Source organism: Talpa europaea (assembly GCF_964194135.1).
Source record: "Talpa europaea genome assembly, chromosome: 12".
Lineage (NCBI taxonomy): Eukaryota > Metazoa > Chordata > Mammalia > Eulipotyphla > Talpidae > Talpa > Talpa europaea.
In genome coordinates, this window is record NC_140079.1 from 13,570,684 (window position 1) to 13,713,633 (window position 142,950).

At 42.6% G+C, this 142,950-nt stretch overlaps 7 protein-coding genes and 1 pseudogene across 18 annotated transcripts in view; 5 read left to right on the forward strand and 3 right to left on the reverse strand.

The window, feature by feature from the left end:
• Positions 1–5,372: 5,372 nt before the first annotated feature.
• Positions 5,373–62,603, forward strand: DIXDC1 (DIX domain containing 1; the record flags this gene model as incomplete). The annotated part of the gene is given in 22 exon segments (XM_084251252.1): positions 5,373–5,432; positions 10,027–10,081; positions 10,084–10,091; positions 24,471–24,600; positions 27,918–28,043; positions 30,556–30,787; positions 31,401–31,508; positions 37,457–37,569; positions 39,302–39,450; positions 42,532–42,621; positions 44,090–44,143; positions 45,336–45,386; positions 47,981–48,085; positions 48,482–48,535; positions 49,934–50,026; positions 50,099–50,170; positions 50,861–50,950; positions 51,276–51,437; positions 52,222–52,288; positions 59,225–59,330; positions 60,861–60,969; positions 62,523–62,603. Coding segments are annotated over 22 exon segments (2,115 nt in total).
• Positions 62,604–68,261: 5,658 nt separating this feature from the next.
• Positions 68,262–86,297, forward strand: DLAT (dihydrolipoamide S-acetyltransferase; the record flags this gene model as incomplete). 9 transcript variants are annotated; one of them, XM_084248953.1, is made up of 14 exons in its annotated part: positions 68,262–68,540; positions 68,976–69,077; positions 69,694–69,818; positions 69,981–70,134; positions 71,843–71,969; positions 74,045–74,232; positions 75,249–75,402; positions 81,057–81,124; positions 82,797–82,889; positions 83,229–83,336; positions 83,924–84,063; positions 84,588–84,750; positions 85,319–85,455; positions 86,008–86,297. In XM_084248953.1, the coding sequence occupies 14 exons, from the start codon at positions 68,262–68,264 to the stop codon at positions 86,135–86,137; spliced, it is 1,968 nt and encodes a 655-aa protein (XP_084105079.1). In that variant the 3' UTR covers positions 86,138–86,297. The 9 variants fall into 9 exon arrangements, with proteins under 9 accessions (XP_084105079.1, XP_084105080.1, XP_084105081.1 ...); XM_084248954.1 differs by having other exon boundaries at positions 83,948–84,063; XM_084248955.1 differs by having other exon boundaries at positions 83,948–84,063; positions 84,609–84,750.
• A 3,518-nt stretch (positions 86,298–89,815) lies between these two features.
• PIH1D2 (PIH1 domain containing 2) lies at positions 89,816–95,330 on the reverse strand (the record flags this gene model as incomplete). Its single annotated transcript, XM_084249820.1, has 5 exons — positions 89,816–89,950; positions 92,307–92,572; positions 93,509–93,754; positions 94,122–94,245; positions 95,154–95,330. The coding sequence occupies 5 exons, from the start codon at positions 95,328–95,330 to the stop codon at positions 89,816–89,818; spliced, it is 948 nt and encodes a 315-aa protein (XP_084105946.1).
• A 4,724-nt stretch (positions 95,331–100,054) lies between these two features.
• NKAPD1 (NKAP domain containing 1) lies at positions 100,055–104,692 on the forward strand. 3 transcript variants are annotated; one of them, XM_084248830.1, is made up of 5 exons: positions 100,055–100,498; positions 102,015–102,164; positions 103,604–103,657; positions 104,037–104,215; positions 104,327–104,692. In XM_084248830.1, exons 1-5 carry the CDS (start codon positions 100,416–100,418, stop codon positions 104,539–104,541), a joined length of 681 nt encoding a protein of 226 aa, XP_084104956.1. In that variant the 5' UTR covers positions 100,055–100,415; the 3' UTR covers positions 104,542–104,692. The 3 variants fall into 3 exon arrangements, with proteins under 3 accessions (XP_084104956.1, XP_084104955.1, XP_084104954.1); XM_084248829.1 differs by having other exon boundaries at positions 104,034–104,692; XM_084248828.1 differs by having other exon boundaries at positions 100,401–100,498; positions 104,037–104,692.
• A 2,082-nt stretch (positions 104,693–106,774) lies between these two features.
• Positions 106,775–108,299, reverse strand: TIMM8B (translocase of inner mitochondrial membrane 8 homolog B; the record flags this gene model as incomplete). Its single annotated transcript, XM_084249251.1, has 2 exons — positions 106,775–106,942; positions 108,216–108,299. The coding sequence occupies 2 exons, from the start codon at positions 108,297–108,299 to the stop codon at positions 106,775–106,777; spliced, it is 252 nt and encodes an 83-aa protein (XP_084105377.1).
• A 240-nt stretch (positions 108,300–108,539) lies between these two features.
• On the forward strand, positions 108,540–116,365 carry SDHD (succinate dehydrogenase complex subunit D; the record flags this gene model as incomplete). The annotated part of the gene is given in 4 exon segments (XM_084249550.1): positions 108,540–108,591; positions 111,048–111,164; positions 113,353–113,504; positions 116,201–116,365. Coding segments are annotated over 4 exon segments (486 nt in total).
• Positions 116,366–127,720: 11,355 nt separating this feature from the next.
• Positions 127,721–128,984, forward strand: LOC311181394 (glyceraldehyde-3-phosphate dehydrogenase-like; annotated as a pseudogene). The gene is made up of 2 exons: positions 127,721–127,773; positions 128,076–128,984. The product of its transcript is annotated as a glyceraldehyde-3-phosphate dehydrogenase-like (transcript).
• Positions 128,985–139,765: 10,781 nt separating this feature from the next.
• Positions 139,766–142,950, reverse strand: part of IL18 (interleukin 18) — a gene marked incomplete at its 5' end in the record, with an annotated part of 7,423 nt that continues 4,238 nt past the window's right edge. Inside the window, 2 exons of the mRNA XM_084249821.1 lie at positions 139,766–140,039; positions 142,426–142,559. Coding sequence (XP_084105947.1) covers positions 139,818–140,039; positions 142,426–142,559 — 356 coding nt within the window. The 3' untranslated portion in view covers positions 139,766–139,817. The remainder of the gene's footprint in view (positions 140,040–142,425; positions 142,560–142,950) is intronic.

Here is a 142,950-nt window from a genome sequence, read left to right on the forward strand (position 1 = left end):
TTCCAGCATCATCCTAGTTATTCCTAGTTCTTTCATTAACCCACTTACTCTCCCAGCTGTTGTGTTGCTATCACAAAGGTATGAAATGGGAAGGATGGAAGGAATAGTAAATAGTGTTGCTTAGAGGTAAAGCTCAATTCTTTACCTGGGTCACTTTATTTTTTTTTTAAGATTTATTTATTTATACAAGAATGGGGGTACAGGTCAGATGCTTGGGAGGGTGAGAGAATTCTCCAGAGAGAGCAGGGAGAAGAACAGACAGATGGACCAAAGACACTGCTGAGGGGAGCAGCAGGAGAGGCAGAAGTCTGCCATGCTATGTGGGTTTCTCCCTGGCTGGCCAGGAATCAAACCTGCACTGCAGAGGTTGCGGATAGTTTCACAGCACAGTGCTCAACCCGCTGAGTCACTGGGGAGGTCCACCTGGGTCACTTTCTAAGGCTGACCATGATAAGCAAGCTGAATATACCTTCTGAGCAAAAAAAATTGCAACTATATGGAATTTTTTGCTTTTTGCAAGGATGAGAGACAGGCTATTGTGGAAATATATAATTTGTGTTTAAATTTGGAAATATTTCTATAGTTTCTATAGGACAACAGAACAGAATATTTAGAAACTATATTATCTTCATTTAAATGAACTCAAACTAAATGCCACTTAAACTTTAGTTCCACATTTGCATTAGCCACACAGCAAGTGCTCGATAGCCACATGAGGCTGGATTGGACAGCACAGACACAGAACATTGGAGAGTACAAATAAAGAACATTGCCACCATGTGGCTACCACTGTTGGCTACCACTGCTATAGAATATGTGGTGGGTGTAATTGTAGACTTCCAGGAAATGGTGCAATTTTGGACCTTACGCCCTATAGTAATTTTTTTTTTTATCCATTCTCTACTATTTTAATTCCCCCAGCCTGTGGGTATAGGATAAGCAGCTTGGGGCTGGGCATCAGGAGCCTCTGGATCAGCTCTTAGCTCCCATACTGGTTTACTGAGTGACTGTGAGCATTGCTCCTAGACTTGCTTCCTTCATCTGTGAAATGATGGAGCTTGGCCAAATGAGATTTTTTTTTTTCAGCTTTAAAATTCAGACTTTTTTGAGGAACACAGAGCACACAGGTCCTACTTTGATAAAAGTAGGATAAAAGACCTGATGTTTGAGAAACAGTGACCTCTTAGCACAGATAACTGTCACCAGGATGCCTCTGACTTCTTTCTATTTTCTTCTGTTTCCAAAACATGAGTGGTTGTCAACCAATCAGAATCCGCTATCCAGGGATCCACCAGCTGGCTGTTTGGGCTTCGCATGTTCTGTGCACAGAGATGTGTTGCATGCAATTTTATACTGTTGGAAGTTTCACGGTTCTTTTTAAAAAGGGTCTTGTTGCATTAACATGGGTTACTGACACGCTAGGGCTACACTGTGAACTGTGTTTGGGTGCCAGGGGTTCTTCACAACCAGATTCTAAAGGGCTTCCGACTTGTGGGCTGCCCAGAGTCAGGCTGATTTGGCTCCACAGTGTTTTCCCAGACTTAGCCCGAATTGAACTTACAGCTTTTTACCAGCAGCAGCCACTTACCACCTCTGTTGGTCTTCTGTTTTCAGTTTGCTGTGGTCAGAGGGAGGTGTCTCTTCTCAGAAGTAGCTTTGTGCTGAGGAGCTCTAGACATTCAGACAAGATATTCTGGCTGTGCTGGGAGAGGATTTTCTTTCTTTCTTATTTTTTTATTATAATTTTTAAAGATTTATTTATTTATGCATATAAGAACTGGGGTGTAAATCAGAGGTTCTGGGTGTGTGTGAGTGAGAGAGGATTCACCAGAGAAAGCGGGGAGCAGAACAGGCAGATCTACTGAAATGCACTGCTGAGGGGAGCAGCAGGCGAGGCAGTAGAGGTCTGCTGTGCCATGTGGGTCAGCTCCCTGCCCGGCCAGGAATCGAACTTGTGGCGCAGTGGCTGGCAATCACTTAATAACGCTGTCTTTAACCCCTGCGCCACCAGGAAGGTCCTCCTTTATTATTTTGAGGAGGAAAAGATTTTCTTCCTCTCTAGTAAGAAGCAGCAGGAGGAGGAGGATCAGGAGAAGGAGGAGGAGGAGGCCAAGAGGTTGAAGAGGATCCTTCATTTACTTACTTTTCTTGCTAAGGCACTCATGGGGATTGAGGGAGGAGATCTGGAACTTCTGCACACACCCCCAGGGCAGACTCCTAGCTCCTCAAACTGTCACTGTCACTGACTAGCTGTGTCCTTGGGCAAGGCCCTGACCTCCGAGCCTTAACACCCTGTAAGCGCTTCCCTCTGTTCCTGGGATGGCAAAGGGCAACATAATATGGGTGTTCTTCCACCTTCCAGTTTTCCTACAGAAACACGTATGTACTGAATACAAATGGCTAGTCTTCTTAAAAACAAATCAACACACTGGGCCTCCCTGGTGGTGCAGCGGTTGAGTGCTGGGCTGCAAAGCTGCCCGCAGCCTCTGCAGCCCTGGTTCGATCCCCGGCCACCAGCGAGGGTCCCACATGGTGCGCAGACCTCTCCTGCCGCCCACTGCTCCCCTCAGCAGTGTACTTCGGTCCTTCTGCCTGCTCTGCTCCCCGCTCTGGCTCTGGTGAATTCTCTCACCCTCCCTCGCTTCTGACTGTACCCAGTGATTATAAATAAATAAATAAATAAATAAATAAATAAATCTTTAAAAAAAAATCAGCACATCTGTGGTTTCAAAAATTAGAAATGGGAATGGCTGTTTCATTTATTTGGGCAGGCGTTTTTTGTTTGTTTTTTGAGACTCTTTACATTTTTTTTTTTAAGATTTATTTATTTATGCACACAAGAGCTAGGGTACAGGCCAGAGGTGAAGGGGGTGAGAGAATTCACCAGAGACAGAGTGGGGAACAGAACAGGAAGACTTACTGAAGGGAGCAGCAGGAGAGACAGGAGATGTCCACTGTGCCATGTAGGTAGCTCCCTGACCGGGGATCAAACTCATGCTGTAGTGGCTGCGGACAGCTTCATAGGTTGCATCTTAACCCCTCGACCCACGAGGCCCTATTTACTTTTTCCCCCTGTTTTTATTTATTTATTTACTTTATTTATATCTTTTATTTATTTTATTTTTTTTTATTTTAATTTTTCTAGAGGCATGTCTTATTTATTTATTATTTGTTTGTTTGTTTGGTTTATACATGCACTGGGTACAGTCAGAAGCGTGGGAGGGTGAGAGAGTTCACCAGAGCCAGAGCGGGGAGCAGAGCAGGCAGAAGGACCGAAGTACACTGCTGAGGGGAGCAGCGGGCGGCAGGAGAGGTCTGCTCACCATGTGGGACCCTCCTCCGGTGGCCGGGGAGCAGCCGGGGATCGAACCGGCTGCAGAGGCTGCAGGCAGCTTTGCAACCCAGCGCTCAACCGCTGCGCCACTGGGGAGGCCCTATTTATATCTTTTACATCATTGTGTATTCCCCATAAAATTCCCATCACCAGTTTACCCATGAATCATCACCATAGTCCCTTGTGCTCTTTTCTCCCCTATTTTGATCCCTTTTCCTTCCCCTCCCTCACAGAATGTCTCGGATTTGTGGTTGCCTGCTAATTTTGTTTTATTATTATTATTTTTCCCTGATCCCTTATTATTTGATTCCCCTATATTCCTTCTATATATGAAACCATTCATTATTTTTCTTTTTCCTTCTGGCTTATTTCACTGAGAATGATCCTTTCTAGCTCCATCCATGTTGCTGCAAATGGCATGAGTTTATCTTTTTTGATTGCTGAATAGTATTCCACTGTGTATATGTACCACATCTTCTTGATCCAGTCATCTATTTTTGGGCATTTGGATTGTTTCCATAGCTTACCTATTGTAAATAGGTCTGCAGTAAACATAGAGGTGCAGGTATCTTTTTGAATTAATGTTTTTGTGTCCTTTGGGTTGATTCGTAGGAGTGGAATTGCTGGGTCATATGGTAGCTCCATTTTTAGTGGTTTGAGCAACCTCCACACAGATTTCCATAGTGGTTGGACCAGTTTGCACTCCCACCAGCAGTGCAGGAGAGTTCCTTTTACTCCACATCCTCGCCAACATTTGTTGATTCCAGCTTTTTTTTTTTTTAAAAAAATGTGCCATTCTCACTGTTGTAAGGTGGTATCTTATTGCAGAGGTGATATCAAATGAGGTGGTATCTCATTTGTATTTCCCTGCTTATAAGTGATGTTGAACATTTTTTCATATACCTGTTGGCCATTTGCATTTCCTCTTTAGAGGAGTGTCTTTTTAGCTCTTCTGCCATTTGGGTAGGTTTTTACCCAACTTTTTCAAAAGCACTAGCACATTTGGTGGGCTATATTTATTTGAATTAAATCTCATTTAGTCAATTTAAAACTCCTTGAAAATATGGATTTTACATTGCAGTTGATTTGGAAAGAGGGAAAAGAAGGAAGGTAAGCAGATAGGCTTTTGGGTAAATCTTGTGCATCCTTGGCTTATTACCTCGACATTCCCTTGTCATTTGTGATTTGTTCAGCATGACTCTATTAAATGTGTCCTAGTCAACTATCAATAACTACAATTCTCTTTTCTATCCTCTTTTTTGCTCTCCTCCTGGCTGATTCTTACCTTTCTCTTTTTGTTTCTTCTTTAGCCTAACCTCACAGTCCAGGCCCCAAGTGGAAAAAAAGGTTGCTGTTTTCAGCTTGTCTAGGGGGTAAAAAAAATACTATGATTCACTCCCCTTCCGGTGGGGTGGGTGGGGTGGGTTGAGGTGCTGGGGCCTTAAATCAGCACAGCTTCTCTGTGTGTATGTGTGCGGCGCACGTTCATGGCACGTCTGCCTGCAAACCTGGTGTGTGATTCCAAGCACATGCACACGCCGGCACGCCCGCCTGTGTGTCAAGGTGCGTGCATCTGTGTGAGTGTAGTGCGCCCTACACTCACGCCGGAACGCCTGCCTGCAAGCCTGGTGTTTGTGTGTCTGCAGTGCGTGCACACATGCCCCCCACCGGGTGTCTGTGTGTGTGTGCGCGCGCGCGTGTTTGTGCAGCGCGCGCACCCGCTCAGCCAGCCCGTGCGCCCCCGGTGCTCTCCCTTGCGCTTGCCGGGCCTGGGGTCCGCCCTCCAGCGCCCTTCTACCCGAGGCGAGCCCACTGTTTCTATAGGAACCGCGACAGCGCCTGGCCCCCTCCAGCCCTGGCCCCCAGTGCGAGCATGCCCAGTGGAAGCCGCCACTTTGGCTCGGGTCTAGGTTTCCAGTAAGTGGCATGCGGGACTCCGGAGGGATCCCAATGAGCTGAGCCGAGTCTTTGTGTGTAGAGGGAGGCGGCGACGGCCACTGGCCTGGAGACCCCGCCCGGGGTGCCCCCGACAGGAACAATGCTAGCCTGCCTGGCCCGGGGGAACTTACTGGACGTCCTGCAGGAGGGCTTCAATGAGGTAACTGCCCGCTCCTCCCACTCCCCTCCCCCAGCGCCTCCCGCCTAATCTCTGGCAGGGGTGCTCCACCGCCCCCATCCTCACGGGACCCCAAAACACATGGCCCGCAAAGCCGACTAAGGCGGTGAAGGCTCGTGTAGGGTAGACGGGGAACCTCCAGGATTCAAAAGGGCGCCTGCCCCTGGTTAAGCTGGGCGATCATCTACCCCCGGAGCTTACCTGAGCCCAGAAGCCTGGAGCAGATTCTGAGAGCTTAGCTCCTACCAAAGAGGAGGTCTCCAGCGCCCCGGGATTCTCCCCCAGGAAATCCCCAGGGAAGCCCCCGACTATTTGTGAAAGTGCTCATTCTGTTTCCTGAGCTCCGCGGCTGAGCCAGGGGAGGGGTGGGGTGGCATCGCATTGGTAGAAAGTTTGAGAGCGGGCAGGGTGGGTAGGTGGTCCATTTTTAGTGGCCTTTTTGAGTTGATGTCGCTTTCTCAATCCAGGGCAGTAGATTTCTCCACAACCAAGGACATGGTTGGCAGAGAGGAGCCACGAGGAGGGGGACCGGGGGCAGAATTTCTGGACCCAATTCGGAGAAGGCAGCATTTGCTCCCTTTTTTGTGACCATGGGGACTTTGTCCTCAATCTGACGGGCGGTGTGCTCTGGGGGTCATTTTCTCTTCACTCATTTTCTCTCAAAATTCTGTTATTTATTCCATTTTCTTTTCTGTGACACAGGAAATTCTGGTTTAGGACCTTTCCTCCTTGCGATTTGCTCCATCAGTCTATCATTGCTTGAGAACCCTACCCCCTTGGGGGGCCTTATTCCAGCATCCAGGGATACCCCTGCAAGGACTAGACTGTTGTGTCTTTCTTCCACCCTCCCCCATCTCCCCTGTTTTTCTTCCTCCCTCTCATTCTCATCCTTTAATGTCTGACTCGAATTTAAGCTTTTTGAAAAATTGGTTTTTAATTAAACAATTAATGAACATATGAATACATTCTCTTCTTAAACGTGAACACGACAGGCCAGACTGAGGGTCTTTGGCCACCCCTCCCATTCCTGCCTTTTCCCCAGAGGTAACCCTTCTCATGAATTTGTGTACAGATTGTCTTCCTACAGCTGCATTACAGGCTCTTTCCTTAATTCCTGTTTCTAATTAAGAAGCTCTGCAGCCTGAGACCTGACTCAGAACCTCCCCCCAGACCTGGCCCCTGTGCACCAGCCTTGTTGCTGACACACAGAGGGAAACTGCAGACATGCCGTCCCAGCCTAACCAACTGAGTCAGAATTTTCCTTTGGCAGAAGGGTGTCATCACCTTCGCTGCCTGCACCGCAGGGCTCCACATCTTTCCACCATTTCTCCCTGAACACACAGAAGAGGTTGTTAACAAAGAGCTGCAGTCAGAGAGTTGAAGCATGGAGGAGCCAGGAAGCCGATTACTTGAAAGCTTCCAGTATTCCTGCATCCTCCTGTCTCACTCCCTGCCTCTGGACCTGGAGCTTCAAACCCAGGTATGGCAGAAGCTCCTGAGGTGCTTTTATGGCCTCCCCCCTCCCTCCACCACCACTTTTTAGCTTAGCTCTCACATATCAAGGCCCACTGTCTTATTAGGAGGAGGAAACCAGTAGAGTCCTCAGTCTTGGGCTTTGCCTTCACTTCCCAACCTTTCTGCTGAAGAGCCAGGTAAACCAAGAGGCTTGACTGGGGTGTGTGTGTGCTGCGCATCCTTTCATGCTTCCCCGAATATCCCCTGAACACTCACTCTTGTAAAATATAAGTGGAAATAGGGAGTGGGAGAGTTTTCTTTCTGAGGTGGTAGTGGAGTCTTCATAGATACAATAGACACACAACTTTGTAATAATTTCCTCTCTGGAGTAATGAGGTGGTAGTGCCTCTTTTCTCTCTCTGACATATGCTTTTTCTACCCATCTTGTCAGCTTTCCTCCACCCTTTCCACAGGCTAATGTATATCCATTCCCTTCAAGCTTTCAATTCTGACAGCCAATAGGTACTTTTGATTTCTGTGAGAAGCTGGCATCACCTAAGCAATGCTAATAGTAATGGCTCCTTATAGTTTAATGAATTCTTTCACATAATTTAAAAAAAAACATCCTTTTCACATATAGCATCACATTTAGTGCTACTGAGTAATAGTTTGGTTGGTTATTTCAGGGTTGACAGGGCTCTGACCTATGCCAGCCTCTCGGATTGCTCAATAACTGTTGTGACAGGACTTTGTTGCTGCTTTGTTTTGGGAACATGATGAGGGACACAGCAGCCGTGGAACAGGTTTGCAAGGCAAGACTCTAATACTTGAGCCGAAGTTCCTGGGCCGTTTGTTGAAAGCAGACAGGCTAGTAAAAGCTGACCATGTGACAATAGTATGAGAAATAAAGTCTGGCGGATGGGATGGGATGGGATGGGGGACAAAGTTTTACAGGGAACAGAGAAGGGGTCATCATGCGCATATGTCAAGAGACATTTGTATCAGCAAATTATTTGATGTTAGCACAGGCAGAGTTACCCCGAGACCACCATGGAGATAGTCACCAGCAGCCAGGTCACCAGCAGCCTAGGCGTTCCCAAGCCTGCCTTGTGATACAGGCTATACTCCATAGGTAGTCGAGGAATGTTCTGTTGTGACTTGTAGATAGCAAATAGGTCACAGTTGCCCATGAATGGCCAGCTAGTAGCCAGCTCATGGGGACCCACAAATAACCCAGTATTTTTTATTTCTTTTGTTTGAGTTATGTGATAAGGATGTAAGTGGAGACTTAAAAGCTGGTGTCACAATACACTTCAGTTCCTTGGAGAAACTCTTCCTTCTGAGGCTAAGAATGCCATACACATATCTAGTCATCTCCCGGGAATGAGCCAAGCATAACTGAAACTATTCTTCATCACCTAGATTCAGTGAGGGCAGTGACCTCATTCTTTGTGACAGAGAAAACTGTCACAGGAAATGAAGCTATGGCCCTAATTGGTTAATTATGAGGATCCCCTGCAGCAGAGAAAAACCCTGCCCTCTGAATCAAGGCTTCCCTCGACTCACTGTTGGACTCTGTTCTCAGTCCATCTGCCTCTGTGCATCACTGCGCATGGCACATGTTTTTTTTTCTGCCACATTCCCTGTATAGAGCCCTGGCCTCAGCACACCTGATGGATGATTCACTGAGCTGTTGCATGTCAGTGCTGCCAGTGCAGTCCCTCTTACTGACACGGTTCCTCTGCAGTGTGACTTATCCACACATTTCGGCCCCCTCCACACTCTATAGGGAGCTCTGGCTTTCCTCTCCTTACCACCTAGGTTACGGGCCTGGTTGGCTCTCAAAATTTCCCATTCTATACTTCCATGAAAACGATGTATTTGTTTTCTCTTGACTTGGTACTGATGCTCTCAGAGGAACATTATCTTTGGATAATGTTGCAACAGGTATTTCTAGGGGCTGGACTTTCTTCAAACAAGAAAAACTAGAGGCTCAGTAAAAGATTTTGCATCCTGCCTTATTTGCATGTTTCCATTACTTGTGAGTTCCACAAACATTTTGTGGTGTAGGTGTGAGAAGGGCAAGAAGGAGAGGAAAAGAGAGACTTTGGTGCTTGTGTCGGAAGCTTTTATAGTGCTAAGGTGACACTATGCTTTGGTCAATAAGTGTTCACTCAGTTATTTGGTCATTTATGAGGCAAGGGGGTGGATAAAATCATTGAAAAACACTTGGTTCCTACTTCCAAAGGGATTTATAAGGAGAGAGAGAAAAAAACACATGATGCTTATTGTGATAAATGTCATGAAAGAGGTAGTGTTTGTGGGAACTCCTAGGGTTTCCTTCTACTTCTGTTCTTGTGCAAAGCACCAAATAGTTACCAACCTACCTGCTCCCTGAGGCCAACTTTCCCCTGCTCTGGCCTGGTAAACAGGCATGCAAGCCTCATTCAACAGACAGTCACTGAATTACTGTGTTTACCAGGCACCATGCCAGGCTCTGGAAATAGAAATCAAATAACATAGTCTGTACCCTCCAGGAGCTTATGGGCCAAGGAAGAAATGGGAAATGTTCCTTGAGGAGACAGAGAAAACCTGTACTGGCTGTGGTGTCAATGGCTTGAGGGACTGGAAGTTTGGGGAAGAATTTATTAAAACGTTGACTGATGAGAAATATATTTTCTGAACGTAAGGCTCAGATATTTAGCATGTGACCGGAAAGACTTTCCCTACCAGTTTCCCTCCAAATAAAAAAGGAGAAATTTAAATCCTACTATGAGATTCATCTGTGGGGGTGTGTCTGAGAAATACAGGAAGAGCCTTTGTCTGGGGTCACCCCCATGGGGGACTTAGAATGAGAGGGGGAGAGGGTGGGCAGGTGGGGCATCTGTAGGGAGCATCTCCCCTAAGGGCCTCCTGGCCTTCCTTGCATTAGGATCTGCAACCTGGGGCCAACCAGAGGCTTTCAGACATTTCCACAATGAATTCCTCTGTGCTTTTGCAGTAGAAATTAAAAGGCCTCTTAAGTCTTCAATGTAACAAAGCACTCTACCCCCTAACCTTCTCTTTTCTATCCTGACTGATTTTTCCTCCTCACCCAGGCTGGTTGGCTTTGCGCCCACAGGAGTCAATGCCAACTAAGCAGATGCTCCCTGGCAGCAGGTGCTCAGGCAGCTTTATGTCCTCCTGGTGAGTGATGGGCTCCAGGCGTGTGGAACAGCCATGGGGCGCTGCTTGCCAGGTGCCACTCCCCCAGGCAGTTCAGAGAGATGGGCCTGCTAGAAGCGCTTCGCCAGGACTGGTCTGTTTGGCATAGGCTACGCAGCCCAGAAGACTCAGCGACACTTTCCTGAATGTATTACATTTCTTTGTTATCACTCAAACCAGGTCCCATTTAAGTGACTGTGGAACTAATAACCTTCAGAGGTCGGGTATGGCGAAGGGCTCAAGAACCAATCCCAGAGGCCATAGGAGTGGCTTCCCTGCGCTATTTTGAGGGTGAGGGACACGGTAGACGACACAGCTCTCACTCATTCACTCATTCACATGTATTTATTGGGCACTTTCCTTGTAACTTGCATTCTTCAGTTAACAGTGTTTGTGGAACACTCATAACTAATGAAGGTGTAAAAATAAGGGGAGGAAACGAAATCTTATACCAAATCTCTAGTTTTTCACTACAGTAATGAAAGTAATGCACTTTCTGCTGCATTATCCTTTGACCACTAGGCTGAACACCAGTGTGAATAGTCCTGCCGTACAGGGGAGAAAAATGATGGTTTTGACATAAGAACTTTCTTTCTCACTAATTAGCCATCAGGTTCAATGACTAGCTTTTCAGGAAAGAGTTAATCAAAAAGAAATACAGGCTTATGTTTTTATTGGCACAGTTTAGACCAATCACAGCTCAAGCTTTTCAGCCCCCTCCCCCCACCCGCCCCAACCTTTCCTCTCGGTTTTTCAGTAATATCCCCACCCCCACCTCCTCATGGTTTTTTTTTTTTTTCACCTTTAACCAGAACCTTTAATTTTTAACGTCTACATTCCATTCTATAATTATAATTTACATAGTTGTGTATCCTTAAACTTACATGTCCTTAAACTTATAGTCCCTTTATTGCAACACCCTTCCCAAGTTTATTGCTTTGATTTGTCTTGCTTGTTTGGTTGGATTTCATTATCTAGTTTTTCTAGAAGGTCTCAGAGGCCCTTGAATTTTAGCATGCTTGAAACTGTTGTCCTTATTCTTAAAAAACAACTTAGATTGTTATTAATTTTAGATAACTCAGTGTTGTATATCCTCATGGTTTTTATGCTTGAGGGTCTCTGAGTGCTACAGGGTACTTAATTGCCCTGCAAAACTGTTTCCTTCCTGAGCCATTCAGATCTTCTCCCAAATCCTTCCTCTAGCACATGGAGGCATCCCATTGCCTTTCTTGTTTGCTTCTTGCTGGCCAGCAGGGCACCACACAGCCAACTCCTTGGATGTTCTGAGCTGGAAACAGCAGGTCCCCCAGACAGCAGGGTGAAGTCCAGCTAGTGCTTTTGCAGCACTAACCAAACAAGTCCCCTGCAGGAATTCTCTTTGACCTTGAGGGTTAGAGGAGACAGAGAGGAGGCTAGGTTTGCAAATTTGTTTGGAAGGGAGGGCAGGTCCCAAAGTTGAACAGAAGGAAAGTTACATTTGGTCTCAGAAAGCTTTCAAGGTCAAGATTGCCTGCACAAATGAAGACCAAGGACAGTGTTGTCTCTAATGGATGAGTTGCAGCTCACATGGTGGGGTTGTTAGGGGGAAAGGATGTCCTAAATTAATCCCATACAGGCTTTGTGGACTCCACCCCTGTATCAGGGTTGCTCTACAACAGGGTTATTTGGAGTGTCTTGGCGGAAGATGATGGAGATTGGGGTGCTTGGGCCTTCATGACAGCTACTTCTTTGTGTCACCACAGGTCTTAAAACTTGAGAGTGACTAGCCCCTCACGTTGAAATCCTGCTCACACAGCTTTGACTGTTGCATCTTTTCTGACCTTTTCTTTTTAACTATTTATTTATTTATCTATCTATCTATCTATCTATTTATTTATTTATTTATTCATACAAGAGTTGGGGTGCAAGTCAGAGGTGCGGGAGGTGAGAGGATTCACCAGAGACAGAGTGGGGAGCATAACAAGCAGATCTACTGAAATACACTGCTGAGGGGCGCAGCGGGCGAGACAGGAGAGGTCTGCTGCAACATGTGGGTCAGCTCCCTAGCTGGGGATCTAACTCTTGCTGCAGTGCCTGTGGATAGCTTCATAGTGCTGAGACTTAACCCCTTGAGCCACCAGGGAGGCCCCTTTTCCTGACTTTTAGTCTTTCTAGGTGTCTGGATTACACAGGCATTCTAGCTTCCCCAGAGTGAGTTAGTGGTGTTAATTCTGGGCAGCAGTTAGTTCTAGGCTATCACTGGCATCGTATGTTCGATTGTCTTGCTTTTTTAAATTAGTTTGTTTGCAAGTATGCAGAGTCCATGCGGAGGTAGCAGAGATAAACACTGATAGAAACTTACTCCCAGAATCCAAGGAAAGACTGCAAAACTAAGCCCTTAAGAGGATGGACCCGAGTCTGAGAAACAGTGAAAATCAAGGACTCAAAACCATGGAGGATGTCTCCCTGTGCTTTCTGCTCTCTAGAAAATTCTCTTTTACCACAGTTGGCTTTTCTCTCCCAGGTGGGCTGCATGGTCTATGATAACATCTAAATTTTGTATCTTACAACTTTGTCAGAAAAAAGACAGAATGAGACGCTGATTTTATGCCTAAATGTTGAAACAAGTAACTCAACTAGACCACCCAAATGGGCCAGTGGAGGAGGCCATATCTTCCCAGGCTGGTCCCAGGGACCCCACTGTGTACACGAGGGTGCATGTTGCTACACAGGGGTACTCTTGAGAGCTGGGAAGCTCCCTCCCTAAGAGCTGTTAGCTACACCACCTGTGAGGCTGACCTGAACCAGATTGTATTCCTACTGTGCTTCTCCAGCCCTTGTTGGAAACAGACCAAGAACTAGGAATACGTTCAAGATAAGTCAACATTCCAACTATTTTCATGTTGCTGAACCTGAAACATTCATCTTGTCTTTACCGAGTGATAGATTTATAAAATGAGAATGCCCGAACGAAACAAAAGGTAGTGGTTTTTTATTTGTTTGTTTATTTGATTTTAGCTGCTGCAGGAAGCCCTAAGACTTTACTTCAGGTAGCTGGGGTGAAGGGTGGCACTTGGAAATGGAGAGAAGGAGGGTGAGTGAGTTGGGCTCTGGATCCCCTGTCCTGGCCCAGAACAGAGAAACTCTGTTGTTTCCTATGTTTTATGTATCTGACTTAAACACAAGTTAAAATTTTTATTATATGATAAAAAGGAGGAGGAGGAAGAGAAAGAAATCATTACTAGTCCAATCCCAGGCAGTAACAGCCTCTTGCAAAAAGTGTAGTCTTTCATCTGCTGCAAAAGCAGCTCTAGTCAATTTAAAACCAAGCAGCAGAGCTCCTCAGGGCCTAGGCACGCCCTACTGGCTTTATTCAGAGATAAACATCTCCGTGGGGGATGTGGGCAGTGTGGCTGGTCCTCTGAAGTGTCTATTTTGTCCTTCCAATCAATTTTTTCAGACCCAGCAGTAGTATTTATAGCAAGAACAGGGTCTTGCTTGTCCTTTGGGTGAGGAGTACAGGTACCTTCAGGTCAAAAGGGGAGACAATCCAGGACTTAGTTTAGACTAAGTGGGAGGAGTGAGGACTTAAAGCTGGTGTAACCTTAAACTGTGGAGTTAAGAAGGGGTAAGAATTACCCCACCTGATGGGGAATCTCTCATCACTTTGTTAGGTGCCATTTAATAGGTCCCTGTGTTAGGGGGAAAGGATGTCCTGAGATAATCTCATACAGGCTTTGTGGACTCCACCCCCACTCCAGACTAACGCCATCAGGACATTGGGGAAGACAAATCCCATCACCACCAAGGGGAGGGTGGCTGGGACCTGAGGGTGGAGTTGGGCAGCCAGGTTGGATATAAAAACCAAACACGTGGGCCTTGCTGGCTCTCTGGCTCGCGATCGCTCGCCTCCTGGCTTCACCGCTCCTGGCTGGCGGCCAGCTCTCAGAGCGCCATTTTGGGATTCCTAATCTGTGGATTGGGTAGGACTCATTTAAAACTTTGTCTCCCGCTTTTCTCCCAGAGCTGTACATTTCCTCATTTCCCCTTCCCTTTGTAAATAAACCTTTTATTAACCTTTCACGTGTGCCTGCAGTAGAACATTAATAAGTCCTTTTAAGCGCGCGGGTGAGGACCCACAGTCAGGCACCCCGTTTTGTATCGAGGTTGCTCTACAACACCTGCAGACATAGTGTCTTGACAAAGACCTTTCTTCAATTAAAAGTTACTATATCAACATCATTGCAGACATACTTATCAAGTTGTTTTTTTTTAAATTGCATGAATAGTAAACAGCCTCAACATTTTAATATTTACCAATCTGGTATGACTTCAGATGCAAGATAAGGATAGTCTAGGGGCCTCCTTGGTGGCGGAAGGGGTTAAGCACCACATTATGAAGCAATCCGCAGCCTCTGCAGCACGAGTTCGATCCCCGGCCCACCATGGAGCAACCCACATGGTGAGCCAAACCTTTCCTATCTCCCCCGCTGCTCCCCTCAGCTGTGTATTTCGGTTAGTCTGCCTGTTCTGTTCCCCACTCTGTCTCTGGTAGGTCCTCTCATCCCCTGCATCTCTGGCCTGTGCCCAGCTCTTGTATGCATAATTAAATAAATCTTAAAAAAAAAAAAAAAGATGAGGATAGTCTAGCCTCTTTCTGTGCCGCCTTAGCCTCAACTGATGTCACATCCTGTAATTTATTCCACAGAATTATCCTACATATTGAACTCTAAATTCTTCTCTTTGCCAACCCCCCCCCCCCATTTCTGTCCCACTTGTTTTCAGTTGCATCAAGTTTTCTCCTTACTCTTCTCTCTTCTCTCAGTTTCTCCTCCACAGTGTAGATTTCTTGAGTACTCACTTTGAATACTCTCACCACCATCCTCACTTTCTTTGGCCCGGTGATCACGGCCTCTTCAACCATTTCCAGTCTCTGATCAGCCCATTCTCAGTTTCCTTTGCTCATGGCCTAGGCCTGCCAAGCACTTCTAGGGAAAGTCACAAACTTTGCAGATCACAATGACAAAATCATGGTTTCCAGGCTCACTGAGTCCTTTGCCAAGAAATCTTTAGCCGTCACTTCTTCCCAGCTTCCCACAGCGTCCCTTTCCTGAAGCCACCTTCATTCTCTGCCCCTTTAACTCTCCACAGATAACCAGCCTACTTCATAATCACTAGAGGGGCAATTGGATTGGAGCTCCTTCAACCTCCCTCTGTCCTACCTCCAAATTTCCCACCTACATACCTTTTCCTGCCTCAGGACCAGAGGAGGAAGTGGCCCACATCCTCTCCTCTGAAACCTTGCTGCATCTTTCACACCCTCCCTTGGACCTGCTTCTCCTACACTCACCCCTCAACTCAGCCTCCAGCTGTCCTCTTCTCCTAACAAACCTGTATTCCCTGTCCCCCTTCCTCTCCAGCTAAACCCTCTCCCTTCCTCTCATTGCTTCTGTTGTCCTATACTTCTTGCGATTTTTCAGTTCCTGCCATCTGACTTTTAACACCCTCTTCCCACTTTATGGTATCTGATCTCAGAAAGGTGACCAAATCCTGTGAAGTATTAAATGAGTAGAGTCCTCAGCCTGGACTCTACTGAAACCGTGCAATCCTAGGGAGTGTCATAATTAGTGGAGCCCTCACCCTTGTGCTTACAATTTATTGCAAGACAGGACTCAAACACAGAGTATAACAACAACAGGGCTTATTTACAAGGGGAGATTTAAAAAGAGTTTTTAAGGCGCCAGTGGCCCTCTGTCCTACTGCCTATAGTGTCCGCAGTGTCCAATAAGCCAAACCAAGAGCTGCTCTTGAAGGGTGACATTGTCCTATGAGAGCCTGGAGCTGGTGGCACACTGATAAGTGGTGGACCAGGACCCAACTCACAGAGGCAGCTGGAGGTGATCACAGGTGGCATTTCTGAGGCCACATTGCAGCAGCCAGCAGCAGTGATCTGGAGGCCTCCCTGGCAGCATTGGAGGCAAGAGTAACAAGAGACCGCTCTAGAGGTGGTGTGGGCACAGGCCTGCAGTGCCCATCAGGCACCTGTAATCAGGCAGCAATGTTCAGCTCTTAGAGGTGGTGCTGGTGGTACAGGAAACAGGAGCAGCAATCGACGCTCCAAAGCAGTGAGGCAGACGTCAGAACCGATGAGCGAGTCCTCGACAGGTCAGACGTCTCAAGACAGGAACTAATGGTCTTTACAGGAGAGTGTCTGAATCTGCCCTGAACCCTGGCTTCTACTGCTTTTAGGGTCCCTTTGAGCCTCCCCTTGCTCCTAACAGCACTATGGGTTTCAAAACTTAAATGGCTCAGTATCAAAACCCAGACCCCACCAGCTAGTGAAACCTGATTCTCTCTGTCAAGTTCGACCATCTCATGCCAGCTGTGGTGGTAGGCACATGGGATGCAGCAGGCCAAGCAGGCTCCAAGGCACCACTGAGCCAAGAGCTGCAAAGCTCCTCTTACACCACCACACCTGACCTTCCTGACCACTGGTCTTAAATGTCTCTCGTTCCCCGTTGTCATGGCACCTGAGAGGCAGTTGACTGCTTCAAGATGAAGCCGAACCTCTCTTTCCCAGCCACTGCCTGCCAGAAACTCATTGAAATGGATGATGAATGCAAACTTGGTTCCTTTTTAAGAAGCCTACTGCCACAGAAGTTATTGCTGGCACCCTGGGTGAAGAATGGAAGGAGACGAGGTCCGAATCAGTGGTGGGAAGGTGCTATCATGAAGGAGAGTGTCCTGTCCCCTGGACCAGTTCACCTACTACTGATAAGGGCATCCCTGGGATAGCCCAAGGCGGACTGATGAAAGAAAGCCCAAATATGTTTGGCTTTGCATTGTGGATGCTGGTCTGAGTGTTTGCAACTTGGTCATTGTGAAAAAGGAGAAAAGTGTGTTCCTGGACTCGCTGATCCTCCTGTGAAAAAACTCATATTTGGGGCAGAGGCCCAAAGGAGCTAGCAGAATTCACAGACTTTTCAACCTCTCTGGAAGGTGATGTCCAACAAGAGGTGGTGGGGAGGCCCCTAAACAAAAAGGTGAGACACCTAGGACCAGCGCACCCAATCCAGCATCTCATTACTTCACAAACGGTGGAGCAGTGCTCTGAAGAAACAACTTGCTAAGAAAAAGCAAGGAGGAGATTGCAGCGTATGCTAAACTTGAATGAAAGAGGCCAAAGAAAAATGCCAGGAACAGATTGCTATGAAACAGAGACTGTCTTCCTTGAGAGTGTCCACCTCCTAGTCTGAGTCCAGTCAAATATGAATTTTTCTAAAAGGGAGTAAGAGCAGACGTCAAAACAAAAAAGTGAAAAATCTCTCCTCCCTAGGTCCTCCCCTAATACTTCCTCTGTCCTTTCGCATATTTTTAAAGATTTGTTGCTTATGTCACTTCACTTGTCCCTTTAATGTTGCCACATTCTGGCTTTCTGCCCCGAGTGTTCCTGTCTTCTGTCTTTTTGTACGCTTTCTTTGGCAGAGTAGAAATAATAGATTCTTTGGAGTGAGTGCAGTGGTGTCATTACCTATCTGTCAGTCACTTCTGACTCGTTTCTGGAATTTTCCTTTTCCAGCTATATGCTTCAGTTTAGACTTTCAGCTTCTCTCACTCATATTATTTCCTGGTCTCTTCTTTAGTTTCTCTAGACCTGTCTACTCTTTCTGTCCCATATTCTGCTCTGTCCACGGTCACCTTTTTAAGATGCAGGTCTCAGGGCCTCCCTGGTGGCGCAGCGTGTTGAGCACAGCTCTGTGAAGCTGTCCGCAGCCTCTGCAGCATGGGTTCGATTCCCAGCAGGCCAGGGAGATAGCCACATGGCACAGACCTCTCCTGTCGTGCCCGCTGCTCCCCTCAGCAGTGTGTTTCGGTCTGTCTGCCTGTTCTGTTCCCCGCTCTGTTTCTAGTGAATCCTCTCACCCTCCCGCACCTCTGACCCGTAACCCAGCTCTTGTATAAAAATAAATAAATCTTAAAAAAAAAAAAAAGATGTGGGTCTCAGTTTCTCCTGTTGAAGAGAAACACCACACTCTCCTGTTGAAGGTGTCTAAGCCTTAAGTCTAATAAGCTCTCTAGGTCTGATGCTGACCTTTCTCCATCATTATCACCTGCCAGTGACGGCTCTGCCCATGCTAACTTGGAAGCTGGCTACTCCACTATACCATGTGGCTTCATGGTTCTTTCTCCTTTTATCACCCCTGCCTCAGATGCCCTTCTCCTCTTGAGCTGATAAACACCTTTAAAGAACCAGAGAACCAGACAAACATCTCTCTCCTCTTGACCTTCCTGGATCCCCTCATCCTTCTGTCCTGTGGCTCTTTTTGTGCAATGATGTTGTTTTTAGACTGTTCTTCATTGCCATGATGGTCACTTTGCATTGCAATTACATATGTGCCTGTAAGCGCTGGGCCTAGCCGAGAGGAGGGACTCAAGTAATGTTGGTTGATTTGAATAAACAATTGCCCAGAAAAAAAGGGTCTAGAAGGATCTAGCAAGATCCTGTGAGATAGAATCTAGCAAGAATTTTTTGAAGGTCAATGTGCATTAAGGAAAAGTGTATAAGAACGAAGATGGAAGATGTGGTTTAACAGCAGAAGATGTGACATATTGGGGTTTGGTGACAGCGCTGTGTGAGTCAACAGTGTGAGGTGATAACAAAAGAAGAGGAGGAAAAAGAGAAGGGAGGGGGAGGAGCAAGAGGGGGAAAGAATGTGAAATATCTTGCTGAGGAAGTTGAGTGTCTGGTTTAAAATCCAGAGTGTTGTGTTTGGTCTAGATATTGTGGTTTAAGGGACTTAGGCCAGAATAGCAATAATTCTCAAAGGCATTGTGCTTTTAGGATTTTTGGAAAATGATCAAAATAGACAAACTGCAAGCTAATATGAGGAAGAAAAAAGGAAAAATACAAATATACAAAATAAGAAATGACAATGGAGAAATAAACATTGAAACAAAAGGTTGGGAGACTTCTCAGGTCTGTGCAAATACATCTTATTTATTTATTTATTTATTTATTTATTTATTTATTTAAAAGATGTATTTATTTTTTGCATACAAGAACTGGGGTACAGGTCAGAGGTGTGGGGGAAATGAGAGGATTCTCCAGAGATAGAGTGGGGAGCTGGATAGGCAGATCTACTGAAATACGCTGCTGAGGGGAGCAGCAGGCAAGACAGGAGAGGTCTGCTGCAACATGTGGGTTAGCTGCCTGGCCAGGGATCAAACTCTGCTGCAGTGTCTGGTAATAGCTTAATAGTGCTGTGTTTTAAACCCCTATGCCACCAGGGAGGCCCTTCTTGTACTTGCTTTTTTTTTTTTTTTTTTTAATAGAGGCATGCTTTTATTTATTTATTTATTATATTTGTTTGTTTGTTTTGTTTATACATGCACTGGGTACAGTCAGAAGCGCGGGAGGGTGAGAGAATTCACCAGAGCCAGAGTGGGGAGCAGAGCAGGCAGAAGGACTGAAGTACACTGCTGAGGGGAGCAGCGGGTGGCAGGAGAGGTCTGCGCACCATGTGGGATCCTCCGCCGGTGGCCGGGGAGCAGCCGGGGATCGAACCGGCGCCGCAGAGGCCGCGGGCAGCTTCGCAACCCAGCGCTCAACCGCTGCGCCACCGGGGAGGCCCTTGTACTTGCTTTTTGACCCAGTAATCCCACTTCCTGGAATCTACCCTGAAGACAGACTTTCGGCAACGTGAAAACACACATATGTGAGATTACTCATTGCAGCATTGCTTTCAATTGTAAAATAGTGGGAGAAACCTAAATGCTCATATATAGGAGGATGGTTGAATGAACAAAGATATATCCATTTGTTGGAGTACTATGGAGCTCTGAAAAAATGACTAATAGGCTCATATGCTTCAAAATTGTCAAGATCACAAAAGACAGATTTAACAACTGCCCCAGGTTGGAGGAGACAAAAGAGACACTACATCTAAATGCAGGATGAGAGCTTGGGTTGGATCCTGGTCAGAAAAAGGATATTTGTGGGATAATTTGAATAAGTGGTAAAATTTGAACAAGCTATGTAGAATAGTTCACAATTTCATAGTTTATAAGTATTAATTTCACAATTTTAAAGTTAATCCCCTGTTTTGGTCATTATGTCATGGTTATATAAGACAAACATTTGGAGAAACTGGATTATGAGGTCAGGAAATTTTTTGTACCTTTTTTGCTGCATTGGGTCTGAAATTATTTCAAAAGGAAAAACTAATAAAATAATAAGTAATACTTAGGGATTCTGAATAACATCTAGTATGAGTCATCAGTGTGTTCTGGTGGCCAAGGAAGAAAGGAAGGAAGGAAAAAAAAGGAAATCCCTGAATGAGTCCTTTACACCCGAAGTGTTGTGTTAGGCTTGAGGTGTCCTGTATTCAGAGAGATTTGGATAGGAAAATCAATAATACGCTGAACCATTTATGTGAGGAATGGTTAACTGAATGTACCTGGAACACTTAAGGAATATTGATAGATCTGGGCCTCACTTGTAAGAAATTTTGACTGGGGTGGGCCCAAACAATATCTTTTTAAATCTTGGGTGATTCTGATAAGTAGTCAGGATTATAACCCCTTGGTTAAGGCATCTGGAGTGTTCAGCTAAGAAATGACTCAAGTCAGCTCTACAAGAATCATATAAGAGAGCTTCGGAAAATAAAGCTTTCTAGGTTTTCTCCTGTAGAGTGAATTGGTGGACTTGGGGTAAGGTTTGCCCATCTGTTTTTGAAAAACTTCCCTTATGGTCTTGATGTACAACCAAGTACGGGGCTGGTGGGACAGGTCAGTGCTTCTCACTTTGATGTGCATGTGAATCCCGAGCGCATCTTGTTAAAATACAGATTTTGATTTGGTGGGGCTGGGATGGAGCCTTAGAGCAAGCATTTTTTTTTTTTTTAAAGATTTATTTCTTTATTTACACAAGCACTGGGTACAGTCAGAAGTGTGGAAGGGTGAGAGAATTCACCAGAGCCAGAGCAGAACAGGCAGAATGACGAATAACACTGCTGAGGGGAGCAGTGGGCGAGACAGGAGAGGTCTGCGCGCTATGAGGGACCCTCGCCAGTGGCCGGGGATCGAACCCACACTGCAGAGGCTGTGAGCAGCTTTGCAGCCCAGCGCTCAACGACTGAGCCACCAGGGGAGGCCCTAGAGCAAGCATTTCTAACAGGTTCCCAAGTGATGCTGGTGCAGCTGATCCAGGGACCCACTTTGAGCAGTAGACAGTCACTTAGTGTAGATCCTTATATATGAGACATAAATGTTGGCTGTTGGGGAGGAAGTGGTTTAGACTCCTAAGCCTTCCATCATGAGAGTTTTGGTGAGGACCCAGCATAACTCTTGATATGGAGTAGATGTTTAGGAAAGTGTTAACTATTATGATCATTTATGTTGTAGCATCCTCTTTTGTTGGGAACCACAGCTGTGATTAATGTGCATGAAAATTCCTGTTAGAAACCTCTAATCAGTTTAGCATCAGAGACGACTTCTATTCAACAGTCAAGAGAAGGCTATTAAGTTGAAACGATCTTGGCCTAATGAAAAATACTTGCTCTCGTCTGCATAATTAACTTTTGCCATCACCTCAAGTCTTGGTCTGATGAAGTGTGACAGATGATTCACTGATTCAAACAAATATTTGTTGAGCACCTGTTACCCTCAGTCCAATCATTCTGAATTGTTGATGCTCTCTTCCGAGAGCAGAGTTCAGCCCTTAACCCCTCCTTTGAGTTCACTGTTCTCTTTGCCCCCATTCCTCCTTCAGGAACCCCCTTCAGGTTGGGCTAATTCTCTCTTAGCACCTTGTACAGCCCTGTCTGAATTTTGGCTCTGCAACCTCAAGCTTTGTTCTTTGCTTTTTTTTTTTTTTTTTTCTGCATGCTTCTTGAAAGCGTGAAACTCATTGTAGCCCCCTAATTTAGCATAGTGTCTGCTCCCAAGTTATTGTTGAATAAACTATCTGACATTATGCCTGAAGGATAGCAGCATGTGAGATGTGTGGGAGGGCCAGGGAAGACTTTCTGGAAAGCCTCGAGACCTAAGGGGCGATAAGCAGGGGAAGATGGAGAGGCTGGAGAGCCTGGTGCACTGGGGGCACTGCTCCTGGCTTGGATGTCCTGAAGCCTGGAGGGCAGATGGATAAGAAATGAGTGACGCTGAAGAAGGGGCAGCACATGGCCGACTTGAATGACAACTAAGGTCCTTGGATTTTACCTTGAGAACAGTATGAGACCAGTGGAAGATATTAGCCGGAATGTATGGTGGGCAAGTTGAAGGTGATATTAGCTACATGGAGATGGGTTAGGAGTTTTACACATAAACTGGGTGGGTAGTCAGACCCCAGCTGCAACCCTTACTGCCTTTTCTGGTCTAAACTCATTTTCCCCAGATCAGAATGGTTCACTACAAAGGAGTCCTTTGCCTGGTCTGCCTCAGTGCTTTGGGAGCAGACTTTGATGCAAACCCTCACTGAGCAGTGGGAGCAAACTTTGGAGCATTACATATCTCAGCCTTCCCTGGGGAGTCAGGCCCTTGTTGGGTATAAGGTGTAGCCACTTTTGTTCTGTAGAGCGAGTTAGAGAGTAATAGGTCAATGCTGGCACATTTACCAGGTTTTAATGCCAATTCTGCTCTGTACTAGCTAAGGGGATGTTGGAGAAGTTACATAACCTTAACCATGGAATGGAGATGATAGTGACCCTTCAGTGCTTTTGTGACAATCAAATTAGAGGAAGATAATGATGAAATGAATAATGACCATTTATAAACATCCATTTTGTGACAGGCCCTCTTCCAGTTACATTCATTAAGTCATTGAAACATAGCTGAAACACCAAAAGAAGTATTTAGTTCATGATAGGTATTCAATAAATAGTATAAATATTAGATTCTGCCCCCGCTCACTCCCTTCTGTGCTTCCTACACTTTGTCAGTAGCTGATGATTATTGCTTTAGGACTGTCTTCCAAAGACTTGACTTAATCCCACAAATCAACATTGAGAGAGAGAATAATGAAGATTTAATTTAAGCTCAGGAAGCAGCTAGTGAGTAATTTCCAACACCATTTCATTAAGGAAGTAGTTGGGGCTTAGAAATCAGCCCTACTTCCCTACTAAACCAAATTATAATTTATGCCATTAGCTCTTAAACTTAATTTGTAGGTTCAGGATCTTGGGCTTCTACAGAAACCAGATAGAGCTGCTGCCTGTACTCTGGCATTGTTTATGCACTATTTGGATGTTTAGAGCCCTCTCTGAGACCAGATGGAATATGTAAGCTCGCCTGTGGAATGGGATGATGAGTTGGGTGAGCTCTCTATCCCTCTCTGGGCCTGACAGGCTTCTGATGATCTGGGCCCTAGCTCTGTCTGAAAATAAATGAAAACTACCCCGCCAACCACTCCCCACCCCTGCTCCCTCTTTAGAAACACTGCTCACAATGGCCTTTCTTTTTCCTTCTTTGTGCAGATTTCAAGTAACTAGATCCTCTTTGACAATATAAAGCACAGATTAAAACTAACTCTGTAGCAATCCCAGGATTATGGGATTTATTTAGGAGAATAAATCTTGAGTTGACTGTGAAATGGTTTCACTTGCGTCTCATTTTGAAGAAAGCAGCTACTGGAGAGGCAGTACTGAGCTGCTGACTGTTTACTTCTGCTCTCCCAAGATAGTTCTTTTTTTTTTTTTTTTAAAGATTTATTTATTTATTTATACAAGAATGGGTACAGGCCAGATGTGTGGGAGGGCAGAGACAGAGCGGGGAGCAGAACAGGCAGGCTGACTGAAATACACTGCTGAGGGGAGCAGCGGGCGAGACAGGAGAGGTCTGCCGCGCCATGGGGGTATCTACCAGGCTGGCTGGTATTGAACCCGCATTGCAGAGGCTGCGGACAGCTTCACAGCACTGCACTCAACTGCCTGTGTGAGATAGTTCTTAGGAGTATCACTGTCCCTTGTGCATATGGGACGTGAGTGCATGTATCAAAGAAGCAGGGAGACAAGGCCGGGGGTAGTGTCAGGGAGCAGTGCTTAAACCCAAAAACTAGCTGTGATTCTGAGCCCAGCCCTCATCTTTGTTCAGCAGAGTACATCTCAAGAAAGCAGGAATCTTAATCATTTAAATACTCTTCTGCTAATCTGAGTTTGTTTTGCCCAAGTCAGAAGTTACCTCATCCCCGAAGACAAGCATAAAACTAAGGAATTTTAGATAAGCTCTGTTGACCATAATTCTTCTTTCTTTCCTTAAAATGTCACCCTGCTCCTCTGGTTATAAATCTCCGACCATAGCCCAAAGTCAAGTGCACACTAGAGAGTGCAGGATAGAGGATAGAAATAATAGAAAACTTTCCCCTTATTTCCACTTTTCCTTTTTCAGCAACAGCTGCAAGCATACGTGGCCTGGGTGAATGCCCAGCTGAAGAAGAGGCCAGCGGTGAAGCCCGTGCAGGACCTGAGACAGGATCTTCGGGATGGGGTGATCCTGGCCTATCTCATCGAGATTGTGGGTCAGTGAGTCCTGGACTTTGAGGCTAGCTTTAATCAGATTGTAACCATGTTTGTCCCCCACATGCTCTGAAAGCAGAGCAGATCGTTTCTTCTTTAAAATAGATGGGAAAGGAAGTAGAAGACTCAAAATACTCGCTAAGGCGAATTCATTTGTTCACTAGCCAATAAACACGATGTGCCAGGCACTAGATTATTCTTCGGGAATATGATGATGAGCACAGTCTCTGCTCTCAAAAGAGTCTCCCAAGGTGGGAAGGCTGCAAAGTGAAGTCGCTTTCATTTATGTGCTTAGTACTCTGACAGGGTGAGTACAGATGGGAGCACTTGTGGGGACACCCAGCCCCATCTTGGGAGTTGGGGGTGCCTTGCCAGAAGTATTGGCAAGGAAAAAAAAAAAAGTAAACCCAGAAAGGGAAGTAGGAGCCAGGCAAAAATAGAGTGTGTCCCCAGAAGAGAAGGACCTCTGTACACACTACCATGATGTTTCATGAAAGGGCATTTCCTCTCAAAGCCCTGGAGAAGCTGCAGGTCATTCTTTTTAAATTGTAACTTATCCTCAGCACAGAACCTCAGCTTTCTTTTCTTACCAAATGGCGGCTGTTCACCTATCTCTCCTGTAGAGATTGAGCTCTTAAAGAGCAAGCACAGTGTGATTTTTTTTCTCCTGTTCCTGCAACCTCTAGCCTGACACATAATAGATACTCAAACATTTGTTGTTATGATTTTGCTTAGAGTCCTTGAAGGATGTGGGGCTCTTCGTGGTATGGAAGGAGTGGGGTCCACTACAGGTAGCCTATGCATGAATAATACCTCATTGAGAGAGCTCATGGATTCGTCAGCACGTTCATTCACTGATAAGAACAATGGAAATAGTTAATAGCAGCTCTGTTCATTTCACCCTATCATCTGTGTTTGGGGGATGCAATATTACCCCCACTAAAACCAGCCTAAAAAAGGGGACTTATAAAATAAATCTGTGCTTATTATACATACAATGTATAATATCTTATTATATTTATTGATAAAAATAGTATCTATCAGGCATTGGGCTAAGCTTGCCACTTTGATTAATTGATTTATGATATGGTATATGTGAATGCTACTATTTTACTCATGAGGTTTACAAAGGCTAAGCAGCTTTACAGTGTCATATAGATATCAGAGACAAAGCAGAGGTCCAAATCTAGATTGGCTTTTATTCCAAAGCTCATTTTAAGCATTTAATTTTTCAGTTATTCAAATAGAATGTCCTGGAAATTAACATCTGGTGGAAAAATCCAGAAGGTTCAAAAGGATATAAAGTCAAAAGCCTTTTTCTAACTGTGTTCTGACCACCCTCAACCCCATCCCCACCAACTACCAGTTTGGCAGTTTTCTGCTTTCTTTCCAATTCTATGCATGACCTGTTTTTATTTTCCCCCAAACTCAAATTCTTTAATGCTGTGTTTTATTGAGACTTGCTACATAGAAAGAAAAATGCACTGAATTCTCCATCTAAGTTTGCTTTCTTTCTTGAACCCTCTATCTCCAGACTTCTGCCCTCCTCGCTGTCGCAGCTTGAGCCTTGTCAAATCCAGTGGCCAGTCCCTGGTCCTCATTTTATTTGACTTAGCAGAACTTGGCACAGTTGATCACTCCCTCCTCCTTCAACACTTTCTTTACTTGGCTTCCAGGATCCCCAGGGCAGCTTGTTTCCCTCCTTCCTCACTGGCTCTTGCTGTTTGCTCTGCTGAGTTTTCTCTTCCCTGACTCAAAATGTTGACATTCTTCAGGTCATTTCTTATCCTCCCATGGTCTCTATCCCTAAGTGAGCTCTTCTCAAATTCATATCATCAGTCCTCAACTATGCCGTAAATTCTAGATGTAAGTATCCAGCTTCCTGTTCAGCACCACTACCTGGGTGTCTAGAATGCATCTCTAATCTCAGATGTCCTAATCAGAACTTTTGATTTCCTTACCCCCGCTGATCGCTTTGTCTTCGAGGTTTCTACTGAGTAACGCGTCACAGCACCATTTACCCGGCTGTTAAGGCAGAGCACTGAGAAGTCCTCTTTAATTACTCTCCCTCCTCATGTATCATCTCCAGTCTTTCACATGTGCTGTGAGTTTTGCATTCAAACTCTACTAGACATCCATCTTCTCACTATCTTTTCCACTCTCGCCCAAACCATCATTATCTCTTGCCTTGACTATTTTCATTGTCTTTCTAATTAATGTCCCTCTTTCCTCTCCCCATAATTGTCCACACAGAATCAACTTTTAAAAACCTAAATCAAATCATGTAAGTCCCTTGCATCACATACTCCCATTGATTGCCCCTTATATTGAGCAGAAAATTCAAGTTCTTTAGTCTGACCCACAAAGCCCCATATGACCTGGCCTTGCCCACCTCTCTCCCTTCTCCTGGGACTCAACTCGCTCTCTGCATGTTAGAGCCACTGGTCTTGGTGCTGTTCCTGACATAAGCTGAGCTCATTCCCACCTTGGGTTTGTACCTGGGACTTCTCATCTGGATTGCTTCCCCCTCAAGTCTGAACATCCTTAATTTTATTCCAGTTTCTGCCCAAATGTATTATCAGAGAGACCACAATCACTCTTCTGTTTTTCTTCAAAAACACTTATCACTGGGCCTCGCCAGTGGTGCAGCGGTTGAGCGCTGGGTTGCAAAGCTGCCCGCAGCCTCTGCAGCCCTGGTTCGATCCCCGGCCACTGGGCGAGGGTCCCACATGGCGCGCAGACCTCTCCTGCCGCCCGCTGCTCCCCTCAGCAGTGTATTTCGTCAGTCTGCCTGTTCTGCTCCCTGCTCTGGCTCTGGTGAATTCTCTCACCCTCCTGCGCTTCTGACTGTACCCAGTGGTTGTATAAATAAATAAATAAATCTTTAAAAAAAAAAAAAAAACTTATCACTGCCTGAAGTTACATGAAACACTGACTTGCTAACTTAGTCATCTGTCATCCCTCCAGATAGAAACTCCATGATGAAAGTGACTCTGTCTTGTTCATTGCTCTTTCTCTGGTGCCCAGAGTACTGCCTGGTGCACAGTGTGTGTTCAATGAATATTTGTTGAATGAATATTTGCTGAATGAGTAATGTACACTTAGTAACTTCACAGGCTACTAAATATAGACTTGAAAATTTGAAAGCCCTCCAAAAAGGCCTTTAGTTTTCCTTTTCCCTTCCAAATTACAAACAGTAAAACATAACTCACTTGCCTATTGACACATAATTTTGCTGTTCCCATCAAGTATTTCCTTCTTATGAAACTTTGATACTAATCCACCCTATAACTTCATGCATTTTTTTCTCTTCTAACAGCAGGAGAAAAGCTGAGTGGGGTTCAGCTCAGTCCTAGTAACCAACAGGAGATGAAGAATAATGTGGAACAAGTGCTGCAGTTCGTGGCCTCCAAAAAGATTCGTATGCACCAGACTTCAGCTAAAGGTCAGTGTCTCAACACACCCCTGGCAGATGAGTGCTTTCAGCTTTTAACTGGTGATTGCCAGTGTCAGAAGAAGCCCAGGTTATGTAGCCCGAGGTCCTGAGTAGACTGGAGTAAGATTAGTTCCTTGACTTCATATCATTTTTCTGTAAAAAGCGATCCTCGGGCCTCCCTGGTGGCTCAAGGGTTAAGCACCGCACTATGAAGCAATCAAAAGCCTCTGCAGCACGAGTTCGATCCCCAGCCAGCCAGGGAGCAACCTACATGGCGCAGCAGACCTCTCCTGTCTCTCCCTCTGCTCCCCTCAGCAGTGTATTTCACTGAGTGTGCCTGTTCTGTTCCCCACTCTGTCTCTGGTGAATCCTTTCACCCCATGCATCTCTGGCCTGTACCCCAGCTCTTGTGTGCATAAATAAATAAATCTTTAAAAAAAATAAAGAAAGTTATCCTCTTGGGGTAGAGTGATTATCAAAATTGGATTGAGTAAGTTTGGGGACCTGGATGAAAACAGATGTTCTCTATTCATTTTAATTGAATATAAGTTTGCATGAGTGTGTGTAAGAAAATTAATAGTTGAGTAGAAATGACAAAATTGGGATATAAACTTCAAAATGTCTCCTTTCAGTTATCAAAATTGGCCATAGAGCATGTTATTCAAGTTCTTGGGTTTCATGACCATGAGTTATTTCAAATCATAATAGATTTTTTTTCCCAGAAGGAAAACATTTTAGAGCACCTTTTTTTTAGACATCACAAAACATTCCAGGCAGGATGAAAGGAGCCCTGTGGCCTCTGCACAGGCTCTCGGCAGTAACCACAGAGCAGAAAAGGACACTTCTCATCAACTCTGAGCCCCAGCTGCGAGGAAGAAATTGTGTAGATGTCCTCGGAGGGCAGGCTCCCTGGTCTTCCTGCTGTTTCTCTAGAGCTGCTTGTAGATCGGATTCTGTTTCAGCCTCAGTTTCTGGGTCTCACTGCCCGTGGCTCTGATGACAGTGGGGGCAGGAAGGAACCCTCCTTTCGTGTTGAATTCTTGGTGTTCTCTGTGTGGAGTCACTCAGGTGGGGCAGGTACAGCCAGAATGCCCATGGAAGGTCTGCACTGGGTACAGTCAGAAGCGTGGGAGGGCGAGAGAATTCACCAGAGTCAGAGCAGGGAGCAGAACAGGCAGAAGGCCCAAAGCACACTGCTGAGGGGAGCAACTGGCGGCAGGAGAGGTCTGCGCGCCATGCGGGGAGCAGCGGGTGATCCGGGGATCGAACCAGTGCTGCAGGGGCCGCGGGCAGCTTCACAACCCAGCCGGGGAGGCCCAGCCTTGCATATTTAAAAGGCCGTGAAACTAGAACAGTAGAAGTTTACCCTTTTCCTTACCTTCGCTTTCTCTAGATATATCACTAATTTTCTGCCTGCATTCCTCTTTTTTTCTCAAGCAAAATTAAGAATGCTATAATCTCTGATCTGGTGCCCCTGGTGGAGGGAGCTGGGGGACCAGCCCATTAAACTATTTTGAGTGAGCTCTGCCATCCAGGACATCATTGTCTTCTATTGCCAGCAGTGCACCAGCTTCCTAATTAGTCCCACTGCATCGGTTTTGGTCCCCCCACTGCCTGCTCTCCACTCAGTAGCCAGAATGATCTTTGGAAGAGTACATCCACTCTGACCAATTCTCTGCATCTGAGGGCACTTAGGAAACAATCCCATCTTTGCTACACCTTACTGTGCCTTACCGACCCCACCTCTGGTTCTTCCCCTGTGGCCTCATTTTTCACCCTCTGCCCCTGATCTTGGTGCTCCTCTGATGCTGAATGTCTTCTGTTCCCCTACCAGAGGGCCGTGTCACAAGAATATAATGAGACTCATTGCTTGGAACTCAAAAATTTCTAATAGCCACATTAAAAAAAGAAAGAAATGGGTGAAATTAATTTTAGTCATGTATTTTATTTAACCTAATAAAAAAATTACCATTTCAACATGTAATCAATCTAAAAGCTATTAATGAGGCATTTTGCATTCTATTTTTTGTAGTAGGTCTATGATATATTTTGTATTCTTCTTTGTGTGTACTGTGTACTTTACTTCCAGCACATTCAATTCAGACTCTGTCTTAAGGGTGCCCAGTAGCCACACAGTAAGCTCCCTTGTTGGCTCTATTATCACTCTCTCTCACCTCTAGGCCATTAATTCTGCTGTTCTCTCCTCTTGGTATTCTGCTTTTCCTTCTCTTCTCCGATGAACCACTAGTCAGCAATAAAGTCTCAGTTTAGAACTCACTTCCTCCAAGATCCTTCCCTGAGCCCTCTGGACTAGACAAGATGCTGAGCTCTCAAAGAACCCATCACACATGATTGTACTTTGTTGTAATTGCTTTTAAATCTTCTATCTCCCTCATGGAACATAGCTTTGGGAGGACAGAGACATTGCCTGCTTTGCTCACCTGGATCCCTGGAAAATACGTGTAAAATGAGAGTCCTCAGTTCTTTGCCTCTCTGAGCACCTGTCTCTTCTGTCCCTCAGATATTGTGGAAGGAAACCTGAAGTCTATCATGAGGCTGGTCCTTGCCTTGGCAGCTCATTTCAAGCCTGGCTCTAGCAGGACGGTGAGCCAAGGACGGGATTCCAGAGCCCTTCTGCAGAGTCACCAGCCACACTGCGCCACGGCCGTGGCCCAGGGAGCAGCTGCTGCTCTGGCTGACGTGTGTCATGACATGTCCCGGTCAGGGCGGGATGTCTTTCGATTCCGACAGAGGTAAGGATCGAAATCTGGGAATGAGAATGTGTCGGGCTCGCTGATATTTCTTCCGTGGTACAGTGCGGTCGATGGGAGTATCACCTAAGCACTTGCATGCTGCAGAAAAGAGCATGGAGGTCAGGTTGGCCGGGGCATGCCAAAAAAGAAAAGTCCTTTTTAAAAAGAGATGTTTGTTTTGTAGTTAGCAGGAAGTAAAAGAGTCATATGTGTGGTTTTTTTGTTGTTGTTGCGATGCCCAGGATTTTAAATACATGCTTGGGCACACACTGTTTTCACTGGGAGATATGTGGAACACTGTTTCTGATTCATCTGGGGGTGTCTCACCCTGGAATGTCTCCAGAAGGCCCAGCTGTCCTGGAGAGTGGAAGCAGATAACACTCTGGGGCTTGTATCTGTTGAGAGAGAGCATGACCCTGAGGTGCTAGAGACTTGGTACAATTACTTGTTTCTGTCTGTTTTCCCTACTAGGTTCCAGGTGTTTGGATGGCAGGGATTTGGCCTTATTCATCTTTTCTCTTTAGCGCTCACAGGGTGGGCTTCCCTCAGTGCTTGCCAGATTGACCTGCACTGAAGGATTAACCCCTCTCCTTTGCTGGTGCCCTGACTGTAGGAACAGCAGCACGGATGAGGAGATCGAGAACCCATACTGGAGTGTGCGAGCCCTGGTGCAGCAGTACGAAGGGCAGCAGAGGTCCCCATCTGAGTCCAGCTGCTCCAGGTAATCTCAGTTTCTTGACCACAGCAGTCCTGACCAAAAGCTGAATGCTTGTGGATTCTCAGCTGTCAGTCGCAATCTGATAGGCAGTAAGGCCCCAAACCCTCTCTCTTTCCCTCAGTTTAAGTTAATAAAATTTCAGGGGCTAGCTTCAGCACTGCCAGGTGGTTTTGTGGGCAGAGGCGGGGGAGGGGTGCTGGTGGATTTCCTACCCATGGAAGCTTTGTGCAGTGACAATTCTCTGCTGTGTCCACACGGGGGTGTGACTGTGATCTGTGGGTCCCAGCCTGCTGGTCGTGGCATTTGCATTATCAGCTGCCACTGTTCATGAGAGCCAGTTCCCTTGCGTTGTCTTTGTGCCTAGTGTAACTCTAAGTGAAGCTCAGAGCAAGAGAGAAAATCGAGCAGAGTTGTCTGAGAGCATAAGACTGTTTCTAGCTTTCGTGTGTAAAACTGGATGCATTGGGGCCGATTAGTAGGCCCTGGAGTGGGCTAATGTTGTTGGTGACTGGAGCTGAGAGGTAGTCTGTGTATCCCTGAGAGCCAAGTGCAGAGACCCCAGAGGGACACAGTGCTCTGATAAAACCTAATCAATGCCAAGTGTAGTGGCAGAAACAGATTTTCCTAGATCATGGAAACCAGACTCCTAAAAGCATCCCAGATCTTGTTAGCTCATTTACTAACTATATTTCATTGCCAAATCATATTTAAGCTCTTCGGACCTTTTCTCCTACCGGACCCAAACCCAGCTCAGGCTGCTCTAGTTAGACCTAATTGTTCCTTGTAGTATATAGATTTTATGTATCTTTGTTTTCTTCCTTCTATTGATTTTCCTCATAAAATTCCATGTTAGTTTGATGGATCATTTCCTACTCTACAGAGGTCACATGGAGCTCTTCTCAGCGTTTTAGTGTACTGGTAACCGTGTTCAAATTCTCCTTTCTCTTCAAGCTTAATAAATCCTTTTTTTTTTTTTTTTTTTTTTAGAGGCATGTTTTATTTATTTATTTATTTGTTTGTTTGTTTTGTTTTGTTTATACATGCACTGGGTACAGTCAGAAGCGCGGGAGGGTGAGAGAATTCACCAGAGCCAGAGCGGGGAACAGATCAGGCAGAAGGACCGAAGTACACTGCTGAGGGGAGCAGCGGGCGGCAGGAGAGGTCTGCGCACCATGTGGGACCCTCCTCCGGTGGCCGGGGAGCAGCTGGGGATTGAACCGGTGCCGCTGAGGCTGCGGGCAGCTTTGCAACCCAGCGCTCAACCGCCGCGCCACCGGGGAGGCCCATAAATCCTTTTTTTATTTATACAAAAATCACATAACATAAATTAGCTCTTTTAAAGTGCTCAGTTCAGTGGCAGTTGGTACCTCTCATGTGGTGTACCTCTCCTGTCGGAAGACTTTCATCACCCCAAAAGGAAACCCTGTACCCACTAAGCGAAAGGTGTGTTTTTATGAGAATTTAAACCATTTCTTCCCTGCTTGCTGCTGGTACCATCCCTTGGTACAGAATCAAAGGACGTTTCATTGTCTAGTGTGATCTAGTGCTTCCTGCACGGCGCAGGTCTTTCTCTTCTGAACCTGCTAATGCCTGCCAGAGTCAGGGGGCAGGAGGACGGAGTCTGGGTGTCTTCCTGCAGCACCTGCTTCCTTCCCGTCTGGCAGGAGAACTGAGACCCAGGCAGGGCTGTGAGGCCGCGATCCAGGGACCCCTGGAAACCCGGCTGCAGTGGGCTGATGGTGAGAGGTTTCTAGCAGCCGGACGGGGGGAATAATTTGCATTCACTCCTTCCTGACTTTGCCGTTTGCTCACAAATCTACCTCTCATTCAGCCCGCTCCCTGGGGCCCAGCAGGCTCCCGCACAGTCGGAGACCCCACCCTGACCCCACCCCGCCGTTCCCTTGCCCGAGGGGAACCCACCTAATGGCTTAGTGTCCCGAGAAGGCCCAGAGACCCCGGCCTGTGACTCGGGACTGGGGGTGTCTCGGAAGCTACATAAGGTAACCCCCTAGAGCCCAGCCCCTCCTCCAGCTCCTCAGGGACACCCCGCGAAGCCCGGCCCGGCCGCCTGTTGCTCTGTGGGACCAAGGGCTGGGGAATAAAGAAAACCTGGGGCGCCCGAGGGGAAAGTGGGAGGAGAGAGGCGTGGGGCAGGGGGAGACCCCGAATCTCCTCCGTGCCCGCCGCCCCTTCCCACGAGGGGCGGGGAGGACCCTTCCCGACCCGGGGTCCGCGAGGGAGGGGTCAGGGTCCAGAAGGCGACGTCTTCGTCCTGGGGTCTTCGCGACGCCGGGCTCCCCCGCCCCCCGGCGCCCCTCCCCTGCGCAGCCCCCCCGGCCCGCGCTCGGCCTCCCGGCTGGACCCGCCCTCGCCCCCGGCCTGCGCTCGGCCGCTGCCCGGAGCGGGGTCGCCGGGTCAGGCGCTCGCCTGGGTCGGAGCCCGGAGCCGCCGGGCCGCGCCGACAGCCCGGGAGGGGGGAGGCGGAGCGGGCGAGGCGGGGCGGGGCGGGGCGCGGGGCTCGCCCGCATTCTCGCCCCGGGGACCCGACCGCGCCGCCGGAGCCGCGGGGAGCGTCGCTCCCGGGGGAGATGGGCTGAGATGCCGGCGCCCCGGGGCACGCCCGGAGCCGCGCGGCCGCCGCGCCCGCGATGCCGCCGCCCGGCCCCGGCCACCTGCGAGGGGAGGCGGCCCCCGCGCCGGCCGGGCTGCCGCAGCGCCTGAGCGGCCGGGACGGCGCGCCTCGCACCCGGGCGCATCCCCGGCCCCGGGGCCTCGCCGCCGGCCTCTCCCTCCCGCCTTCGCGGCCAACCGCGCCGGGGCTTGACCTGCCAGCGGAGTGGTCCTTCGCGCCCCAGCGCGGGGAGACATGCCCGAATTGGGGGGCACTGTGACTCTCAGCCCCCCGCTGCGCCCCGGGAAGCAGGCTCGCTGAGGCCGGAGCCAGAAGGGGGACCATGGGAGGGACGCAAGTCAAATGGTGAGCAGAGGCCACTTTGGCTTGGGAAGTGGGGGGCACGGGGGGGGGGAGCAGGGCCAAGACTGAGGATGCTCTCGGGCGAAGCAGAGAGGGTTGGGTGGGGGCGCTGCGGTGGGGAGAGCCGGCTGCTCGCCTGGGATTGTTGCTGTCAAACACGGTGGGTTTGTTAGGCAGCTGCAGCCAGCGTGGGGGAAGGAGGAGGGTCCTTTAACCCCGCTGCCTCTTCCCTCAAGGGAGGGAGGGCCCTTCAGGAGGGAGCAGGATTCTCTTGCCCTTATCCCTCATTGCCCATTTTTCTGAAAACCGAATTTGACTCTCATTGGAGTGTCTTTGCTTGTCGGATAAATTAAGATGGGAGAGATGTTTGACATATGGGAATTTAAAAATGTGTCTGTGGGACCTGATTTGCAATCCCTTGTTCCCTGTCTCAGGAGAAGATTGTGATGGCAGGCAGGGGATTATGTACTGGTTTATAAAATATGGTTTGTAAGCTAATCAGAGAGACCCTAAGGCATAAATTGATAGCATTAAAATACTTTTCTCTGAGGCAGAGGATTTAATGCATGGTCTCATCCTTGTGGGCCTTCCCTGGGGAGCCTGGCAGGTGCCTGCTCTGACATGTGCATAAGGGTTTTACCTTCTCAGGGCCTTTCTCTCTGCACTTGGCCATCTAGTTCCTGGTCCTACCTCTCTGTGGCCTGCAGCCTCAATTCAAGAAAGAGAAATGTTGTTTTTCTTTGATGGCTCTGCCACTCCCCCAGTGGGCTTGGATCCGTAGACATCCGCCTCCTTCTGCCCTTTTATGGGAGACAGCTTGCTTAGGAGGGAGAAGGTGGAGCTGAGCATGCTCTCTGCTTTGGGAAAGCAGTTTTCTAGCACTCTAGGTTCACACTATTCCTCCCAGACCCCCCTTCGTCTCACACATACCCACTGTGGACCAGACAAATGCAGGCAAGGCAACATGTCAACCATAGCACCTTGTCAGCCGAGAAAGTGCTGTTTTGTTATGTCTCAAAGAGAAGCAGCTGCTGCAGGTCTCTTTCTGCTCTCTGATCCCCATGTTTTGCAGTAACATTCAAAACATTCGCTGAGGGCCTCCCTGGTGGCGCAAGGGGTTAAGACGCAACCTATGAAGCTATCCGCTGCCACTGCAACAGGAGTTCCATCCCTGGCCAGGGAGCAACCCACATGGCGCAGCAGACCTCTCCTATCTCTCCCGCTGCTCCCCTCAGCAGTGTATTTCAGTCGATCTGCCTGTTCTGTTCCCCGCTCTGTCTCTCGTGGATTCTCCCACCCCCCCACGCCTCTGGCCTGTACCCCAGTTCTTGTATCATAAATAAATCTTTAAAAAAAAAGAAGATGAATGCTGAGGGCTGAACAATCTTAAATCTATTCTTCTTTATAAATGATATGATCCCCTTAGACTAGTGCTTCTCCAGCAGCTAATGCATGGCCTGAAATTCAGATTGCCTAAGTGGTGAAAGATGGGCAAGAGAGTCTATAAAGCAATTTTCTAAACACCACTTCTTGCCACTCTCCACCCCTCCTGTCTGTTCAGGTTGTAGATCTAGAGCTATAGTTAAACAACTTACCTTATTTTTAAGTAACTTCTTTTTTAATTGAGGTAACATTGGTTTACAACCCTCTATGATTTAGAGGAATAGGGTCACACTTCTTCAGATGGATGTCACCACACCGCACTACTCCTGTTATTGTAATTTGAAGATGCAAAAAAAAAAAAAAAAAGATAACATTTTTTTCCTGTGGTTTTAATAAGAAAGAGAATGAGTTGAGTGAATTCATCCCCACCAAAATCCTCAAGCTCTGGACAACGGTGAGGATGAGACACTCATCCTCAATCTGCTTCAGAGGTTTTGAAATCTCTGGCGACCTCCACCGAGCTTGGCTGTTTTTACTGGTTTCTAGGAAGGCAAAATGTTAACTCCTGATCGTAGCTGTGGGGATTAGCCTGGGAGACTTCAGGGCCACATTAAGTGGGTCAGTGAATCCTAGACACTTTCACTGTTGTCTGGGTGATGAATTTGGAAAGAATTCCTGAGAGGGGGCTGGGCCCAAAGACCCCTCAGCCCCTGAGATTGTCTGAACGCTGATGTTCTCAAGGTGCAGCGCAAAGAAAAAGGATCTTCACAGCCCTCATTCCTCTCCAATGGGAACCTCAGCCCTACAGTCCCATCTTGCCTTGTAGATTTAAAATTACACTCCCCTGAAGATCCGAATGGTTCCTTCCAAAGCTAATAGTTAGATCAGATCATAAGAATTATTGGGAGGTTTCTGGTGACAGTTTGAAAATACTGTGGCAGAGATAAGAATAACTGATGGGAGTAAATCACGTATACCTTTACCACCCCCTAGAAAGTCTTTCCCCTTTTTCCTTATACTGTTACCCTTTTCCTTATCATAATCTACCTTTGTTGCTATATCACTGACCCTTTACTCTACCTAGCACTGTCCACACTCTAACAAGTACTCCCCGATTAGGCATCCCCACCCTGTCCCCTCTTGGTGATCCACCCAGAGCTGATCTACCATGTTACTCTGCTGGTATTGCTTGTGACCGGTCCTGTATGGGAAATGCATTTCCCTCCAGCTCCCAAAGCTGCTAAGACACGTCCTACACCAGTCTTTGAACTTGGGCCCAGAGATGGTGATGGTATGGGAAATAACAAACAAAGCAAAACATGAGGTTCTTTAACACCCTTCTGGTAAATTTCTTCTTAATGATTTAACCTTAAAGGCAGCCTGGTTGAAAAGAGTTCCTAGACGAATAAAGAACTGGCTCATTCATTCAGTATTCCTCTCACTCATTCAACAAATACTTCTATTACTGTGGGCCAGCTACCGTGGTAGGCACTAGGAGCAAGATGAATTAAGAACATGCCTCTGGGATAAATTAGGAAAGTTGGCTTCTGAACAACTGTTCACAATAATTGTTTCTCTTTTCCTTCCATCACAGCCTGGCTTCACCCAGTCCTATTCACAGTGCAAAGAGTGAATCCATTATAACCCAGTCGGAAGAGAAGGCAGATTTTGTGATTATTCCCGCTGAAGGAATAGAGAACAGAACAGGTATTATCGCTCAGCCTTGCCTGGCTCGGTTCAAGGAACAGTACTCAGCTTGAAGAGTTTGGGGGTCCTCACTCACTCTTTACCTATAAGCACCCTGACCTTAACCTTCCCGCAGTCTGCATTCAGGGTCAGCTCTAGGGGGTGCTGATGCCTCCCAGCCAATTAATGTGGTGGTCCTTTGGCAGAATGTCACTTCTGACTCTCAGCTGCCAAAACCCCCCCAGCAGCATAAGCAGGCTGTTTCTCAGCTGACTGCCTACAAATTAGGAAATGACTCTCAAAGAGTCATAACCCTTACTCATGTAAACAGTTTTTATTATCTCGGTGTTATGCAAATAATTTCAATATTTCCCTAAGTTCAGTTGGGGCCAGGATTACCTAACAAGAGCCAAGTGTCTGTGAGAACATATAGTAGAGAGCTGGTCTACTATACTGTTAGACTTCGTAGGAGGGCTGCACAAAGGACCACAAAGAGTCCTCTTTGTTTAGACTTCTCCTTCTCAGTTGCTCTCTTTTTTCTTATATAAATCTAGAGTGAAGGATTGCAGCAGCAAAGCATGTGCTTTAAGTACTTTTATTCACCTGTAAGAGTTGTGATGAAACGAAGCCCTCAAAAGTAAAACTGGAATGAAATTTTTCCCTACTCCATGTCCCCTCTTGCCCTGGCACTAGTACCAAAGAGGCAGTCTTGTTATTGAGTCCGAAGCTCCCAGGACTCTGGGGAGGGGAGGGGAGAGTGTGTACTGTGTGCCTGCCTGGGCCTGGCACCACAGGGCTCTGCACATAAGTTACCTCGTTTAACCTTCACAATAACCCAGAGGGACTGTACATACTATATTTCTGCTTATGAATGAAGGAGCATACTCAAAAGGAGTCATATCTTTCTGGGAAAGAGACTAAACATCTCGGACCAGTGTGCTTTTACTTGTTTGTTTACTGTGTGTCTCATGCAGTGTTATATGTAAGAGAGATTAGTTGCGTTAGGGCCGACTGGCCCCAGAAATATTAAATCTAGTTTTCCTTCTGAAACTTCATTGCGTTTGACAGCTCCCCTCTTTGTGTCTGTCAGAATCAAGCTTTAGGGATGCCAGTTCTAGAGAATTAAGAGTAAAAATCGATGGGTCCCCTATCAAGACTCCCAGCAAGGGAGTCTTTTTTTTTTAATTTAAAGTACTATTTTTTTTTAAAGATTTATTTATTTATTTATATAGGCACTGGGTACAGTCAGAAGCATGGGAGGGTGAGAGAATTCACCAGAGCCAGAGCAGGGAGCAGAGCAGGCAGAAGGACGGAAGTACACTGCTGAGGGGAGCAGCGGGCAGCAGGCGAGGTCTGTGCGCCTTGTGGGACCCTCCTCCCGTGGCTGGGGAGCAACAGGGTATCAAACCGGCGCTGCAGAGGCTGCGGGCAGCTTTGCAACCCAGCGCTCAACCACTGCGCCACCAGGGAGGCCCAGCAAGGGAGTCTTAATGCCTCCAAAAGAGGGTAGATGGTCGCCGACCCTCTTAAGTGGTGCTTCCCTGTGGCTGGAGTCCCAGTTAACTGGAGGCCAAGTTAATGGCTAATTCTTTCTGTCTCACAACCCCACCTGGTGGAGAGTACAGTTTGTGCCGTGAGGACAGGTTCAGGAGGCAGGTGACCTGAACCTGGAAGCACACAGGGCTGGGAACGCTTTCTGCCGGACTCTCATTTTTCTTCAACATGAACTGTCCCCCGTCCTTTTATTTTTTAGAGGAGACAGACTCTCCATTATCCCGGGACTGGCGACCAGGGAGCCCCGGAACCTACCTAGAGACTTCATGGGAAGAACAGCTGTTGGAACAACAAGAACATTTAGAAAGAGAAATGGAGGAAGCCAAGAAAATGATATCAGGATTGCAGGTAGCTCTTTCTTTTTAGTTGATCCTGGGGATACCAATTGAGTATTATTTCTAAGTCATTCTTATCTATTGAAATAAACTTAGTTTTGTAAAAGGTCAGAGTCGAATGGGGAATTTAGCTAGAAATAGTACTCAGAAAATTCCTTGTGAGTGATACTCTGTAATGGACCTTAAGTTTTCCTGTTTATCAGACAGCTGTTAGGATTTCTGCAAGCCAGGGAGCCATTTTCAGCCCCTATCCAAATCTCATTGTTGCTTACTGCTCCCTAGGTAGGTTTCTGCCCTATTTGTAGCTACAGACCTTCAGTTGCTCTCACCAAAGAATCACACTGAATTGTCAGGGATTTTCTCCTAGGAATTCTCTAGCAGGAAGGGTGTAAGAGCCAGTAATGCAGCAGGTTTCCATTTGAGTCTTTCAGAGATTTAGCTGGCTCCTCATGCACTTGCAAATCATTATGGTCAGGTAGAAAAGGTTTTCCTTGAGTAACAAAGCCTTTCAGTTTTTCCTATACCTTCAGCGCCAGCTCTGCAGCTCTCCCCGAGACTGACCGACCCACTTGACTTAGATCCTACCCCAGATGACCCTCAATCATCTGTCTTTGTGTGTCTGTCCTTGTTTGGGGGAACCCATATAGTGTGCTGATGACCCTGAAATTGCCTAGGGATATTCCTTTCTGTTTGTGCTGGGAACTGCACTGCTTCTGAATTGTCAAATATTTATGGACACGTAAACAAAGCCCACATTATGCGAGTGGCTCTGGCAGCCGGCAGGCTGGGCAGGGTGTGCTCCCTGCCTGCCAGCAACAGGGTGGGGACACAAAGGGTTCCTAAGGAAGAAAGGAGATTGGTGCTGTGGTGAGACAATTTGCATAATATATGCCCTGGGACTGTGGAGGATTGGAGGAGTGTTCACTGTCTAAACATTCCGGAGGAGAGTAGTTGATCCCCCCACCACATACACACTCATTTGCTCTGTATTTTTAAAATGCCTGGCTTTGAAGACCTTTTAGATCCCTTTTCTGCTAGTCCATTAAGGAATGGCTTAATGAATGCAGTGTTTGGGGGTTTTTTGTTGTTGTGTTTGTGCTGTCCCTTAATAGGAAGTATTAGTGCATGGGGAACTCTGGGATTATACCCAACCAGGCTTTTCCCAGGACATTTGGCGTTATATGGACATAGATATACATCAGCTTGGCTTTCAGGTTGGTTTGCATTTTTCAGTCAAGGAGAAATCTGATGGCAGGGGCCGATTAGACAGAAAAAGAAGAGGATTGTCAGGCAGAAAGTCAGCATCCTAATATTCCCTACACACAGGAGTTTTAATTCACAGCCACATGATCACAATGAGAATTCAGTTCCACCATAGAACACAATGGGGCTCACAGTGTCCGCAGGGCTTAACTCTGTCAGTGATGAGCAAGTTGCCTTCTAGATGACGTCCAGGATTTCTGACTTACTAGTTTGGTGCAATTAGAGCTCACTGGACATTTTGCAGTATTTTTATCATATTGCCCACTTTTCCTCCCCTGCAGCCCTGTGGCTTCTTACCCTTGTCTATATCTCTTGCTGCACTCCGTGGGATGAGCAAATTCATTTGATTTACTAACATTTTATTGTTAAATAGTGCTTCAGTGCTTCAGAATCCAGTGGCTGGATTCTGAAATGTTTTTATATATTAACATTTGTGATGTAATTTGTGTTCTCTTTATTTAAACAGTATGCAGCTTCTCTGATCTCTTTTGATTGAACTGAGACAGAATCATGAAATAAAATGAGGACACATTTAAAAATTTTAACTGAACTGATGGGTCCATAACTACCAGTAGGTCCAAGTTTTGGGGATCCTCAGTATACAATTTGGGTGCTTTCTTTAAGTGTAAGATTATAAAATTCTAAAAATACAATATGAGCTACAGAACCTTGAGAGGGGCAGTTCAGTAAGCAGGCTGTGAGACTTCAGCTTCCTTAGCTTTGGGATGAATCTGCCTCCCACCTCCTTATTCTAATGAAAACAAAGTATGATAATGGGAGTGCAAATGAATGAGGACTTCTGTCTGCAAATGTTGTCCTACTTGTTCTATTCAGGTTGCTTTAGAGAATGCAAATGTAGAATTATTGAACAAACAATATCAATCAAATCCAAGTCACTGCTAAACATGTATTCCACATACTTCATTATAATAAACTTGTCTAGGCCAGGACAATTCGACATTGCTTTTAGTTCACTTTCCAGCTGGTAAAATTCAGTTTGAGCAGCTCCAATTTGAAATGTCATTGCTGAAAGACAAGTTTATTTTAGATTGTTTTCTGGGGCTAGGAAACCTTGGAGTGAAGGATCCAGGTGCACCCAGAGAGAAGAAAAAGGCCAGAAACAGGGCCTGGCGAAAGGAACTCCAGAGAGACCCTCCAGATGAGCAATTGGGGGAAAAGTTAACTGGAATAAAAGTCTCAGTGGCAGTTCAAGGAGTTTATTAGATAATCAAAGTGAGGATTGGAACCCAGGAAGCAGTCCAACAGACTTTACACTGCAAGAACTGTTCTAGCAATCCACATCTTTGAATTTAGTTCATATAGGTAGGAACAGTTGAATCATTGACATTAAAAATGTCAATTATTTCTTGATAGGGGTTTTCTGGTTCTAAGCTGTTTTGACTTAAAGATATGTTGATACTCTGTGCACAGAGAAAGGCAATGCTGGGGTTTAATCTTTTCCTTTCTAAAACACACCCTGGGAAGTTGCAAAATCTGGGTACTCATTATTTAAATTGTCTTTATTAGACTCCTTGGTTGTTGGTGGAGCTTGTAAAGACTGACTTTATGCACAGGCAGCAGAGTTTGCATAACTGTTTGCATGTCTGTCTCATAGACTTCAAGTTTGCCCATGACTTTGCTCTCCTGACTGCTAGAACAAGGAGGGTGGTGCCCAGAACATTTGACAGGATGTTCACAGGAGGTTCCAAAGGATGGAAAATTACCAAGATGATTTCTAGAGGAAACTGGATTGTGATTCCAGGTTGGAATGTGTTTACTAAGCCCTGCTCTGGACTCAGTCAAGTTTCTTTCTGCCTTTGTGGTTTTCCAGGCCTTATTGCTCAATGGCTCCTTACCGGAAGATGAACAGGAGAGGCCCCTGGCCCTCTGTGAACCGGGAGTCAAGCCCGAGGAACAGTTGGTGAGCTCCTGCCTTTGTGACTGGACACTAAATAGTCTGACTTGTGTCTTTGATTTGTTTCTCACATTTCATCTGTTGGCCACACCTTGGAATGCTGCCTTTCCTGGCTCCAGCTTGCTTGATTTTCTTCATACATTTTTTTACTGCCTTTTCTTTTTCCTTTCCTTTTCCTCCCCTCCTTTCTTACATCCTTATTGCCTTCCTTCCTTCCTTCCTTCCTTCCTTCCTTCCTTCCTTCCTTCCTTCCTTCCTTCCTTCCTTCCTCCCTTCCTTCCTTCCTTCCTCCCCTCCTTCCTTCCTTCCTCCCCTCCTTTCTTACATCCTTATTGCCTGCCTTCCTTCCTTCCTTCCTTCCTTCCTTCCTTCCTTCCTTCCTTCCTTCCTTCCTTCCTTCCTTCCTCCCTCCCTCCCTCCCTCCCTCCCTCCCTCCCTCCCTCCCTCCCTCCCTCTCTTTTTCCCTCCCTCCCTCAAATACTTATTGAGTGCTGACTGTGCTGGAGATAAGGTGATGACAAAGCAGCTGCAAAGAGCCTGTCCTCAGGGAGTTTGTGTTCAGGTCCCCTTTGAAGCTCCTCTTACTCTGCCTATGCCTTAAAAGCTGGTGCTCCTCAGGGGTCCACTCTAGGCTTCCTTTGTCTTATTCACGTCACAATATTATCTGCCCCCAAGGCTTTACTTCTCACCTGACTCAGATGTTACATCTTAAATATTTATTTCTTGCTCAGCAATCTTGGTGGAGTTCAGATAGTCTGTCTGACATGCAACCACATGCTGGTTGTCTCCACTCAGATGTCCCATAAGCACCTCAATTTCATGGAGTCCTAAATTAAACAGCTTTTTTTCTTCCGTCTCTCCCTTCCCCACACCAAGATTACTTGGTCTCCATCTACCCAAATACCCAAAACAAAATTTGAATCTTGTCCGTGAATCCTTTCTGACGCCTTTCTCTACATCTAGTCAATCACCAAGTTTTATCAGTTCACATTTTAAACATCTTCATCCAGTTTTCTTTCTTTGCACAATCACTACCTTAATTCAGATTTTCAATCAGCAAACTAGCAGCCTTCTAACTGTCCTTGCTCTCCTGTCCTCTAATTCATTTTCTGTAAAACAGCTAGGACAATTTACCTTCACGGCATCTTGTTATCCCTTTCCCTAAAACTTTTCACTCACTCCCCACTGTCCTCACTAGACTTTGACCCCAGTGTTTCTCTCTAACTTTCTCTCTTGTCATTTCTCCCTCGCAGTGCTTATTGTCAGCATTATCCCTGTAAGCGTGCTTGGACATCCACCATCTCCCCCCGCCACCATATTGCTTCCCCTGGAACGCAGGCACCATTCCCATTCGCCTTTGTATCCATGGACAGGGCTGGCGTCTACTAGGTGCTCCAGGAATAGTTGTTGAAGCGTAACCTCTGAATTTCACAGCACAGATACATGATCATGGCTTTTTTATCTTGCATTCTAGATTATAATCCAAAGTCGTCTGGATCAGAGTATGGAGGAAAACCAGGACTTGAAGGTATGTCAGAACATGCACATTTTTACCTTTTGAAAACATAAAAGTTATGGGAACGTTACTCACCAGCTTCCGAGACTAATGGGGAGGAAGGGAAGAGCTGTGGGGGTTTCGGGCTTTAGCTGTATGGCTATGTTATGTCTTAATTAGAAGAGAGAAATATATGCTAAATAACGTCTTTTTAATCTTGCTGGTAATACCTATCTATATTATTATTGGCTCTCCCTTTGAGTACCTTAGAAATGTGGCTTAGTTTTTTAAAAATTATAGTTAAAAAATGAGTCTATTATCAGCATAGGTTTTTGTTTTTTTTTTTTAATGAATAGTGCCCAGAATTCTTAAAGGTCAGTGGGTCTAATTTTTTTTTTTTTGGAATAATAAATATGGTCGTTAATACCGTTCTCCATAAATAAGCATGTGTGCATGTACTTATACTCACGGACCTGAACTTGTAATAGTGTCTTTGGAGCCCATCTGTAGGGTCCAGGTTAAGAATCTCCATTTAAGGTAAATTGATTGAAAACTCTTGATGTGATACAATAAAAAAAGAAGAGAGTGGGGCCTGCAGTATGGTGCTCCTTTCCTGAAATCTCTTCTCTGGTGCTAATCATAAATATACATTTTATCTCTAGTCAGAGAGGGCTTATAGCTTAGTGTTTCATTATTCCATAAATATGCTTTTATTTAGTCCATAAAGAACAAAACCCTCTTGGAAAATCAGAAACACTCTGAACCTTTGTTGCACATTAAAAATGGAAATAATGATTTAATGACACTGGGAGTAAACGCATTAAGATATGATCCGGTATTTTAGTAAGAGACTTAGACTATTATGACTAAATTTTCTTGGTGAAAATGGCTGAGTATAGGAATGAGGGCCCATAGGAGACCCTGATACCTTCATTCTTGACAAGACTCTTCTCTTCCTGGGCTGTTGGGCCCACTGGGCATCACTGAGGAGAACCTTCGTCAGCCTTTGCTGTTTTCTGGACCAGACTGACCAGACTTGCTTTTCACCTCACTAGAGAGTTAATTTTTCATGGAATAGTTATATGAGTTTTGTGTTCTTTTTTTTTTTTTTTATAGTAAGCATATGTTTATTTTTTTGAGTTTTGTGTTCTTACTGACAGAATGAGGTAATACTTTTACAGCAACCCATATGCTACTGTCTGATCTGACTATATTTGGTTTACAGAAGGAGCTGCTGAAATGTAAACAAGAAACCAGAAACTTACAGGGGATAAAGGTAAAAAGAAAGACCTTGAACTCTTTAAGTAAACTCTCCACAAGGTTAAGTAATCTGCTGGTGAGAGTGAGCACTAGGAGGTAGAGTTGGGGCCTCTGGTCTTGAAAATACTTACCATTTACAGGCTCTATGCCATTAGTGGAGACAGCTGTCTAAATGGGAAGTGGGACACATTAAGGACTACACCTTTGTTTTGCTGAGGCCTATTTCTGGTAGTTATAACTCATGGTGTTGCCACTTCCTGTGTGCCATCTGACTGTTGTGAAGACAATCAGTTTTTAAAAGCAGTTTTCTTCAGTTTCAGTTTTTTTTTTTTGTCAGTTTCCTTCAGTTCTTTCTTTTTTAAAAGTTCTTTTAAAAATAATGTATAATTTACTTATAGCCTATGTTACCTGTGAATAGTCGATAACATTCAAGTGGCTTAAAGTTAAAAAGGTACAACAGAATAATATGTGAAAAGTCTGCTTTCCAGTCTTGTCCTCCAGTCCTATAGTTTTCTCTTCTGGAAGCAACTTATCAGATATCAACAAGTATGTACATGTATCATTTCACCCAAAATGATAGTATGATGTAAATGCAGCTTGACACTTTGCTTTTTTCACTTTATTTATTTTTATTTTTTTAAAGATTTATTTATTTATGCATACAAGAGTTGGGGTACAGGCCAGCGATGCAGGGGTTGAGAGGATTCACCAGAGACAGAATGGGGAACAGAACAGGCAGACCGACTAAAATACACTGCTGAGGGGAACAGCGGGTGAGACAGGAGAGGTCTGCTGCACCATGTGGGTTGCTCCGTGGCTGGCCCAGGGATCAAACTGATGCTACAGAGGCTGCTGATTGCTTCATAGTGCGGTGCTTAACCCCTTGCACCAACAGGGAGGCCCTGCTTTTTTTCACTTTAAAATGAATCTTGGAGATCATTCTATTTTAGTACTTAAATACCTGCCTAAGACTTTTATGGTACTCTAGTGTATGTATACAATCATGTGTTGCTTAATGTTTTGGTCAATGAGGGATCACATATGCACCTGTGGTTCCAGTAGGATATTCCATGTAGCCTAATTGTGTAGTAGCCCATGCAATTTATACCATCTATAGTTTGTGTAATTACACCATGACATTTGTACAACAGTATCACCTAACAGCACATTTCTTAGAATATGTTCTCATCTTTAAGTGATTCGTGAGACTGCATATGATAATTTTTAACCAGTCTTCTATTGATGGTCTTTTAGATTGTCTAGTGTTTTGCTAATAAAAACAGTGATTTAGCTAATCCTGGATGTTATTTCAATCAAGTGAGAGTATATCTGTTGAATAAATGCCTTGAAGTGAAAAAAGATAGTCTTAAGCTGCTGCTTTCCCATCTTCCCTAACTCCCTACCCATTCATGAGCTGGATCAGAGTGTACTCCAGCAGCATTTTCCAGAGTCTATCCTGTAGGCTTTGAAATACTTCAGTAAACAAACATGTTCCATGGTCAGATCAGTTTGAGAAATGCCCAACTCATGAAGACTCATAATGAATAATAGCATGTTAAAGGATGTGGGAAGTTCTATCATAAAGAGTTTATTTAGCCTATGAATAAGTTTAGAATTATTAACCACATGATGCTTTTTCTCCCATCAGCATCTGTTAGTACCCTAAGGAGCATAATTTAGGAGCTGTTCCTCTGAACTGCTGATGCCAGGGACATCTTCACCCCCTTTGCCCTCTTCTGCATGGTAGACAGCATATTTAGCAGTGGGTTCCCACATTCTTCAGAGTGCACATGATTTCTGTGCAGTCTCTTAAGAGCAGGAAGTCAGAGTCTGTGTCCAGGAATGCAGCTCCAGACCCTAGTTCCATTGGAAGTCACCGTGGTTGGAAGAATGTGTTACTGTTGACCCTTCTCAAAAACTAGCTACGCAACCCACCTTTTCTTAGGCACAATGGGAACTAAGAGAATCCAAACTGGGAAAAGGAGCCATCAGTCCAAGCACAATTCTGGGCCTAGAAATATATTCCCAATCCTGGTTGAGACTGGGCGTGGGCAGCCAGTGGAAACAGGGCAGGAGCAGGACTCCAGGAAGCAGGGTGGCAGTACTTGCAGGGATTCTATGTGGACAGAGTGGCAGGCACTAATAGGGCCCTGCCTTCTGGGAAATAAGGACTGGGCAGAGAGGTGGATAGAATGTTTATATGCCCAGATCTAGATGAATCATCCAGGGTAGTAGGAGGATGAGTGCATGGTTCAAGGTCACTGCCATGAGGGTAGCTGGTAGACATGTCATTTGCATCAAGGTCTATCTGACCCCCAAAGCCACTCATTCTCTAGGGCATCATGCTGTCAAGAATGCTGAGGAGGGCAGGGATGAATAATAGGAGAAGAAAAATTCGTAGTCAGCTTGGTAGGATTTTCCTTTAGATACTGATATCCTGAAGGGGGTCAGAAGCACTGCCCATCCCCTATGACAGTTCCTCCTACCCACCCTTTGTCTCCAAGTTTGGCAGAAGTAATGCTGAATATAGTAAGGGATTTAATAACTTGTAATGATGACTGGCAGATTGAATAGTGGGGACCGCAATAAGGAGCATGCTTTTTTCCCCAGGATGCCTTGCAGCAGAGGTTGACTCAGCAGGACACATCTGTTCTTCAGCTCAAACAAGAGCTACTGAGGGCAAATATGGACCGAGATGAGCTGCACAACCAGAATGTAAGTTGAACAAGAGACTCTGACCTCATTGAGCCCCAGTAGCAAAATAGGATATTGCATGAAGTCCTGTTAGTTCTGACATCCTAATCTCCCTTATCTTCGTGATGCCTGCCCTCAGTTCTGCAGTTACTTTTATTCCGTCAGACTCATCTTTGTCCTTCGATAAAAGCCCTAGAGCCCTTCAACTTTGATGAAGAAGTTGAAGCTAAGTCATGCATCTATATTCTGAGGCTCTCATTCATGACATAGAGAGCAGCTGTGTGTTTTTAGCATCCCTGTGCCCTCTCTGTGCCATATTCTATAACTGCATGCATCTACTCTGGTCCCTCAGTACCTGCTATCTACTAGAATTGGCTGATAATACCTCAATGCCAATTAACTTTCTTCTTCTTGCAGGTGGATTTGCAGAGGAAGCTAGATGAGAGGAACCGGCTTTTGGGAGAATATAAAGTAAGAATACACATCAGTGTGGAAGTGATTTCCATCTGAATCTTTGTGGACAGTCTGTTTTTGCTGTTGCTCAAAGACCACTTTAGTACTCTGTTCTTGTCCTCACTTTTGGCAAGGAAATCCTTTCTGTGCCCTTGATACATCAGCCCAGAAGAATACAGGGCATGGCTAGGCGGAGGAGCACAGAACTAAGAGCCTGGAAGCCTCAGTTCAGTCTTTTTTTTTCTCTTTTCATTTTTTTAAAAATATATATATTTTATTTATTTATTTATACAAGCACTGGGTACAGTTAGAAGCGCAGGAGGGTAAGAGAATTTACCAGAGCCAGAGTGGGGAGCAGAGCAGGCAGAAGGACCGAAGTACACTGCTGAGGGGAGCAGCAGGAGAGGTCTGCGCGCCATGCGGGACCCTCCTCCGGTGGCCAGGGAGCAGCCGGGGATCGAACCAGCGCTGCAGAGGCTGCGGGCAGCTTCGAAACCCAGCGTTCAACCGCTGCGCCACCGGGGAGGCCCTCTTTTCATTTCTTAACTGAAGTAACATTGCATTGTAACGTGATACATGTTTCCAGTCTGCATGGTTGAGAATCAGCTCATGTAGCTACTGAAAGGCCAATATGTCCTTCTTTAAACCATTGTCCCCTTGGACTCAATTTTCTGTCCCCCTCCCCCTTCCCTTCTCTTTTCTGGTAATCACTAGTTGATCTCATAATTTAAGTGTCTCTTTGTTTTATTTAATTCATCTGTATGTTTTCTCTATAGATCACATATGAGTGGAATCATGTGGTGTTTCTCTTTCTGTGTCTGGCTTATTTCACCAATCTTTTTTTTTTTTTAAAGATTTATTTATTTATTTATTTATTTATTTATTTATACATACAAGCATTGGGTACAGTCAGAAGCGCGGGAGGGTAAGAGAATTCACCAGAGGCAGAGCGGGGAGCAGAGCAGGCAGAACGACTGAAGTACACTGCTAAGGGGAGCAGCGGGCGGCAGGAGAGGTCTGCGCACCATGTGGGACCCTCCTCCAGTGGCTGGGGAGCAGCCGGGGATCGAACCGGCGCTGCAGAGGCTGCGGGCAGCTTCGCAACCCAGCGCTCAACCGCTGCACCACCGGGGGGCCCCTATTTCACCAATCTTAACAGTTCAGTCTTAAGCTTTATCTCTAACTAGTAGACGGCACTAGTGGTCCTCCTACAAACAGTGGTCGCCTTCCTCCTGGCCCTTCCCAAACCTTTACTCTGTGACGTGACCAGGGTGTGGCACATCTTCTTTGGTGTAGCTTGAGGAAAGGATGGCCCCTCCAGGTCCTACTTTTCTTAGGTACAAATTGCACCACAAAGAGGGAAGTGTTCATTGTCCTTGACTTTCCGCCTCTCCAAAAGCTGGTTCTCTGTTGCAGAAAGAGCTGGGGCAGAAGGACCGCCTCCTGCAGCAGCACCAGGCCAAGTTGGAGGAAGCTCTGAGGAAACTCTCTGAGGCCAGTTACCAGCAGGTGGGAACACGGTCAGCCACTGACTTTTCTGGCCTGAAGAAATCCTTTTCTGATGGAGTCTCTGATTTGCAGGTGGATCTAGAGCGGGAGCTTGAACACAAAGATGTCCTTTTGGCTCATTGTATGAAAAGAGAGCCAGATGAGGTAACCACAACTCGGGTTGTCCCCTCCCACATCAACAGGGACAAAGAAGGAGATTTTTGTTTCTGATTTAGCACTGAACCCAGGCCACTGGATGGTTCTTTAGTAGGAGTCTCTGTGATGAGTGGGTTAAGCGTGCACACTCCAGGATAAGCATGTTTGGTTTTCCATTCCTTCTTAACCATTTTTCCATTATGTGGCCTTGAGTCGTTAGCTCAGACCCTTCCAGATAAGGCTTATTTGGAAAATGGAAATAATGGGCAGTGTTCCTCTCCATCATCATGGAGAATATATGAGATAATCCATGTAAATAACCAAACATAGTCATGGTAGAGCCACCTGGCAGAAGGTCAGGTTCAAGAAGCTTTAGTCATGGTTCTTATGGTTACATTACTGACTCGTAGGCAGGAGGCACTGGAGCATTCTCCCTTTCCCAAGTGCCGGGCTGAGGCTAGGTTGAAGGCCTCCAGGTTTCTGTTTCATTCATTCTGCATTCAACAGTGCTGCCCACTGTCCAGTACTGGAGATACAGCACCGAACAAAAGAGAACCACGTCTTTGCTTACATCATAAACTTACCTTTTAATTATCTATTATGTCAGGAAGTGATAGATAGGAAGAAGATAAAGTAACACACAGGACATCTTGGTGAGATGTTCTTGATAACAAGCATCATTTCTTCTTGCTGCTCTAGGAGACCAACTGCAACAGTCACAGCTCTCAAAGCAATGGCTTTCTCCTCCCAGTGGCAGGAAAAGCAGCTGCCTCGATCATCCACAGGGGGGTATGTTCTTAGGTTTGAGTACAGATCTGCCACTTCCAGCAGTAAACAGACAAGCCCCCTTGCCGTGGCCAGTGGATGAGCTTTTATATCCTACTTCCCTAATTCTTGTATCTCTTTGAGTGTGTAAATATGTGAGGCTTTTACCATCCAAAACTCAGAATCCATGGGCCCACTTCTATGGAGAAAAACATCCTATGTTCTCACCTCCCTTAAAATAACAGATCTGTTCTGGGAACCTCTTCCCTATATTTCTTCAGCCCAGCTCTGGGGGTGTGGCTAATTCTATGGCACGTGCCACCCAGCAGCACCTCATGTTTTCTCGCAGACCAGTGACCTGCAGCTGGTTCGCGATGCCCTCCGCAGCCTGCGCAATAGCTTCAGCGGCCACGATCCTCAGCACCACACCATTGACAGCTTGGAGCAGGGCATCTCCAGCCTCATGGAGCGCCTGCACGTCATGGAAACGCAGAAGAAACAGGACAAGAGGGTAATCCTCTCTCTCTGGTGGTTCTCATAAGCTCGCTCCTGAAGAAGCTTGGTCTTGCTAGTTGTAATTTAAATGTAGGGAATGCTGAGGTGTAAGACCCTGCTGAAGTTATGCCGGGTTTTTCTCTTTGGTTTTCCTTTCTGTGGAGTTGACTACTATGGGTTCACAACCCTGGGAGAAAGTTTATGATAACTCTTCCTCCTAGAAACTGTACCACTTTCTAAGGAATTGTGGTTTTTCCCCTACTCAGGGCCTTTCTTCACTGCTTATTTCCTGCCCCTTCTCCCCAAACGAACTTGGAGTTGGATGTGAAAATAGACAGGAACATGCACTGGAAACAGTCTTTTATAAATGTACAATATTACTATTGAGATAGATATGTCCAATTTTATATACCATGGAGAAAGATGGGGTAGAAAAGTATTTTTTTTTTTTAAAGATTTATTTATTTATGCAAGAACTGGGGTACAGGTCAGAGGTGTGGGGGTGAGAGGATTCACCAGAGACAGAGTGGGGAACAGAATAGGCAGACTGACTGAAAGACACTGCTGAGGGGAGCAGCGGGCGAGACAGGAGAGGTCTGTTGCACCATGTGGGTCACCTCCCTGGCCAGGAATCGAACTTGTGCTGCAGTGGCAGAGGACACCTTCATAGTTTGCGTCTTAACCCCATGTGCCACCAGGGAGGCCCGAAAAGAGAATATTTTAGATACGCCATTATAATTTAAAGTTCTTGGTTCAGTTCTCCCTTTGACTGTAACTGTGATTTTTGTGTGGCTCCTCAGGTTCGGGGCAAGTCACCCAGAACTCAAGCAGGTGGTGACTACTGGGAGTCCTGGACCCCTAATTCAAGTAAGTACTCATCATTGTTCAAGAAGGACTGTTAGGTCAGAAATTTAGTAACTTTCCCGCTACTGATATTTTTGGAGATAGAATTTTTTCTGGTATTACTTCACCCTTATGCTACGTTGTTTCTGTAGTAGTGCTCGAATATACTTATTTCTAGGACTGTGAGATCACATACGATCATCATTATGTGATGATCATTATGATCATCATTATGATATCACCATCACCCCAAGTACCAACTTAGGCATAGGCTTGATACTGCTCACTCAGAGACCAAAATATCCTTAGAAAATACTCAAGTTCAAAACAGTTACACCACATCAAGCAAAACATAAAACAACAAATGCATACAAGTCACCTGATAGTCCTAAATAGCACAGATGATTTCCAGTTCTTCCTAGAGTTCAGAAGTTTCATTTCTTTGGGGATTTTCCTTAAAACTCTGAGTGATTAGGTCATTCAGTTTAAATGCTCCAAAATATGTGTGCCACCTAGTGGCCTTGGCTAGGAAGTTGTGTTTTGACCTGCACTTTGCCCACTCACTGCATTTTTTTCCTGTTCATTTCAATGTTTTGGGATTCTACTCTGCCTGGTAATTTCTATTACACTCTGTATCTTAATGTTTGGTTTAATAACACTCACATATTCCTATCTTTTATAGTTTACCCACACCTAATTTAAAAGATCTAAATAGTTTATAAAAAAAAAGGAGTAAAAAGCTGACCATAACATCAGTTTTTTATGTGACATATACAAATTTTGAAACCACATTAATAAACAAAACTATAAGTAAAACACTTAAAATATTTGCACAATTTTTAAAAGTAAAATATTTCTTGTAGAGTAAATAAATTAGCATTCTTAAGACTCCAGATATCTTTTCCTCTTGAAGGATGTAGCTATTGGCAATGAAACAAATTATGTTAGTGCCCAAAATTGATTTCTGCTTCTTTTTCTAGCATTTGAGAAATAATCACTTCTGTTTTCTTGGAAGACTTTATTTTGTTGTTGTTCTCTTCAATAGTTTCTTTAGGTTAGTATAAACTGACAACATAGAAAGATCTAAATACTTTGAAATTCTTTTTCAAAAGTCTAATAAATTCTTCCCTCTTTGGAGAAATTCTTTTGTGTCTATGCAACACTTATTTAAAGTACTACAAAATAAATTCACAACTGCTTGTAAACTAGCATCTCCTTTCACAGATAAGCTATAGTGTCTCACATCTGGAAATACAAAAACATGTATAACTTGCCCTCTTGCTGAAAATATTTTCTAATTTATTTCTCTTATTTTCCTACATCAAGCTTCTTGAAAGGATATTCTACATTTGCTCTTTTCTCATCCTACTTCCCACTTAACTGCTCAAACCACTAGTTGAACTTTTACTCAAGTATTTCCACTTTGTTCTTTTTGTCAGATCACTGTTGACTTTCTTGTTGCCTTATCAAAGCAGTTACTTTTCAAACCTTACCTTCTACCGAGTTCTCTAAAGTGTTTGTTGTTCTTGAGTGGTCTCCTGAAAACATTCTCCTTTAACTTTAATAAATACCCATTGACAGTATTTATTGAGCATCTATATGTAGCCCCTGTATTAGGTACAGGAGGCACAGAGATGAGCAGGATAAACTTGGTGCTTGTCCTCACTGGCCTCGCAGTCCAGTGACTATACACAATCTCCCATATTTTCTCCTCTGTGTGACCCTTGAGTATTGATGGGCCCTGGGATTCCATTGGAGGTCTACACCACAGCCTTTCCTGTTCTTGCTAGATGATCCCTCTCACTTCCATGGCTTCAACTATTCTGTGTACTGATCATTTTCAAACATTCACCTCTAACCTTGATGCTTTTCTGACCTTTGGAACTGAGAATGTAGACTTATTGTGTAACCCAGCAGTTCTGTTCCTACACAAAAGAAAATCAGCTGCTTAAAAAAAAAAAACCTTGTATAGACATGTTCATAATAACATTATTCACGGTAGTTAAAATGTGGAAACAACCTAAATGACTATCATCTACTGATTGGATAAAGAAATTCTAGTGTGCACACATGGAATGTTACTCAGCCATAGAAGGAAGGGTACAGACACATGCTACAACATAAATCAACCTGGAGAACATTATGTTAAGGGAAAGATGCCAGACACAACAGAGTTCAAATTGGATAGATCTTTGGAAAGGAATCTGCAAGTGGGTGCAAGCTTTCCTGCCTCCAGGGTTCCTGTGCTCTCTGCCCAGCTTTAACAGTGCATTTAAAATTTAGCAAAATACTTATGTTTTTATGGTGGCTTCACCCTCCTCCCATGTTTGCCACAAATGAGCCCGTGTTGGTGTCCTCTCTCTTTGGAGTCACCTGTTTGTGTTTCAGGCTAGTTGATTGCTCTTTAATCTCATCTCTCCAGTGGGTTCAAAGTTACTAGGTTATCCAACTGTTAGGCTAGGAGCAAGACTCCTTAGTCTTCTATGACTTAGGCAGAAGTCAGAACTGCATGCCTTTTTTAAACTCATTTTTTTAAATTGAGATGAAGTTACATAGCATAAAACTGACCATTTTAACCACTTAAAGCATACAGTTTTGTGGCAGTTGTACACAAATTCTTCTAGAAAGTGGAAGAAGGACACTTTCTATGCACTTTGTCTTATGCTCATTCCCACACCACCATCTCTACTGAGCATAGATGTAGAAAAAAGAAAGAAAAGGCCTAAAGATTGGAAAGGAATACACAAAACTGCATCTGTTTATAAATAGCCTGATTACATAGAAAATACCAGAGAATGTACAATAAAGCTACTCTCACTAGGCAGTGAGTTTTGTACAGTCATAGGACCTGAGTTAAAAACCAGGTCAACATACACAGAGTGAGTTGTACTTTTTCTGTATGCTAGCAATGAATACTTGGAAACAGAAAAAAAAATTTGAAGTACCAATAGTAGTTGTACTTTAAGTAGCACCAAAAGAAACAAGATGCTTACATGTAAAACTTACAAAATATGTGCATTTTTATGTTGAAAGCTACAAAGTAGTGAAGAAATAAAGGAGAGCTAAATGTTTATAGATTGAATCCTCAACTGTGTTAAGGTGATCAAATACTCAACCGTGTTAAGGTGATCCAATCCTCCCCAAGTGATCTATAGCTTCGATGCAATTCCAACAAAATCCTTCCAAGGCTCTTTGTAGGTTAAAACAAGCTGATCCTAAACTTTATGTGGAACAATAAATGGACTAGAAGAGCTTCAGAACAAAAGTTGAGAAAGAAGAACAAAGTGGTTGGAGGACCACACCATCTGATGTCTAAGCTAACTATAAAGGGAGGGTGGCCAGGAGAGTGCAGTGCAGGCAAAGGGATGGACACATATCAGGGGGACAAGGTGGAGAGTTTAGAAAAAGACTCAAATAATCTATTTGGTCAGTTGATTTTCAGTAATGGTACAAAAGCTATTCAGTGGCGAAAGGGTAGGCTTTCAACAGATGATCTAAGGTTAAAAAAAAAAGGTGACCCTACCTCACACCATATAAAAAAATTAACTCTAGTGAATCAATCATCAACCTAAACCTGAAAGCTAAAATTGATGTTAAAATCATGATTTTAAAATCATGGTTAAATGTACAAATACACACGCGCTCACACACATGCACGTACACACAAGGTTATATTTCTGGGGCCATGTAGTCTCTGAGTCCTGCCTCCACTTCCTTCCCCTTCTCTGAGATTTTTGTATATAATTTTATAGTAATACTACCCTGATGGAACAAGGTCGTTTTATCATATGATTTAATGCTGAATAAGGATAGTTTCTCACTTTTTCGCTCCAAGTCTGTGCAGTTCAACTCACTAGTTCCCTGATGACTCTCGCAATGTTATGCATGACCAGTTTGCTAAACCTGCACCTCTGTATGTCATCTCATACCATGATTACTCTTTCTTTGAAATTCACACAAGATGTATATACAGTATTTGTATTAACTTGAGCATCCACAACAAAAACAAAAAAAACCCCAAAACTCATGAACTTAAAAAAGAGAATTTTATTTTCTCATAGTTCTGGAGCCTGGAACTGCCAGTATTGGGGTGCCAGTATGATCAGGTTCAGGTGGGGGAGAGACCTCTTCCACGATGGCAGGAGGCTGGCTTCTTGCTGTGTCTTTACATGATGGTGCTCCCTGGGGTCTCTTCTTTTTTTTTTTTTTTTGTATAGAGGCATGCTTTATTTATTTGTTTGCTGGTTTGTTTGTTTTGTTTATACATGCACTGGGTACAGTCAGAAGCGCGGGAGGGTGAGAGAATTCACCAGAGCCAGAGCGGGGAGCAGAGCAGGCAGAAGGACCGAAGTACACTGCTGAGGGGGGCAGCGGGTGGCAGGAGAGGTCTGCGCGCCATGTGGGACCCTCCTCTGGTGGCCGGGGAGCAGCCGGGGATCGAACTGGCGCTGCAGAGGCCGCGGGCAGCTTCGCAACCCAGCGCTCAACCGCTGCGCCACCGGGGAGGCCCACCTGGGGTCTCTTCTTTTGATAAGGACCCCAGTACAGTGGAATCAGGGCTTATCACCTCATTTAACCTCCTTCAAGGCCCTCTTTGCAGTTTAACAGTCACACGGGCCTTGGTACTTCAACACAGGGATGTTGGGAAGACATAATTCAGGTCACAGCAAAATTATTTTCATATTTTCTTTTATTATAACATAACTGTTTTTGCTATTTCACCTCATTAGCTTGAGCTTTTGAGCTTTAAGTGTGGTGATTATATCTATTTTATTTTGGCATCTCTGCTATTGGATATATAGTAGAAACCCGATGAACATCTTAAATGAATGATAGCACACTTCTGTTTCTCTCTCAGCTACCCGTGCATCTGTTTCCCCAGACCATGGGTCTGTTATTTCTCACTTTTCTCATCTGTCCTCCACCCTCAAACAATCCCAAGTACTAAGACTGGCACCTTCTAAAGGACTCTCAGAGCATCTCTTCTCTGGCTCCAGGGCTGCCCCTTGCCCATCCTTATCTCACAGGTTCTTTTAGTTGCCTCTTACTGATTTCCAGAGTTTCTCTCATCCAACCCTTACGTTTACTTGGCTGATAAACTGACCTTTCTGGAACACCTGTCTGATCTTATCACTCCCTTTTAGATTCTCTCCATAGCTTAAGACTAACATCTGGCACTTTAGCCTGGCAGATCTTTTGTGATCTGGCCCCTGCTCGTCCTACTGGCTTCATCTTCCACACCTTCCCAGTGTACTCCTTATGCTCCTGCCTTCCTGGTTTGTGTTCAGTGTTACGTATTTCATGCCTTTACTTTTATCCTCCTTCTTCTTGGAATTGCTCTTTCCAGCTTCTCTGATGATTTTTCTAAGGTTCTTTGATTAATGACTCTCTCTCTCTCTCTCTTTTTTTAAGATCTATCTATTTATACATCCAAGAACTGGTGTACAGGCCAGAGTTTTAGGGGGTGAGAAAATTCACCAGAGATAGAGCGGGGAGCAGAACAGGCAGACTGACTGAAATACACTGCTGAGGGGAGCAGTGGGCAAGACAGGAGAGGTCTGCTGCGCCATGTAGGTCACCTCCCTGGCCAGGGATTGAACTTGTGTTGCAGTGGCTGTGGTGAGCTTCGTAGGTTGCATCTTAACCCCTTATACCACCGGGGAGGCCCCTGATTAATGACTCTTTAACTAGGGACTACCCTTTCTGACCTCTTCCTAGAGAAATGAACCACTTTATTTTTAACCTAACTGTGCTGTTTGTACACATTTGATTTCGTATGCTCTAATTATTTGTAATCCTCTCTGTTGTACCAAGTATACTGTAAACTCTTTGTCAGAGACCACATATAGTTGATTTTCTCAAAAAGTAGTACTTAGTAGGTGTTATGTAAATACTTGTTGAATAAAAAAAAATCAGTGATATAATTTAATGCTAAAAGATGAATATTTTGTTTTATTAACCAGCCAGGCACTGTTCTAGGGGCTGGAATCAAGGGAACATTATGGCCTACTGTATGTTTCAATAATTGGCATTCTTTGAAGAAAAATTCTTAAAACTGGCTGACTATAATTGCTGTTCTAACAAAGAATGTTTTGTCTCTCTCCCCTGTATTAATTCATTCTCTATAGTTTTCCTTGTTTAAAACCCCTTCCTAGAACTGCTTCCTGCAGCTTCCAATTTGACTTACAACAGTGCCTAAAGTAACTTACAAAGACAATATGTGTAGGTGGAATTACAGGACAGAGTTTAATGCAAGTTCAGTGTTTGTGTTTGGTCTTTATGCTAAGAGTTTCTGGCTGGTCTTTTCTCCTCTTCTTTTAAAGTCAAATCACAGTACTCATTTATTGTATTTCTCTGTGAGTACCTACACAAAGGGTAGAGACCAAATGTGAATCAAAAAGCCTAAGACTGTGGGACCAACACATTAGATCCTTTATAGCTAAGGGATTAGGTAGGTCTTGTAGCTTTGAGACTTGAAGCTTAAGGCCACTTGGAATCTCAGTTTCTAAGGATACTTTGCTCCAGTTCATTTCTCTTTTCATGGATTACCTGAGCGTGCTCCATCACTGACCTCCGGAATCTAAATGTTGTCTGCTGCTCCTGCTGTGTGTCTATTCCTCCCCAGCGGAAATCTTGCCAGGCTTCCCCGACCTCTTTTGACTGTTAGCAACAATGCCTGTCACTACGGCTGCTACTCCTTTGCTAGAGATACTTGGAATGGGTGAAAACTACAGTCCTCATGGTCCTCATGATAGTGTTCATGCATGAAGCGCCTCTTGTCTTTCCCGCCCCGGTGGAGATGTCCTGCAGGTCACAGCTTGTGGAGTTGGTGTTGGCAAGGGACTGAGAACTGTGTTGTAACCTCAGTTGCATTCTCCTGGGGCATTTTGAATTACTGGAATAAGTGAAGGATGGTGGGGAGCAAATGGAATGTTCTGATCACAAAGTCTCTCTCTGCAGAGTTGCCTCACTCCCAGAGCTCCCCAGCCATCAGCAGCGCCTGTACTAAAGTGCTGTATTTTACCGACCGGTCACTTACGCCCTTCATGGTCAATATACCAAAGAGGTGAGTTTCGGGGATCATTATTTCTCTTTTAAAGAGAACAGGACAACATTAGTTACTGGCCACCTGGGGAGCCCAGAGGTGTTTAGGAAGCAGTATGGTGTAGTGAGAGGGTATAGGACATAAGATTCTAGTTCTAGCTTTACCACCAGCCAGTAGCATCACAAGGGACAAATCCTGATCCACTGCTTGAGACAGACACAGTAATAGTGCTTCAGTGCTGGCAAGTAGGCAGATAATCTCCAAGTTAGGAAAAAAATTTTTTTTTAAGATTTATTTATTTATGCATACAAGAGCTGGGGTACAGGCCAGAAGTGTGGGGTGGGGATGAGAAGATTCACCAGAGACAGAGTGGGGAGCAGAACAGGCAGATTGACTGAAATACATTGCTGAGGGGGGCCGCAGGCAAGTCAAATGAGGTCTGCTGCGCTGCATGGGTCACCTCTCTGACCTTCAAAGGAACTCATGCTTCAGTGGCTGCGGATTGCTACGTAGGTTGTGTCTTAACCCTTGCACCACCAGGGAGGCCCCGGAAAAACAATTTTTTTTTTAAAAAAAGATTTATTTATTTATTTATTTATTTATACAAGCACTGGGTATAGTCAGAAGCGCGGGAGGGTGAGAGAATTCACCAGAGCCAGAGCGGGGAGCAGAGCAGGCAGACCGATGAAGTACACTGCTGAGGGGAGCAGCGGGTGTGGCAGGAGAGGTCTGTGCGCCATGTGGGATCCCTGCCCAGTGGCTGGGGATTGAACCAGCACTGCAGAGGCTGCGGGCAGCTTCACAGCCCAGCGCTCAACCACCTGCGCCACCAGGGGAGGCCCCGGAAAACCAATTTTTAAGTGCTCCAAGTAGCTCTTTCTGAGAGCCAGGGCTGTGGTGCACCTCCAGGGCTATAATATTCCTTGTTCTTTGTTACTAGAGCTGGGAACCTTGGGAGAGTTCATATTAAAACCTTAAACACTTGGTTGTTATGCTCTCTCCTCAAGGAAATGGCTTTGAAATAAAGATCTTTAAACTCTGGAACTACTGCCTGAGAGAGGTGGTAAGATTTTTCTTTGCTTGAGAGTCTACTTACTTGATCTAGGTTGGAAGGGAACTTTCTGAAGCCAGAAGGATAGAGATGATGATACTTGATTTAATTCTACCCACCTAAGGAAGTAGATTATTGTTGCAAAAAAGGAAATCAAAATAACATAGACATATTAGTAGTTGTTCAACAGGTTAGATTTCAGAGACTCTGTTTTTTTTTCCAGAGAAAATCAGAGAAGTTATCTGGCAGCTGCTGAAACAATAAATCCATTCTAAATTCTCATATCACCCCATAGGTAATGCCATTTTCATCCCCTAGTGAGGACTGGCTCCCTAACCTCTACTGTTTTAGAATCTTCTAGGTCATCAGGGTGGTGACCTACAGGTCATGCTTTTTCTGCCCAAAGAGACTTTGGCAGGGACCTCAGTTGAAAGCTAACCTTTTTTCCTTCCAACCTATTGCTTAACAGTCTGTTTTAGTGCTTTCTTCTTTTATTGCAGGTTGGGGGAGGTGACACTGAAGGATTTTAAAGCAGCTATTGACCGGGAAGGGAATCACCGGTATCACTTCAAAGCGCTAGATCCAGAGTTTGGCACTGTCAAAGAAGAGGTACAGAATTCAGGGGGAGGTTGGGTGATTTCCCCTAACCCCAGAGCTTCCAACTCAAGAAATAGTATCTAGAAGTACCTGAGTTCCCTAACCAGGTTTAGGAATTTCCGTGAGCCTGAGGGCAGGGAATGGTCCAAATTTCTTTCGTTCAAGATCTATTCACTTTAACCATAACTTTTAAACTAAACCAAACTTATAAACAAAACCAAACTTTTAAAAAGAAAAAAGCTTGGTTTTGTTAAGGAAAATAAACCTATCCCTGGATAAAAGCTTGGCTTTTAGCCCCCTTTTCTATTTGTACCCAAATCTAAGAAAATTTTCTGCTTCCTGTGTAGAACAAAATAAAAAAACAGGTATTTGGAACCATATTTTGTGGTAGTGGGTTCTCAGATTATAAAAATGTGGAACTTTTGCAGTTATCTTATTCTCTCAGTCCCTTCACTAGCCTATACGTCTCTTTATAATTCATCTGACAAATATAAACATTTTTGGAAGAGATTTCTGGGTTGTGGTTTATTGTAAGTGCTTTCATTGTGGTTATAGAATGAGAAAAATTGAAGCCCATTTAAAAAAAATTAACTTTTATTGATTTACTATTGGCTTACCGTAAAATGTAAATTTTAGGAGCATAGCTTCATGCTTGAAAAGTTCAAGCCACCCCCAAAGTTCTAGTGCCATTTACACTATCAGATAACTGCTATCTACTCATTCCACACACTTCTCTCTTCAGTATTTTATTTTTTAAAGATTTTCTTCCTCATTGAAATGTTTTAGTAAACCTGTTTCATTAGTGGCTTAAGAAGTGGACGAGTGAGGGATTAAAGTCTCGGCGCTATCAAGATATTGCCCACCACTGCAGCATGAGTTCAATCCCTAGCCAGGTTGCTAATCCACGTGGCGCAGCAGACCTCTCCTGTCTCGCCCGCTGCTCCCCTCAGCAGTGTATTTCAGTCAATCTGCCTGTTCTGCTCCCCACTTTGTTTCTGGTGAATCCTCTTACCCTCCCACACCCCTGGCCTACACCCCAGTTCTTCTATGCATTAAATAAAAAGAAATGGATGAAAAGAAGTAAATGCAAACACATTAAATTGGCCTTCTTCCTAGCCTTTTCTTTACAGTACATGAGACCAAAATTTTCCCCATTCTCATTTTTTTAATGCTTATACTATTGCTTTCTCCTAAGAAGCCCAGAGTGTTCTGTCATTTATAGCTCATTAGTTCTAATGAGTCTCTATGAGCAAAATAATGTTAGGAAAGTTTTCCCCACTCCATGGATGTGGAAATAAGTGTGGGGTGTGTGTGTGTGTGTATATATAACTATACACACACAATGTATTTATATATATAAATATACATATTTACATACACATACACACTTTTAACCTGTTAACAACTTTAGGAACAAACACCTAAAGGACACAGACTTTCTTGAGGCTGTTCTCTATACTTCTTTAACCTTTATGTTTGAGGCCTTATTTTTATCAACAGTGGTTGTTTAGTGAGACTCCCTCTCTTGCTGTTATTTTTTCATTGTGGCTTTTTCTCCTCTCTAGGTTTTTCATGATGATGATGCCATTCCTGGATGGGAAGGGAAAATTGTAGCCTGGGTAGAAGAAGACCATGGAGAGAATTAATGCTGAGTATTAGATTGGGAGTTGTGGAACTTGGCTCTCCCTGGCTGCTTCACTCAGGAAAGAGGACTAAACCCAGAAAACACTAAGAAGTTTCTAGTTCGTGCTGACAAAACAGAAGCTTCTCCAAGTGTGACAGCCATGGGCCAGTTTGGTTACTGTGCCTGGCTTACATGGTACTTGAAATTCCTGGCTTCTGTAGACCTTGGTTTCATCTGGAGTTCCTTGTCTGTGGGAACGCAGTGTTTTATTCTACTCTGAGGACAACAAACCGAAGGCCTTAACCAATGGGGATGGATGATCCCGCTCCTATAAGGGCATGGCTGCTAGTATCCAGAAACAGATAATTGGATGCATCATTCTGGTGTGTTACAGTATTGTTTTAATTGGCCTCAATGGTTGCAGCAATCAGAGTTCCAGCATTTGTACTCACTGACAAGGTAAAGGTACCAACTTTTCTGCTTCTTTGCAGTTACTGCAAACCAAGAATAACTCATGAGGTGGTACCAAAGATGAAGCCCACTCTTCAGTTTCTTTTCAACTGGACATGGATGGAAAAAGGGCTGGCCATACTGTGCTATACCGTGCTAACACATAACTAAGACAGACCTTGGGCTGCCTCTGCCGTGTTACCTGTTCCTGCAGCTTGTCCTTTAGCCCACAGAGGGCACATTTTATGTACTGCTAGTTTTCTCTGGGGACTCTTAATTTTAGAGCCTTTTTTTTCCTTTCCATTTCAACTGATGAACTTTGTGTTTGAAAGAAATAAGGAGTGAAAGACTCCTGAAAAATCCAGGCAGGTATGAAAAGGTGCTGCTACCCATATCTTCTTGACTTTCTTCGTCTTACAACTTTCTTTAGCTCATGGCATCTCCTTTGTAGTCAAAAGGAGACAGACCATTAATTTCAGTATTTGTGATTTATGATTACTGAGCATGAGTTACTGGTCTGTGCCTCCTCATTTCAAGACCAGAGTTATTTTCTATTATATATTTAGGCCAATCCTTTAGGGCACAATAGAAACCATGGGGCATGGAGCATGGGTTGTGAATGGCAGGGTTGATTCTGGGTAACAAAAAACAAAACCCTAGAATCCTTTCTCATGTGCAACATTGTCAAGTGTAGAAGCTAAAAGAAACTTCTAGAGATTACTAAATAACTTGGGTTTTCTCATTCATTTGCCAAGAACTATCAACCAATCAGCAATTTCATATGTATCTGTATATATAGATATATTTATATGTCTATATATCCAAAAGAAGTCTGCCTGTGATCACCGATGTACACTGCCAACCAGAAGAGGCAAACAGATCAATTTGGGGTTCTTGATCTGTCTGTCTCTAGTTCATCTCCCCTTTTCAGCCATTTCAGCAGACTACTGGCGCTCTAAGATGACATTGTGTTGTTTTATATAGGTGTGTCTTTCTAAAATAGTTCATGTTTGGAAAATTCTTTTGTACTCATTTGCTTTTTGTCTGAGAACCATGTCTATTTTTATAACTTGAGTGTGAGTCCTGTATATTCTCACATTCTGTATACCGTATCCATTTTCTAGGGAACCCAGTAGCTTTTATACAGGCTCTTCTTACCAGCCCTTGTGGTTTCAGAACAGCTTTATTTTATTACGAGTATATTAATGACAACTAATTCCTGTTCCAATTCTACCTGCTATTTTCGTTGTGGAGGTAGTTTTATGTAATCTACTTGATTGCACCTCTAGCAGAAAGAAGGAGCTTAAGACACCTGATGTCTTCCATGTAAGTTTAATGATCTTCTTCTATTGAAGAATATTTCAGAAAAGACTAGGAAAGTCAAGTCAATTGCAAGAATAATTCATTATGAAAGCAAAGAGGAAAAAAACCCACCAATATATTCTGTTTTTTCCCCCGGTAAGTCCAGAGAAAAAGTCTTCATGTCACCAGTTTCTCTGTTGCATGAATTTTACTGTTTTGCTATATACCAGCATGAGGGTTATCAGGCCAAAATCCATTATTGTATTTCCTGTATAGTTTATCTTGAATGTCTGTCTCATTTTTAAATGAGTTTTTCCCTGTCAGTTTTCTTTCAGCCAACAGTTTTGTCATTATGTAGAATTTAAGTTTTTGGAGAAAATTAAATCAGAGAAAAATGTCAAAGTTCTCAACCTCATTTAACTCTATGTCCTTTGGAAAAGTTGCTGCATGGCCTCAGTGCCTCCCAAGAAGGCTGAAGTTGAGTTCAGGGGAATAAATAAGGTAATTTTTTCCCCTTTAGTTCATTAATCTCAAATGCCACGGGTAATGACTAAATATCCCTGTTACAGGATGTAACTCCAGTAATTCTTGTATAAAATGTGTTAGTAATCCTCAGTCCAGTTTCTAAAGACAGAGGAGCTTGCTGAGGAGTGTGCATTGATTCATTCTGGTTTTAAAAGTCTCCTCTTTGATACACAGAGGCTAGGCCTCTCACTGATTCAGATTATTGTCCCCTAATTGCATTTGTGTGGAATGGTCCTTTTTTCCTACTGCTGAAGTTTTCTTTTCCTTAAGCAAACTAAGGAATTAGAATGTTTATATAGAATCCATAATCTCTAAACTGTTAGATTAAAAAAAAACCTGACCCTCTTATGAAACCTAGTCTAAATAGAAAGTGAAGTTCCTTTGAAAGTCTTAATTTAAAAACTGAAGACTATTCTGTTTCCTAAATTAACTGGAATCAGAATACTTTATAATTTATACCTAAAGAATTTGGGTTAAACTTACTTGGTAATAGCAATCCTACTTACTGGCCAGCTTTCCAGCTTTTTGACCAGGATGGTTGTAAATTAGGGAAAATATCGTTATGCTCTACATCTAATCCAGAGGACTCTACTTAAAAGCATTTAGGTCATAATTATAATTATTTTGTTTCACAAAGTAAGCATTATGATTGCACACTCCTCCTATTGTCTGAATTTATGTAAGAGGTATAGCTTGCTTAAAATACATATATATGTAAAGTTATATTTTCTTAGAAACATGGATGTTTGCAACCATTGTTCTCAGAGATTATTAATTACTGTGTATTCTCCCTGTTTTACAATGTTTTCATGAAGATTGTGTTATACCAGAGGCTCCTGATTATCAAAGTGATAACCAGTTTTAACTGCCTGTATGTACCAGATTTATGAACTAATTAAAAAAGAAAAAGCAGAACTATGAATAAAATGGAGTTTGCAAACTGAATACCATTAATCATTTTCACTTGTGTTTATTGACTGAAATTAATCAATAAGGCTACCAAAGTGAAAGCAAATTTCCTCAAGTGATCTCCCAGGTAGCATGTTTACTCATTACTTGGGCAGTGGAGATAAGGGTGACTTTATTGCTGCACTTATTTTACTATCGTATTTCTAGTGTAAGCACAAAATAGGTTATTATTAGCAAAAAGAATTCATTGATTTAGCATTTTTTTGCAATTGTATGTACATATGCACATAACCTGAGTGTAAATTACATGACAAAACTATCTCTAATGCAAGAGCAAAGCAACATTGTTAAAACTTTCAGAAATTTAATTTTTAAAAAAACAATTTCCAAATTAATTTGAAAGCTATCTTCCTAAAACTTAAGTAGACTTGTCGGCTTTATCACTTCCATTTAAATGTTTTGTATATTGAAATCTTTAGCCCTACTTGACATCCAAGTACACACTTTCAAGTACTAAAGTCCATTTTAATTAGGTTATTTGATCACGTTAAAGTTAAATATGTAAAGAGCTTAATTTAGAATCTTTCATTACCAACTAATTCCTCTGTTCCTCTACCCATTGTGTATCAACAATTCTGTGAGACTTAAGATTTCAAATCTTAAGACTTGAGTCTTCCTTTTCATTAAATTATCCAACCCGTTTAGAGGATTTCAAATAGGTTTTTATTTTATTACCTGCATATTATTCTGTTAGGGGTCTGTTAGAATTCTGTTAGAATGTGCCTGCTATTAATCTTTTCCTCATTTTTGGATCGTTTTCCCAATTATTTCTGTTAAAAAGATACTAAACATTTTTTAATATTGTTTTGAGTGCCTGAAGGATACTAGCGTAGGATTTTGGGGAAAGATGTAAACGTTTTTTCCTACTGCTTGGCATCTCTACAAACAATATTCAGTGCCCTTAATGAGTATTTCTTTCTCTGCAATCTCATAAAGGGTTTTTAGCAATTTAGTAGGTACGAAATGATACCTCTTGGCTGTTTCAATTTCCCAGATATATTATTACCAGCGAGGTTGAACTTGTTTTCAAAAGTTGGTTTCTTCCTTCTACTCTTGGGCTGATGCTCTCTGACCATCTTACACTGGGGACTTACTTGGTGCTATAAATACAGCCCATGCCTCCTCCTCTTAATGAAATGTCACTCAGCTCAAATATTTTCTAATTATAGGCTGATAATCCTGCAATATAACTGTTCTGAACAAAGTGCAGATAACCTTTCGTTCGTTCATTCAAAAGACATTTATCCAGCCTCCACAATTTATCAGATACTAAACCGGGTCACATGGAAGAACAATCGACATGCTTCCAGCCCTCACCGGCTGAGGGCTTAGTTTTAGTACGAAATACACTAAGCATAACAAAGGCGTGGCTCTTTGCAGTAATTCTTCTGCAAATCCCAGCCGCACATCTGCTTAATCCTGCTACAAGGTTTGGTAAAGGTGGGAAAGCACCTTCCTCTTGGCTGCCCTTCACACCACAGGGCCTGAAAACCTGCTCCCTCTGGTTTCTGGTTGTGTTAGGGGGAAAAGGATGTCCCAAAGCTAATGCGTCCTACCCAATCCGACGACCTGAAAACCCAAAGTCACTCTCAAAGCTGGCCGAACGCTAAGAGCTGGTGGAGAGCCAAAATGGGGGACCCCAAAGCCCACGTGTCTGCCTTTTGTATCCACCTGGCTGCTTAACCCCACCCTCAGGTCCCAGCCACCTTCCCTTTGGTGGTGATGGGATTTGGAGTTCCCAGTGTCTTTGGCTTTGACCTGGGGTGGGGGTGGAGTCCACAAAGCCTATATGGAATTAGCTTTGGGACATCCTTTTCCCCCTAACAATTGGGGCTACACCCCTGAAACGAGAACCCCGTAAGCCAGGACGAGCGCAAAGGAGGAGCCCCCAAACCCGCGGGGCGGCGGGCGCGGCACCCAAACGCCTGGATTCCCGGGACCTCGGGCGCTTCCCTGCCGGGGGTGGGGGTGGGGGTGAAGGGGGATCCCCCGCCCAGCCCCGCGGCCTCAGGCTTCGGGCGCCCGGCCGGGGCTCGGGCTCCGTCCCCGGCTTTTCCGCCAAGCGAGGCCCCTCCCCTCAGCCCACCGGTCAGCCCACTGCGCCGCCATCAGCCCGCGCCCGCCGCGGCCCCTCCCCGTCGGCCGTCCCGCGCTCTGGCCCGTGCTGCCCGCAGGCCGGCCTTTCCCGGGTCTCGGGCCGGGCCCTAGTCCCAAACTCCCGGCCGTGCCCCACAACCCCCCCCCGCCCCCCGCGCCCGCTCTCCCGCTCGCGCCGCTCGCGCCCGCGCGCGAGGGGCGGGGGCGGGGGCGCGGCCGGGGGCGGCTTTACGACAGCGCGCGGCTGCGCGGCGTGGCTGACGGCTGCGCGGCGCCGCGCCCGGAGAGGTCACTCCGGAGACGCGCTGGGCTTGGGGCGTGTGGGGTCGGCGGCACGATGTGGCGCGTCTGTGCGCGACGGGCCCGGAATGTGGCCCCCGGGGCTGGGTTCGGGGCCCGGGGGACGGCCTTGAGGGAGAGACCGGGGGCCCCGGGCGCGACCCCGCGCACAGGCCCGGCTGCGGCTCGTGGCCACAGCGTGACCGCGGGGTACGGCGGGGTCCGGGCGCTCAGCGGCTGCAGCCTCAGCCGCGGGGCCGCGCCGCGGAGTCGCCTCCTGCTGCAGCTGTTCGGGGGGCCAGGCCGCCGCTGCTACAGTCTCCCCCCGCATCAGAAGGTGAGCGCCACATCTGCCCTTCGCGGCACCCCGTTGTCCTTCAGGGCAGGCTTCTTGGTCTCCAGATTCTTCCTCAAAGGCTTCAGGGATTCTCCACTCCCAGTATATGTCATGGCCCCTTCTCCAAGACCCAGCTTTGCTTTCGCTCTTGAGCCTCCCCCTCGCCGTCTGTTCCATTGAAAGACGAGCTCCGAACGTGTGGGCCTGTGGGTGGAAAGTGTGCAGAGGTCTGTGCCCTGTCAGACCCACAGGAAGGCTGGGGAGCAACAACTTTGTGGTGGTAGGAACTCCCTTGACATCCCGTGCGCCCAGCCTGAGAGGGGACGCAGTATATACTCGTTGCATTAAGTTACATTTAATTGAATGAAACATTAAACCAGACCGAGAGTGAGACAGCCCTTTTAAATTTAGTGTTTCACTTTTTTTCTCTTCCAGGTTCCATTGCCTTCTCTTTCCCCCACAATGCAGGCAGGCACTATAGCCCGGTGGGAAAAAAAGGAAGGCGAAAAAATCAATGAGGGTGAACTGATTGCAGAGGTATGTTGTTTTACAGTATGGAAATGAATTGGAAAGAACTGAGCATTAACTTTCTGGGTGGTTAATCTTCCCTTTTGCTTAAGTAACGCAATTTTTCTTGCAACTCGCTGTTGGAGGTGATTGGTTCGATAAGTTGTCAGCAGCTTGCCAAATAGGTTTTTATTTTTCATTTTTAAAAAGATTTATTTATTTATGCATACAAGAGCTGGGGTACAGGCCAGGGTGGGGGGAGGGTGAGAGGATTCACCAGAGACAGTGGGGAGCAGAACAGGCAGACTGATCTAAATACACTGCTGAGGGGAGCAGCGGGCAAGTCAGGAGAGTCAGGAGAGAGGTCTGCCATGCTTGTGGGTTGCTCCCTGGCGGTGGATCAGGTGGATCAGACTCGGGTTGCAGAGGCTGCAGACAGCTTCATAGGTTGCATCTTAACCCCTTGTGCCACCAGGGAGGCCCGCCAAATAGGTTTTTAGCTACAACTTAAAAAAAAAAATTCCTCTTTCAGATCTGTGATAGAGGCTTTATCTTCACTTGAATGCTTAACTGTATGATTTTAGACACAGGCTAATAAAAGTTATACTAGCAGTCCAAACCTAAGCTCCTGCTTTTTTGTTAAAAGGTTGAAACGGATAAAGCCACCGTTGGATTTGAAAGCCTGGAGGAGTGTTACATGGCAAAGATACTTGTTGCTGAAGGTACCAGAGATGTGCCAATAGGAGCCATCATCTGTATTACAGTTGAAAAGTGAGTAGTTCCTTGGTAAGTTGTGGAACTTACCTTATGCTTAGTAGAGTATTTTAACCCAGAATTGAAAAATTAGGTGTTAAAGGCTTCTAAGGCTACTTCTGTAGGAGCTAAATCTGCTTTATAATCCCCTTATATTTATGCATTCTTTCTCTTCCTTAGGCCTGAGGATGTTGAGGCCTTTAAAAATTATACATTGGATTCCTCGGCAGCACCCACCCCACAGGCAGCCCCAGCACCAACCCCTGCTGTTGCTGCTTCGCCACCTACACCTTCTGCTCAGGCTCCTGGTAGCTCATATCCCACTCACATGCAGGTGAGGCTCAGCCTCTGAGTGTTTGCTCTAGATAATTTTTCATTTTATTTCATTTTTTGGCTATCACATTCTAGAAATTGGCATCAAATGTGACTAGCTCTTGTCATTTGGAAGTAAACAGAGATTTTAACGTAAAAAGTGATCATTTTTGTTACTAGTTATTTCCTGGTGAGTAAATTTGGACAAGTTACTTTCTCAGCCTCAGTTTTTGGAACTTTTCATTCAAGAACATTATGTTAGGTTTTCAGGATCATTTGTACTTACGTCTACTCCCTGTATTAATAGAGGTTTTAATCAGTCCCAAGTGCTGGCTGTTGAATGAAAATCCCCAATTTATGTTTTCCTTTGACATGTTTCCTAACAGTTGGTAAAGGAGTACTATGATATAAATAAATGAGAAAACTGACAGCGTGAGCGTAAAATAAATCAGTATACTAGCATTGCAACAAAGCTGAAGTTATTGTTCACTGTTGATTCTATTAACTAAATAGTATGTCAGAACATATCAGTTTATTAGCTATTAGGGTTATCCCATGTACATTTGTGTGTTCAGTCATTGGAAATGGATAAAAACCAACTGTCATTTTTCTGAAGAATTAAGAGTAAAACTTTTCCTTCACTTAATTTATTTGTGAATATTTCTGTATAGGAATCATTTTCTACTTTGGAAATAATGTTCTACTTCATGATCTAGTATTAACAATCACAAATGATGAAATTTTGCCTGATGTTCATTCACACATTTGTTTTATACTGTTCAGCAGTTTCTATCTCGTTACATACAACTCATTTCATTTCTCCCCCTTTTATGTCCATGGGTTTGTGTGCAAGTATTAGGGGTATATCTTAATCACTCTTTAAAATAGTTTGTAGAGATTATTGGCTTCACTAATTTTTAAGAAGTAGTGAAGAAGACAATTCTAAACAAGAAAAACTTTAAAAAAAAGTATTAGAGTTATAAGTCTTTACTTTTTTCCCCTGCCTTCCTGAGACAGCATCAATTAAAATTATTTTTCTCTCTGCATAATTCTATTGTTAATTAGATACAAAAAACTAAGACGACAGCTCAAAAATCTGTAATAACTAAATAAGAGTCCTAATTCAGTAGATGTACAGGCCATATAAATAGGAAAACATTTTTAATTTAGACCAGAAAACCTGATATTTGGACTTTGTTGACTGTTGTAAGACCAATTCTTAATATTAATTGTTGTTGGCGATTTGTTTTGTTTTGTTCTGTTTTAAATCTTGTAAAGGTATCTGTGAAGCTTGGGAGAAAAGCACTTCCTCTGAGTAAAGAGATAGGCCTAATATAGAGCACAGCAAAATTTTAATTGAATAGTCTGGACCAAGATCATTTTGTGGAAATAACTTCTAGCTTAGTCTAAGTATTAGGATGAAAAGATTTTGTGTGCTTAGATATTTACCAAGGAATTAATTTTCACTGTCTAGAGAGAGTTCTTTCCCATTTGCCCATTGCTTTTAACTTTAGAGAGTGGGTTGGAATATAGTTGATTCTGTAAAATTTGAGATTTAACTGGTAGGATACTACTGAGGCACTCAGCTTTTGCTTTTCTGGTGTATCAGGCAGATGGGAATTTGGATTGTCATAGTCACTATCCTACCATAAAACTGTTCAATCTTGCCTGGGTGCCATTGTATCCAAGTTAGCCTAGTATTGAGCAATAATATGTGTTTGCTTTCACAGGTGGTTCTTCCTGCCCTCTCTCCTACAATGACCATGGGCACAGTTCAGAGATGGGAAAAAAAAGTGGGTGAGAAGCTAAATGAAGGAGACTTATTGGCAGAGATAGAGACTGATAAGGCCACTATAGGTGAGATTTCTTCAATTTTTTAATGGTTGAGGCACTAAGTTTCCCATTGAGGAAAGAGGGAGGATTGCTGTCCTATCTTAAAATGAGTGAATGATAACATGCAAAATTTTAATTCTTGGCATTCATTTCCTGGAACAAAGTATCTCATAACAAAAATGTATATAGTCAGACTTACCACTTTCATATTGCACTCTCACTGAATCAAGGAATATCAACTTAGATTAATTTTAAGCCAGACTTTGCTTCTTAGCCTTATTATGTTACTGGAAAGCTATATCAGAACTGCTGTAATCTAAATTGGATATTGGGAGAAAATAGAGGAAACAGGAAAAAATAACTTTCAAGCAGGAAAATGCCAAAGAATTTAAGATGACTGGGGAAAAACTGAAGCCAGGGTTTAGACTTTCATAGTTTGATCTTTGTGTGTGTGTGTGTATTCTATCACACGCGTGTGTATATATATGTATGTTTACACACATGTGTGTTTAGATTACACATTGTGCTCCTGTTCTGATTTTTATGCTCAGAAACAAAATCCAGTTGTATATTTGTGTGATATTTATAAATATTTGTAAATACTGTTCGTAAATACAAATACGATATTTGTAAATACTGTTTATTCCCTGCTCAGTCCCCAGAGATGTAGCAAGAGATTTTGTGGGCATCTTCTGAAGTGGGTGTTTTGGATGGTTCTTCAAATCCCATGGCTCGTGATGGCATCTTGGCATGAAGGAAAGCTTAACAAGCAGGGCTCCACTGTGCCCTGTCCCCTTTTCCACTTCCATGAAGCAATTCGTTTTTATCTTTTTGTGCATTGTGTTTCCCCAGAAGATTTTATTGGATGAAAGGTTTCTGTTAATTTGTATACCAGTGTTTCCATACAGACTGGTATTTTAGAGACTCTAGTCTCTGGGGAAGTATAACTTTGGTGAAACTCTTTAAACTGTATTGTGACCTTGGAGTCACTTCTTTTTAAACATCTTTTATTGGCTATTAATTCCCAATTGAGAAATGGAAGGATTCCCAAAGATGTGTTCCTCAAAGAGGCACAATGTTACAGGAAGCCAAGATCCAGAAGGCAGATCTACTCTGCAGATGGCTTCTTTGAGTTTTACTTTTTTTTTTTTAAAGAACTTTTTTTTTTTTTTTACATTTTTTTTTTTTAGATTTATTTATTTATTTATACAAGTACTGGGTACAGTCAGAAGCGCGGGAGGGTGAGAGAATTCACCAGAGCCAGAGCAGGGAGCAGAGCAGGCAGAAGGACCGAAGGACACTGCTGAGGGGAGCAGCGGGTGGCAGGAGAGGTCTACGCACCATGTGGGACCCTCTCGGTGGCCGAGGAGCAGCTGGGGATCGAACCAGCGCTGCAGAGGCTGCGAGCAGCTTCGCAACCCAGCGCTCAACCACTGCGCCACCGGGGAGGCCCGAGTTTTACTTTTGTTAACGCTTTATATTTAAGTTCCTTGGAAAAAAATCAGTAACTGGTAAAATGTAAGTTGTCAATACTATATAGTTATAGTTATGCTATATTTCTTTAAATATTTAGTGTAATTCCAAGTCTAACCTCTCTAAAAAGCTCCAAAGATGCTTTTAGGTGTGTAGTCTCACACCACTATCCAGGTGGTTGCTCCTCAATTTAACATCCATGTGGTTCTGGTCTTTAACAGCATAGCTGATGCCATATTTACCAGTACACCTGGTGTCATCTTGGAGTCTCTCGTGTCTTTGTAGGGACTGCCATTGGAGATGTGTTTAAGAACAACTCTCAGAACTAACCTGTTAGTGATCATGTTTTATTTAGCAGACAATTATTTAGTATTTGCTTTGTACTAAGTATTGTTTCTAAATACTTGGAAAGTATTAATTCATTGAATCTTTATAATCTTCCTGTGAGAATGTTACTGTTATCCCCATTTTACTTTAGGTAAAGAAGCGAGACCCTAAGATTAAATAGCTTACAAAAAGACTATGTAGCTTGTTTGCCAGAGAAGTCTTTTACTTAAATCCTTCTTTGAGTTTAGTGGTATATTGGCGTTCTTTAAGTCTCTTAATAATTTTTCTTTCTATTCAAGGTTTTGAAGTGCAAGAAGAAGGTTACCTGGCAAAAATCCTGATTCCAGAGGGGACAAGAGATGTCCCTCTAGGAACCCCACTTTGTATCATTGTAGAAAAAGAGGCAGATATTCCAGCCTTTGCTGACTATAGGCCAACTGAAGTAACTGATTTAAAACCACAAGTACCTCCTCCACCCCCAACCCCGGTAGGTATGCTTCTAGATATAAAGGAACACTTACCTTATTCATCTCTAAATTATAGAAAATGGATTAGATAATATTTTAGTTCTAAGAGCCTGTGAATAAAGGAGGCAGTTAACATTTGTGGAGGCCTGTAAAGTGTGTGGCGCTAGGCCATTTACCTAATATTCAATAGTTTGATTGTTTTTTCCTGCTGCCTTGAGTCCAGCCAAGAACAAAACTTAAGTGACATGTTCTTTTTCTGCTTGAGGTATAGATCTGCTTAGGGAGGATAATGCTTTGTTCTGTGTTTTCAGTAGAATTTACAGTTTCTGTCCCTTGGTATTTTACATATTATGGTAGAGCAAGTTTATGTTTGCAATACATTGGAATCTTGACCTTGCATACCCTGTTTTGAATAGAATTCAGTCTTTACATTCTATATGTATACATATATACTGTACACTGTGTACCTGTAACATAAGCTTATATGAAGTAGAAGCACTAATAACACCATAATTAGGCTTCTGAAGAGGCTAGATTCGTTTGAGTACCTGTTTCAAGAGAAAACTTGGTTTCTGACTGTCATACACTTATGTAGAACTGACAAATAGCAGTGTTGGTTTATTTCTTAAGGTACTTTCAACATGGAACCTTGGTTTATTTCTTAAGGTACTTTCAAAATGGAACCATCCAGCATGATTTTGTGTTTTGAAATTAGATTAAAAACAAAAACCATGTTGGTGATGTAAGAGAATCATTAATGCAGCAAGAGATTAAAGTGAAAAAAGGCTGTAAAGCTATCATATACTGTCAGCAGTGTTAAATTCCCTGCCTCTATGTTATCACAGAGTAAGATAACTTGACTTTTTTCTGTCTTTGATATAAAGTATTGTTACTACTAGTCCTATTGCCATATCACTGGTTAAGCAGGTTATGCATTACATTTGGAACAAAGGTGAAAGCTACTTAATTGAAACTACTGATCTTTCAGACCAACCTTTGCAGTGGTAAATTTATAATTTGTGACTTTTCTCAAAAGGTGGCCTCTGTTCCTCCAACTCCCCAACCTGTAGCCCCTACACCTTCAGCCACTCGCCCAGCTACGCCTGCTGGACCAAAGGGGAGGTTGTTTGTTAGCCCTCTTGCAAAGAAATTGGCAGCCGAGAAAGGGATTGACCTTACACAAGTAAAAGGTAAATCTTTTTCGGTAGAATGGGACTATATAGTTAAAATTTAGTTGAATTTCCTCCTTAAGACCAGCATGTACAACTGTATATAGTCATCTTGACTGGGATAGTGGGGAGAAGGGTGAAGGAGGGAAATATTTCTTTTGTTATCCCTGCAGAGAAGGGAAACATTTTGAGCTAATCTGTCTGGGATGCAGACAATTGAAATAGCTTCCCCCCTGCCTTCTCTATTCATGGGAAATGCTTTATTGTTGGTGGAAGTTAATGCTCTTGATCAGCCAAGTTGGGTTATAGGACTGGATTGTATAATAAGGTTAGTAATTATATCTGAACAATTTAAACAAAGGGTCACTTATTAGATATTTAGCAATACTGATTAACTTACTAAAGGTAAAAGTGGAAAAATCCCAATATTCTTATGCAGGCAGCATTATGTGGTTTATTTATTATTTAAATAAATGTTCACTGAGTATTATCAACATATGTCACATTTATATAACAGACAATATTTCAGTTTCAGTTGCTTGTATTACCCATATAAGCAATAAGGAAAGAAAGGAACAGAAAGGATGTACAGCATAGTAATTAAGGGTGTGGGCTTTGGAACTCGACTGCTTGGATTTGAATCCCAGCTCTGCTGTGCACTAGTTGTATGCCCTTATGTGTCCCAGTTTCTTCAGTTCTATTTTAAAATAGTGCTTTTTATGAGAATTAAATAGTCAACAGTGCTGCACATAGAAAGTATTGTATAGGTATTAGCTTTAATGATACTTATTAAAAAGATTATTTAGATGATTTAATTGCTAAGAAAGAAATAGAGTGATTTTTCTAGGGTAGATATATGTGTAATTAGGACTGCTTTTAGACAGCATAGTTGGGGAATATCTTTGTAATGATATTTGATCTGATCGGAAAGCTGAGGAGTCAGTTCTTAAGTAAAGCACTGGAGTAAAAGCATTTTTTGGGTAAAGAGACCAGAGTACATAGTCTACAGTGGAAAAGAACCTGGCGTGTTTGAAGACCTCAAAGGAGAACAGTATAATGGAGCAAAAGTGAGCAAAAGGTCTAGTGGTAGCCAATGAGGTTGGAAAGAAACATAGGGGTAGGAACACACAGGACCTTATAGGTTGTGATAGATTTGAATTTTAAGTGCAATAGGAAGTCATTCAAAAATTAAAGCACGGAAGTGACCTAAAATGAAATATATCATTTAGAAGAGCGTTTCGACTGCTCTGTGGAAATGGATTACGTGAAAGCCAAGGCACCTTTTAAGATGCTTTTGCCAGAGCTGATGTTGGTGGCTCAGACAAGAATGGTGACAGTCAACAGCTATAAGATACATTAACATACAACAGAACTTAGTCAAGGACTAGATTTGGGGGCTTGTCAACCATAACTTCAGGAGAACAGTGCAATAAAATCTAGTCTGTATCACTTGAAAAGTGGATGAAGTACAGAAAACATTGTAGTCAACTCATTCGAGAAGCTTTGCTATGAAGCAAGACATAAAAACTGAGAAAATGGGCTCAAGAGAGGGCTTTTGAAAATAAGTAATAGTATCTTGAGCTTAGCATAAAGTTTCTCAACTGTGGTACTAATGGCATTTTTGACCGAATAAATCTTTGTTGGGGATGTATCCTGTGCATTATAGGGTGTTGTCCTAGTAGCCTCCATCCACTGGATGTTAGAAGTACCCCTGCTTTACCAAAAATATCATGAGAAATTTTTTATTTTTATGAGAATTAAATAATAAAAAAATAAAAAATATCATCAGATATTACCAGATGTTCCCTGGGTGTGGCAAATTGCCCTGGTTGGTAACCAGGGGTCTGATAGAAAGGAATAAAAAGATGATGCGGAAAGGGAGGAAGGGCAGAATAATTTGATAAGGAACAAAGTTTATGGGATAGTCTTGACTTGATAGTAATAAGGGACATTTTGTCTTTTTATGGGAGCAGAGAATAAAGGACATTTATAGGTTTGGTCATAGAAGATGAGAGTTAATCTCTCGCTGCTACTATTTGATCAATAAAGTATGAAGTGAGGATATCAGCTGGGGAATGAGTGGGGAGGTTTGAGGGTAGAGGGATTGTGAAATAATGCTCTTATAGATTGGGAAAGTGAATTTAAGGGAGCCATAATTTGTGGTTAGGTTGTGGCTCTGGATTTATAGTACAGTCAGCCTATATGTACTTTTTTGTGGGCTACTTAGAGTGATTTTATCTGTCTGTATCTCTGTCTTTCCATCTATTAATATTTATTGTGAGCACTCAAATCTTTTTTCAAGACTGAATGAGCTTTTAGTGTTCCCTCTGCTTTGGTTTTGGTTTTGGTGGATGCATCATTTCTTGCATCCCCTTGTCTCTTTCCCTCCCCTCACTCTCAGGGTGTTCACTGATGTCCAGTGGCTTTTTAAAAGTGTTTTATGCAATCACATTATCTGCTATGCAAATGTCCAGTATTTATTTTTATCATTCTACTTGTGTTGCTGAACATAATTCTCAGATTTCCTTCATTTTTTTGAAAATGGCCACATTTCATTATTTCTTATGGTTGCATAATACTCCATGGTGTGTAGACCCTGTCTTCTTGACCCAAATTGCTCCCATGTCCTAGCTATTGTAAATAATGCTGCTGTGAATATTGTAGAACAGAAGAGGGTTGGTTGGTATTTGTATATGGTATTACATTTTGTGGATATAGGCCCAAGAATGGAATTAACTATTCATAGGGTTTTTCTATTTTTAGTTTTTTAAGATAAATCCAGATTGATTTTCCATGATGGTTGTGCCAGTTTACATGTTCACCAGTTCCCTTTTCTCTGTATCTTCTCCAATACTTACTGTTGGGATTCTTTTTAATATGTGCCATTCTCACAGGATGAGGTGGTATCTCATTGTGTTTTTAATTTGTATCTCACTTATTAGAGGTGGTGATGAACATTTTTTCATGTCTTTTGATGACCTTCTGCATATTCTCTTTGGTAAATTATCTGTTCATTTTGGCTGCCCATTTATTAATTGGGTTTCTTATTTTATTATTGAATTGTACCTTGGATAGTAATGCCTTGTTAGTTATATATTGTATAAATGTTTTCTTTTATTTAATTGTCTTAGATTTTCTTGTACTGTAAAGGCTTTTTTGTTTGTTTGTTTTTAAAGATCCATTTATTTATGCATACAAGAGCTGGGGTATTGGCCAGAGATGCAGGGGGTGAGAGGATTCACCAGAGACAGAGCGGGGAATAGAATAGGCAGACCAACTGAAGCACACTGCTGAGGGGAGCAGCGGGCAAGACAGGAGAGGTCTGCTGCACCATGTGGGTTGCTCCCTGGCTGGCCAGGGATCAAACTCGCGCTGCAGAGGCTGCGGATTGCTTCATAGTGTGTTGCTTAACCCCTTGCGCCACCAAGGAGGCCCTGTACAAGGATTTTTAACTTGGGGTGCTCCCAGTAGTTTGTTTTTAATTCTGTTGCCACAGGGGTTCCTGTTGCCACAGGAACATATTGTCAGTGTTTTCTTCTATATTTTATTGATGTAGGTATTATATCTAAATCTTTAAATCATTTGGAGTTTACCTTTTTAGATGGAATTATCAAGGATCCAACTTAATGTCTATTACATGTGACTCTCCAATTTTCCCAGCACCTTTTATTAAAGAGACTCTCCTTTCCCCCCTTTTATGGTCACAGCTGCTTTATCACAGATTAGGTGCTGGTATGTATGTGGATTTATTTCTGGAGTTTTGATTTTGTTAGTTCCATGTCTCTTTTTGTGGTTTTTAATACAGCTGCTTTATAGTAAACTTTGAAGTCAGGTGCTGATAGTTCTCATTCTCCTTCTTTCTTAGGGTTGCTTCTGCAATTTGAGGCCTTTCGTGGTTTCGTTATAAATTTCTTTCTTTTTTTTGTTCATTTTCTCTGGTATTTAAGGCTGGTATTTTGATGGGGATAATATTCCTGATATTCTGATGAGGGTTGCCTAAAATTTGTGTATTATTTTAGGCAGCATAGTTATTTTGAATGTTAGTGGTTCTTTCTATCCATGAGCATGGACATTTTATGAGAACAAGAGTGATTAAATTATTGGCTTTTGGTTATTGGACTCAATCTTCAGTCCGCCTCCCCTCTGTGAAGGGACAGATTGCTTAGCAAATTTGATCAAAATGGAATCATTTCGGGGAGAAACTGTGTCAAAACCTAAGTGCTGATAAGAATTTGACTTGCTTCAAGACTACTCACGTAATGCTTTATGTGTCTTTGATGCAGAACACTTTCTCATTGTTACCCCTTTTTATCTTTATCACAGAATTTCTGTGACCAGAGGCTGGTATTATAATATATATTCTGCCAATAAGATTAAAGGCCAGATGAGATTAAGTGACTATAATTATCTGTCTAGTTTACATTCTTTTTATAACAACCCAATATTTTCTACTTTTAGTCTGGACCTTTCCCCGTTATACCATATTGCTTTATGATGGCCTGTCGTCCCTTCTTAGGGAGATAGGCAAAAGAATTTAAAGGATTTCCACTAACTCCTAATAGTTATGGAATTACCGTGAGTGGCTAAAGCTTAGTTTAAGGCAATAATACTACAGCTTTCTTCCTCTTGAGGGACTGCAGTGTCCAGGTCAGCCTTGGTTGTAAGGGGAGGTTATGATTTCTGTCTTCTATAAAGGCTGGGTATCTAATAGGAGTGCTGCCACCTTTGTTCTAGAGCTTCTGGTAAGGATAAACGATCCTAGCCAACTCAATTTTAGTAATGAAGGAAAAGAGTTGAGAAGAACTGCACATGAGAGTCCCTTTAAAAGTATGCCCTGGGGGGTGATGAATCATTTGACCAGTTTCTTTTTTTTCTAGAAGGGGGCCAGTGTAAAAGGTATTTTGATAACTAAATTCTGAATCTCCTTAGAGGTAGGTTCAGGATTGTCTACTGTGTCTACAGTCAAACCTAACAGATTTTGTATGGGAGAAGGAAATCGAATGTATATAATTAAGCCTATTTAAAAACTTCGAAGATCTTTTCTCATGTGTGCATTGCACGTTTTTCTCTAACATACAGCCTTGGCTTCTTTGAGCAAGCTGTGAATGATGGAGACCATATAAATAATGAATGATTTGAAAGATGAGGTAATTTGAAAGATGAGAGTTAGGGTTAGAAAAATGGACTTGTCTGCTTTGTCCAAAACAATTGTTATCATATTTGTTAACTTTGTATAAAGGGAATTGTGCATGGTGGAATGAATCTAGAGCCTAAATGAGGTTGATTTTAGTTCAGGTTTCAGAAAGGGTTTTCTGGAGCTAAGCAGGAAGAGGCAGCTAGATTTTATTTTGGAAGTGTAAATTGTACTCAGCATTATCATTTTGCTGGGATTTCCTAGTTTAAAAGTACAACTTAATTGTAGCAAATTCTAAAAGAAATACTAAAAATAAGAGAATAACACGCTGTAGTTAAAAAGAAAAGAACCAGTACAAATCAAGCAAGAGCACTCTGTGAATTCAAATTAATACTTAACAAAAGCTGGTTTTTCCAAGGGTGAAGACAATCATCCCTTCAGAAGGTTTTTGGTAGAGAACCCTTCCCTTCATGATTATAGTGCTGATGTGGAAGAACCATTGATATCCCTCATATTTGTGATACTTATGTGTCTCTTCCAGGGACGGGACCAGAAGGCAGAATCATCAAGAAAGACATTGACTCTTTTGTGCCTACTAAAGCTGCTCCTGTGAGTTATATTCAACTTACTTATATTTTAATTTTTACTGGGGCAAGAGACTTGTTCAACCTATTAGATCTTTTCATACAGTATTTCATACTTAAAGTATAGCCAGAACTGTGTTTTCCCTAACTCCAGTGGTTAGGAATACATAGATATGAATATGCTGTCATTCATGTATAAAAGCAAAAATGATATACTGCCTGCTTTCCAAATTTTCTTTTTTCTGAATGGTGACTCTAAATTTTTTCTATCATTGTCCTTCCTAATTCAGGCCCCATTTTTATTTTAAAATTATTTATTTTATTATGCATACAAGAACTGGAGTGTAGACCGGAGGTGTGGGGAGTGAGGGGATTCACCAGAGACAGAGTGGGAACCAGAATAGGAGGATCTACTGAAATACACTGCTGAGGGGAGCAGTGGCGAGACAGGAGAGGTCTGCTGCAGCATGTGGCTTAGTTCCCTGGCCTGGGATCGAACTTAGGCTGCAGTGGCTAGTGATAGCTTGATAGCGCTGAGACTTTAATCCCTGCACCATCAGGGAGGCCTCAGGCCCTATTTTTAGAAGCATGCTTGCAAATTGTTGGACTGAATATTAAGTTTTATGTATGTAGTTTTTTATTTCACACAGAGATTTAATACATGTGTCCAGTTTCTGTTTGATTAAGACACATGGATATCAGCTAGAAATAAAGATTTGTCATTGTTTTAAACACTTCAAGAAAATGGATTACCTGGTTTATATTTATCTTCTAATTCTTTCAATTTAAGAATACTTCAGTTGTTTTTCTTTTTTTTTAATAGAGGCATGTTTTATTTATTTGTTTGTTTTTTTGTTTATACAAGCACTGGGTACAGTCAGAAGTGCGGGAGGGTGAGAGAATTCACCAGAGCAGGGAGCAGAGCAGGCAGAAAGACCGAAGTACACTGCTGAGGGGAGCAGCGGGCGGCAGGAGAGGTCTGCGCGCCATGTGGGGCCCTCCTCCGGTGGCCGGGAAGCATCTGGGGATTGAACCAGTGCCACAGAGGCCGTGGGCAGATTCGCAACCCAGCGCTCAACTGCTGCGCCACCGGGGAGGCCCTCAGTTGTTTTTCTTGAAGAAATTTTACACAAAATAATTTTAACGTAAGCTCTGGCTTCAAGAAGAATGACACTTAAAACTGATTACAAAATTCTAAGTATAAAAATTAAAAAACAAAATCTTAAGCAGTCCAAATCTGAGTTCCTTTTACTCCTTTGGGATAGAGATGTTTATTTTATTTATTTATTTATTTATTTTAAGGATTTATTTATTTATTTATACAAGCACTGGGTACAGTCAGAAGTGTGGGAGGGTGAGAGAATTCACCAGAGCCAGAGTGGGGAGGAGAACAGGCAGAAGGACCGAAGTACACTGCTGAGGGGAGCAGTGGGCGGCAGGAGAGGTCTGCGCGCCATGTGGGACCCTCCTCCAGTGGCTGGGGAGCAGCCGGGGATTGAACTGGCGCTGCAGAGGCTGCAGGCAGCCTCGCAACCCAGCGCTCAACCGCTGTGCCACCGGGGAGGCCCAAGATGTTTATTTTTATATAAGCCTTTTAACTTTTATGTTGTGGTCTGTAAAAGAGTCACTATCACTTGAAATCTGGTGCTTATGCTAAGATTGAACCACAGTTACTATGAACTGTTTTCAATCCACAGGCTCCGGCAGCTGCTGTGCCTCCTCCGGCTCCAGGAGTGGCACCAGTTCCTACAGGTGTCTTCACAGATATCCCTATCAGCAACATTCGTCGAGTAAGAGCATTACCATAAATCTGGAACCAAAACTTTTGGAGGCATCTGTTCTCAGACTGTTTAATTACACTTGTAGTTTGAAACAGTAACAGGGATTTTTTTCTAGTTGAGAATCTTAGATGATTAAAGAGATGTTTGGTTTCACCATTTAAATGTTTGGGATAAACGAAAACTATGTTCTGATTAAATACTCTTAGAAGGAGCTAAGTTATGGTGTAGTCCTCCATTTTCTAATCCAAATAATACTTGTGGTAAGCCTTACTGAGAAAGTGGGGTGAAGGGGCAGACAGGGTAAGATCTCAACTCAAGATAATTGATTTTTTAATCTCTTCGTTTTAGGTTATTGCCCAGCGGTTAATGCAGTCTAAGCAGACCATACCTCATTATTACCTTTCTATTGATGTAAATATGGGAGAAGTTTTGTTGGTACGGAAAGAACTTAATAAGGTAAAAGGTCTGAAAATTCCAACTCTATAAATTCTGAAAATTTTGATTTTTCCCACCAAGCATTTATATTTTTGCCCCTATTTTTTGTTAGAATATGCCAATTTATGATAGGAAGTGGATGTGTCAATTTTAACTTGCAGAGAACATCCTGGAAAGTTTTTGTTTCCTAACTCTTGATTAAAACATATCATTTGAAACTGACTTTGCCATGGATCCATTTTAGCCTAGCCGAGTCAGTATGATGTCATACTCCTGGATTCTCTTTTGGTATATACTCTCCTTGAGAGTAGTTTTTATCTTTTTTTCCCACTGCTTTATATCCAGGACTATAGAGTTATATGCACAGCACAAAATAGACTTTCAAATATTAGATGAATAAATGAACAGATGAATGAAGAAATGAAGCATCAGCAGAGCTTTGTAACTGGCTAAACAGGTTAAAAGTGATGGCATACTTTTATTGTCAAAATATTAAAGCTATTTTCTAATAAATTTACTTTGAAATTAGGCATGAAACATTTATGTCCAGTGTATTATTTTATTCAGTTCTTTTAGCCTACTTTGTTCAAGTGTAATTTACATATTACTACAATGGCTTCTTGTCTTTGCAGATGTTAGAAGGGAAAAGCAAAATTTCTGTCAATGACTTCATCATAAAAGCATCAGCTTTAGCATGTTTAAAAGTTCCTGAAGCAAATTCTTCTTGGTTGGACACAGTAATCAGACAGTAAGTATAGCCCTTCTGGAGAAAGTGTATTTCGTCAGCAGTTTTCTTGTGTTATTTAATGTTTAACTGGGAGTGTAAGGGATAAAGAGAAATGGAATACACAGCAGGGGATGAGTTCATTTCCACAGGCAAACAAAGCGACTTATGAGATAGAGTTCAGGAAAAAGAGGTAAGTGTACAGGTATGTATGATTAAGTTGATAATTCTCACAAAGCAGAGTAAATCCTTTTTGTTCACTAACTAGTTGTGCTAGATTTTAAGGGGGTCAGGATTGAAAACAAAACCAAAAACTATATTTGTTAGTATTATGGTGGCATGTGACTGACATGGTGCTCAGTTTTCAAAGTGCAAGTCAAGGATAGAGCGTGGCAAAATGTAAAATCCAGGAAATATATCTCTGATGTAACTGCAGCACAAACTCAAACTGAAGTAAATATGGGTATTCATGCTTAACCTAACATATAAGTTCTAAATAGGCATTGTTGATTATTGAGATTTCCTTCTCTTTTTTTCTTCTTAAATAGAAATCATGTTGTTGATATCAGTGTTGCGGTTAGTACTCCTGCAGGACTCATCACACCTATTGTATTTAATGCACATATAAAAGGACTGGAAACCATTGCTAATGATGTTGTTTCTTTAGCAACCAAAGCAAGAGAGGGTAAACTACAGCCACATGAGTTCCAGGTATTTGTTTACCTTATTGTTAAAAATTATGTTACTTTTTAAGTTGGGCGTTATGCTTTTACTCCATTTTCTGTTCTTTGATTATGCCATGTATTTGCACTGATACAAGGTCCTGAAAATAAAAAATGAGCAGTCTATCAAAAGTTGAAAATAAGACATTTTCCAACTAGTGTGCAGAAGCCACCCAACTGACTTTTGTTCATATTATAATCGTTTCAGTAAAATATATATTCCCTTCAGTCCTTTTTCTGTTTTCTTTCAACTTTATTGAAATATAATTTTCCAATAGGAATTGTATCTATTTGAATTGTACAACTTGATGTTCTCATATATGTATACATTATGAAATATCAATATACTCTAGCTAGTTAACATTTATCACCTCGTATACTTAACATTTTCCTTTTTCCTGGTAGTTCAAAGGCCTTAAAACAAAGTAAAAGGTCATCTTGGTAGTTCAGAGGCCTTAGAACAAAGTAAAAGGTTCTCTTTACATCTTTTCTTTTTTTTCTGATTTATTTTGACACATAATTAACGCAATCTGTTTTTAATCTTTTTTTCCCTATAGGGTGGCACTTTTACAATATCCAACTTAGGAATGTTTGGAATTAAGAACTTCTCTGCTATTATTAACCCACCTCAGGCATGTATTTTGGCAATTGGTGCTTCAGAGGATAGGCTGGTTCCTGCAGATAATGAAAAAGGGTAAGTACCAAAAATGAAGAGAGAACTGTAAACTAATTTTCATTATTTTGTATGAGGCTTTGCATTTCAAGTTTATATTTATTGATATGGTATATTGGAGGTTTAGATAGAATCAGAAATAAGTATAGAAAAAAAGATTATCTTAGAGTAGCAATTCCTCTTTTACCAAAAGCAGTCTTATTTACTCTAAGTTCAGGAATCAGGTCTCTTTTTCTTAAAGATCCAGCTGGTAAATATTTTAGGCTTTCTGGATCATAAAGTTTCTTACAAATACTCTGCCATGGAAGTGTGAGAGCAGGCATAGAAAATACATAAATGAATTCAAATAAATTTTTATTTGACCTTTTTAACCTTTAGTTTGCTTACCCATGCTCTTGTTTTGGTCTTTGTTTTCAAGCTACTACTTTGAGCTAGTGGTATAGGAGACATAAATGATAGGTGGGAAATAACATTACCAGATTGGGATTGTGGGATAGAAGTTGGCATTTGGGCTGGTTACTAAAATCTAGTGATTGCACTCAGAATACTTAATTATGTTTTATCTTTTTCTAGATTTGATGTGGCTAGCATGATGTCTGTTACACTCAGTTGTGATCATCGGGTTGTGGATGGAGCTGTTGGAGCACAGTGGCTTGCTGAGTTTAGAAAGTACCTTGAAAAACCTGTCACCATGTTGTTATAATTAATCTAAGAGTTTCTAGACACTCCGAAGTCATATTGGTTCATTCTTATCAAGATATTTATATATTATTAAGCAGGGTTTTTTTTTTTTAAAGTTAACCAGTTATTTTTTAGTCTGTTCAGATAAGTTATTTGTAATGGGCATTACTGAATTTTTTCAATGCCAATTACACTCAAATATTGTGCACATTTAATAAATGCCAGATTTTAAGCTGTGTACTCCTAGTCAAGGTACATGTGACCTAGCCCTTTGGTGATAAGTTCTTCCATTGGGAAATGTAGAGCTAGACTTGTGATTCCATGTTGAGATATGTACATAAAAGTGACATTTGAGGTTTTGAAATTTAATTGCCTCAAATGTTTTGCTTAGATGTGAGGGAAGAAGAAAAAGTCAGGAAAATCAGTTCTCTTGGAGAAGGGTTTGAATTGAAGTATAGTTTTGGAATTTAACCCTAATTAAAACTTTTGTGTTACATGATCTTGGTCTATCATGGATAAGAAGGGTAGAAAACTTCAAGGAAAATAAGTAAAATTTTAAAAGTCAACATTTTCATAGACCTCTTCAATCCACTGTCCTTTATTTTTCTATGAATTCCTAAATGTTTGTTTTACCCCCTTGAGATAAAGATACAAATATAAATCAGCTACTTGGTATAAATGAGAATTTGTGTGGGTATTTATTTTAATAACTTAAATGTAACTTGGAGAGCAGAATTCTATAGTTTCCTCCAAATAAAAGAATGTACTGATGGATTTAACAGAGAGTAATTGTGAAAGTGGAATTTTTCCTCCAAGATTAACTGGTAGGTACTTGCAAATAAATTACCAGAATTTATTACTCAAATAACTTTGGAAAACTATAGCAAGTAACTATAAAATAAGTGTACATATGTAAAATATGGTTTTTAGTGTTGGATTTGTGCCAAAGTCCATTTATCACCAGAAACTGTCTGACAAGGAGGAGAGACATACAATGATGAACAGTTTGGAGTGTTAAAAGATGATGATCAAAACAAAGTGGTCATTCCTACTTGGATAAAGTAAAAAATGTGTACCAAAAAAACTGTTTTGTGTTTTTCCACCTTAGCATTGTCATATGTAAAGTAAGAAGGTCCTAAACTTCTACTGAAGAGAAAAATTATGTAGTTTGCTACTTTATAATCTTTTCACCCATTTTGTTACAGTTTGCCTTTCTTCTGTTAGGAATGGAAGAGAAAGATATTCAGGATAATAAAAATGAATTGGGAACAATTCCAGACTTTCTATTGAATTGATGTTTCAATAACTATTTGGAATTGTTTACAACTATATAAATCTGTTGCTTCCTTGTGTGTATAATATGTGGAGGTATACACTGAAATTTAGGTTTTTCAGTATTGAAGTATCTCTAATGCTCATTATTACCTGGTGCGTAAGTGACACTCCATATATTCTACAGCTATTCCCTTGTTTGTGTTATACAAAAACAATTCAATACATTCATTCAGTTTTTCAGGAACTGGTAATGTTAGCTTAAACTTAGATTATGAAGAAGGAACAAGCTTATCACGAGGGACCATCATCATCATCATCAGTATGAGCCACATCTTGTTCAAATATATGGAACTACAAGGATAATTCATTCTTTGCCAATGCCATGGCTCTTTTGTTCCCTTGAAAGAAAAATAAAAAGTTGCCTTCTAATTTTTTTGAGTTAAAAATTAATCTGAGTATAATCTAAATATGGATTCAGTCTATTTGTCAGAACTGAAAGATAAAAGTTAGAAATAGTGGTTTTGGTTAAAATTAGATTGGTTAAAATTAAACTGTTTTCAACATGTCTGGTCTAATTTTTGATCTGATGGTAATTATTTTTCATATTAAGTAAGACTCAGGGATGGCAATGTATGTATAAACTCTTAAACATTTGGAGTTTATAGAATTGAAAAAATAAGGACTTTGTTTAGGATAATATAATCAAACACAATCTGGCTTTAATAAGCTCAAGGAATTACTGAGGAACCTCACATTGAGGGGTTGAGGGTGTGACACATTCTAACATGATTAATGTGTAGTCTGTCTCTGTTAGATACTCTACTCTAATTCTGAGATTTGTGAGTAAAGTATCTAAAAGCCTGATCTACTACAGGAGTTGTTGACCAACATGGAAGATGCTAGGAATATATTACAAGGGATGGTCATCACTTCATAATAATTACAAGCTCTAGAATACCTGGGAAAATAATCACTATTGACAATTGATCTAAAACCATATTTGTAGAAAAATCTTATCTCTAAATCAATGATAAAGTATATCTCAAAATGTTTGTTTTGAAGAAAAAAATGTTAAAGATTAAAATTGAAGTATAAATACACAGTTTATTATGTCCTTCAGCAAAGCTGCTTCATATAATGAGAGGTGGGAATGTTCTCAAATAAAAATTTAACATTTTAATATTAAGCATGTTAGATCTTGATATGCATTTTGCTAATGAGTACACAAACACATAGCTGCTCATATAGGTGACACCTAAGTGCTGAGACTGCAAAAGTAGGTAGGGATGGGAGTGTCTAGGAAATACATGCTGCCAGTTATTATTATAGAAGAAAAGGTAAGGCAAGAGCATAAAGTTTTTTGAGTAATCAGGAGACTATAATAGGTTTGTTACTTTTAGGACATCCTACAGTTAGAATACAAACCCAGGACAGGTTAAAGAAAATTATAGTTGTTTTAAAATGTCACATATCGGTTGTTTCTATTACATATATAACATTAGTTTCTGAAGTTAAAAAGTTTTAAAATTAATAACTTTATAATCAACTTTATTTAAAGATGTATGTTGAACTAGAGTACTAATTATGAGGCTGTTTTGTGTCTAGGAAAGACAAGGGATGTTTAATGTTTGATGTGCACACTACTTGGGGTATAAATTGGAAAGCTGATACCTTTGTTTTGAACAACCATCTGAAAACTTGAATGGGAGTTGAACAGTACATCATTACTGTATTTTTGATTACTTTTTTAGGTAAAAGACAATTGTCCCAAAGTTAATTCCTTTAAAATTGAGTTCCAACTATTTTGGATCATGTTACAATGTCTGACGATAGTAACTTTACTGTTGTATCCAATCCACAGACAATCCAATATCCATCCCTGATATTAAAAGGCCTGCCTATGTAGCCTGGACTTCTGCCAGAACTTTTATAGAGGCATAGATTTGCATGTTATTGTATTGGCCCTTTATCTTTATTGCTGGAGGAAACTTACACTGCTATGGCCCATCCTTGTAATAAAAAACTTGCACAGTCTGGGATTTATTCTTGATATAATAAATATTTACTAGATTTAGAAAGAACATTTTTTTCAACCAAGAGTTTCAGTAAACCAAGAGTTCTTGCATGTTATTTGAAAACAGAATTTTCTCAATTGAATTTAAATCACTTAGGGTTTCTACAAATATCTTCAAGCATGTCACGGTAATGCTGTTTTTAGTAGTATCTGCTTATTAACCCAGTTTGAGAAGGTAAAAGAATGAGTTAAAGAGATAAAACATGACAATTGGTAAGAAAATCTCATTCCATCAAAAGGTACTCTTAGAAAATAGGAAACGTGTTTAAAATAAACCTACTCTTCACCCATTATAAAGGCCCTATAATTCACGATTTAAGCACTGGAAACCAAAAACATGATGCTCTTTTCTTATATCAATGGCATTGTGACGATTAATATTGCTTTCTCTTTGATAAATTTTGCTGTAGTCATTTCAGTATTCACAGATTCCGGAAGGTTCAGATGTAGTCTGTACTTCTCAGAGACCTCAATCAATAAATCATCCTAAGAATAATAAACCAAGAAAGATTTTAAAAGATGAAACTAGAAAAATATTTCCTGGTTATAATTTGTATTATTTGTATTATTCTTCCCTTTATTCACTACTTTCCTTAAAGAGGATCTCATTTACAGGCAGGAGACTTGCACCTGGCAATACAGTTGCCATTGTAAATTCCTGAGATATTGAGGTTATTGCTGCTCAAAGACATAAAAAGGTTACAGTACCAGAAATTGGATGTTGCTATTCTAAATTATTTATACATATTATAAATATATATTTATTTATTTATTTTATAATAGAGGCATGTTCCATTTATTTATTTGTCTGCTTGTTTGTTTGTTTTGTTTATACATGCACTGGGTACAGTCAGAAGCGCGGGAGGGCGAGAGAATTCACCAGAGCCAGAGCAGGGAGCAGAGCAGGCAGAAGGACCGAAGTACACTGCTGAGGGGAGCAGTGGGCGGCAGGAGAGGTCTGCGCACCATGCGGGACCCTCCTCCGGTGAACGGGGAGCAGCCGGGGATCGAACCGGCGCCGCAAAGGCCGCGGGCAGCTTCGCAACCCAGCGCTCAACCGCTGCGCCACCGGGGAGGCCCTATTTATTTATTTTTGCATAGAAAAACTGAAGTGTAGGCCAGATGTGTAGGGTATAAGAGAATTCACCAGAGTGGGAAGCAGAACAGGCAGATTTACTGAAATACACTGCTAAGGGCAGCAGAGGGCGACACAGGAGAGGCCTACCATGCCATATGTGAGCTAGCGCTCTGGCTGGGGATTGAACCCAGGCCATAGGGGTGAGAGCACGAAGACTTAACTCCTAGGCCACCAGGGTGGCCCTGCTATTCTAAAGTATATGGCATTAACTGGGTTGACCAGCAAACTAAAGAAACTTAAAAGATCTGCATTTATATTGATAAAGCTTTTAGTAAAACTCACAATTTAGAAGACAAATAATGTAACTAGTTTGTGGATTTAGGTAAAGTGGGAGAGTGGAATGTTGGAAGCCTGCTTTGGTTCTGTTGGCTACATTTATCAAGATACTGTGAGATGAGTTTAGAAAATAATTTCCTAGTTTTCAAGTAAAATTGAAAGGGAATAATACAAGCCCAGAAATTTTAAGACTTCAGGACTTCAGCCCAGAAATTTTAAGACTTCAGTTTTAGGAATGGAACTAATTTTTACTTTTTACCATAAAGAACAAAGTTGAGAATTACTTTATCAACAAACACTGATTAAGAACAGTCTAGAGGTAAAGACCAGATTCACAAGTACTTTTGTCCTTTGTTAAACCTCTGATTGGATTAAAGTGGACCTCAGTAAATCCTTAAATTTTGCCAAAATTACAGCAATTAAGACAAAGGTCATTTAAAAATGGACATCTGAAAAAAAATTGTATGTGGCACTGATTGAATCAGGCTATGAAATGCTATCATTGTAGACTAAATCTAACATAAAACAACTTTTGGATTCTACCCCAGTAGCAAGTAGGCTGAAAATATTGCTTAGCACTTAAAGATGCATATTTTCCAATGCTCTTTTCAGATATGGCCAAGGTGCATAATGGAAAAAGAAAAATAAACTTCCCAGAGAATGGAGCTGAAGGTAATGGAAACCAATGGAAGTAAGCAGCTAGGTAATTGATGAACCCTGACTTGGGACCTAAGCAGTAACATTCTCTACCTTAGAAAAGGGATCCTTCACAATATTGGCTTACTGGGATTTCAGAATTGCTGCGCACCAGATTGTGCCTCATATTTTCCATTTTGAATTGTTAATTATGGCTATCCTCTCTCCATTCCACAATGTATGGTGCAGGGGGTTACAAGAGTAGATAGCTTGTCTTAGCAGTCCACAGGTACGTGATTCAAAAGGAACAGAATGCAGATTATAATAGCAAAATCTTACACTTTGGAGCCTGATGCTGGGATTGGAGATTTCTTCCTTTGGGAAGTGGGTGGAATGTGACAGATTGTAGGACTATGGCCAATTATTTGCCCTTCTTCTGTAGGAGGATTATACATCCCTGTCATGTGACTTCCTGTGATTCCTGTGAGAAGAATATACTTCCCAGCTCTATTGATATAGGACTTTTTCTTTGGCCAATAGAATGTAAGTAGAAGTGATATGTCTGAGAGGAAACTTTAGGAACTATAACATGGTTTGGCCATTTCTAGGTTTGCTTTGCCATGAGAATGGCATATCTCTCACGGAATTGTTCCTTCACCTCTATCTTGAAATGTGCAAGACTCATGGAACAAAGCAGGAGCAAGCTGGTATGTATCTTGGGCAAATTATTGTAAGCCATTAAGAGTGTGAATGCTGCCTGACACAACTTACAGTATTATCTATTCAACTTACCTCTGAAACACGAAGATCACAGACAGATACTGAGTTAACACCAGGTAATTCAACTTTTAATTCAATTTTCAGAGGTTTCTCATTCTGATCTTCCACAATTTTCAATTCATAGTCAGGTCTCTTCATCTCAACCTGGATCTCTGTACTAGAAATCTCTTCTATCAGACGCCCTGCTTTTCCTGAAACTTGGTCCTTTGGCAGTAAAAGTTGAGGAAGGTGATCTGAATTGTCCATTGTACTGTTTTTTATCTGATCAAGGGTTAGTTCTTTATGAAAAAAAGGGAGGATCACAAAATTAATAAAATATTATCAGGCAATGAGCTATTGTACAATATATATAGTATTAGCCCAGATGGCAGATAAAGCGGTGGCTAGTTTGGGAATCTTAAATTAAAACAACAACAACAACAACAACAAAGTATTTGGTTTAAAAATCTACAGGAGGGCCTCCCCTGGTGGCGCAGGCAGTTGTGTGCGGTGCTCTGAAGCTGTCCGCAGCCCGTGTAGCGCAGGTTCAATCCCAGCCGGCCGGCGAGGGTCTCACATAGCATGGCAGACTTCTCCTGCTGCGCCTGCTGCGCCCCTCAGCAGTGTATTTCGTCAGTCTGCCTGTTCTGTTCCCTGCTCTGTCTCTGGTGAATACTCTCACCCTCCCGTACACCTGGCCTGTACCTTGGTTCTTATATAAATAAATAAAATCTTTAAAAAAAATAAAAAAAATCTACAGGATTTAAAAACCTTTGAGGATATGCTCATATTTCTAATATCTAATGTCTGTATTATACTATCTTAAGCTTCTTTCTTTCTTTTTTTTTTTTTTTAAAGATATTATTTTTTCTTTATACAAGAACCGGGTGACAGGCCAGATGTGTGGGAGGGTGAGCGGATTCACCAGAGACAGAGTGGGGAACAGAACAGGCAGACTGATGAAATACACTGCTGAGGGGAGCAGTGGGCGAGACAAGAGAGGTCACTCTCCATGTGGGTTGCTCCGAGGCCAGCGGGGATCGAACCGGCACTGCAGAGGCTGCGGACAGCTTCACAGCACCGCCCTCAACTGCCTGCGCCACCAGGGAGGCCAACTATCTTAAGTTTCTCATCTCTCAAAATCAAGACTTCCAGTTTGTAAAATGTACACAGGATTAAAAAAATACCTTTTAAATCAGTTTATTTACCACATTCCCTTACATACATTAACTTACCATTTCTCATTTTCTCTCTTAAATCTTTTGGGTCAGTTTGGATTCCCATTAGATTTTGTTTCATTCTTTGAATGCTTCCTTTCATTTTACATTTTGTAATATGGTAAGAGTGTGAGAGAGTGAAGTGGAATTTTTCTTCAATGCACTTCATGGCCATCTGTATCAATTGACCTTTTTTCTCCGGGTCCTTTTCTGCCGCCTGGATAACATCAGGATTGTAGGCAACATCGAGGACTGTGTAAACATCTGAGTGTAATTCAGAGGGTGTGAAATAAACACACTTGTTTCAGTAGTGATATTCTCAGGTGATATACTAAGCCATATCCTGATAAAGCTATACATTTTATTCCTGTATTTTCAGGAAATTCCAATGAGGAATTTCAAAATTCCGATGAGGGCATTTCTTGGCATTTTACATGGGTTAAGACAGCTCATATTATTAGAAAAAGTAAACAGTATGCTGTTTGCAAAAAGGTATACTTATAGGTCATTATTAACTATAACTAGATGAAAATTTTTATTTGGAATGCCTTTTATCAAGTAAAAGCTGTCACATTCTTATTTCCAATAACTTTTTAAAAATGTGCTTTTTTTCTCCCATAATTCTATGTACCTGATGTCTCAGACATATCTTCTGGTCTGCCGACACTTATAGGTACAGGATGAGTGTCTGACTGGGGAGCTGGGATTCTTTTCCACTGACATAGGTTGATAAAAAGTATTTTTTCTTTTGGTTTCTAGAAAGAAAATGATTTTGCATATCTCAAAATCTACTTTTTAATTTTTCAGTAACTCATCACTCATCACAGAATTGGAAAAGAAAGAATTTTAGGCTCCAAGTAAGTTATTCAATATATTAAAACCTTGCTTGAGAATGATGTTGTTACCTGATTTCCACAAACCTGTTGGGATTTTCACCTAGAATCCACTTGTTGCTCCCAGAAGAACTGGGAGGAGGGAGAAGGGAATGAGCTAAGCAGCTGTTTCAGGGGAATTTGACCCGATTTCACTACTTCCTTATCTCCCCAAAGAAATTCTCTTTTTAAAATTTTTTTTTCATTTATGCATACAAGAACTGGGGTGTAGGCCAGAGGTGCCGGAGGGGTGGTGGTGGTGAGAGGATTTACCAAAGACAGAGTGGGGAGCAGAATAGGTGTGTCTACTATTGAAATACATGCTGAGGGGAGCAGCGGGTGAGACAGGAGCAGTCTGCTGCGCCATGTGGGTTAGCTCCCAGGCCTGGCTGGGGATTGAACTGGTGCTGCAGTGGCTGGCAATAGATTGATAGCACTGAGACTTTAACCCCTGAGCCACCAGAGAGGCCCAGAAGTTCTCTTTATTTTGAAAAAGATCCAACTCTATGAATCTCTATTAAATCATTGCATTACTTCTAAATTTCATTCCCCAGGGAAAAAAATGGCTCACTTTAAGATGTCCAGAACATCATATATGAACTCCCCATTCTTATTCTTTCAACACAATCTCCCACACTGCATTTCATTTTCCACTTAGAGTGGCAGTTTCTCTGATTTTCTTGTGTGTTAGTTTTATTGTGTAACAGTATAGCTAAGAGGAATATCTTCTCGGGGTACCCCTGAATAATTTCATTCAGTACCTCTCACCACTGGGCATCAACTCCACCTACCAGTATCCTGGTCTCTATACAGAGTTGTGGTTCTGGGGCAGCACAGAGCTGTTTCCCCTCTTTGATCTGTTGTTGAATGAACTTCTCATAGCTCTCAGGGTTACTTTCAGCCAAATCATCTAGGAGGTTCCAGAACTGAGTAACTTGGGTGAGCAGGCCCTCAGATGATGTTTCCATGATTGAAGAGAATGGGCCTCTTAAGTCTGAAAAGACATGAAGCAAAGGGAAAAAGGCCTGTGTAATCATTGGTTCACTTTTGCTTTCAGGGGAAGAGGAACACCTCAGAAATTGTTTTGGTGACATTAGCAGCTATCTTAATATCTGTGTCTAAAAGATGGTGGATTAACACCACTTTATCTTTTCCTTATTTTCTGGTTATCTAATATCCCTTCCTAAATTCTCAAGTTGTCCTCTCAATTAAGGCTTTACCTCTGACTAGACCCTCACAAGCCTTGAAGAGACAAAGCAGTCATTTTGAGGCTGGAATTCCCAGAGATCTTGTTCCCAAACCTGGATATTATCTGCCTGGCAACTTTTTTTCCCAGTGTAAAATTGCCAGAGGTGTGTTTGGAGTGAGGGGAAATTGAGGCATCCTCAGTCTTCAACATAGTCTAGTCAATAAAACATGGACTTTGTTTTATCAGATACAAGTATAGCTGGTTCCTGTCTTCTTTTTTGGTCCATTTGCTTGTAGGATTGTTTTCCATCCTTTTACTGTCAGTCTATTTTTATCTTTTGTAGTTAAGTGAGTGTCCTGGAGACACCCAAAAGGCAAAAATGAAAAATGATGTAAAAAATATATAAAATAAAATTATATATATAATATACATATATTTATATAAATATAAAATATAAATATATTTATAAAATATAAATATAATATCTATATATATCTATATCTATATATATATCTATATATATATCTATATATATATCTATATATATATATATATATATAAAACATGGACTCTGGAACCAGAATGCCTAGATCCTAATCTTATCTCTTTCCTTTAGTAGCGTGTGACCTTGAACAATTTAAGTGACTCGATTTATTCTCCTCGAAACGAAGGCTATAATACATACTTAACAGGGTTACTGTGAGGTTAAGGAAACTAATAGGGGTTAGGGAGCATCTACTCGCCGTCTTGAGAAGCCGTCACACCCCCTCCCTGACTGCAGAGACGTCCCACATCATCCACAGAACGAGGAAAAGCGGATTGGGTTCTTCGAAAACGACGGTAGGGTTAGACTAAACAGGAAACTTAACTCAATGGACTGCCAGCCATTCCAGAGGTCGGAGAACCCACCTCCGCAAGCCGTTCCCCGCCGGACCGCGACGCCCGTTACCTAGGTAACCAGGCCGGGTACGACACCTAATCGGGTCCGGGAAGCTCCAGGCGCCACGATCTCTTCCTATCCAGTTCCGGCGTCTCCCCGTACTGGGGCGGGGCTGGCTTCTCCGCCGAGCCCGACCCACTTGGCTCCCCGTCCGCCTCCTCCCGGCGCCCGTCGACCCCCAGAGCGCGCAGGAACCGCTGGGCGCGGGCGGGGCCGCGGCTCCTGTTGGTGGGAAGACCTTCTCGGGCGCACCGCTTCCGGCCTGGACGGGAAGCGCGCGCCCCTTTCTCCCCGAGCGCTTCCTCCCCCACCCCCGCCACGCGAGGCCGCGGCGCACGGTATGGGCGTGTTTCTGTGTGTTTGTGCGGGGCGGGCGTTCGGAGGGGCGGCTGCCGGGGGCTCCGTGACCGTTGGGGGGCCGGGATCCCGGTAACAAAGATGGGGGACTCGCCTCGGTCTTCCTCCCGGAAGCCTCGACCCCTCCTCCGGGCGCTCTGAACCCTCCTCTCGGGGCCCGGCCGAGGGTCTCACCCGCCAACGTACCCCCAGCCTCGCCGGGGAGCGACGCCCGCGCCCCGGGCCCGGCCCGGCGCCGCGCGAGCGGGGGATGCCCCAGCCCGCGGGGCCGTCGGGATTCCGCGCCGGCGCCGCCTGCGGCCTCCGTCCGGGAGGAAGACCTGCCCGTCGGGCTGGGCTGGGGGCGCGGCGGCGGGAGCCGGGGCCGCGGGTGAGGGCAGAGTGACCGGTGGGAAGGCTGCGTGTTCACGAAGGCCTCGGGTGAAGCCGCAGAGCTGCCTTTGAGCCCCGACTCCTTGGCTTCCTGGGTCGGAGGAGAGCTTGTAATGGAGTGGTTCCTCGTCTCCCACTAACAAGATGCCCGATTTCCTCAGGATCGAGGGGTGAGTGAGCGGCGGGGTGGTTGCACAAAGCTCCTGCTAGCTACACACGGGCATGTTCTCTTTTGGACGCCAGGGGACAAAGTAGAAACTAGCCTTTCCTTGAATGGCGAAATTGCGGGCATCGGTGCCTTTGCTGTCGTGTGGCTCTGGACGGCTGTGGTCCCCTGACTGACGTTCTCAAATCTAGGCATTTGCTTCACCGCCATCTAATTTCGGGTTTTGAGCGTTAGTGGCCACTGTGGACTTTGCCTCCGACTGTGTGTCCTGGGGCAGGTTATGGCTTTAGGGGATTTCATCTGCAAAATAGGAAGGCAAGTACTGAGGAAAGTACGTGCCTCGTATAAAGTTATTTTGAGGCTTAACTAAATGGCGCTCTTGAAAACCCTTAATTATATGCAGTTTCCAAGAACTCTAATATTCACTGTCGCCTTTCCTGCTGTCATTACTCTGTCAGGCGTTACCCTTTTAATGGTGAGGGAAAAACTTCCTCAGGACCTTTGACTTCCAATTCAGTGGTCTTTTCTTTACTTTATGCTTTATAACGTGGTAATAAAAGGTAATAAAGGAAGTTATTATTAAATGTTAGTTATTGATTCCTTTCAGATTGAAGAATGTCCCGGGTTCCACTGGGGAAAGTCCTCTTGAGGAATGTCATCCGGCACACAGATGCTCACAATAAGGTGAGAGGCACAGCATACTTTTTTTTTTTAAAGATTGATTTATTTATGCAAGAACTGGGGTACAGGCCAGAGGCGCAGGAGGGTGAGAGGATTCACCAGAGACAGAGTGGGGAGCAGAACAGGCAGAGGGACCGAAAGCACTGTTGAGGGGAGCAGCGGACTGGCGAGACAGGAGAGGTCTCCCACGCCATGTGGGAATCTCCCTGGCCAGCTGGGAATTGAACCCGTGCTGCAGAGGCTGCGGACAGCTTCACAGCACTGTGCTCAACCCGCTGCGCCACGGGGGAGGCCCCCATACTTCTATAATTCTTAATGAGGGCACACAGTATGCCATTCTTTATTTTGGAACAATTGGGAGATGCAAATATGAAGTAAGTGGATGATTATGATTCTGCTTGATAATTGTTTTATTGGTAGGAAACATGTACAAAGTGCTTTAGTGCTCTGAGGGAGGAAGTCTGCCTTGGGAAATCTGGAGAAGCGTCACAGAATTTGTGGTATTTGAGCAGCTGATATTCAATTTAGTTCTCAATTAATGGGTACAAGTTACCAGGACAGAGAGAACATTATGTAACAGTAGAAATCAACAAGAAAGAGCATGAATCACTTGGGGCTTAGCAAGAAATTGTAGCCATCCAGAAAATAGGGAATTTGGGGGCTAATGGCAGAAGATGAGGCCTGAGTGGTAAATTAGAGTTGAATAGTGATGGTTGGAAATTAAACTACTTACTCTGGGCGATAAAGAAGCCAGCAACTGTTTTTAAGCAGTGCGTGACATGATCATATCTGTATTTTAGAAAGATGATTTGTTAACTGGATAAAGGATAGGTCAGATAGGGTGAAGGAGCGGAGAGACCAATTAGGCAATTTTGCAGTGTTCCAGATGAGAGATAATGATGGTTACCATAAAAAGAGGTGACGGTAGGGATGAAATAAGAAGTTTAGGAGATAACATCCAAAGAACTTAGTGACTGATAGAATAATAGAATGATAGCAATCAAATATAATTACCTTTATGTGACTGGTTGAATGATGACTGGTGCTATTAATTGAAATAGGCGACAAAAGAAAAGATATAAATGTGATGGGAAAGGAAATTAGTTTAGTTTTGAGCATGCTGATACTGAGGTACTTATAGGATGTCCAAGAGTTAAAGGACAAGAGAAAAGTTGGGGCAGTATATACAATTTGGGGATAACAGAGGTCATGAGAGTGGGATAGGTCACATAGGAGAGCACATAGAATGAAAAGAGGGCCAAAGGCCCTTGTTTGATTTTATTACGGGTATTACCTGATACTCTGAATGTGAATGAGGATACAGTTGTTACCTGAGCAACCTCTGCAGTTGTGTTAAACCACCGCTAGCTGGATGGTGAGTTTATATTTGAAAGTGATATCTAAAAAAGATAAGCCTAGTACAGATTTTGCCAAATACTACTGGAGGACATAGAAATAAAATGTATTCTTAGTCTTTGGGTAAACTACTATGGTAGTTTGATTTTCAGGAAATTACTCTAGCAATTCTCAAACCTTTTTTTTTTTTTTTTAAAGATTTATTTATTTATTTATACATACATACATGCATACATACATACATACATACAAGCACTGGGTAGAGTCAGAAGTGCGGGAAGGTGAGAGAATTCACCAGAGCCAGAGCAGGGAGCAGAACAGGCAGACTGACGAAATACATTGCTGAGGGGAGCAGCGGGTGGCAGGAGAGGTCTGCGCACCATGTGGGACCCTTGCCCGGCAAGCCAGGGATCCAACCAGCGCCGCAGTGGCTGCGGGCAGCTTCGCAACCCAGCACTCAACCGCTGCACCACCAGGGAGGCCCTCAAACTATTTGTTTTTGACAAAAATTGTGATATTGTTAAACGAGACTTAACCTAGAAGTTTAAAAACTTGCTCTTAGCTTTTTGACTTTGGTCAAATCTCTGAACCTTTCTTTCAGTAAAATGTGATGATAATGGGGCTTGCTTTCTTTACCTCATAAGATTGTTAAAGGTTCAATTTGAGATGGTAAAATTAGTCATAAAGTATTTTAGAAACATAAAGGGGTTATCATTTGCTTATTGGAAAATTCATAAGGTGATAAGGTTTAAAAGGTTTTCCTCTTGCTGCAGAATTCTAAATGTTTGTGGTTATTGGTTTGGGTTGTTTAAGAATTTGTTTGAGAATTTGTTGTTAAGAATTTGTTTCCCAGGTTTCTGACCATAACCTAGTCTGCTGTTGAATAATTACTGCAAAATGTATTTCCAGTTATTTTTCTGAGTCATAAAGTGTTATTTTTATTTCCTTTTTTTTTTTTTTTTTTTTAAATCTAGATTCAGGAGGAATCAGATATGTGGAAAATAAGAGAATTAGAGAAGCAGATGGAAGATGCTTACCGGGGAACCAAAAGGAAAATGTTACCCAGCAGTTCAAGGTGAAGTTGAGAATCAAAATACTTGCCATTTTATTCAGAATCTTTGGCTTTTGCTTTAAAGCAACTTGGTCTGTTGAAAGTAGATGAATTGAGTTCTAAGAGTACTTCAGTCTTCTGTCTTGTATAAATCCAGGCATAAAGCATAATAGGCTATGATGCATATTGCCCGACTGTTCGTACTTACTTGAAGCGGGGAATTTAAAAATTCTTCCTTGCACAATTGTAATGTTAAAGGATTCTGTGGATTCTGACTTAGTTGATGGCTTTGACCTTGGGATTTTCTAGTGGTATCTTGTCACATAACTGACTGTTCGCGCTGCTGTTTTCCTGTTAGTCTTTCATACTGTTTCAGCCTTTTCATTTCCCCCTGCTCACCGTCTTTGCCAAGTCACCTAGCTTTTCACATTATCTTAATATTTTTGAGCGTGAATACGAAGAATTATGCAGGTGTCTTACCTGTGGAAGTATAGTAATGTCTGAGCAGCTGGCAACATCTCTTGGGGCTCATCTCTTGTGCTGTCAGTGTAGAGTTGTATGTACGAGAAATGGCTATAAATTAATAATGCTGATTTCTAAAGTCAGACAGGGAAATCAGTAGTTAGTAGTGAGGTGTTTTAAGGTATGAGCTTGCCTGTGTAGTAAGTGGACTTCTGGAGTGTGATTGTCTATGTGTACATGGCTTCAGATTGGAAAGTATTGAGGATGGTCTTGGTAAAGAAGGCAGTATCAAACATAAAAATAAATATTCTGTCAGTTTGGTTTTTTTCTTTGAAGATGGTCCTTTGAGAATTTAGAAGTACATTTAATACAGATGATGGTTTGTTTTGTGTTAGTGGTTCAATTCCAAGTCACATTTCCAGAAACAAAGTACTACTCTTTTAGAGTGAACTGTTATCATCATGGTGAACAAATCTTTAAAACATAATCATCATATGGGCAAGGATTCTGACTGTCTCAGATGCTATTACCAACAGCTAGAACAATGCCTGGCATGTAGGAGGCCCTTAAACATTTTTGATAACAAATTAGCTGGCTAGGTCACCTGTTAGTGGAAATTGTAAGCGCAGTCTGGATCAGTGATTTTCAGTTGTCTTTCTTCAGCATACTCATCTGGTTAGCCTTTGCTCCCATGTTACTATGACTTCACTACTGCAAGTCGCTGGGTTTTCGGAGAGCATGTTTCAGAATCTCCAGGGTAGTTTGAAGTGTTCCTAGATGTCATTATGCTCTCCATATCCTCCTAGTTGAGAATCATTGAGGGAGCTACAACATGCTAGAAGTTCAGAAGTCATTTCCTTTACAACAGGATGGTTGTTTTGGTGAGAGTTTTATCGGACATCTGTACACACTTATAGAGAGGAAGAAATTGCGTGTTTTATATAATTTTTTAAAACAATAATGTCAAGTTGTTTTCTTTTCTCCCCTTAGCTTGTTCAATGCGTTTTGTGTATGATGTTCCATAATGTGATCTCACATATTGCTTCTAAATCTTAAATTCTTCTGTGTTCTCTTCTAGTCGGATGCGTAGTGATGGTTTTGATGAAGAAAGTCAGAGAGACTATTGGAGACCAAAGAATGAAATTTCTGGGACACTGGAAGATGATTTTCTTAAGGCAAAATCCTGGAACAAGAAGTTGTATGATTATGAAGCTAACATGCCAGACAGGTTAGTGACTAAATTCAGATATCACCTGATAAATGGATAAACAAGATGTGGTATATTCATACAATGTAATATTATTTGGCAGTAAAAGGAGTAAAGTACTGACACATGCTACAACATGGATCAATCTTGAAAACATGCTTGGTGAAAAAAAACTAGACACAAAAAGCCACTTACTATGCTTGTGTTTGTATGTTATATCCAGAATAGGCAAATCTAGAAAGATAGAAAGTAGATTAGTGGCTGCAGGAGAAGAAGGTATGGAGATGTCTGCTAATGTATGTAGTCTTTTTGGAGTGATGAAAATATTCTGAAATAAGATTGTGGTGATGGCAGCATAACAATATACTAAAAATCACTGAATTTATACTTGAAAAGGGTCCATGAAGGGTATCTTAATAAAGTTACTATTTTTAAAAATTGTCCCAGTGTATACAGTATTGTGAAGTGTTTTTGAAGAAGTGCTTCACAGCTAAAGAGCAGCTTGTGAGTCTTTATATTTCTTTTTTTTTTTTTAGATTTATTTATTGGGCCTCCCCTGGTGGTGCAGGCAGTTGAGCACCGTGCTGTGAAGCTGTCCGCAGCCTCTGCAGCGCCAGTTCAATCCCAGCCAGCCGGCGAGGGTCCCACATGGCGAGCAGACCTCTCCTGTCTCGCCCGCTGTTCCCCTCAGCAGTGTATTTCGTCAGTCTGCCTGTTCTGCTCCCCGCTCTGTCTCCAGTGAATCCTTTCACCCTCCTGCAAATCTGGCCTGTACCCCCTTCTTGTATAAATAAATAAATAAATCTTTAAGAAAAAAGATTTATTTATTTATGTATGTATACAAGAGCTGGGGTACAGGCCTGTGAGTCAGGAGAGGTCTGCTGTGCCATGTGCTGCAGAGGCTGCAGATTGCTTCATAGTGTGTTGCTTAACCCTTTGCACCACCAGGGAGGCCTGTATTCTTTTTTTAAAAAGATTTATTTTATTTATGCATACAAGAACCAGGGAATAGGCCAGAGGTGCCAGGTGTGAGAGGATTCACCAGAGACAGAGTGGGGAGCAGAACAGACAGAGCTACTGAAATACACTGTTGAAGGGAGTAGTGGGTGAGACAGGAGAAGTCTGTTGTGCCTGGCTGGGGATCAGGCCGCAATGGCTGGTGATAGCTTGACAGTGCTGAGACTTTAATCCCTGTGTCACCAGGGAGGCCCTGTCTTTGTATTTCTTAAGGAAGAGAAGCTTCATTAAGTAGCTATTTCTAAGTGAACCTTTGTATCTGAAATGATAGTGTGCAGTACAGATGTAACTGGCTAACTTACTAAGCTATAATGTGGGGTTGGCTCTGTTTTCTCTATTCTTATATGTGTCTATGCATGCTTTCCTAATTCTAATTTGCTTCAATTTTTAAAGATGTATGAATTGCTTTACCAATACATGTAATAAGATATGTCTTCTTACAGATGGGGTCACAGTGGTTATAAAGAATTATACCCTGAAGAATTTGAAACAGACAGGTAAGGCAAATTGACTAAAAAAAAATTAAGTTTAGTACAAAGTCTGAACGATAAATTGAGTTCCTGACTTGGGCAAAGGACATTATATTTACCATTAAAAATCTAGTGAGGGAAGTGATACATTATTTAGTTGGGAGACAATTGGTATTTTGCCTTTGATTCGTTTGGCATAGTTATTATTACATATAGTAACTTAGTATTGTAGATTAGAACTTTTATTTCATTTAAAATACTCAGTAATGAAGTTATAACCCTGTATCAGAGTTCAGCTTTAAATTTTATATGTTAATGCCAACTTCCTTTCTAGGATGCAAAACATTAAAATACAAATTCATTTTTAACTTTCTATAATAAAGAAGATTCTCTTTTTTATTAGTAGTGATCAGCAAGATATTACCAATGGGAAAAAAACATCTCCCAAGGTAAAATCATCTACGCATGAATCTCACAAACACAAGAAGTCAAAGAAATCCCACAAAAAAAAGCAAAAAAAAAGATCACACAAGAAACAGAAGAAAAACAAAAAGGAAGCCACAGATCTAACAGTGGATTCCTCAAGTGAGTTCTCTGAAGAAACTGGAGCTTCTAGTACCAAGAAAAGGAAACAATCACATAAGCGTAAGAAAAAATCCAGGAAAAAGTCTCTCAAAAAATCTGCTTTATTCTTAGAGGCAGAAAGTGACACTTCCCAGTCAGATGATTCCTCATCCAGCAGTTCTGAGGAGAGTGAGGAAAGAGACACTAAGAAAACCAAAAGGAAAAAGAAAGAGAAAAAAGTTCATATCCCTGTAGTCAACAATGAAATACAGGAGAGGACAAACAAACGCACAAATTGGAAAGTGGCTACAGATGAAAGGTCTGCGGAGAGTTCAGAGGATGACTAAAGGAGAAATTCTTCGGTTTCCTCAGGACTGTGGGTATTTCCAGCTCTTACACCTTGGGGTTTTGCCAGTGACTTGTGCTCAGCACAGGGGTCCTCAGGTCAGAGCTGTCTTGTGCCATCCATGTACTTTCGACAGACTTGTCTTTTTCGGCCTGTTAAACTTGACCTATTGTTAATAGGGAAGCTAGTATTTTGTTATGAAGGTTTCTTGAAGAGATTATTTTTTTGCAATTAATCACATTTAGTGTAGAGAGCATATACAACAGATTAAGACCCAGAAAGTGGAATCTCTCATCACCTGGGTACACCAATTGGAACATTGAATTTGGGGGAAGCAAAGGCTGGGATCAAGAGGTGGATTGGAACCAGTGCTATGTAGAATGGTGTAAGGGAACATCGTGTTACTCATGCCACAACTTGGCTATGTCTTCAGCCTTGTGCTTTGATCCTTTTGTATTTTGGCCTTACAGGGATGGGATCCAGCTAACTTAATGAGGAGATGAGCATAAGAACAAATTTTCCCTTCTTGATAGCACCCATAGATAGCTGCTATATGACCAGGGTTTTCTGTTAAAGTTCCCTTCCACAGTTGGTTACACTCCTAAAACATGGTAATTGGATAGTAAAATGTTCTTTAGATTGTTGGAGATTACCTAAATGGACTTGTGTTCAAAATTATTTCTTCAGTTGTCTCAGCTAAGTTCTCAACTAAATGGGGAAGAATTAGGAACTAGTCGTGCTGTCTGATGGTGCTCTGAACTGGATTCAGAGCAGCAGCTGCCATTTAAATGTCTTCCTTGTTTTTTCCCTAAACCTATTAATGAACTTTTTCCCTGAAACTTAAGTTGAATCAATTCTAAAATGAAAGACTTCTCAGGGATATATCCACTTACTTCCAATCTGACTTTGGATTAAAGCACCAAGCAGAGACCACATTAGTTCCTTTATACTATATACTGTGAGCCCTGCTATGTTGATTCTTAAGATTCTAAGATATCACTGAAAGAAGTCTGGCAGAATATAAGTTCACTTTTTCACTCTGGCAGATCAAGTGACAGTGTTTTCTTGGTTGTCACCTTGTGAGCTGAGTAAAAAGCTTGAAAACTCAGACTTTTGCTTCTGCAACTAATTGGTTGTGACGTCTGGAGCAGGTAAGTTAACCTTTCCTGCCTTAATTTCCCCATGAGTAACACATACTTCATGGTAGCATGACAGTGTAAGACACCAGCAATAGATATAACTATGACAACATTCCATGAGGTGGTAATATTTTATAGTTCTGATGACTAACTTTATTCTTTACAGACAGCTTTCTAATAAAAATGTTTAGTCTTAAAACATGGTTGGCCAGAGGTTCCCTATCTCTTGATTATCAGCAGGTGCTACCTTTTGGGTTATTTATTTGAAATATTAATACTTAAGATATTTGGTACATTGGTACTCAGTGTTCCGTGGTGTATATTTTTACCTTTTGGATTAGTAGGGGCCCAAGGGGGAAGAGCGGTCTATAATCACTACCTCTTAGCTTAAAGCAATTGTTTTGTTCTTGGAGCAAGTGAAATCTGTGTTGGAGTTTTCAACATGTATTTTTTAGCATTGTTTCTGTGCTGTAAGAGTACTAATTCCTAAGCACAGCCTCAGGAAGATGAGACAAGTTATGTCCAGGAAGTTGGTTCTGTTGGGTCTTGACCTTCCTTTCCTCCCACATTAGCAGGCCCATCTCTTAACAAATACACATTATGCCTGTTTTGTTTTTTTGCCATGTTTACCTAAATTTCTTGGTCCTATATAAGCAATAAAGCTATTTTCTGTTTTCATCTTTCTCAATCCCAAATTCTCTATGCCTTAAGCCAAGGCTTTGGTGGTTCTTTCAGCTCCCTTAAAGATGGCTTAGAGTGGCTCCTCAAAAACCTCAGATTTTCCATTTGCACTACTGGTCTTGAAATATTTATTTCTAGTATTCTTGCCAATCAGAGATTTCTATATTAAGTCCTAAAGTGGATGTAAAAGAAAAAAGCTGGAGAATTCACATTTATTGAATAATTGTGTTACAACCTGAAATTTCTGAATAAATAAATTTCATCTTTTGAACATTTGATCTATTACTTTTTAGCACCAACAGGCTTCCTAAGAACCTGAAGTTGACCTGACAGTTAACATTCCTCCAGTGAGCTTCATTCAGTCTACTTAGTGACAAGTTTTTTGCTGCTTCTGCCATTTTCCCAGAGGATGTTCTATTGCCCTCCTTTCTGTACAATCTGGGCAAACCGACTGGTGATAGCAAGAGTAGTGTCAATGAAGCGGTCCACACAACTAGAGAGGCAATTTTCAGTGCGAGAGTCTAGACGATTCCCTGGCTTCTCCACACATTTGTCCCAACATAGCTCCATAAAGTGATGCACCTAAGGGGAAAGAAAAAATAACGATCACTGGGAGCTACAGATAGGCCTACCTGCCAATTTTCTTACTTCCTTTCCCATTTCTCTAGTTTTCTATCACCTGATTAAAACATTCTTTAAATCAAAAATGGATTTTCCTCATTTCCTAATTGGTCACTGATATGGGCTATATCCTTATCCCTACAATCCCTTTCTCTACTTTCCCTCCTCTTGAAGTAATTAAATACCTTCCCTCAAATTATTCCTGTCTTTGCATAATGCATCAATTTCAGCCCACTCCCTTATTTAACTTCAACCCATTACTGTTCCTGTGAGGTCCTTACACAGCATTCTCAGTTGGACTCAGTAATTCTCTTCCTAAAAGTATATCCATTCATCTAGACAGTTCAAATTCTTGCCTCCTTGAACACCACTATTTGTGTCAATTCCTTAACCACTGTCAGAGTTGTTGATATCCCCCCCCCCCCATCTAACACTGGGAAGGAACAGTAACAATAGTGTACTCATCTCATTTCAGATCTAGCTCCCAGAGAGTACAGTTCTTAACCTTTTTGGGGTCATGGACACATTTGCAAACTGATGAAGAAAAACGTACATACGGATGCAGACAAGATGTGAGCACCTTCATAATGATCAGAATCCAAAGATTTCCAACCACTGTTCTTGAGACTCATTCTCTGCAAGCCCTCCCAATGCCCACCCCCAAAGAAATGGCTATTTGGGAGGCTGGGTACTAGTCAATTCCGTCAGTCTTTTCTGCGGTTCTAAAAGATGACAATCATCTCCGTGTAAGAGTCGCGTTTTAAGTAGCCCAAAGTCATGCGCCACGCCTGAAGCCTCATAAAACTCGTCCTAAACCGATCGTCTAGCGCGACTACTTCAGCGCCCACCTTTCTCTGACGGTATTCTGCTCTACCATTCTCAAGCACAATCCTCGCATTCCACGCACAGCCCGGCGCGGCCGGGAGCGACTGCGAAGCCGAGACCCAGCGCGGCCGGTGTCGTGCCCGGGGGCACGTGGCCTGGAAGGGGCAGAGGCGGCGTCAGGACCCAGATCTCCGGGTCCCAGCTCAAAGGGCTTGCCGTCACATCCCCGAGCCCCTGCAATTTCTCCGCTCGCTTCACTTCCCCAGCGGGGCTTGCTGGGCGGGGCGCCGGCGGCGCGGGCGGCGGGTGGAGCCGCGCCGAGCACAAGGCGGCCTCACCGCGCCGCCCGCGCCGGGCTCCGCACGTCCCTCCTCCCTTTTCACCCGGGTCGCCGTCCCCGTCCCCGCACCTGTGCGGTGAACTGCGCCTTCTGCTGTTCGGCCGCCACCAGGCGCTGCAGCTCCGCCTCGCCCGCCTCCCCGAGCTCCGCCATCACCTGCTTCGGGCTCAGGACCGGGCGCCGAGCGTGTGCGCATGCCCGCGGGGCGCGCCGAGCGTGTGCGCATGCCCGCGGGGCGCGCCGAGTGTGTGCGCATGCCCGCGGGGCGCGCGCCGCCCGACTTCCGGCTCTCCCGGCGTTCTCGGTTCCTTGTTTTCTGTCGTCACGGAGGGGTGGCCGTTGTCACAGGACTGCTTCCGGGTTGCCGGGTGACCTTGAGCACGTAGAAGCGCGATGGCTGTTCTTTGGCGTTTGAGTGCCCTCTGCGGTGCCCAAGGAGGCCGAGGTGAGGGGCCGGGCTGACCCGGGCGCTTAGCACAAGCTCCAGACGGGAAGGGCTGTGGCGAGAGCTGGGCTGCCGGGCGGCGAGGCCGCCCGAGGAGCGGGGAATCCTCCCATCCCCTTGGGCCCCTGCCTCCTGCTGAAGCCACAACAATGCCCGTCGTCGCCGGCCGCTTTCCCCTGCTTCGGGCTGACCGGAGGTGGGGTCACCTGAAGGGACCCTCCTTCTGGAAATGAGCGTCCTGCTAAGCTGTCCATAGGACTCTTCTTTTTCTCCCACGTCACTGTCCCTAAAACGTTCCCACCCGGAATCGGAGAAGAGTGTTAAGATCTGAGGCCCAATTCCCGGCCCCAATTTCCCCTGGAATTGGTGTGTTTGAGTGCGGGGTGGGGGCAGCAATCTGATAATCAGTCAGCTGGGCATGTGTTTTATATCAGGCACTGTAGTAAGGTTGAGCGACTCACGTGAATAGAAGATAGTTCCTGTCTTCAAGAGAGTTTTCATCTTTCCAGGGGAAACCCGTGTAAACGTTACTTAGCAGAAAGCAAAACCTCTTGTGCTGTGCATGTGTTACGCCAATGCAGAGAAAGAATATATTTAGCTCTGTTTTGGAAAGAATTACCCTGTCTTGCTTTCGGAAAAGATGTGCCTGATTTGATTGTGGAGGATAAAGCAGGCCAAGGGAGGAAGGAAGGACGTTACAGTTAGAGTTTATTGGAATGAGTAAACACGTTGATGAAGGTGTAGATACTGTGTGGTAGTTGGATTTAGCACTTGGTGCAAAATCCAGATTTCTGAAATAGGTTAAAGAGTGGTTGGCATCTTAAAGAGTGGTTGGGATGTCACTAAGTAAAGTGGGGAACATGTAAACAAGTTTGGATAGGAAAGTGAGTTGAAGGGTGATTTCAGTTTTGGACACTGAGTTTGAGGACCATGTGGGATATCTCAGAGGAAAGGCCTGGCAGGCACTTAAACTTCTGAAACTCTGGAGAGAGATCAGGGCTGGTTATACAGAATTGGGTGTCTTCAGCTTATAAGCAGTAGAAGCTGAATAGAGGGAAGGACCTGGGGTGAGGAGAGCAATGGGCAGATGATGGAATCCTGGGGAAATATTCAAGAGAACAGGAGGAGACTGTTGTAGGATGGTCAAGATGAAAGGAAGAACTGGAAGAAAATTCTGTCACAGAAAACAAGGAAGGAAAGGGCACCAGTGCCTGGTCATGCAGAAAGGCTCAATAGATGATGACTGTTAAATACCTCTGGGATGTGGCCACAATGGAGACCTTTGACTACTTACCTAAGCAGCTTCAGTGGAGATAGAAACCAGTTTTGGAGTTGAGGAAGGACTGAGAAGTGAGGAAGTAGAAACGGTTTAGAAAACACTTTAAAAATGTGTGGTCGGAAAGAGGAGTGCATGGGCTTTATTTAGAGGACATAGGGTCAAGGGAAAGGTTTAATCTGTTATATCAGTCAAGGAAAAAATGGCCAGTGGGAAGGAAGAAGAGATTAAATAACTTTTATTTCATAGTTATAACTTCCTGGGAATATGCTAAGCAGCTTGCATATGTTATTTTTCAGTAGACTATGGTGAAGTAAGTACTGTTATTTCTGTTTTGTAAGTGAGAACATTGAGGCATAGAGAGCCAGTTCAACTTAGTGCTTTACACAGCTAATAACTGGTGCAATTGCATGAATGTAGGTCTGTTGTTTTTTTTAAACCAAGAGATAGGATCCAAAAAGGGTCAGTATTCATGAGGAAGAAAGTAGTAGATGAGCTTCTCAAACAATATCAGATACCTGGAGGACAAATACTTTGTCTTTTTTCTCTCTTGCACCAGTGCAGAGCATATCTTGCCAGTAATAAATGTTTGTTGATTGGGTAGATGAATAGATAGAAGCAGAAAGGAGCTATAACATATATTTAAAAATTAGTAAAAAAATGGAGGGCCTCCCTGGTGGCGCAAGGGGTTAAGCACTGCACTATGAAGCAATGGCAGCCTCTGCAGCACGCATTTGATCCCCGGCCAGCCAGGGAGAAACCCACATGGCGCAGCAGACCTCTCCTGTCTTGCTTGCTGCTCCCTTCAGCAGTGTGTTCAGTCAGTTAGCCTGTTCTGTTCCCCATTCTGTCTCTGGTGAGTCCTCTCATCCCCCACATCTCTGGCCTGAACCCCAGCTCTTGTATACGTAAATAAATAAATCTTTAAAAAAATAATAAAAATAAAAATTAGTAAAAATGGGGCCCAAACGTGAGTGGTTCATATATGAGATTGGAAAACTCTTTCAGTGGTTGCTTAGTTGGCCTCACAAATGCCCAGTGAAATGATGTGGTCCTTATTTTACAATGAGATGTCATCTCCTATGTGGACTGAGCGGCTTGCCTTTAGTCATTTAGAAAGTCTGCCAGTCTTGTTAAGGGAAAGTTGCTTATTACCTCCCTAATGTCTCTTTTTTTTCAGCGCTGTTGCTTCGAACCCCAATGATCAGACCTGCTCATGTCTCAGCATTTCTACAGGACCCACCTACCCCAGGATGGTGTGGGACACAGTACATTCACCTCTCTCCCAGCCGCCATGGTATGTTTTTTCCATTGCTGCTGCTTTCCAGGCTCTGGACATCTTCCCCTGGGCCAGTGATTCCAGGCTCTGGACATCTTCCTGCCTTTGGCAGGACCTGTTGTGGGGATTGTTGGGGTGGGGGTGAGAGGGTTGGGGGCACTCATGTCTCCACCTCATGTCACTAGTTTATACATTTGGGCAGACAGTGCCAGTGGAGTTGAATGATGCCATTTACACTCATAGGGAACCTTCTGGTCTAAATCTCTTAACTTAATGTATTTTTTTTTTTAAAGAAAATACCTCTGTAGGAAGAGTTTTTAATATAGTTCAGTCATTCTTCTTTAACAGAGATGAGCCAGATATGAATAATTTAGAATAGTGGACAGTTTAAAAAGTCATGGATTTTTATAGCTGTTAATTGAATTGCTTTTTTTATTTTGTTTGATCTTAAAGCCATATGGCAGTTCTTGAATATTGTTTAAATATTAAAATTAATCTTATGTCTCATAGGTGAATAACGAGTTAACTATATTTTCATTTTTAAAGTCTAGCAAATGAATTCTATGAAAACAAAGTTTATTTATTTTTAAAAGATTTATTTATTTTTATGCAAGAACTGGGGTACAGGTCAGAGGCATGGGAGGGTGAGAAGATTCACCAGAGACAAAGCCGGGAGCAGAACAGGCAGACAGACCAAAGGCACTGCTGAGGGGAGCAGCTGGCGAGGCAGGAGAGGTCTGCCGTGCCATGTGGGTATCTCCCTGGCTGGCTGGGAATTGAACCCGCGCTGTCGAGGCTGCAGACAGCCTCACAGTGCTGCGCTCTACCTGCTGCGCCACCGGGGAGGCCCAAAATAAAGTTTTTTTGAAATAAATATTATGTAATAAAATTTTACAGAGATAAAAACTTCTCTTGATTTTCAAGTCACCTTTTAAATATAATTGTGGGGCCTCCCCGGTGGCGCAGCGGTTGAGCGCTGGGTTGCGAAGCTGCCCGCAGCCTCTGCAGTGCCAGTTCGATCCCCAGCTGCTCCCCAGCCACCGGAGGAGGGTCCCGCATGGCGCGCAGACCTCTCCTGTCTCCCGCTGCTCCCCTCAGCAGTGTACTTTGGTCCTTCTGCCTGCTCTGCTCCTCGCTCTGGCTCTGGTGAATTCTCTCACCCTCCTGAGCTTCTGACTGTACCCAGTGCTTGCATAAATAAATAAATAAATAAATCTTTAAAAATATATATATAATTATGTCTGATTATGACAGGTTAGGCATGTATAGTTTTCTGCTTTCTCGAATTACTTGTCTGTAAAGTTTTTGGTTTCTGCATTCCTCTGCTTAGTTCAGTTATATTTAGGAGAGTAGTTTTAACTTGGGATGCATAGGACTGAAAGAGAGCCCCTAAAGTTGTTTGTTTGTTTATTAAGCATCCTTTTTTTATTTTTTCACAATATATGATTTCTCCATTTAGGTGTGGTCACCATAGTTTACCCACCACCAAAGCACCTGTATCCTCCACTGTAGTCCATTGTGCTCTCCTTAAAGTTGTTTTTTAATATGTGTATTTGTGTGCATTTTCCCAGGAAATAGCTCTAGCTTTGTATTAGAGTCCCAAAGCAGTCTTTAATTAAAAAAAGAGAGAGTTTCTCAAAGAAATACTTAAAAACCATTTTATGTTCAGCTGTTTAAAAGTTTCCATGATCATATCTGTTTTGAGCTGTTTGTAAGACCTGGGACAAGAGGGCTATGATCTTAAAAGTTGACATCAGAGCTTTACTTCTCTCTAAGTTGGCTGGTTTAATTTTGTTTGGGGAGGATTTTTAATATTACATTACTTCCAAAGATTAGAAGGTAGAATAAAAGAGCAATGTTTTAAAAGAATTTCTTAGCTGTTACCAAATTATATTCGTAATGTCCATTACACTGAAGTGCAAAGTTTGCTTGTCTGTAATTATATTCTAATCAACTTGTTTGGATTTATATTCTAATCAACATATGTGGGTGTTCAGACACCTTGTGCTTACATACTTTAAAAGAGGGAGATAGTATCTCTACCATTTACATTCTTTACTGTAACCTCTTTATGTTTGGAATTAAGTCTTACAGGAATACAGTCAGTCATTCTCTCAGTTTGCAATTATTTTGTGGAAAAATTGAAAGTGAGAGATTTTCTGTTTCCCTCTTGGATACTTATGACTCTGGTTCTTCCTTTCTGTAGCTGGTTCCAAGGCTGCATCTCTCCACTGGACTAGTGAGAGAGTTGTCAGTGTTTTGCTCCTGGGCCTGCTTCCAGCTGCTTACATGAGTCCTTGCTCTGCGATCGACTACTCCTTGGCCGCAACCCTCACTCTCCATAGTCATTGGCAAGTATAGTGCTCTGTTCAGTATTACGTTCTCTGATTAGTTTTTTTTTTTTTTTGCCTTGAGCTTGTCTCTTTATTGTACATTACAGAAAAGTTGTTTGAGATATTCAAGACCTATCTATAGAAAATTTGAAACATATAAAATATGTGTCCAGATTTGTGTATCTACCTGATTGTTAAGCATCTTCACTTCCATATCTAATAGGTATTTAAAATGTAGCACATTGTAAAACTGAGCTCCTGATCTCCTCCAGATCTTTTTCCTGTACTGTACTCTTGCCCATCTGAATTAACACCATTTCCATTTCTACTTGTTCAAGCCCCAAGCTTAACCATCACCCTTGGTTCCAGTAGTAGCCTCCTAATTGGTGTCCTTTTGGCTACTCCCAACACACCTGCCCCAGTAATCCTGTTAAAATGTTCATTCAGGTTAAGACATTCTCCTTAAAACCCTCTGTCTCCTCTGTCTTACTCAGACTAAAAATCAGAATTCTAACAGTCTCCTGCCTGCTAGGCAATGTGATGCAGCCCTTGTTTCTTTCCCTTTCTCCAGCTATTCCCTCCCTCATTCACACTGACTTCATAATATTTCCATATATGTCAGGGACACTCCAGGCTTCAGGCCTTTTTTTTTATGCATACCTTCTTTCTGCCTGAACTCTTTTTCGACTTCTGTACTCGGTTTGTTTCCTCATGTCCTTAAATGGCACCTTCTCAGTGAAACCTTCTCTAACCACTTACTCAAAATTGCCTTTGTCTTTCCCAGCATTTCTTACTCCTCTTTTGTTTTATTTTTCTCAGTAGCACTTGCTGCCTCCTAGCATACTTTATCATTTATTTGCTATTTTGTGTATTCTCTCCCTCTGCTAAAATGAAAGCACACGTACAGAAAAATCGCATGAATCAAATCTATAGGGTAATGAATTATTATCAGGGTAATACCCTTCAGGTCAAGAAATAGAACTTCGCTGCTTACTACAGAAACCTCTTCCATGAGTTCCATCTCAGTAATAACTTCTTAGCTCCGCCCCACCCAAACTGTTATTCTGATTTTTATAGTAATCTCTTCCTTGCATTTTGTCATAGTTTTATCACCCGCATGTGCCTCTTAGATATGATAGTCCACAGTCTTGCTCTTTCTTACAAAAACAAAATATGATAATCAATTTTTGACTGTTTTCATTTACTTGTGTCTCGAATGCCTAGAGCGGTACCTGACACATAGCACTAAGTAAATACTTAATTGAATGAATGCACTTCCAGTATTTATTTACTGAATCCAGTGTAGTTTGTAAAACTTTTCTTTTTTTATATATTAATTTTTTTATTTTTTTACATCATTGTTCATTTTTAAACAATATTTGCTTCTCCCCACCCCTTCAGGTATAGTCCCCATAGTTTCCTTCACCAGTGCACCCGTGCACCATCACGGGTAAACTTTCTAACTTAATTATTTGACCATTTGAAGGATTGAAGTGCTGACATACGCCACCATGTGGGTGAGCCTAGAATACATGCTAAATGAAAGATACTTGACACAGAAGGCCACACACTGTATGATTTAATTTATATAAAATGCCCCAAATAGACAAAGCCATAGAGATGATAGCTGGGAGTGGGCTCTGGGTATAGGATTTCTTTTGGGCATGATTCTGGAATTAAATAGTGATGATGGTTGCACAACTCTATGATAGACCAAAAGCCACTAAATTGTAAAAAAGTTAGTTTTATGGTTTACGAATTATATCTCAATAAAATATTTGAAAGTTACCTTACTTACGTTACTCCCAACTTAAAGCATGTTAGGTTTCCCATTGTATTTCAGTTAAATTCATACTCCTCTAGGGCCTCCTCGGTGGCACAGCGGTTGAGTGCTGGGCTGCGAAGCTGCCTGCAGCCTCTGCAGCGCCGGTTCGATCCCCGGCTACTGGCGAGGGTCCCTCGTAGTGCGCAGACCTCTTCTGCCGCGCCCACTGCTCCCCTCAGCAGTGTACTTCGGTCCTTCTGCCTGTTCTGCTCCTTGCTTTGGCTCTGGTGAATTCTCTCACCTTCCCCGTGCTTCTGACTGTACCCAGTGCTCATATAAATAAATAAATAAATAAATAAATAAATAAATCTTTTAAAACAAACAAACAAATAAATAAATAAATTCATACTCCTCTTGACCTTCAAGGCCTTTCATGATCTGTCCCTCCTTTCTAAGCTCCATGTGCTCCAGCCATACCAACCTTATACTGTCCCTTAAAGATGCCAGTGTCGGCCTTACTTTAGTTTGCGGTGTTCTTATTTAGGTTATCCTTTCTAAAATTCTTCATTGTATATTGTGTATTTGCTTTTTCTTTTTCCTTCACTAGAATGTATGTTCTGTAAAGGCAGGGATGCAATGCTGTCTTATATATTATTCTCCCAACATTCATAACAGGTGCTGGCACATGATATCTATTTAATAAATTCTTTTTGAATTGATGAAAAATTTTATGGCGCATTTACTTTAGTTTGGAAAAAACAACCCAAGATTTTATAGATAGAGTTAGCAATTAGTTATTATCTCTGATATAAATAAGTGGAAAATTGAATTTGAAGAGTGAGAGATGTTTTTATTATTAGAATTTTTTGATGCTTTTATTCTATTATTATTACCATGAGTTGCATTGGAACTTCACTTGCGATTTTTCATTTGTACTGTTTCTTTTTTTTTTTAGGGGCCTTGGACAAGTTGTTACTGACTATGTTCCAGGGGCTGTTACGCAGAAAGCTGCCAAGGCGGGTGTTTTGGCACTCTCAGCTTTAACTTTTGCTGGGCTTTGTTATTTCAACTATAATGACGTGGGCATCTGCAAAGCTGTTGCCATGCTGTGGAGGCTTTAAACTTTTTGACTTAAATACCTTGAGAATTGATTGTATTCTTTGCCTCTGCTCTGTCACACCATTTCAACTCACAATGAGGAGGAAATAACAGATCAGTCCATTGGTGAGAGAAACTTCTTCTCCTAATCACCTGGTTATTTTTAGAATTTAATCTAAATGGTGTTATCTCTCATCTTCTCATAAGACTCACAATATAAACATTAAATAAACATTAATATGAGCTTTTGACTTTTAATTTATCAAAGTCTTAAAGGGAATTCAGCTTTATTACCATTTATCATCGATACCTGGTCAAGCTCCTGTATTTGTCCTGGGAATGAAGGAGAAAGGGAAAGACTATTAATTCATACGTAAAGACTTTTTAGAAAACTAGGCAGTGTTTAATTTTTGAGGACTTCCCCTTCTGTTCAGTTGATACCAATTACTGGTGGTTACATGGCCTAGGGGTCTTTAAAATTAGGAAATGCTGCTATTTTAAGTAGGGAAGAGATCCCCTAAAGATGTATCAAAATATTGCAGACTTAATCCTTAAGTGAGACTTAATCTTTACATGTGTTTATTTTACTTGCTCTCAAATAATCCATCCACAGAACTAGAAGAAATAAATTGTTATTTTCCCACTGGGAATCTCAAATGTGAAAATGTATTCTATAAAAATAAAGTTTTTTAAAAATAAATATTATGTAATAAAAAGGTATTCTACTCTTATGTATTAATTGTCCCTAGTTTTATTAAATAGAAATGATTGTTGCATCCAGGCACTACAAGAGGACTCAGTGTTTATATTTCCTTCTGGGACTTAATAGTTAAATCAGTCTTAACATACTGTAATACAAGAAGACTTACGTGTGACAATCAGAAATACACTGAGTATGAGTAGTTTGGTGTAAGGAGAGTGTTAAGATTAAGTAGTAGGAGTTTGAACTCTGTCCCAGATTATGTTGTTCTGTAAATGCAAGCCATTGAAATTCAAATGGTAATTTTTATGTATATACATAGTCTGGTCTAAGAAGTGAGAGTAAGACGAGATGGTTTCTCCCAGCAACATAGAGTAACCAGGACTTGGAGCGTTTCATTCACCGTGAACTTTACTGGGTGGCTGAGGCAAACTATTGAAGGGGAATTGTCTAGAAAGGTAAGTGTGTTCATGGATGTCTGTACTCAGGGTTAAAGATGAGGTTCCCTTGATGTGCTGATGGCCTTGTAGGAGATTCAGCTGTGCATTATGCTTCTAGAAAGGTGATTAATTCTGTTTTGGGGTGGGGTAAACATTTCAGAAGGGAGTGATGCCTAAATAGGAATGGTGGGCCCAGTGCGTCCTGCAGGAAGGAGTATTTTATTACTGCTATTTGGAATTGCTATTTCATGATGATAAAAAGGCTGACCTTTAGTCAACTTTATTGTTTTAAAATTCTCTGTAGACAATGTTTACCCTTCATGTTGTTCCTCCTCTCTTCCCTAGCCCCAGAATGCCACTATTGTAAATTGGAATGATGAAATGTAGTTTTCCATATTGTTGAAACGGGGAGGCCAGTAGCTAGATTGTTCAGGAGTTACATAGCTATCACCGATACCATCTGATTGTAATTTGGACCTGGAATGTCTATATTAACAAACTTCATTTGATGGTGATTGAGACATAAGAGTGGAAGCTAGCTGGTTTGGTAATTAGGATGGAGCTATACTGTCACTATGTGAGCTGCTAGAGCAGGAGGTAAAATGAGGCAAGGACTGTTAGTATTAGGAAGTTTCTAAGGTTAAGCAGGATGTGAACACAATTGGTTTTTAGAGACATTAGAAATATTGATAAACTAGAGGCAAAATGTAAGGATAGAGGTAGCAGAAAGGATCTGAACTTTAATAGTTGCAGTGGAAGGTAGGAGTCAATTTGATACGGTATTGTAGAAGTCAGATACATTTATTTCATAGGTACGAAGTGCCTTATATAATTGTTACTGTGCCAAGTACTGTGAATAAAAAGATAAGAATTTCTCTGCCCTTAAATAATCTATAATGTAATTGGGACAACAGATAAATGATTGCAGTATAGTGTGATAAGTGCAATAATAATTAAGCCTGCAGTGATGTGACTAAGGGTGTGGTGAGAATTTGCATGTTTCCTGAAAGAGAAGAGTCTTAACCTGGATTCTGAAAGATATGAACCTGAAAGGTGACCCAGGAAGGTGTGAGGGTGTGAGGATGTGAGGTGTGAAGCTTATGAGGTGTGAGGGTGACCAGAGGATTGTGTATTGGTATGATTACAATTTAGAGGGAATGATTATAGACGACCTTATATGCCAGGATAAGTAACTAAAACCATCTTGATGGCAATGAGAAGTCATTATAGATTGTAATGCAAATGACATGGTTAATGTTTACTTTAAATAGGTTATGCTGGGAGCTATGTGAAATAGGGATTTAAGGGAGGTAAGCCTGGAACAGGGAGGTTATTTCAGTGATCCAAAAAGAAATGCATTCTGAAGGCAGTAGTAATCAGAATGAAGGAAACAACAAATTCAGGAGATATTTAGAACTTAGAATCAAGAAGAGTTACTTGAAGGTGTGAAAGCTTGAAAGAAGTAGTAGTCTATGTTCAATTCTTTTTTTTTCCCTCTTAGGTAAATTGAGTAGGAGGTGGTCTCTTTAATTTTTGAAGGAATATTAGATAACAGTAGTGGAGGAGTAGGTCACTACTAAAGCTTTGGATTTATGAGATGTCCAGGAAGAGAGAATTTGTAGACTTCTATCTTTGACAATATGACAGACTAAACATTAGAAATTATTTTGCTATAGTGCATCTAAGAATGTTCAACAGTAACACCTTTCAAAACATGACAGCTTGCAAAAGGAAGTCCTTAAGCCAGAAAAAAATAAGCCCGCCTTTAGGGAAGTAAAAAATGCTGAGGGTATTAGTTGCCTTGGGAAGCATCTGCTAGCCCCAAAACTCTACTTGCCTAGAATTCTAGTTTTAAGAAGGTGACATGGGCCGGGAACAAAGCTTTAGACTCAAAACTGATTTTGATTGGGAGTCTCCCTAAAATTAGCATTTTACCCTCAGAGAAAGTGAGTTAGAAAAAAAAGATTTACCTTAAAAGCGGACAGCAGAGAGACTTGTCTGCCTTGCCTTTCTTCTGGTTGGAGGGAAGACAGTCTCCTCAAAATGTGACTAAGGATCAGCCCTTATGCTGGTTTGTGACTTCATACTCTGTGTGTATACAAAGACAACCTGTGAAATTAGCATTTAACTAGGTTGGAAGTGCCCCAGAGGCCTAGTAGATGTGAACACAAATCCTCATTGGAGGAAGGTTTCTACAACATAAGTCTCAAAAATAACCACAAAGTTCCAATGAACAAAAACATAAAAAAAAATTACAGTATATCCCAAATCAAAAATACCCTGAACAAGGGTCAGCACAAAGGACATGACCCACAGATTCAGATCTTCTCTGGCATTTTAAGACACAGAATATAAGGCTACACATAAGTCAGTTGTGTGATCAGGGATCAGAAGTTCTTTGGACAAAGTGATCTACTCTACACATTACCTTCTCAATCCATTAACTCTTGGTAGGTAGATGTCTACTTTGGGAACGTGTCTGTTTCTCTGGTGAATGTCAGTGTCAATTCTCAGTTGTCTCAGTTGTCTGGAATATCCAGGTTAGAGGACACTACCTTTACACTACTCCGAGAAGCATGTATCAGTGGCTAGAAGTCCTCAAGCTCTTCACTGTGGTTGTGAGGCTGAACATTTATTGGTATCTCTGAATTTATCCTAGTGGTAGATTATGTTGGTGATGGTGAAAGGCACAATATAGCTGATGATACATGCCTTTCAGGAATAGAGCTTGTGTGTTGGGGGTAAGGCTATATATGAGAGACTCCCTGATGGCGCAAGGGGTTAAGCACTGCACTATGAAGCAATCTGCAGCCTCTGCAGCACAAGTTCGATCCCCGGCCGGCCAGGGAGCAACCCACATGGCGCAGCAGACCTCTCCTGTCTCTCCCGCTGCTCCCCTCAGCAGTGTGTTTCAGTCAATCTGCCTTTTCTGTTCCCCACTCTGTCTCTGGTGAATATTAATTAATCAAACAGAAGTTAGATTGAACAACTGTCGGTAATATGCTGGGAAAGCTGGGATGAGCTCTTTATACGGTAGTAGGTTTTGATGTACTAACTTTAGTATGGGATTTATTCTTCATTACTGAAATGTTCTTTGGGTATTACCAATAAGACGGTTTCTTTTCAGTTTTTGATTGAATTGTCTGAGGAGGTTAGGAAATCTTTTTCACACAATATGCTGAAATCACAAGCAATCTTGAATGCTGATCCATAGACAGCATGTATTAACTCTTAATTGTTTGGCAAGATGGCATGTTCTCAATAGAATGATCAGTTCAGCTTTCTCAAGTGTTGGTTATAAAATACTCCAAAATAGAATTTTTTTTTTTTAAGATTTATTTTTATACAAGAGCTGAGGTACAGGCCAGAGGCACGGGAGGGTGAGAGGATTCGCCAGAGACTGGGGAACAGAACAGGCAGACGACCGAAATATACTGCTGAGGGGAGCAGCGGGCACGACAGGAGAGGTCTGCTGCACCATGTGGGATTCTCGCTGGCTGGCCAGGATCGAACCTGCACTGCAGAGGCTGTGGACAGCTCCACAGCGCTACCCTCAACCCGCTGCACCTCCAGGGAGGCCCCAAAATAGAATATTTAAAAAGTTATAATGTGTTTACGAGAATGTATACCGTGATTCTTTTTAAGCTGTGAGCATCAAATTCTAATATGGGGTGGAGGCCACTTTGGTGGCATGGGATTAAGTCTGAGCCCTATCACCACTTTAGTCTGACTCTGATCCCTGGCCATGGAGCTAACCCTCTTATGGCACAGCAGACCTTTCCTGTCTCACCCGCTGGTCCCCTTAGCAGTGTATTTCAGTAAATCTGCCTGTTCTGCTTCCCAGTTAAAAAAAACAACAGCTATGCTTAGAAACTGGTTGAAGCAACAGAATCATAATTCCTCTTTAAAGCACAACACTCTCTCAAGTCTTAAGATTTGACTCTGAATTTTTTAGCATGTTCTTTTATTCATTCTCAGAAAAGATATACTATTACTTAAATAGGTTTTTTTTCCTTCTTTGGGACACTAAGCATTAATATTTTTGCAAGGTGGACTTTGATATCAGCATTATGTTTGTGAAACGGTGCTCTGTAAGAACCTTCAGAAGGATGTGGAAGCGAAACTGTCTAAGTTAAATTGACATATCATTATAATTTACTTACTCACCTGGATTGTGACACTCGAAAAGATTGAGTCCTTACGTTTCAGATACTTTTATGTTCCCACTCTTCACTGTTTGACACATGCTAAATACTTGAAAAAATGTTGAATGAATGAACAAGCTGTGGCATCTGCAACCTCTGTCTTTATTAGCAGTGAGTGCTTGTGTGGAAAAAGTGTTATAAACAGAATTGATGCGCTCTGCAGCTAATGCATAACCCACAGATGCTCAACAACACAATGATATTGTAAATAAATATTTTGAGCAGTGGCAACTGCTTCTGGCAAAAATCTAGACAAAGAAAAAAAAAAAAGCTAGACATCTTGGCCAAAGAATGCAGGAAAGTAAGGTAATTTGTGCCTGGCTCTTAATTTATAAAGATGACTAAGTGAAAACAGAGAGACCCATGCTTTGGAAAAAGTTCCCCTGGAAATGAAAGGCTTGCCATTTTGTGCAAGGCCACAGGGGGAAGCACCAGTGCTGGTCACAAGGTAGAAAGGAGCGAGGGGAAGACATAGGTCACATCCTTTAGTATGTTTTCTGCTGGAAAGGCAAAGGCAAAAGGTTAGGATTGGCTAGTTTTAGGATTCCAGCAGACTCCGGGACACAGGGTTGTCCTTCGTTGTCTGGTATCTGGCCAGGGGTTGATTTAGAGGAGGAAAAATAATGTGTGTGAGAGAGTTAAGTAAAGGAGGTTGTGGGGTGAGTTGGGTATAGACTTAGGGTTAGTTGGTTTGTATAGGAAAGGTCAATTCACCAACAAATTGTTTACTGTCTTAAGGAATTAGCTGCTCTGGAAGGGATGTCCTTGCTCAGGCAGCCAGATGCCCCAAAGATGTCAAAACACCATTAAAAAAAAGTATGATTAACATTTAAGACTTTGGAAATTGAGTGTTCTGGCAAAGAAGTACTATATGGATGAGAAAGTTTAACCTATATTCATTAGTGGTGCTACTTTAGGTATTGCATTAAATCTGTATTAAATATTAACTTGGAAAGCATTGACATCTTCACTGCATTTAGTCTTATTCATGAGTATTTCTTTTTTTTTTTCTTTAAGATTTATGTATTTATTTATACAAGCACTGGGTACAGTCAGAAGCACGGGAGGGTGAGAGAATTCACCAGCGCCACAGCGGGGAGCAGAACAGGCAGACTGACAAAGTACACTGCTGAGGGGAGCAGCGGGTGCGGCAGGAGAGGTCTGCGCACCATGTGGGACCCTCCTCTGGTGGCCGGGGAGCAGCCGGGGATTGAACCAGCGCTGCAGAGGCTGCGGGCAGCTTCGCAACCCAGCGCTCAACCGCTGTGCCACTGGGGAGGCCCACCATGAGTATTTCTTGATCTGTTTTAGGGCTCCTTTATTTGACTTAATACATTTTATTCTTTTTCTTTGAGTAACTTTTATTCCTAATTTAAGTTGTTCCCAATATGCTCTTTTTAAATGGGATTAAAAAGGAAATCCTCACAACACTAATGTGTTGAAGGATATTTTATTTTTGTGTGTGGCACTGTGTAATGTTTTCAAATTTAGTGGAATTTATTATCTCTAATAAATCTTTGCTTCTAAAAAATTTTACTATAAAAATTTTAAAATGGAGCCTCCCTGGTGGCGCAAGGGGTTAAGCACCTCACTATGAAGCAATCTGAAGCCTCTGCAGCACGAGTTCGATCCCCAGCCGGCCAGGGAGCAATCCACATGGCGAGGCAGACCTCTCCTGTCTCGCCCGCTGCTCCCCTCAGCAGTGTTTTTCAAGTCAGTCTGCCTGTTCTATTCCCACTCTGTCTTTGGTAAATCCTCTCACCCCCCACATCTCTGTCCTGTATCCCAGCTCTTGTATGCATAAATAAATAAATCTTAAAAAAAAAAAAAACCAATATGCTCTTTTTAAATGGGATTAAAAAGGAAATCCTCACATCACTCATATATTGAAGAGATTTTTTTTTTGTGGCACTGTGCAATGTTTTCAAATTTAGTGGAATTTATTATCTTTAATAAGTCTTTGCTTCTAAAAAATTTTGCTGGGCCTCCCCTGGTGGCGCAGCGGTTGAGTGCTGGGTTGTGGGGCTGCCCGCAGCCTCTGAAGTGCCGGTTCAATCCGGCCACCGGCGAGGGTCCCACCAAAAAAAAAAAAAAAAAAAAAAATTTGCTATAAAAATTTTAAAATGGAGCCTCCCTGATGACGCAAGGGGTTAAAGCACCGCACTATGAAGCAATCTGCAGCCTTGGCAGCATGAGTTTGATCCCCGGCTGGCTAGGGAGCAACCCACATGGCGAGGCAGACATCTCCTGTCTCGTCCACTGCTCCTGTCAGCAGTGTATTTCAGTCACTCTGCCTGTTCTGCTCCCCACTCTGTCTCTGGTGAACCCTCTCACCCTCCTGCACTTCTAGCCTATACCCCAGTTCTTGTATAAATAAATAAATCTTAAAAAAAAAAAGATAATCTGGCAATATTTTCTGGAAAAAAATTTTTTTTAATATTTATTTATTTATGCATATAAGAACTGGGGTACAGGCCAAAGGTGTGGTGGGAGGGCTGAGAGGATTCACCAGAGACAGAGTGGGGAACAGAACAGGCAGACTGATTGAAATGCACTGCTGAGGGGAGCAGTGGGCGAGTCAGGAGAGGTCTGCTGTGCCATGTGGGTAGCTCCCTGGCCGGGGATCGAACTCATTCTGCAGTGGCTGCTGATAGCTTCATAGGATGTGCCTTCACCCTTGCCCCACCAGGGAGGCCCATTTTCTGAAAATTTTTTACCTAAACACTGTCACATATTTTTTTGTTGTACCTCATTCCCACCCTTCAAGATAAAAGAAATGCAAAGCATTGCCTAATTTCCTACTGGGTGAACAACTGGAGATTCTGAGTTGGTGAGTTCATAGTGTAGGCATGAAGTTTTAGTTTTAAATTCCTCTTCTCTCTTGTCACATCAATTCATTCTTTTTTTTTTTTTTTTAAGATTATGCATACAGGAGCTGGGGTTAGGCCAGAGGTGCGGGGTGTGTGGGGTGGAGAGGATTCACCAGAGAGTGGGGAAGCAGAACAAGTGGATTGACTGAAATACACTGCTGAGGGGAGCAGCAGGCGAGACAGGAGAGGTCTGCTGCGCCATGTGGGTCAGCTCCCTGGCTGGGGATTGAACTCTGCTACAGTAACTGCAGTTTGCTTCATAGTGCTGACGCTTTACCTCTTTGCCACCAGGGAGGCCCTCAATTCATTCTTCTGGTAATCTAAAATGTTTTTAAGATCTCATTTTCTCTATAACTCTTTATAATGCTATCTAAAAGCATGTTGACATGGGCCTCCCCGGTGGCGCAGCGGTTGAGCGCTGGGCTGCGAAGCTGCTCACAGCCTCTGTAGCGCCGGTTCGATCCCCGGCTGCCAGCGAGGGTCCCACATGGTGCGACAAACCTCTCCTGCTGCGACTGTTGCTCCCCTCAGCTGTGTGTTTCGTCACTCTGCCTGTTCTGTTCCCCGCTCTGGCTCTATTGAATTCGCTCACCTCCCGTGCTTCTGACTGTACCCAGTGCTTGTATAAATAAATAAATAAATCTTAAAAAAAAAATAAAAGCATGTTAACATTATGACATTAATCTTTTATACTTGTGCATCTTCTCTCCCCCACTGATGTTTTTGCTTTTGTACTTCCATTGCTTCCCCTGTAGAGATGGGTTCCTTTGTCTGGTTTAGTTTAATGACACCATTCCCTATTTATAGAGTGCCTTACAATTTGTAGAGAGGTTTCACATCCATCAATATTTTTCATTCACTCATATATTGAAAAACATTTGGGGTCAGTATGTACCAGGCATAGTGCTGTGCCCTGGGGATGTAGATGAAAATGACCCAGCTCCTGATCTCCAGAGCTCACACATTCTGTGGGGGGCCACCTAAGACAATAGACAGGACACTAAAAGGTAAACTTCTGATAATGGCTTGGTTTCTAAATCATTTTTTTTAAACTGGAAAGTGAATATATTGACATTGGAATTTTGTCCACTAGACAGTTTTATTTTGTCACTGTGGGCACATACGTTTGTGCCCACAAATAGACTGGCATTTTGCCTTTAAATTAGTCTCTTAAGACCATGTCCTGAACAATCTCTGTTGGATACTAACTGGAAAAGCTGTGGGATCTAATCCTTGAACTTGAAGCTCATATCCATGATCCTATCAAGGCTGGTTACGTCAAAGCTTAGCAAGATGGGAACCCAGTCTGATCAGCAAACTTACCCCCCTTCTCAACATTGGTCAATAAAGCTGGATAAGCATAGGATAACAGTAAAAGATAAAACTTTTTTCTATTTTCCCACACTGCTTTGTGACTTTGGCATCCTTCAAAGTAGAAATGGATTCTGGTGGTGTAAATGTTATTTCCTGGGCCATAAACATCTTAAATAGAGAAGTGAGTCAGCAGAGCCTGTGTAACTCATGAACCAACATCAATCACACGCGTCATAGAGCTGCTTAATCTGAATATAACTTTCTCTCCAGATCACTTCTCTTAAAATTTGGTGGAAATACCCACATCTCTTGCTCAACATGGCAGCTGCAAGACAGTAGTATTCCGGCAACACTGAAGTGATAGCTGTAGCACTCGAACAGTCAAGTGCTTCATCCATTATTACGCTGAGCTTTCCCTTTATATGCATTTAAAAAGTGAATTAAGAACATTGTAATATTCAATTGAAAGAAAGGATGATTAAGAGGACTCAGACACCTAAAGTCTAATGCTGTTTTAATTCTAATTTGGTGGTATTTCAGAATGAAGTAGTCCTTTGCTCTTAATAAAAGGTGTGGAAGTGGGGAGAGACAGCGTGGCAGCTTTTGCATGTTGCAGGACTATTTAATAATCTGATTCCCTCAAACTTTCAAAGTCTACCACTAAATGTTTCCTTATTTCTTTTCCTCATTGCAAAGATGAAGTAAATTTTAATTTCAAAGTTGAATTTTTGCCTTGAGAACACAGGTTATTTCTCAAGTTCCAAGTGTAGCTGAGTGTGTGGTAAGCCAGAGCTCAAAGATTATGTTACCTTTTGACTTTTAAGGGCCAGCAGAATATCACCAAAATTACCCAAAGATATCACAAGACCGCCCTGTTCTGACGATGGAATTGTCACTTTTTTCTCCATTGTCCAAGGGAACGAGTATATCCTGCATTCCTGTCCCCTTCTCCAGTTTCCTTAGACCTGACCTATGGCTCTGAGGAGGAAATGGAAAATTTATATAAGGAATGCTGGGGCCTCTTGAAGGTCCAGTCTCTTGGCCCAATATTCCAGGTGAGGGAGCCTGGGTGGGGGGAAGCTGCATGGCTCACTTCAGGAAGGGCCAGGAGATCCAGTTCCCTGCTCCAAGTGACCACAGAGACTGGAGATAGGTGCTGAGAGCCGGCCCGGGTGCTGGTGAGGTGAGGAGGAGGAGGAGGAGGAGGGACCGGCTCTGGTCTGTAAGGAGGCCAGTGCTGGAATCTGGCCCCACCCAAGTCCCTTGGGGCAGACTCACATTTGGAGAAGTAGCTGCATCTCATCTTGAGAACCCATGACGAAATTTCCCAGGGAGGCATGAGCTTGTCCTCTCTCAAGGAACTCTTCAGTCTATACCATGGCAGCAGGTGGAAAGTCCCCCAGTCTTTCCTTAGCATCTGGGACACCAACTCCCAGAGTGACCCTTCCAGGAACAATTTATCTGGGAACTCATGGGGTTCCCACATAATTCAAGGGTGCAGGTGCCTCAAGGAGACTGGACTGAACTTGTACTTGGGGGACTGAGCTTTCCATGTGGGTGTGGGGAGTACATTGTTCACACGTTTATGGATTCAGTAGTTACACTGGTGATGATTTACCATGTAAGGGCAGATAAACCTTTAAAATGAGGCTTCATGTCCCTTTCAAAAGTAAGGGAAGAGATGTCTCTCCCTTTTTCTTAGAGCGCTTCCTTTGAAAACCTGTCTCTCTGCCTCTTTGAAATACAGGCAGATCCTTTTTGGTTAGGAAAAATAGCAAAAGAGGCTCTCTCTTCTTCTCGTTTCAACTGCTAGATGCTTCTGCAGTGCTGGCTGTGTCCCTCAGACATCATGGTGAAGTTTGGAATGAATGGATTAGGCCATATTGGGCACCTGGTCACCAGGCAGCTTTTAACTTTTTTTTTTTTTTTAAGATTTATTTATTTATGCATACAAGAGCTGGGGTACAGGCCAGAGATGCGGGGGGTGAGAGGATTCACCAGAGACAGAGTGGGAAACAGAACAGGCAGACTGACTGAAACACACTGTGAGGGAAGCAGTGGGCAAAACGGTCTATTTTGCCGTGTGGGTTGCTCCCTGGCCTGCTGGGGATCAAACCCGTGCTGCAGAGGCTGTGGTTGCTTCATAGTGTGGTGCTTAACCCCTTGCGCCACCAGGGAGGCCCAGCTTTTAATTCTTGACAAAGTGGTATTGTTGCTATCAGTGACCCCTTCATTGACCATCACTACATCATCTGTGTGCTCCAGTATGATTCCACTCACAGCAAGTTAAATGGCACACACAGTCAAGGCTGAGAATGGAAGTTGTCATCCATGAAAAGTGCCTCTCCATCTTCCAAGAGCAATAGCTCATCAACATCCAATGGGCTGATGCTGGTGTTGAATATATTGTGGAGTCCATTGATGTCTTCACTACCTTTGAGAAGGCTGGGACTCACTTGAAGTGTGGGCCCAAAAGGGTCATCATCTCTGCCCCTTCTGCTGATGCCCCCCATGTTTGAGATGGGCATAAACCATGAGAAGTATGAGAACTCCCTCAATATTGTCAGCAGTGTCTCCTGCACCACCAGCTGCTTGGATGCCTTGGCTATGGTCATCCATGACGACTGGCATTATGAAGGGATGCACCACCACAGTCCCTGCCATCAGTGCTACCAGAAGTCTATGAACATCCCCTCTGGGAAGCAGTAGCCAGATGGCCAAAGGGCTGCCCAGAACATCATTTCCACCTCTACTGGTCCCACCAAAGCTGTAGGCAAGGTCGTCCCTGAACTGAACAGGATGCTCACTGGCAGGGCTTTTCCTGTCCCCAACCCAAGTGGATCTGACCTTCTGCCTGCAGAAAGCTGCTGAATATGATGACATCAAGAAGGTGGTGAGACAGGCACTACAGAGGCCTCTCAAAGATCCTTGGCTATGCTGCAGATCAGATTATCTCTTGCAAGCCTAGCAATGACACTCACTCCTCCAGCTTTGTCATTGAGGCTGGCATTGCCCTCAATGACCACTTTGTCAAACTCATTTCCTGGTAGGGCAATGAATTTGGCTACAACATGGGGGTGGACCGCATGGTCTATGTGGTCTCCAAGGAGTAAGAGCCCCCTGAACCACCAGCCCTCGTCAGAACACAAGAAGGAAGCCCTTAGCTGCTGGGGAGTCTTCCCACTCATGCAACACACTGAGAATCTCCTGACCCCATCATGGGAGAAGAATAGGGGATTAGGGTGTCCTACCTTACCATGCACTATCAGTAAAAAACACTGTACCCCTTCACCCCTATAAAAAAGCAGAAGTGCTTTTTGGCATCTTTTTAATCCAGGAATGTCTTTCTCCAGGACCTGGGGCTTCCCTCGGAAACACAAAATCCAAGGAAGATCATGCCCCTATCTCCTATTTCTGTGCATGGGAAGGAACCAAACTTCAGTGAGCACTGACTCCCCGATGCAAAACTACCCCTGTGTAAAGACAGAAGCTTATTTTTTTTTCTTTGTGGAAAACTAACACAAATGGTCACCCCAATTTAGGATGAGTGATGTGTAAAAATGGTGCCATCATGTCTCCTTACTTGAGGACTAGTTATTGCTTCTCTCTCTCTCTCTCTCTCTCTTTTTAAAGATTTATTTATTTTATTTATACAAGAACCGGGGTATAGGCAGGAGGGTGAGAGGACTCACCAGAGACAGAGCGGGAAACTGAACAGGCAGACTGACAAAATACACTGCTGAGGGGAACAGCGGGCGCGTCAGGAGAGGTCTGTGCGCCATGTGGGACCCTCACCCACTGGCCGGGATCGAACTGGTGCTGCAGAGGCTATGGACAGCTTCATAGCGTGGTGCTCAACCGCCTGCACCACGAGGGGAGGCCTAAGTTATTGCTTCTCTTGAGAACATAAATCTCATAGGGTGTATCTGCTCGACTATGTAAGGGGTGAGATTTCTTTTTGTCTTTCAAATCTCTTAGCATAATGCTGAGATACATCACTTTTTCGGCTTATTTATTAATCCTTTGGGCCTCCCCGGTGGTGCAGAGGGTTGAACACCGTGCTGTCAAGTTGTCCACAGCCTCCGCGGCGCGGCTTCGATTCCTGGCCGGCCAGAGAAATGCCCACATGTCATGGCAGACCTCTCCTATCGCATCTGCTGCTCCCCTCAGCAGTGCTTTCGATCTGTCTGCTGTTTTGCTCCCAACTCTGTCTCTGGTGAATCCTCTCACCCTCCCGCGCCTCTGACCCGTACCCCTGCTATTGTATAAATAAAAAAAAATCTCTTTAAAAAATATATTAATCTGTTTTCTCTCTCTCCTTCTGTGGAGAGGTTTTATCAGTTGGGAAAAGATTTTATGTTTTAATTATATGTATTTCCCAAGTACATGCTAATACCACAGTCCAACAGAACAATCGGTGTGAAAAAAGGAAATAGAATCCTAGTTGACTAACGCAGAAGACCCAGCTTCTACTTTATTCCCCTCAAACTTTACAAGAGAACTTCCTTATCTTTCTTCCTTTTGTCTCTCCCTCTTCTGCTCAGTTTCTTCCCTGTCCCAAAATTGCCTGTCTCTCTTTTATCCTGTTAAAAAATAGCTTTCAAAATAAAGTCAAGTCATAAGTCATACAGATATAAGAATGAACATACATTAAGAATTTTATTCTAGGGGCCTCCCCGGTGGCGCAGCGGTTGAGCGCTGGGTTGCGAAGCTGCCCGCGGCCTCTGCGGCGCCGGTTCGATCCCCGGCTGCTCCCCGGCCACTGGAGGAGGGTCCCACATGGTGCACAGACCTCTCCTGCCGCCCGCTGCTCCCCTCAGCAGTGTACTTCGGTCCTTCTGCCTGCTCTGCTCCCCGCTCTGGCTCTGGTGAATTCTCTCGCCCTCCCGCGCTTCTGACTGTACCCAGTGCTTGTATATTATTTTTTTTTTAATTATTTTTTTTTATTTATTTTTTTTTTTTATAGAGGCATGCTTTATTTATTTGTTTGCTGGTCTGTTTGTTTGTTTTGTTTATACATGCACTGGGTACAGTCAGAAGCGCGGGAGGGTGAGAGAATTCACCAGAGCCAGAGCGGGGAGCAGAGCAGGCAGAAGGACCGAAGTACACTGCTGAGGGGAGCAGCGGGCGGCAGGAGAGGTCTGCGCGCCATGTGGGACCCTCCTCCGGTGGCCGGGGAGCAGCCGGGGATCGAACCGGCGCCGCAGAGGCCGCGGGCAGCTTCGCAACCCAGCGCTCAACCGCTGCGCCACCGGGGAGGCCCCCCAGTGCTTGTATAAACAAAACAAACAAACAAATAATAAATAAATAAATAAGACATGCCTCTAGAAAATTAAAAAAAAAAAAAAATAACAAGAATTTTATTCTATTCATCTGTCAACCAGGGAGGCAGGAAGAGGTTACAGGTGATTTGAAAGAGAATCCAAAGCACAGACCATTTATAGACCAAGAATATTGAAATAAATGTGCAAATGGTGGCAAAGCTGTTTTTCAGAAGGAAGTACCACAGGACAGCACAAGAGCTTTGTGGTGACATCAGTTATATACAACTTAAAGAGTGGCAAAATGGCTTCCCTAGAATTGGAATAAATAACTGGAGGAATCTCCATAAGACAATTCAATTTTCCACCAGACTCAAATTTCTGATTATAGCTTAACTTCTTACAGTAAAAACCCCCAAAAAACAAAAACAAAACACACGTGATGAGACTTTTGAGAAGTTGACGGTATGTAGTAATTGTTTCCTCTTTTTCTTTGCTGAAACAAGTTTCTTACCTTAAGCCTGATTAAAAATCACATATTGTACGAAGTGTTCACCGCTTGACCTTACCTGGCTTGGACCCCCTGCTGGTGCTAAACCAGTGTTAATAACAGTGCTAATGAACATTTTGTGTGTGTGTTTAATATGCTATTGCTGTGTCTGACTCTTCTTATCAGTGTAAATAATTGTAACTCTGTAAGGTCATGAACAACTGAAGTAATAATTACTGGAAAACTAAAAAAAAAAAAAAAAATTAGCAATTGTTTTTCTTCAGTTGTAGGATGTCAAATAACCTACTTGACTCTGACTAACCAAAAGAAACAAACTCAAGCCAAGCGCCCAGTACAGTGCCTGGTACAAAGCCAGTACTTAATAATATGTGCTACATGACTAACTCTTTCACTACATTTCTTGAGGGCAGGGATCTTGGCTGCTGTCTCCTGGCCTGCACAGTGGTTGTTGGCCTGTGTACCTCTACTAAGGTGTCAGTCTCTTTATTTGGAACTTCATTTTTCTTCTCTCAGGGATATCCAGTAAATAGTATAGTGGTTTATGGGGAAATCTTGAGGCATCGTGGAAAGAGTGAGGAGGGTTGGTACTAGCAAGGACTAGTGTGTGACCTTGGGGCAAAATATTTCACTTCCTGAGCTTCCATCTTTTACTTCCTCTTTTAGTACCTTCTAGTACCTTAGTTTACTTACTTTACTCTTCTGTGAAATGGGGATAAGAGCCTCCTATCTTTTTTTTAAATTGGGATATTGTGGTTATAAACAAGACCTATTCTGTCTGTTTGGTTCTATGGATGCAATGAAAGAATCTGGAAAAATATGGTCTGCAATTTGATTTTTAAATTAATTAACATATATTTTACATAATTATTCATTTTTGTGCAGTGTTTGCTTTCTCCTCTCAGGTGTAGTTCCCATAAAATTCCCACCTCCAATTCACCTGTGAACCATCACCATAGTCCCTTGTGCTCTTCTCTCCCCTGTTTGCAATTTCATTTTCAATCTCAAATAATTTTCAAAGTCACAAGCGCGTATGTTGGTTGGGTATCTTATTACGAAAAACCATACAGTAGGTTGATCTTTCATGTGCCATAGAGATTGATTGAAGAAACACTTCCTTGGCGATCGTTATTTCAGATGGGTGGCAATTTGATCATCAATATCAGGTCTGTCTGAGAGGTCTTTTTGAAAATGTCTGTTCATAAACAGTTTGCTCTTGGACAGCCCTATCGTAGGGTGGTGGGGCAGGTTTTTGTCGAGAAAGCTGATTGTAAATGAACTGTACCCTTCAGATATTTGGCCCTCTTGGGAGGTTAGGCTGAACAGGCCAGATGTCTGTGAGCACATTGATGTCACACCCAAACCTGGGATCATCCTGGATTCCACCCCATTATTGCCCTCACGCCAAATCCACTGGTAATTTCTACACTTTCCTCCAAGACACAGGTGAGTCTGCGAGTTCTCTCCCCTTCCATGGCTCCACTGTCTTCATTCCTCACCTGGGCTAGCCCATTCTCCTCCCAGTAGCCAGAATGGTCTTTTAGAAACATAAATCGGATCGCTTCATCCCCCTGCTTAAACCCCCCGTTAACACTTGGATAAAATCCACGTTCCTCACTCTAGTCCACCAGCCTCTGACCCAGCCCCAAATGCCTCTCCCAGCCCTTCCATGGCCACGTGCCCTTCTGCCAACTCTCCTCGAACACAGTAGTGTTTTCTCAGTCTTGAGACATTTGCACTAGCTGTTATTTTTGCCTAGAATGTTCTTCTTCATAAGCTTGGTATGGGATCCGCTGTCTTTACCTTCAGATCCAAGTTTAAATGTCACCTCTTCCTAGAGGCTCTTAATTCTCCACATAGCATTTTTCACTATTTGATATTTGGTTTCTTTAAAAAAGAAAAAGGTTTCATCTCATCTCTCCTCTACTAGAAGGCAAGTTCTTTTTCATGCCTGTAAAAGAGAATGACTCATAGTATGTGCTCAGTAAAGATTTGTGGATGCGTGAGTCACCCAGATAGATAATTCCATTCAGTTTGTTTCTCTTCCTCTCCCTGGGGGTGAAGCTACATGTGAACTTCAGTGATGCAACCCACAGCTTCCAGCCTTGATGACCTGATGGGGCCCCAGTGTGTGAGGATGAAAATGCTGGATCAAAGACTGACAAACCATAAGGTGGGAAGGGACTAGGAAATCTCATTGGAACCACTGATGAAGCCTGTGACTTTGACAAGCAGCCTGGACTTAATCACACTCAGAGAAGCAGGTGTCTCTGCCCTGCTCCCCACACTTCGGGATGTTATTGCTTCTGTAAGCACTTTGTGAACACTTGACTTAGCCTCCACTTGCCCTTGGCGTGTGTGCATCAGGAACTCGATTCTCAAATACCTATGTGATTAGGTGAAATAATGCCTGGCACATCATAGGCATTCCATGGTGAGGTTTCTTTGCCTCCTGCTTGGGTGTAATCAGCCTGTCGGGGTGCCAGGATGTAAGGGTGGAGCCTTTCTGGATGCTGCAGGTGTGGTTTGAGGTATCCACTGGTGGGAGGGAAGGGATACTGACCACCTGGGTCCACTGTTAAGTTTGTACTTTGGGCACCTCAACACGGCTCTCCGGGCACCCTGGGTCCAGCAGGAATTGGCATTCTCTCTTCTTCTTTTTTTTTTTTAAGATTTATTTTATTTATACAAGAGCTGGGATACAGGCCAGAGTCGCAGGAGGGTGAGAGAATTCACCAGAGACAGAGTGGGGAGCAGAACAGGCAGACGGACTGAAAGCACTGCTGAGGGGAGCAGTGGGCAAGCCAGGAGAGGTCTGCTGTGCCATGTAGGATTCTCCCTGGCCGGCCAGGAATCGAACCAGTGCTGCAGAGGTTGTGGACAGCTTCACATCGCTGTGCTCAACCCGCTGTGCCACAGGGGAGGCCCCGGCATTCTCCCTTCTATAGTAAGTTTTAACCATGGAAGATGCTGAGGCTTCCAGCCACTGCTAAGTGATGGGCAGAATCGAAAGCCACAGATGCTGCCCTCAGCAGCTCACGCCAGAGCTGAAGCTCGGGACTGGCCCCCCCCCAGGCTTCAGAGAACTGGACATTTTGTGTATTTTAGGAAAACATTGAGTCTGTAAGAAGGTATTAAGCCTTGAAGTCTGTTTTCCCTTCTTCATTTACTCATATATATTCATCTACCAAGCACTTGATTTGTCCTAGATTCCGCACTGGGGTCTTGGGAGACATCAGCAAATAAAACAAAGGTCCCTTTCTTTTTGACTGGGGCCTCTCACAATAAACAATAGCATAGTGTTTAATAACACAAGTATAGGGCCTCCCCAGTGGCGCAGCGGTTGAGCGCTGGGTTGCGAAGCCGCCCGCAGCCTCTGCAGCGCCAGTTCGATCCTCGGCCGCTGGCGAGGGTCCTACATGACGCGCAGACCTCTCCTGCCGCCCGCTGCTCCCCTCAGTAGTGTACCTCGTCAGTCTGCCTGCTCTGCTCTCCCCTCTGGCTCTGGTGAATTCTCTCATTCTCCTGTGCTTCTAACTGTACCCAGTGCTTGTTTAAATAAATAAATAAAATAAATCTTTGAAAAAAGAAAAAATATAATACAAGTATATAGTATACTACACAGAAGGGGTGGACTGCTGATGAAAAGTAATGCAGTGTAAGGGAGATCAGTAGGGCCTGGAGGTGGGATGGGATAGGTTATGGATTCAAATAGCGCAGTCAGGGTAACCTCATTGGAAAGGAGAGATTTTATAAAAGTCTTGAAGGAGTTGGAGAATTGGCCAAAGGACATCTGGGGGAGAGAAATTCCAGGCAGAGAAACTAGCAGACTCTACCTCTAAGGCAGAGGTAGGCCTGGTCTGTCCAAGGAACCGAATGCAGCAGGGTGAGTGAGACGGGAGGAAGTAGGAGACAAAATCGGAAGGTTTGTGGGGCCAGATGGCCTGTAAGCTATTATGGGGACTTTGCTTTTCACTCTGATGGAATGGACACTTGTGTGGAGTTGAGCAGAGATGTCTCCTAATTCGACTTAAATTTTCGAAAGGACCTCTGCCTCCAGTGTGTTGAAAGTAAGTGCTGGGCAAGTCAAGGGCAGGATCCCAGGGCCCGGGTGGGAAGTTGTTGCTGTAGCCCAGGTGAGAGTTGATAGGGCCTCAGACCAGGGTAGTAGCAGTGGAGGTGCTGAGACAAAGCTGGAGATGGGGCCTCCCCAGTGGCGCAGCAGGTTGAGCTCCAAGCTATAAAGCAGTCCACAGCCTCTGCAGCCCCGGGTTCGATTCCCGGCCGGCCAGGGAGAAACATGGCGGGGCAGACCTCTCCTGCCTCGCCCGCTGCTCCCCCAAGCCGTGTCTTCAGTCTGTCTGCCTGTTCTGCTCCCTGCTGTCTCTGGTGAATTCTCTCACCCTCCCGCGCCTCTGACTGTACCCCAGTCCTTATATAAATAAAAATAAATCTTGAAAAAAAGCAAAGCTGGAGATGATGGTCAGGATTTGTTGATACATTATGCATTGTCTTAGTCATTATTTTTTATTTTATTATAAGACTGTCAACTTTATTGAAAGAAAGTTTTCAGATGAGTTAGCATATGATCACATTTATTTTGCTAAGATCCTGGTCTGTGGCAAAGACTGATTTCAACTCCTACTGAAAAACGTGACCAAACTTTTGTAATTTAGAAGAACATAAAACAGTCTGCTTAATATATTTATAAGAAAATAGTTTTGTATATTTTTTTAATAAAAGGGCTTTCTCTGTCTGTTAAGCTCTTGTTGAGAGTGGCTTAAACGCCCATTCTATGCATCGAGGAAGAGCGATGTTCTCAAAGTTTCTTCATGTTCTGCACTGATTATCTCAATGTCAAAACACATCCCTCTTTGTGCACCTGTTTCACATGTGAAATTCAGTTACCTCCTCAAACCACAAAAACTGAGTCATATAGCGTGTTGTGTTCAGCAAGCTTATTAAAGTGTTAGCTTATTTATAGAGATGGAGGCATTTACCTTTGAGTAATGCAGATGGATTAAAACTATATGCTGTATTTCATTAAGTGTAAGATAGGCAGCTTTCCCCATTTTACTATCTCTGAAATAAAAATGAGTCTTAGCATTGAAGGCGTGTCAGAGTTTAGCTGGCAGTGTCTTTCTTTCTTAGTGGTCCATGGTGCACAAAGTTTCAAAGTAAATTAGTACTGTACATTTTACCATCAAGAGCATCTTAGAGTCAATGAAGAAGGGAATTCAGCTTCATTTTTTAGTTGTTTCTATTACTTGAGCTTCACCTTCTTGCCATAGTGCCTGATCCAGTTCTGGTGCCTGTGTCACATTTCTTCAGCCAACTTCTGATTTTGGCAGTAACTGCAGTGGACAGTTCCATGCCAGCCCATACTTTTCTTCTTTCTTTCTTTTTTTTTTTTTTTAAGATTTTTTATTTATGCATACAAGAACTGGGGTACAGGCCAGAGGTGTGGGGGTGAGAGGATTTACCAAAGACAGAATGGGGAACAGAACAGGTAGATCTACTGAAATACACTGCTGAGGGGAGTAGTAGGTGAGACAGGAGAGGTCTGCTCCGCTGTGTGGGTAGCTCCCTGGCTGGGGATCAAACTCACGTTGTAGTGGCTGTGGATTGCTTCATAGTGCTGTGACTTAACCCCTTGTGCAACCAGGGAGGCCCCCGTACTTTCCTTAAGTTCTGTTACTGTGTTATGTATTTCAGTGCTCCATCATTATGAGTGTTATTTCTTCTTGTATTATGCCCTTAATCACAATGTCTTTCTCTATTTCTTATTACCTCTCCTAATTGGAAGTCTACTTTATCAGATATAAATATAGCTGCTCCTGATTTTTTTGGGGGGTGAGACTTGCTTGTATAACTGTCTTGCAACCTTTGACTTATAGTCTTTGCTGGTAAGATGGGTTTCCTTTAACGACAGAGGGCTGGAGTTTGTTTTGAAATCCATTCAGCCACGCTACATCTATCAACTGGTGAATTCAGGCCATTTATATATAAGGTGATTATTACGACATACATGCTCATTGCCATTTTTAGTGTTTTTAATTGGTTTTTGTTTTGCCTTGTCTGTTATTTTTTAAGGGTTCCCTGGTATGGTTTAAGTTCCATTTCCATTGTTTAATGTGCAAGTGTTCTAATGAGCTACATTGTTCCTGGCCTCCTCTTCCCCCAAATGAAGTGAAAGTGAATTAATTGTCTGTTGCCTCCATATTTGTTGTTCTGTTGCTTCATAATAACACCCCCTTTTTTTCTCATGTGCATCTTGGTGTCGATAAAGTCTTTTAGTTTTTGCTTTTAAGTGAAGTTCCTTCCTCTTCTGTCTATCTTGAATGTTAAACTTGCTGGGTAAAAGATTCTGAGTTGGAAATCTTTTTAAGTATTTGAACATCTTATATTTAAATTGTTTGTATTTGAAAGGTTGCTGACAGCCTAATTGGTGTTCCCATATAGGTGCTCTCTTCGGCAGCACATATACTAAAATTGGTGTTCCCATATAGGCGTCCCTTTTTTCTCTTAATGTTTTTAATATTCTGCCCTTGCCTTTAGTTTTCAACAGCAACATTATTATAATGTGTCTTCATGGGTGATCCCCCTCACCCCCATCATTTTGTTTGCAACTCTTTGGGCTTCTTGTATCACGATATTGGTTTGTTTCTCAGATTAAGATGATTTTCAGTAGTTGTTTCTTTAAATAAATTTTCTATGCCTTTCTCTTTCCTTTCTCCTTCTGGCATCCCTATGATATGGATGTTATTTCTCCTTAAGTTGTCCCAAAGGGCTCGAATACTGTTTTCATTTTAAAATTCTCTTTTCTTTACGTGGTTCTAGTGGTGGGTTCACCAACATTTTTCAAGCTCATTAATTCTCTTCATTACCTCTGTTCATCTGCTTTTCAGGCCCTCAGCTATATGTTTTAAATCAGCTATAGTGTTTCTTAGTTCTATTATTTCAGTTGTAGCCGCCTCACATTTGTTTTATCTTTATTCTATTGTTTTATGGCCTCTGTTGTTGTTTTGAGTTTTTTAGGTGAATCTGGGAGAACTGCCTTTTTTTATGGTGGATAATTATTATATTTATTCATAATTTGTGTTGCGTAACCAGCACCTCTCAGGGAACCTCCCTGAATCTACAACAACAGACCATGCAGGGGGCTTCACTGGAATTGGGAGGTTGAGGACTTTCCTGGGATCCTTCTGCTGATAGGGAACAAAAAGAGGCTGTGAACATCACCATTTCTTAATTGAGGGCTTTCCCCTTTCTGTACTTCCTCCATGTTCTGTTAATCATGGTTGTCTTCTGGAACACGTCATGCTCCTCAAGTAGAGCAGCAAAGTTATTGCTAGTGAGGATCCAGACATAGAGAAAGGGAAACACAATGGAGAATACAACAAGAAGGTCAAAGGACATTTTCACCCGATTGGTAAAAAGATGCCACTGCAAATAATGATCACTGACTTCAATGACACCAGGCTCTGACCTGAGAGCTGCGCTATCCTGGGAAGACTTGCCACCTTTCTCAAGCTTGGTCCACTCTCGAGAGCCCTGAATAGGATGGGTGTCAGTGTCAGCCAGCGCGCTGCTCCGGACGCCATCTCCCAGCTCTGCCCCTGGCCCACTGCCTGGACACCCCCCCCCAGCCCCGCCCTGTGTGGGTGACGCCCTTGGGAAGAGAGAACCTCCATCTTAATAATATCGAACTATTGGAATCTTCTCTATTTATTTTGATCGTGTTCAATTTCCCTCAGCAATGTTTTGAAATTTTCAGTGTAAAAATTGTATTTTTTTGTTAAATGTATTCATTAAGCAAGTTACCTTACAATACCATACTCAAACACTTAGGCCTTGTGAAAAATAGTAACTTAGGAAGTTAATGCAGTTTTACTCTTTGTTTATTTTTTTCCCCCTAAGGTTTATTTATTTATGCATATAAGAACTAGGGTACAGGCCAGAGGTGTGTGTGTGTGTGGGGGGGTTGTGTGTAAGAGGATTCACTAGAGACAGAGTGGGGAACAGAACAGGAAGATTAACTGGCGAGTCAGGAGAGGTCTGCTTGCACCGTGTGGGTAGCTCCCTGGCCGGGGATCAAACTGGTGCTCCAGTGGCTGCCGATAGCTTCATAGGTTGCATCTTAACCCCTTGCACCACCAGGGAGACCCAATGCAGTTTTACTTTTGGACTTGAACACAGAACATTACAGATTTATCTACATGGGCACCATTTTTTTTCAAAATGAGTTTGAAAGGACCATTTTCTTGTTGACAAGCTAGAAAGTATCCTTTGTACAATGAAGACTCAAATTGTATCTTATCATGATGTCCTGGAACACTCCTCTGAAAGAATATCATGTCACTTTTTTCATCAGGAATATCTTGAGGAGGACTCATTTCCTATATAGAAAAAAAATTAGTTAATTTTTTAAAGGACACGAGCCAATTGAATATGTGCAGTTTATTTTGAAGTATATTATTATACAGAACTAAAGAACTTTTTATTTTCAAGAGTTAAGGACAAAAATCTCTTACTATAAGAATATTGATCTCTCCCTCTTAATTCCTGATGGCCTTTTTTCTCTCCACAATGACTTTTTCACTATGCACTGTACATTCAGGTGTATGCCTCTAGTTTCCCCCCATTTATCTTTCTCTCCTCTCCTACTGAGTTAGTCTGTATCTGCTAAGGATGAAGTAGATTTACAGAAAAGACCCCAGTCTTTTAGAGTTAATATTTGTTCCTGTCTTCTCCAGCCATTCACAGCTAAAGACATCGACGATTTCCACCTCATAGGAAGTGGCAGGAATGTCAGCGCCTTCCTTCAGTGGAGTCTAACTGAAACGAGCTGTAATATGCTTAGTATTTGTCCTATGGCTAGAATCTGGGTTCTTGGATTGTCCTGCTATATTGGCTTACTCAGTAGCCCATGACTGTTTCCCTGACAAATACTCCATTTTCATAGCAGTCTTGAATTTCTATTCTGAAGGTACTCTACTGATTGGGCCCTGCCCTGCAAGGCCAAATGTTGATTCATATCTTCAGTCACAGGCTAGGCTTTTCTGAGCAATAGCTGGATCACCAGAAATGATAATCCTGCTAGTCAGATAACTGACAGTATTGTTTGAACATTTTCTATTACTGTATTATACCTATTTTTCTATTACTGTATTATACGACCCAAGATTCCTCCCATGTTAATTCTGGAACCAGTAGACATTTAAACTTAATTTTGACCTCAAGATTCCCATGATGTTAACTAAAACTGAGCAACGTTCATATCATATCCAAAATAGCATTCCAGCACCTTCTTAAGATGCCTGAAAGAATCTGTGGGATATCTTCAAACTTCTCAATAAATTATGGAATTATAGTCACTATTTTTGATCTTTGTCCTTTGTCAACAGATGTGAGTCCTGAATTAATGAAAGTATAAACTAGGCCCCCATTTATAGGTTATTGTCTACAGTATACCAGGATTTAGGCAGAGACCCTAAGTAGGGGAGTCAGTTTTGAGACTTAGCTGATGTCTAATATATAAGTGGGAAATACTACTTAGGCAAAACTTCAAAAGGTCTAGAAATATTAGACAGAGATATAAATCTGTTAGTTCAAACACAGTATGGAAAGTTACAGCTGAAGGTAGAGATGTGGCTAGGTAAAACAGGTAATCCGTAATCATAGTTCCACGTCACATTTCAGAATAGAAGCGTTGAAATCCTTGTTGGTTTTGGTATTGACTATTCACAGCCATTATAGGGAAGGGTATAAAAAATGGATATAGAAACAATCCTTGTGACCCTGGAGAACCCCCAACTTGAAAAGCCCTCTGGTGAAACTTCAGGGCCATTCATAGGGGAGCTCCAAATTGTACATGAAGCACTTTGGTTGGAAAAGGATGCCTAAGGAGTTTGATTGGAGGTATACACATTGACCTTATGGGGATTTAGGGTGTTCTTTTCCTTCCTCCCCATTTGTCACTTCCCACATCCACTAAGGTTCACTAAGTTAGTTACTATCTAACTTTCAGTGGGAAGTGAATGGCCCTGACACTTTTTATTGGCAAATCCCCATTCAGAAGTCTTCATGCAAAGGGATTCACCTTTGAGGTACTATCAATTGGTGAGGATCCCTTGGCTGCTTTGATTGGGAGGAAAGTTTTCTAGGTCAATCTGTAATTATAGTTAATGGTTATTTAATAATAAAGGAGACAATAGAGAAAAATAATGATGGAAAAAGAGATGGAGAGTAGGAAAAAAAAAAACCTATGGCCAGAAATAATTTATGCTTGGCTTTGAGATACACTATACGATTGCTTTTATAGCTAGTGCTGTTAATTTTATTCACCTAGATTGACAATAAAAATAGCATTCATCAACTGAAAGCTCAGTGATGTATCTAAGGGTCAGGCAAAGTAGCAGGAGCACAATAGTTACAGATAAAATATTATAATCATAATTTACAAAGTCGAGGGTTTCAAGAATGATTGGCTTCCTTCTGTGTAGCAGGACTTGTGCAATGCTGAACCACGGTAGTTCACATATGTGTTCTATATTATTTACCTACAGGTTGATTCGTCAGAATACCCAGTTGTTCCTCTTTCTCCCTAGAGCTGAGTCAGGAAAACCATGATGCTGCTATAGTAGGTTAAAGAGTTTGATAATTTTTGGAAACTATTCATTTCAGTGGTTCTCTTTTTACTATTCATGCCCTAGACAAAAGGTTGAACTGGGAATATTTGGGTTTTCTAATTTTGCAGATAAACAAACCAGGGCTCAGTCTTACCTTAAAGGTAGCTGCTTTGTTCTCACAGGAGAGAGTAAACATTTTCGTACACCTCACAGAGATGGTTGTTGCCATACCTCTAGTGAAGCTGTCTTTATATAAACACATTATAAACGTGATCCGGGCTTTATTTTCTGAAATAAACATTTGTAAGTAAGAACATTAGTTAAAAGATTTTTTTGCACATTAATTATTATGGAAATTACCAGAGGGATAGTCTTTAGTGGGTCCATCACCAGTCCTCCTCACTACACACACACACACACACACACACACACACGGAGATTCTGCTAGTCAGCAGGAGACCATACACACCAGGTTATGCATTCTTTAAAACACATTCAAATGTGTATTACAACACAAGTGCAGCCACTTTTTGAGTATTTTAGAGATACTCAAAATTCTAAAAGATTGCCATTAACCTTTTTTTTAAAGATTTATTTATTTATGCATACAAGAACTTGGGTACAGGCCAGAGACAGAGTGGGGAACAGAACAGGCAGACTGACTGAAATACACTGCTGA

Coding starts and splice junctions, on each gene's coding strand:
- NKAPD1 (XM_084248829.1), top strand. CDS start 100,416: ATGTGGAAAATAAGAGAATTAGAGAAGCAGATGGAAGATGCTTACCGG. Junction 100,499..102,014: donor ATGTTACCCAGCAGTTCAAG/GTGAAGTTGAGA, acceptor GTTCTCTTCTAG/TCGGATGCGTAGTGATGGTT. Junction 102,165..103,603: donor GAAGCTAACATGCCAGACAG/GTTAGTGACTAA, acceptor GTCTTCTTACAG/ATGGGGTCACAGTGGTTATA.